This window comes from Periophthalmus magnuspinnatus, chromosome 8, assembly GCF_009829125.3.
Source record: "Periophthalmus magnuspinnatus isolate fPerMag1 chromosome 8, fPerMag1.2.pri, whole genome shotgun sequence".
In the NCBI taxonomy this organism is placed as follows: Eukaryota; Metazoa; Chordata; class Actinopteri; order Gobiiformes; family Gobiidae; genus Periophthalmus; species Periophthalmus magnuspinnatus.
In genome coordinates, this window is record NC_047133.1 from 17,195,615 (window position 1) to 17,339,793 (window position 144,179).

A 144,179-nucleotide genomic window follows, 5' to 3' on the forward strand; every position below is an offset into this window, starting at 1 on the left:
CTGGAGCAGTGTGGCGCTGTAACCTTGGCAGCAGCGTGGTGCCTGCTCGGCCGCTCTGGTAGATGGATGGCGTTCGGCACAGGCTGGCACAGGCTCTCCATTATGTTACCGCCGATCCATAGGAAGTGGCCTTGACTTCTGGGTTTCTTCCATTCTTTTGCTTCTGCCTCTGGCTCCTATTTACTCCTCTACTTTACAAAGCTCTGTACATGCCGTTTCATGTATCTTTATTTGTACAGGGAGAGCACCACACTCTATTTGTCATGAAACAAAACGAACAACTGCACAGGTCCATTTAAAACATTAAAAACAGGAGCAGGTGTGAGTATATAAGTTTATCACCAGATTATTTAAGTGCATTAGTGGCACCGATCTATCCAGTTTTGCATGTCCTTGAAGTGCGGCCAGTTTTTTAGACGTAGATAATCGCGAGATCTTGCCTTAAACGTTCAACAAACAGGTGCGAAATTGAGTCAGTCTGTCGTCGTAGTCCCTTATGAATTTTTACATTTTATACAGTGTTGTTCTGACTGACAGACAGCAGATAGTGTCAACCTACTTTTTCATAGAGTGATGGGTTTAAATTCGTCTCCTGTTATGAAACGAAGAACTGAGTGAAAGAGTGAATCTAAACTTTTCAAAGTAGAAGCTGACGTCTGCAGGGCAAGGCAAGTTTATTTGTACAGCGCAAATCACACACAAGGTATTTTAAGGTGTTTTGCAGAATAAGAAAGATATTAAAATGACAATACAACTAATCAAAATATAAATAATCACAAATAATCGTCATAACATTAACAATAAAAGAGAAAAGTGCAGAATAAAACCCTTTCAGTCACATGCACAGATAAACAGAACCTTTTGAGCCTGGATTTAAACATTGTCAAAGTAGAGGCCTGTCTCACATCTTCAGGAAGACTGTGAAAACTGAAACACTGATTCAACATGTTTGGTCCTGGTTTAGTCCTGTTTTTAGTCCTTGTTCAGTCCTGGTTTAGTCCTCGTTTAGTCTTGGTTTTGAGTCCTGGTTTTATCCTGGTTTAGTCCTGGTTCAGTCCTGATGTAGTCCTTGTTTAGTCCATGTTTAGCCCTGGTTTAGTCCTGTCTTTTAGTCCTTGTTCAGTCCTGGTTTAGTCCTGGTTTAGTCCTCGTTTAGTCTTGGTTTTGAGTCCTGGTTTTATCCATGTTCAGCCCTGGTTTAGTCCTGTCTTTTAGTCCTAATTCAGTCCTGGTTTAGTCCTGGTTTAGTCCTGGTTCAGTCCTGGTTTAGTCCTGGTTCAGTCCTAATTCAGTCCTGGTTTAGTCCTGGTTTAGTCCTGGTTTAGTCCTGGTTCAGTCCTAATTCAGTCCTGGTTTAGTCCTGGTTTAGTCCTGGTTCAGTCCTAATTCAGTCCTGGTTTAGTCCTGGTTTAGTCCTGGTTTAGTCCTGGTTTAGTCCTATCTCAGTTCTGGTTTAGTCCTGGTTTAGTCCTGGTTTAGTCCTGGTTCAGTCCTGGTTCAGTCCTGGTTTAGTCCTGGTTCAGTCCTAGTTTAGTCCTGGTTTAGTCCTGAGATGGTTCATATGGCACTAACATGTCGTAGATGTGGATTATATCAACATAATCTAGTACGGAACAATAATTTTTTAATTCAATGAGATACAAGACTTGTTTCTGTAATAACATGATCATTTCTATTTTAAACTGTTACATAATTCTGTGATATGTTTTTAAAGGATAAGACAAAACCCAAGATATGTACAGGTGGTGACTCTTTCAATCGATTTACCATTTAGTGTAATAAGATTTGTTGCTTGCACGTCACATAAATGTTTTATTAGTTTAGTTTTATTTGCATTCAGTGATAATTTAAGACTTTTGAGAGGATTTTGGATTTCATTAAAGTCCATGTTATTCACTGGTGTAGTTCACTTTAGCACATCAACAGAGTATAAGCAGGTACATTTAACGAGTGAGAAAAACGCTTCAGTTGAGTCTGGAAAAGATTTGAATCGAGCTGCTGAATACCCATGAAAAGGTACATGATGTAGCTTTACCGCCTGCTTGTCTCCATGGAGATGTCACTGGCGTCACTGTCTATTGGTCAATGGTCATGTTTTTATTTAGCACTTTTCTACCTTTAAGTCATTCAAAATACTTTAAATCAAGGAACCACTCACCCATTCCCGTGTACACAGACACACAGGGAGTGAGGGGGGTTAATGCCATACTGTGGAACATTCCAGGCAAAGCAATGTTTATGTTCATTTATTAGGATCCTGAAAATTCAAAGTCAAAATTGGGAACATTTGGGTAAAAATTGATACTTGATCACGCTGGGGATGGTCTACATCAGTGGTCCCCAACCTTTTTTGCCCCACGGACCGGAACAATGTAGGTTTTATTTTCACGGACCGGCCTTCTACGTGTGGCAGATAAATATGGCAAAAATAAGTTAAGTGCATAAAAAATACAACTCACCACAGTATACCGCCACATCAGTGGGAGGTCTGCGCTCGTTTCTTCTTTCCTTCTTGCTCATGTTTGTTTCTTTCAAAAAAACTCTAAATCTTATCTTTTAATCCCTGGTTCTTGGTCTCCATGTGCCAAAGCAGTTTTGAAGGTTTCATTGCCTCATTTGCTTTTTCCGCATATTACACAGAGCAAACTCTGCACGTGAGAATCACCTGCAGCTACAAACCCATATTTTAAGTAGGACTCCTGGTATTGTCTCTTAAATTTTAAATATCTTTCTTTTTCTTGGAGGTCATAGTCTCCTCTTCTGACTCCTCAGTTGGCCTTTTCTCCTTTGTTAAAAGCTCTCCAAAGACTTTTGTTTTGGCTCATTTTCTCTCACTTGTGGCTCTACTTTTGGGCGACATTTGTGATGCGTTATATGTGATACGTCATCACGGAGGACAAGAGCAGATCTATCACAGATATAATAAACTTGCCACTACATCAAATAGATTTCTGTGGCGATTTCCTATCAGGATTTTCATTATATATCTACTGTTAAACCTTTCCTGCTTCGGTCCCTTGACCGTGGTCGGGAGACACAGGGGAGATCCGTCTTCTCCAGGGCCGAAGGGTCACTCTTCCTCCGGGGTTTAACTCCCTGTTCTTAACCTCAAAGTTTGGAGTGTGGTGCGAGCTCAAAGACCCCAGTCTGTTGCTCCAGAGTCGGTGTCTTTATTATCTGTCTGCACTGTAATAATACATCACTTCTGCTCTAACTCACACACTGTCTTTGTCCAAGTGCATCTGTAGACTCTCACACTCTCACACTCGCCGCTTCTCCGCGGGTTGAACCACATTATGCGCCACATGCACGCGCACGTCACCTCTCACTCACGCTCACGCACCACATTGAACTAAAGCACATAGGAGCTAGACACACATCTCACAACACTACGGACGAGCTTATTAGTGCGTCATGAGGGACGGCCCAAAGTTACGTAGGAGAGGATGTGGTCGCTGATAAATTATTTACTGTTTTTGTGCGGCCCGGTAGCAAATGCGTAACGGACCCGGCCCGATGGTTGGGGACCACTGGTCTACATCACATGTGTCAAACTCAAGGCCCGGGGGCCAAATGCGGCCCACCATGTCATTTTATGTGGCCCGCGACAAGGTAAATTTAAATGTATGTCATGTTAAAATGTCAGTTTATCAGAAGTTATGCAGTTACACAGACATATTTTTTATATCTTTGCAAATTTGACACAAACCATTTTGCTGATGTGGCCCTCGGTGAAATTGAGTCTAACACCCCTGGTCTACATGTATCTCTATGGTGTAATGTTCGGCAGTTACCATGGTGACACAATGCACACAAGAGTAAACACAGCTAAAAATTGTCTGAAAAAATCCAAACCAGATTTAAACAACAAATTTCAGGAGCCTGTGAGGAGTTTGGTTTTCAACAAAAGGCTTAGAGTGACTAGCTGAAAAACTGTTGGCTAATGCTAGCTAGCGTGTGACTGTAACTTTATGTGGAAGAGGCCTGTTTAACAGCACAAATCAACTCACCTGTTGTAGTTCCAGCTAAATCAAGTTATTTATGGCCAGATTAAAGTGTAATTTAAATAAGAGAGCTTCAGACCGAACAGTGCCCCCAGTTAGCGTCTCATGGGGCTAATGGTTGTGCAGATGAACAGCTGGTGTGTGCTCGTGCGCCTCCAGCTCTTTTATCTTAATTAGGCAAATGCACATATGTGAGAGTGTGTTCTGACCAGACACTGAGGTCAGAGACTAGAACACGTCTCAACACACTGATCTACAACGAGAGAGGGAGAGAGAAAGAGAGGGATGGAGAGGGAGAGAGGAAGAGAGGAGGAGAGAGAGAGGAAGAGAGAGGGAGAGAGTGTGTTCTGACCAGACACTGAGGTCAGAGACTGGAACAAGGCTCAACACACGGTTCTACAACGAGAGAGGGAGAGAAAGAGAGGGATGAAGAGTGGAAGTGAGGGAAAGAGAGAGAGGAAGAGAGGAGTAGAGAGGGAAATCTACACAGATCTACAACAAGGGAGAGAAGGATGGAGAGAGGGATGAAGAGAGGAGAGAGAGAGTGTGTGCTCTACAACGAGGAAGGGGGGGAGAAAAGGAGAGAAAGAGGAAGAGAGGGGGAGAGGGAGTGTGTGCTCTACAATGATGGAGGGTGGGAAAGAGTGAGAAAGAGAGGAAGAGAGGGGGAAAGAGGGTGTGCGCTCTACAACGACAGAGGGAGAGCGAAAGAGAGGAAGAGCGGGGAAGAGAGGGAGATAGTGTGCTCTACAATGGTCCATAACGAGAGAGGGAGAAAAGGGGAGAGACGGAGAGAGAGTGTGCTCTACAATGAGGGAGGGAGAGAGAAAGAAAGGGGGAGAGGGGGCGAGAGGAAGAGAGGAGAGACTGTGCTCTACAATGGGTCCACAACGAGAGAAGAGAGAAAGAGAGGCGAAGTGTGCGCCTCCTCCTCCCTTCACATAGAGCTGAAGGGAGAAGGGGGGAGAGAGAAAGAGAGAGAGGGACAAAAGGTAAAGGAGAAAAAGATGAAGAGAAAGAGAGAAGATAAAGGAGACAGAGATGAAGGGAGAAGGGGAGAGAGAGAAAGAGAGAGGGGAAGAAAAGTTAAAGGAGACAGAGATGAAGAGAAAGAGAGAGAAGGTAAAGGAGACAGAGATGAAGGGAGAAGGGGAGGGACAAAGCGAGAGAAGGTAAAGGAGACAGAGATGAAGAGAGAGAGCGCTGCATTGTGTAACCTTGTGTTTCCCTCGGCCGCTCGGCTCCAGGCCTCGGCTGCTCCCCCCTCCAGCAATTAATCATCTGATACTGAGCTTACTCAAGCGGCGAGCAGTCCACACATTCTAATTAAACCAGAGAGAGAGAGAGAAAAGAGGAGAGGAGAGAGGGAGAAGAGAGAGATCAGAGCAGTCCACACATTCTAATTAAACCAGAGAGAGAGAGAGAAAAGAGGAGAGGAGAGAGGGAGAAGAGAGAGAGCAGAGCAGTCCACACATTCTAATTAAACCAGAGAGAGAGAGAGAGAAAAGAGGAGAGGAGAGAGGGAGAAGAGAGAGATCAGAGCAGTCCACACATTCTAATTAAACCAGAGAGAGAGAGAGAAAAGAGGAGAGGAGAGAGGGAGAAGAGAGAGAGCAGAGCAGTCCACACATTCTAATTAAACCAGAGAGAGAGAGAGAAAAGAGGAGAGGAGAGAGGGAGAAGAGAGAGAGCAGAGCAGTCCACACATTCTAATTAAACCAGAGAGAGAGAGAGAGAAAAGAGGAGAGGAGAGAGGGAGAAGAGAGAGAGCAGAGCAGTCCACACATTCTAATTAAACCAGAGAGAGAGAGAGAAAAGAGGAGAGGAGAGAGGGAGAAGAGAGAGAGCAGAGCAGTCCACACATTCTAATTAAACCAGAGAGAGAGAGAGAGAAAAGAGGAGAGGAGAGAGGGAAAAGAGAGAGCGCAGACCAGTCCACACATTCTAATTAAACCAGAGAGAGAGAGAAAAGAGGAGAGGAGAGAGGGAGAAGAGAGAGAGCAGAGCAGTCCACACATTCTAATTAAACCAGAGAGAGAAAAGAGGAGAGGAGAGAGGGAGAGGAGAGAGATCAGAGCAGTCCACACATTCTAATTAAACCAGAGAGAGAGAGAAAAGAGGAGAGGAGAGAGGGAGAAGAGAGAGAGCAGAGCAGTCCACACATTCTAATTAAACCAGAGAGAGAGAGAGAGAAAAGAGGAGAGGAGAGAGGGAGAAGAGAGAGATCAGAGCAGTCCACACATTCTAATTAAACCAGAGAGAGAGAGAAAAGAGGAGAGGAGAGAGGGAGAGGAGAGAGATCAGAGCAGTCCACACATTCTAATTAAACCAGAGAGAGAGAGAGAGAGAAAAGAGGAGAGGAGAGAGGGAGAAGAGAGAGATCAGAGCAGTCCACACATTCTAATTAAACCAGAGAGAGAGAGAGAAAAGAGGAGAGGAGAGAGGGAGAAGAGAGAGAGCAGAGCAGTCCACACATTCTAATTAAACCAGAGAGAGAGAGAGAGAAAAGAGGAGAGGAGAGAGGGAGAAGAGAGAGAGAGCAGAGCAGTCCACACATTCTAATTAAACCAGAGAGAGAAAGAGAAAAGAGGAGAGGAGAGAGGGAGAAGAGAGAGAGCAGAGCAGTCCACACATTCTAATTAAACCAGAGAGAGAGAGAGAAAAGAGGAGAGGAGAGAGGGAGAAGAGAGAGAGCAGAGCAGTCCACACATTCTAATTAAACCAGAGAGAGAGAGAGAAAAGAGGAGAGGAGAGAGGGAGAAGAGAGAGATCAGAGCAGTCCACACATTCTAATTAAACCAGAGAGAGAGAGAAAAGAGGAGAGGAGAGAGGGAGAAGAGAGAGATCAGAGCAGTCCACACATTCTAATTAAACCAGAGAGAGAGAGAGAAAAGAGGAGAGGAGAGAGGGAGAAGAGAGAGATCAGAGCAGTCCACACATTCTAATTAAACCAGAGAGAGAGAGAAAAGAGGAGAGGAGAGAGGGAGAAGAGAGAGATCAGAGCAGTCCACACATTCTAATTAAACCAGAGAGAGAGAAAAAAGAGGAGAGGAGAGAGGGAGAAGAGAGAGAGCAGAGCAGTCGACACATTCTAATTAAACCAGAGGAGAGGAGAGAGGGAGAGAGAGAAGATAGACATAGAGAGAGGAGAGCAGTCCACACATTCTAATTAAACCAGAGAGAGAGAGAGAAAGAAGGAGGGAGAAGAAAGAGAGAGAAGGAGGCAAGAGAGGAGAGAGAGAAAAGTGGAGAGAGGGTAAGAAAGGGAGGAGAGGGAGAGAGAAGGAGAGCCACGAGAGAGAGAGAGAGAGGACGTAACCTGTGTGGTCAGGTGAAAGAGTGTGAAAACATAAAAGAGCAGAAGTTTTTAAATTTGTGCTAAACTGTTTCTGTTCTTTGCTTTAACTTTGTTTTTTCTAAAGAAGCATCTGCCGTTTATGTAGAAATGTAAAAAGTGTCAGAACAACACTGTTTAAAATGTGTTTTTGAAATGACTCAATATCTCAACTGTTTGTTCAACTTTTAACACGATATCTCATGATGGTCTACGTCTAAAAACTGAACAACAGAGGACGAGTGAGAAAGAGGAGAGAGGAGAGAGGGAGCTAGGAGGAGAGATAGAGGAGACAACGAGATGGAGGAGGAGTAAGAGGGATGGAAATAGGGGAGAAGAAGAGGAAAGAGGAGAGAAGAAAGGGGAGAGAGGAGGAGAGAGGGAGGGAGGAGGAGAGAAGAAGACAGTACGAACGAGAGGAATGGAAGTGGAGGAGGAGAAGAGGAGAGAGGGAGGAAGGGGGAGAGAAGAAGACAGTACGAATGAGAGGAATGGAAGTGGAGGAGGAGAAGAGGAGAGAGGGAGGAAGGAGGAGAGTGGGAAAGGAAGAATAGAAGAGTAGGAGAAGAACTTTTAACACAATATCTCATGATGGTCTACGTCTAAAAACTGAACAACAGAGAGGATGAGAGAAAGAGGAGGAGGAGAGAGGGAGCTAGGAGGAGAGATAGAGGAGACAACGAGATGGAGGAGGAGTAAGAGGGATAGGAGAAGAGGAAAGAGGAGAGAAGAAAGGGGAGAGAGGAGGAGAGAGGGAGGGAGGAGGAGAGAAGAAGACAGTACGAATGAGAGGAATGGAAGTGGAGGAGGAGAAGAGGAGAGAGGGAGGAAGGAGGATAGTGGGAAAGGAAGAATAGAAGAGTAGGAGAAGAACTTTTAATACACGATCTCATGATGGTCTACGTCTAAAAACTGTCCACACTAGAACTGAAACGGGAAAAACTGGAAGATTTTGGGTTATTTTGCTTCCCAAAAATGGAAAACATTTCAAGAACATGTAAAAGTGGACGGATCGGTGCCACTGTGGAACTTTAATAATGTGGAGATAAACATTTATAATCATGTTTTTAATGTTTTAAATGAACCTGTGCATACGTGAAGGCATCGCTACCTGCTCGTCTCCATGGCGATACACTGCTTTACCACAAATGCTCTACAGTACGGCATTAAACGTACAGCACACCCGCAACGCGCAAACATTCCAACATTATCAGTAACAAACGTATTCCGATTCCTTGACAAACGCAGGCGAAGTCGGGCAGAAAACGAGCTCCTCCCTCGGTAAACGTTTATCAGCTGCACCAAAACGCCGCTGGCCGTTGGCGTCTTGTTGGCCAACGCTCCTTTGACCTTCGCCGCCAGCAGGTCGGCGATATTAAATCCCACCTATGATTAGTTTGCAGATAGTGGACCTTGTCTCGGGGGCAGAAAATCCATTACGTGATTGGTCAGCTGGCACTGCCTTCACCATCCACCACCACACGCTTATCGTCTGGACGCTAAAGTTAGATTAATGAACACGGAGCCGGCTAAGTTTGTAATTAATAGAAACGGCTCGTATTGACTCGGGGTACGGCTAAAGTTGGGATCGCGAATGCTCCTCCGCCCAAACGCACACACTCGTACACAGATACACGGTGACACACAGTTTTCTCTACCTCTGTCACAACAAATCTAGCATTCATCTGTTTTCGCGGGGTCTCTTTTTATTTATGGCTTGTTTGACTTCAGTGCTCCTCGTAAAATGCTGTTCGGCAGTGCGGCGCGGTGTTTTTTTTGGGGGGACAGCACCCACCTTCCGCCTTCCACCTTGAACAAAGAACGTCGGACACTGGCTCAGCTCTTTGTGCACGACTCATCTCTTTTCAGTTTGGGCCTGAAAACATTCTCTCCTCCGACCAGCGCTTCTGTGTTTTCACTTCCTCCATATCGCGCGTGGACGTTGGCATTTCGAAATCTTGGGTAATACGGTATTTGGGGCGACGGGAGCTCGGTCGCTTGAGCGTTTGTCCATTGATTCGAAGGTCACCGGTTCAAACATTCCATCTAAAGCAAAAACTTGGGAGATTTGTCACGGTATCGACTCATCGTTCAGTAAATGAAACCTGGAACTATATTTGTTAGGGGTCAATATTTATCAAGTGCACTTTTTCTTTACAGTACTGTCAAATTTCTGGTTATTTTTTTGGATAAACGATAAGATTTGAGCTGTAAGTTGTTGTAGTTTAAATCTGCTCTTGGGTTTTTGCGTCAGTGGCATAAGTTTGTTTCAATATTATCGTTTATCGTCTATATCTATATCGTCTACAGTCCCAGGTTTTGCGTTTTTGGATGGATTACTCGAAGAATTATGAGTAAAACAAAACACAACTTCAAATATACACATTTTAAGGAAACAACATTATAAACAGTGATGGGGAGAATGTATAATTACTCCATTATCTTCTCCAAAAAGTGCTTCTATTTTCACTTTCTATCACGGATGTTGGCGTTTCGAAATCTTGGGTGATATTTGTGGCGACGGGAGGTCAATTGGTTGCGTGTTTATCCATTAATTCGAAGGTCACCGGTTCAAATCCCGCTCTCGACATGAACATCATTGGTTGAGCGGTCAGATCCATTGACCCGCAGGTTGGCGGTGTGATTCCAGCTCCCACAGTGTTAAGCTTATCTATTTTGCATTTACTAAATAACAGGTGTGGTTATTGACCTTGAAATTCTTACTGTGAGAAGAGTCGCCTCACCACAGATCTGACTTCTAACTGACCTGTAAGTAATCTAATGTTTTACTACTTCTTGTGTAAAAAAATCAAAACAAACAAAACTAAAAACTTGTATCAAATATGCTTCATTAAATACAATGTCTGTATTATGTTGAGTGAAGCATTTATTTAGTAACATTTGATACAGAATACAGTAAAAGGCGGTTGGTAGTTTGAATCCCACTCTTGACATAAGCGGTCAGATTGAGCGGTCAGGTCCACTGAGCCACAGGTTGGCGGTGCGATTGTCAAATGGCGGTGTAGACCATTGTCCATCAGTCTCCTCCGTGCCGTGTCTCCTGTACAGTACAGAATGTGTTCAGACAAATTTACATAAATGTTGGATCGCAGTGTGACTCTGAAGTGCTGTATGTTTGCAAGTTTTCTCCCCGACAAAACCCACAATGTTGACGAAACGTTCTGCACCGACAAAGACGCCTACGAAGGTTTGAACTTTGAGAGAGTTTAAACAAGAGAGAAATGTGAGAAAATGTTAATGCCTGTGTGAGAAAAGTGTATAAAGTGTGTGGTGAGGGGTTTTACAGCGGCAAAACATATAGAATAATTGTAAAAAATAAAGCTGATACTTGGATTTCGCCTATTGTGGGTTATTTTTAGAACGTAACCCCCATGATAAACGAGGGGCCACTGTAACTCTAAGTTTACGACAATTGTAACCCTCACATTTACTTTATAATTACAAGCCGCTTCTTTACCCTTTTACCGTCTGGGGCTTATGTTACTTCCTTTCATCCCCAGGTACAGTTTGTAACATGTACATTCAAAACATCGTAATAACGGCTGATCCAGTTTAGACGTTAAGGAGTGAAACCATTTTTATGAAAAGTAAAGTTGGAAAATCTGTGAAGTGAAGTAAACTCAGCTCTGAACAAAGCTGAATGATCGTGGTAAAGGTGTGGACGTGTCGAGAGAGAGACTGTCTTTTGCCTTTTGGGTGGATTACTCAAAGAACTATGAGTAAAACATAACACAACTTCAGATATACAAATACAAAGCACACAACATTATAATCAGTGATGGGGAGAAAACTTAGAAAACGTATTTAGTTACATAATACCGAATATCTGCATTAAAATGTGCTTTGTAAAATATTCTGGTGCATGGTCAAATCAGATTACTGCATTCTGAATACTTTAAATACTTTTACGCTGAGTTGCATTTAAATTATAGTGTAAAAATGCAACATAGGATTAAAAACAGCTTCATGTTTGTTTCACTGTTTGTTCTGCTTTTTCATCACTAATTAGAGAAGGAAAAATCACACCTGCCTCACCACAAGAGCAGAATTTTGTATTTGTCTCATTAATACGGTGCAGTTTGAACCTAAAATAGTACTGCAATACAGCTCCTAGGTTTTAGGAAAGTAACTACAAGCTGAATACTACAAATGAAAAAGTAACTTGCCCAAAAAACTCAAAATGTGTAATCTGAATGTTATTTTTACATTTATTCAGTTCATCTGGTCTTTCATTAAGTTATATTAATTTTTTTGTTTTTTGTTTTTTGTTTTCAATTCAAATCAATTTCAATTGTAAAGCTGAAAATTACAACAGCGGTCGCCTCTTAGGGCTGAACATGAGAAATGATTTAACCAACAGAAAGTTAGAAAATCAACAATGAAACAGAAACGGACAAACAAATGGGGAAGTGTCCCAGAGCGCCCCCTGTCCTCAGACCCTCCTCCTGCAGGAACTACTGTCCCAGAGTGTTCCCTGTCCTTAGACCCTTCATCTCGGCAAAGAAAAACCCAATAAAACTCAGTGATGAAAAGAGAAACCAGGACCAAAGCGGGAATAAACCAGAACTAAACCAGGAATGAACCAGGACGGGCAGCTGCAGATGTGTCTAGGACTAATGCACATCCGTTTGCAAATAGAGTTCAAGACTTTTTCAGACCAAGATTTAGTTTGTTTTTGTCCCTGACAGTTTGTTTTTTGTCCCTGACTGCTCACTGACGCTCTTCTTCAGACTAAACAGCGAAGGCGTGCACACGAGCAACAAAACACATTGCAAAAGAGATAACCACATTATGGACTGGGACGGAGCAAACATCACTGGGACAGAGGACAACAAACATCCTCGCTGGATTAAGGAAGACATTGAAATATGGAAACGTGCCTTTAAACCGGGACGAGGGGCCTTTTTAGTCTCACACACCTGGGATATTGTCCTGAAGAAGTCGGACTGCAGATGGCGCTGTCGTCCTGCCTCCCCCGGTAGAAAGACAGTGCCAAAATGATGATGTGGGACCTTACAGCAGACATTTTACTCCCAAACTGTTCCTTCTAAGTTATGTTTGTCCTCTACTTTACTCCCCCTCTTTTTCTAACCTCTGTTTTCATCTCATGTTTTTACTTTCTCCGCTCTGGCCCCGCCCCCTCCTCCTCCCCCCGCCTCTCTCCACCTCTCCGTTCCTCCGTCAGTCTAGGCCTCCTCTGCCCGTGATGGATGGAGAACACGTAGGAGGAGCAGTCGTCCTTAATAGACACGGCGGATTGAAACGCCAGGGAAGTAAATGTTAAGGGCCTCATAAAACATCCTCTTCGCCCCCACCTCGGACCCCCCCCCGACTCCCACCTCCCCCTTCGGCCCGGCGCCTCTCAGCCTCATCTGCACCTACGCCATCGTCTCCTTATCACGTCTTTCACAGGTGCAATCAGTGTAAAAGTGCATTTACTTAAATATTTTTTGCTCCGGTATCGGTATCTCTACTTTTACTTCCTGAATACATATTCTCAGTACATGTATTCAGTTACTTCTCAGCACTGGTGGTGTGTCTTGCCCAAGGACACAAAGGCTGTATGTACAAGTGAAACAGAAAATTTGAACCATCAACCTTCACATTAGTGGTTGAATGCTCTACATACTAAGCAGTTTCAAGACAGTATTTGGTCTAAATAAGTGATGGAAGAAGTACTCAGTTTTGTTACTGAAGTAAAAGTACAGATACTGGAGTGAAAAATATTCAAGTAAAAGTAAAAGACACATAGAAAAATCTACTTAAGTAAAAGTATTAAAGTACCTGTTTAAAAATGTACTTTAAGAGTAAAAAGTAAAAGTATTTATTGCAGATTTTGGGTCTTAAAGCTTCAAATGTGGTGATTTTGATAAAGATTTGAGCTGAATTTTGCTTAAAAAAAATAACTGAATCGACCTATTTATTTGTAACTTTTTTATGATCTTTCTCAGCATAATTGTTGGTAATCTTATCTATGTGTTATGAATACAGCTTAACAGAAAAAAGTAAAATATTAAGTAAAGTAATAAATAAAATCAATATATAAAATGTAAAATATAAAAAATAAATACATAAATAAGACGATGATGAATGAATGAAATAAATACAAATAAGAATAAATAAAAATAGTTAAATAATAATAAAGGAGGAGGTTTGTCAAAGTACTCCAGAAACACCCACATTTTTCTAACTTTTTTATTCATAACTTGTTTATTTCATGATCTTTTTTTCTTAAAGTTTTTCAGCATAATAGTCGTTAATAATCTTATATATGTGTTATCAATGTAGCTTAACAGAAAAAAGAAAATATTAAGTAAAGTAATAAAATCAATATATAAAATTTAAAATCTAAAACAAAACCATAAATAAGACAACAGACAAATTCAATAAGATAACTCTTTTCTTCCAATAATATTACAAATTTGAAAAATGATTTTTGTTCATTCTGAAGATTTGCAGTGACTGGGGATACACCAAACGGGATCAGGACCAAACCGTCATTGACAAACATCTTTTATACATAACTTTTTTTGTTGTTGAAATTATGACCGTGTTAAAAATGAACCCTCTGACTTTTCAGCAGGTCTCAGACGATAATAAAAAATACTTTTACTTTTCAATCCAGTTCAAAAATGTAGTGGAGTAGAAAGTACAGATACTGCTCTCAAATATAGTGAAGTAAAAGTAAAACGTATCCACTTTAAAATGTACTTAAATAAAGTACATATACCTCAAATTTATACTTTACAGTACTTTACTACTTTCACTTCGTTACATTCCACCCCTGCAGGTCCATTTGCGTTTCCAGACCTGATCGTTTGCTCCTCCGTCTCCAGCGCATCCTTCATGTGTGATAATTGTGACGGATAGACTCACAAAAGACCAGGACCTCCTCCCAATTAGCCCCCACGACGCCGTAGATCACGTTAAACAGCTCGTACCTGTCATGTCCGTGCCACGCGCCGTATATACACCGCGGCCGTGGGGTCCCCTCGCCCCTGACCCCCGAGCGGCCATTTTACGCCCCGCTACGATTACAAAGACATTGGTAAAGATGATTTATACCCTCCCACCTCGCTCCGAGACAAGCCAACGACGTTAAAGAGCCTCTATCAATAAGTCCTCTGTACAGCCCCGACGCAAAAGCCACCACCGCGGTCAGCTTTAAAAGTTATAACTCAATTCTGTATCCGAGGTAGAGGGGTCAAGAGGAGTCAAGGACAGAAACGCTGCGAAAAGAGGGGAGGGGGGGGTAGCGGCGAGGAGCGGGGAGGTCCGGGGAGAGGCGGGCGTTTTGTGTGCTCATAACTCTTGGCTCCTGACGCGTTTGATGCCCAAAGAAATCCCTCAGACTGAAGAGAATTGCCTTACCCTTGCAGCGTGATTGTGTCTCCGTGTATGTAGTCTCTATACAACCAGGCTCTCAAAGTGGATTCAATTGAAAACCTGACTGGAAAAAGTATTGTATTGTTGGGCTGAAAGAGACAACCGAACAGCCATAGGAGAGGCGCACAGATTTGACCATTAATCATAATAATATAGGAGGCGTGCAGCGGTGAATTACAATCCTTTGGCCCATGCAACCCCAGTAATGCAATTATGTAAAAGCCAAAGTAGAAGTTTATGTTGAGATCTGTAAGGTGAAGGTGAACGTAACAAAAGAGTAAACTTAAAAGCTGATAGAAACATTACAGGTAAAGCTCTTTTTTTCATTTTTTCATCAGTTTTAGCAATGAGCTTTCATGTGGAAACTACAAAACTGTCCATTCTGCACCAAAAGATGTTTTAATGTTTAAATTAATCAACCTGCCTCCATAGAGTTACCGCATTTTTTGAACTACAAGTTGCACCGGAGTATAAGTCTCACCAGCCAAAAAAAAAAGCATAATAATAAAGAAAAAAACATATATAACTCTCATTGGACTATACGATAACTAAAGAATAAAAAACAAGCCAACAAGTTTACTCTGGATCTCACTCCAAATCATCAAATCAATTGAATTCTTCATCCTTGGTGTCGCTTCTGAAGAACTCTGCCTTCTCCGGAGGTAGATGAAGCCCCACTTCCTCTTCTGCGTCCTGTCAACAGACTCAACAGAATATGATTTTCTTTTAGGGGCATTTTTGTTCAGTCTTTCTCAGATGTCTTTTAAATTACTGTAATGTTGAAATTTTAAATGTTCCGTGGTACAGGAGTAGATACTGGTAAACACTGGCAAGCCTGGAGTGCCCTTTCACATATAAGTCACACCTAAGTATAAGTCGGACAAACTATTTTAAAAAGTGACTTATAGTCTGGAAAATACAGTATATGGGACACTGTAAATTCAAAGGCTGTTCAAAATGCATTTCCCCCATAGAGACAAAAGGATCAGAGCTTAAAGCAGCACCTGCACACACCAAACTTTACGATATTGGACTTAACAAGATTTTGACAAAACAAACAGAAGGATTTTTTGATATCTTATTTGAAGTCTGATTTATTCAAGTTTTAACTCCAAAAAAATGTGGTGAAATTTGAGTTTTTTGAAGTTTTCAGTCAGGTCTAGTTTACCCAAATACACCTGTATATTTTAGTATCTGATATGTCAACAAAAAGAAGCAAGAAATTTTAACCTGGCTCTTTTCATGTTTCTGTTTTGAATATCCCAAAAATAATCCATTTTGTCAATTTTTTTACATATAAAATCCCTTATTTTTATGTGTAAACAATACATGATGACAAACATGTACAGTAATACATTTTTTTCTTACATTTATGTGAGTGAACGACAGAAGAAGTTTTAAATTGATATCTTTAAGTTTAAGATTTTTTCCTATTCAGCTGCAGCGTCTCGCCTTAAGCTACTGAGAGGAATATTAATTCAAAAACGACAATATTTCATGGCAATAGGAAGAGGTGGGTAGAGGAGTCAAAATAACGCTCAAGTAAGAAGACACTTTAAATATAACATTACGAAGTACACAGTGGTCTAAGAAATTACTCAGATAATGATGAAAAGGGCAACGCAAGTTCATTTGTACAGCACAACAGGTACACAAAGTTATTCAAAGTGATTTACGGAATAAGAAAGACATTAAAACCACAATGCAAACAAATCAAAACATTAAAAAATCATCATAAAAGAACATTAAAATAGAATAAAACCCTTTCAGTCATATGCACAGATAAACAGAACCATTTGAGCCTGGATTTAAGCAGAAGTCATGATGAAAAGTAGATTTGGGGAATTACTCAAGTAAGATTGAATGAGAATAACCGTCTTGACATAACATTTGCTTTGGAATTGAAAGGAAATGGAAATGGCAGGACAAAAAAAGTAAAAAAAGTAAAAAAAAAAAAAAAAAGGAGCTTCACAAGAAATGCATTTGGTCATAAAACTTTTGTCACTTACTTATAGTGGGACGAATAAGCAAAACTTGTATTCAAACAAGAGAACTACTGGATTATCTGAATAAAAATACACACAACACACTCACTACAACACACAGCACACTCACTATACACAACACACTCACTATACAACACACAACACACTCTCTGTACAGACAATTACGTAGCAGCCATGGGGGGAATTTGGACCAAAGTTCCATATTTGGAATTCCGACCACAAGTATCATAGCAATCAAAGAGCCAATCAGGAGCGAAGTTGTTGAAGGTAACACCCCTTCAGCAGTGTGGGCGCTTAGCAACGCTGTCAATCAAACCTGTTGCTAACGCTAGCGGGAGCAACCTCGGGGAAAGAAGGCGCCTGATTTGTCTGTTATTAATGTTCATATCTTGATTTACAGACACAATAGTGAAATGAAAACCCCATGATCATGTAGAGCGGGTTAATACGAACATTTAAGACCAAAATGACGAGTCTGACAGCAGCAGTTACAGAGAGAGGAGGAGTCGATGGAGCCGGAAGCGCGCCCATGATCACTTCCTATTTGGAACGCGGCGGCTAGCAGGTTAGCTAAGTGCATTTATACATACAGTCTGTGGAAGAAACGTGTGTGTTTGGTGGATTCACGTGGGGGCTGCTGCTGTTACAGTCCCATTGTTTTCAGGTAATGAGCAGAGTGTATTTGCTGAGGAGACACATGTGCCATCAAAAAACAGGTGTCAGCAAAACAACAGAGGAGAAAGTGAGACAAATATATATCAGGTGAATAAAACAGCTAACCTTTTAAAAACACTTTTCAACTGCTGCTAATGGTGAAAAACAGGGAGAATTTCATATTTGGAAACACTGGTCCGAGCACTTTAACAAATGCAGTCAATAAAAGATTGTGAAGGCTGTTTTGAGAATATTTTTTTGGACAATTTAGTCATTTCACCGCAACCGGTGATTGGGAACGTATTTGTAAAAGGTTGTGTTGGCTCATTTGGTCTAGATGATCGACTTTATAATATCGTAAACTTTCTAATTGAAGTTTCAATCTTAGTGTACTGCCGTTGTGTCTTTTAGCAGGACACTTCACCCACATGTTGCTTGAAAATGAATATCAAATCACCTGGTTCAATTGATTAGTTGGTCACATTTTTATATGAGCTTTTCCACCTTCAAATAGATGGAAAAGCTCTTAACCCTGAGGTGGGTTAAGTGTCTTGCCCAAAGACACAACGACAGCATTCATGTTTGGGAGCTTCGATGCACCCTTTGATGTGTGCACCCTTAGTAGTAGTTAGTAGTAGTAGTAGTAGTTAGTTTATTCAGACACACAGAAAAATACATAAAACATTGTCACAGTCACATACATAGAATTTGTTCATTGTGACTGAAAGGCATTGGCTGAAGCTCAGCTTATTTATGCCTGCCTAATTCCATAAAGAATAATATACAATATACAATACAGAAGAAATAAATTTGTTTTTATATTATTACGGTTACCTCTGGATTTATATTTATATATATAAAATAATCATTAGTAGTCCTTTTTTATCATGATCATAGGTGTTATTTTTAATCATCAACATATTATTATTACTATTTTGTTTTCTTATTACATAATTCATATTATATAGTAGACAAAGTTTATACTATATTATTTAATGTTCAGTTCAGTTGTCATAGTAACAGTTATACTCTATATTTTTCTAGAATTTTTTATTTATACACCCTTTGATGTGTACCCTTCAAAGTATGCACCCTTCGACGTACCCTTCGATGCACATAAAGATTACTTTGCGGGGAAGCTGGTTGGATGTAGTCAAGGTAGGAGGCAGACATGCATAAAAAGTGTGTTTTACCAGACAAATTTTTTTTAAGACTACTTCAGTTTGACACCAAAATAACAAAGTGTTCACACGAAAACAGAACATGAGAAGTTCTTGTAGTTGCCTAAAATTCCTAATGTGACATTCTTTGATTTCCTCATGTCATTTCAACTGCCCTATGGCTATGAAATTGTAGATCCTCTGGGCTATTTCTTTTGGGACTAAGGTGGCTATTCTGCTTTTTAAGCTTTCTATTTTAGACTTCAAGTTATCAATAAGAAAATGCAGACGACTTCCCCAGAACATGAGAAGGATGCACCCTTTGCACCCTTCGAAGTATGCACCCTTTGATGCACCCTTCGAAGTATGCAGCCTTTGATGCACCCTTCAATGAACAGTTTGCAGTGCCCTTTGATGAACATTTCGAAGCACCCTTCGATGCACCATTTGAAGTATCCTTCAAAGTACCCTTTGATGCACCGTTCGAAGTATACCTCGAAGTACCCTTTGAAGTACCCTTTGAAGTACCTTTTGAAGTGCCGTTAGAAGTACCCACTTGACGAAGGGTACATCTCCGTGTAGCTGCCTCCCCTCCACATGGTCTGGACACCCAAGCCTTTAAAATGGCCTATATAGACCCATGTCCCAATTCACCAAATGCACCCTTCGAAGTACCCTTCAAATTGCCCTTCGAAGGGTACTTCCATTTTCGTCTCTTTTTGGCGTAGGAGCAGTGCATTAAGGGATATTGCAGTGTGCAAAGTGTGCTCAGATGCACGCTTCGGCTAAGGTCAATATCCAGGGTGCATTTTCGGCTGCATTTGTCGGGTGTATGACACTTGTTGCGCCGGAAGTTACCTAAGCCCTTAATCTGAATCTCCTTGTCTGGACCATGTGGAGATTCAGGTAAGAATAGATGCATATGTTGAACTGAATAGAATAAATTTCACCAAATAAAGTTTCTTTAAAGTAACAGGTGTGTTTAAAATTAAAGGTAGACCATAACTAAAAGACTAAACAAAAGAAACCAGGGATGTGTCTAGTCTAGTTGAATGTTGAAAAATTATAAGGAATGAACAAATTATGGTGATATTAATGGGACAAAGTCCCACATGCTTACAGGTCAGTTACAAGTCAGATCTATGGTGAGGCGGCTCTGCTCACGGTGTGAATTTCAAGGACGAAAAACAGTAAATGCACAATAGATACAATGCCATACTTGTTTTTGTATTTATTTAAAATAAAAATGAAACACCAAATACACATCTCAGATTATGCGTTCACGCGATATTACCTCTGCTGTTATAAAGACGAGTCACTGGTGGATTATGGGACATTTCAGGCGACAGCGCTCTCATTGACATGCAGGTTTTGTCATTTACGTCCAATTAAATTTTTACTCTTTTTGTCTTGCAGATGAGACGTTCTTCATTAGGGCTCATCTGTGATCGGGCCATAATTCAGTGAAATGTCAGCTCGGGGTTACAGCCGTGGAGTCTCATTGTCATTGGGAGGTCACACTCTAGTCCGCTCTCCATCACAGCCTGCGGTCGTGTGCTCTGGAGTTCTGTTTTACCCCGCTGTAAACCCGCGAGCAGCCACCCCTCCATTCACTGCAATAAACTAGTTCCCATAGGACAGAAGATAGAAAAAAGTTTTACTGAAGGAGCATGGTCTTGTGAGTTTGAGTTTTCCATCTGCAGGGGGCTCTAAAAGTGTTTGTTGACATCAATCTGAGAAAATAGTTTTTATAGAGAATGGAGTTGGGCAGGCTTTCACTGGTGGGCCAACTTTTATCTTGGGACAATAGATAAATGCCTAAACATTGCAAACAAAAACTCTTAAAATCAGATTATATATTTGGACTTGATTGATTTTCAATGTGAAAATGTAGAGACAGTACTTCAATAGATGAGTAGCGTACGGTGACATTTATGGGCTTGAAACTAGCTCACGGTTTGATTAAATGACAAAACGAAACGTGAAGGTAAAGGGGACTTAATTTAGACGCTTGTGTTGAAAGTTGGTGCTGCTGTCGTCTCCTGCTGCACAGGCATATTCACTTGAAATCTCCTCAGATGTTTATCATGGGGTTTATTCAGCGCTGTTTGAGTCTCCAGTTGGTCCTCAGTACACATGGGGTTTATTCAGAGCTGTTTGTACTGTGGTCCTCAATACACATGCGCAAGCCTTTAAAACAACCAGACGTCTTCTCCGTTTATAAAAGCACATGTAGAGAGTGTGGTGCGGCCTCTGTAGCACAGGACAATAACACAAGTCAATAAGATGGTCAGAACTGCGGTTGTTACAGTCTGCTCAGTGACCAGTAGGGTGTACTAAAGAACACTCTGACCAAAACCATGCTTCAAAAGGCACAAGGGGAAAATGGGATTATTTGCAAATAATACATAACTGTTTAATTTCTTTCTTTCTTTGCTCTTTATTTTTCAGGGACCATGTACAACTTCATTAATCTTACAAAAGAAAATAGCAAACAACGAAGTTAAACCTGTCAACTGGATAAATCTTCACTCCTACAAGATTTGTCTTCGTTGTTTGCTATGGATCAGACCTGGACGACTGAGGGTCTACACAGATACAAAAGAAAAGATGATTTGTACCAGATTTAACTACTGCTGCTTTCCATGTGCAGTCCCTGGGCAGGTGAACACACATTAAAAATACATATTTCATTACAATTACCATATTTTCCGGTGTATAAGTTGCACCAGCCAAAAAAATGCATAATACTGAAGAAAAAAACATGTATTTCACATATAAATTGTATGTGAGTATAAGTCACACCTCCGGGCAAACTATGTAAAACAGTACGACCTATACTCCGGAAAATACGGTACATTATAAGACTACACTTTTGATGCCCGATTTAGATTTTACTGGACAAGCACTGTTTACCTTTATTGCCCTGACCCACCCACTGCTGTAGATAGTATTATTCTTCTGATTTCCATGTTCTTGACACTAAAAATAAGAAAGAAATGGGCTGTTTTCATGATTTTCCAGAATGCAATGTGTAATGAGATGGAGAGCAGGAGGCTTCACTGCTGGTTTTGGAAGAACTATCCAAATTTAAAAAAAGAAAATTATTGAAAAGAAGATCACTTTCATTCCTAGTCACAGAAATTATAAAACAAAACCAAACATCTGACAGTGACGATCTGAACAGGCAAAATCCTGATTCTCATTATTGGCAACTGACATAATGTTACATGAATCCATCCTATGGTTTAGTTACAGTTTGAAGATGCACTCTGTTATTGTTTTGCCTAGAATGTTCCACAGTATAGCTTTAAACTGGCTATTTAATATATTACATATTTAATTGTATAGTCCTTTTATTGCTGCAATTGGATTGAAAACATAAATTCCACTCATGAATGGGGTCACTTCTGCAAAGATCTGACCTGTAACTTGTCCTGACTGCGTTACCTTGTTGTCTCCATGGAGATGGTTGCGTTTATCCCCATATTGTGGAACCTTACAAAGAAAGCAATTGCTGGGTTTCAAATGACGTCACAGTTTTCTATGGGGAATAGTATTTAACACAGATGGGGGCAGCTAAAATTGATAGTTAAATTCTTGATATTGTTCAAATTAAAGTGAGTTCTTGGGTCTCAATATTTATAAATTTACCTTTTAGATATTTCATAGCAAAATACAATGTAATTAATAGAGAAAAGTGTCTCTTGCGCCCCCATCTGGCAGTATGACATCATTGCATTGTAGAATCTGAAATCCACCAATAACAGCTCCATAGAAACAACCAGGTGGCACACCCCCCACTGGAAAATTCCCATACTGCACCTTTAATTAAACAACCAGGACTCTATTTTTGAGTAAAGGCCAAACCAAAAACGCACATTATCAACTTCACTATTTTGGACAGAAAAATTACAAAAAACGGTCCAATTCCCCTGTAATGGTTTCTACAGCTCACTCCTTCCTCCTGTAACAGTCTTCAGTCAATATTATATACCGCCAGTCAGCTTTCAGACACCTGCACCTTTCCTGAAGACCCAGTCCTAATAAATGGCTTGTTTGTGAGCGTAATGGAGGGAGGCAGAGAGCTGGGTACTGCGTCTCATTGTCTTGTGTTCTCCAAACAAGAGCAAAAGTGGTGGAAATGACAAGGGGAAAGCAAATGAAGAGTGATGGGAGGTTTGTCTCCAGTCAGCACATCGAGTTAGTGATCAAGTGTGGCTCCCGCAGTAACAATGTGATCCACAGAGGACTGGGAGCCTGCAGATAACAAGAGTGCGGGTCTATACTGCAGAAGAGGGTCCAATCAGCTCCACTGCAAATGTATGGAAAAGGTATAATCGCGTTCTAATGATTATGTCCGAGCTGTGCAAAAATGCTACTGGGATCGTATTTGTAAAAGGCTGTGTTGGCTCATTTGGCCGAGATGTTCAACTTTATAATATGAAGTTGGATCGTTGCTTTCAGTCTTAGCGTACTGCTGTTGTATTGTTGAGCAAGGCACTTCACCCACACGTTGCCTGAAAATGAATATAAGAGACAAATTAAGCATGTTCAGGTTCAATTGTTTAGCTGGTAAATAGTCACACATTCACACAAATTTTAATGTAGCACTGTTGTTGGTGAGGTAAACCAGTACTTGCATTAAATAGTGTATTCCATAGTGGCCGTGGACTCCATTTTCTTCTAGAGAGGAAGTAACATACCTTTCATTCATTCATTCAGTCATTACAATTACTTTAGGTTTGTGCTGTCATTTTTCTGCCCATCTGCATAGAGTTTGTTCTTTTTTCTTCTTGGAATTGTCCACTTTATGAAATCAAACAACAAAACATTAAAAAAAATCCCTAAAACCAAGCAGTCTTATTGTGAGGCAAGGCAAGGCAAGGCAAGTTTATTTGTATAGCACAATTCGTACACAAGGTAATTCAAAGTGCTTTACAGAATAAGAAAGACATTAAAATCACACAAATCAAACATAAATAATCACAAATAATCATCATAAAATCAATATTAAAAGAGAAGAGTGCAGAATAAAAACCTGTCAGTCATATGCACAGCTAAACAGAACTGTTTTGAGTCTGGATTTAAACATTGTCAAAGTAGAGGCCTGTCTCACATCTTCAAGAAGACTGTTCCAAGTTTTAGCTGCATAAAATTTAAATGCTGAGCGCTATCGCATATCCATAGATCTGACCAGTAACTCGGCCTGTCTCTGCAGATACATCCATCCATTTTGTTCTTCAGTAGTGTGAGGAGGGAGGTCCAGATTTCCACACACACTTCATCCAGCTCTTCCGGGAGGGATTACGAGGCGTTCCCAGACCAGCCGAGAGACGAGAGACAAGAGATACATTCAATACCAGACAGTGGAACATTCTGAAGCAATAACATCTCCATGGAGACAAACAGGTTGGTGACCCTCAACTAGAAAAGTGGCATAGTGCACCTTTAGTTGTAGGAGTGAAGACATTTTACCGCTTCTTCAGTTCTGGTCAGATTACTGCTGGACACTGCCTTATATCTGTCTGAAGGGAGGAGCTAACTGCACTGAAACTCGGAACAGCTTTTGTTTACAGTTTCTGTTTGTAGGCTAGGTCTATTGAGCAACAATAAGTGTGCACTGTGCCTGAGACATACTTCATGTTCATACACCCCTTAATGGGTATTTCTCACACCTATTGGCATCCTGGCTAGCTCTTTTGTTCTCTTTGTGTCCTTTGTTTGCTTTGGGTCTGAGGATGGAGTTATAGATGGGGAAAAGATGATGTCTAATGCCCCCATTCTTGTTCAAGGAAGGATTGTCTTTCTGTCGTAACGTCTGGGGGATCAAAGACTCGGGGTAAAAGTTTGACAAGTTTGAGTTTATTACAAGCAAGGAAATGCGATTGTTGGTTGACGGAGCAGGTAGTAGAGAGCAGGGGCATAGGCTGAGGTCTTTGAACCGGTCGTAGGAAGCTGAGTCGGAGGCTGAGGTGTTTAAACCGGTCGTGAAGAGCTGGGGCGGAGGGTGGGTCCAAGATACGGGATCTGGCAAAAACGAGAAACACCAACTGAGTACTATGACCATAACCACAAAAACTAGACTGAGCTTAGTGGAACTGTACCACGGAGGATACACTGACGATCTGGCGACATGTGTAGAATCATCAGTCCCTTTGTACTCCTTAGGTGCAGGATTGATTGCTCATAGGCTGCAGGTGTGTAGTGGGTGGTGCCAGAGTCTCCGCCGAGCTCCAGACAAGGACACAGAAGGGAGAGGGAAAGACAGCACAGAAACACAGGGACAGACGGGGATCTTGGACACTTTCCTAACAAAAATAGCTTCTTTAACTCCCCTCTCAAACCATTTCTTTTCTGTGGCTAAGATCTGGCTAAGACCTTTAGTTGTTGTTAATATCTGATGTAATCGACGCTGGAAGATTGCGGTTTAGAGCTGGTCTGTTGGCACCTTTACGGCACCACTCTTATCATCATTATACCCACACAGTAGTAAACAGGCTGTTGTAAGCAGAGGCTGAGCAGGCTCCGGCAGCACGTCCGCCCTGTTCCTCTGCGTTTGGTGAGACTCTTTGGAGATTTGGAACTTTCTTCGCCTCAGGTCACATTTATAATACGAGCCCCACACAGCCCTGCCCTGTCAGCTCTGTGTAAGTCCCATTCAGGACGGCGCCTTTCTGTGGCCTAATGTGGAGTAACAATGTCTGTACGAGCGCAGATGAAGGCAGGCTGCGTTTGAATGGGATGTGGAAGCACGGCAGTTTTATTCAAAAGCACAAAATCAACTGTTATGGGGATGGACGGCATAACGTTAACCTATAAAATACACATGAACTTTAAAGAACAAGTTTGGATTTTTCTTTTTACAGTGTAGAGGCTTCAGTGGTGGAACGTGACGAAGTAAAATAGTAAAGTACTGGGGCTTAAGTATACATTTTAGGCAGATTTTAAAGTGGATACGTTTTACTTTTACTACATTTGAGGGCAGTATCTGTATCATTTTAAACAGGTGCTTTAATGCTTTTACTCAAGTAGATTTTTTCATGTGATAATTTTACTTTTACTTCAGTATTTTTTGCTCTGGTATCTGTATGTTTATGTACATTTCTATTATTATGACATAAGACAGGTCATCTTCTTTATAATTAACTAAACTTTATAGCTTTTTTGTTGATGTTTAAATTAAAGATGCATCGTGTCATATTTACCAATACAGGATATGACCAGTGCGTTGAAATCATCAGACTGTATATATAAATGGACATAGCTAACCCGCTAGCCACCGCGTTCCAAACAGGAAGTGATCATGAGCGCGCTTCCGGCTCCTATTCACTTTCGATGTAAAAACTTTGTCGCTCTACGTGCTTGTTTTTAAGTACTGAGCTTAAGTATACAATTTAGGTATATGTAACTTTACTTAAGTAGGTTTTAAAGTGGATACGTTTTACTTTTACTTCAGTACATTTCAGAGCAGTATCTGTACTTTCTACTCCACTGCATTTTGGAAAAGGACGGATAAGTAAGTAAGTATTTTGTAGAAGTTTACATACATTTCTTTAGTATTTGGTTCCATTGCCTGGGTTTTTCCAAATTGTTTAAATGCAGTATGTATGTATGAAAAAAAAGTAATGAAAAATTGCCACAAAAAAAATCCTTCTCTCATTATTCTGGCATTTAGCAAATAGAAATAATTTTGGTAATCCTAACTGACACAACAGGGAAAGTGTAGTCCGATTTCCTGTCAGACATTTAGGGGAAAAAAAGCGTATGTGTCTTCTTTATATAGTGTATGTGAACATCTGGTTTCAACTGTATATACATGGACATAGCTAACCTGCTAGCCGCTACGTTCCAAGCAGGAAGTGAACATGGGTGCACTTCCGGCTCTATCAACTCTGGCACCAATTCACTTTCCATTGAAAAACTGTGTCCCCTCTCTCTGTAACTGCTGCTGTCAGACTCGTGATTTTGCTCTTAAAATGTTCATATTAACCTGCTCTACATGATCCTGGGGTTTTTATTTTGCCATTTCACATTCCCGTAGTCCACTTCTTTACACAGTCTATGGTTGAAATTGTTCCACGTTCCCTCGTTGCTCCTGGTTGCTGTTGCGTTATGCCAAATGCTTCCAAATAACATCTGATCTGCGTTGTACATGAGGCCAAAGATAGACCTCTCAGGAGAATACTGCTTACAGATGTGTTACGAAACAGAGCATAACCCGGACCGCAGAAATCCATCAGGCTGCAGTTTCTGAAGGACAGATTCCCGATTCGAGCCTCTTCCCATCAACCCCTGCACCGGGCCCCCTGTCTGGCCTCTGTAGGAAATAGACTCCGCCCCCTGAGAGCTGCGCGGTTGAAGGTTAGATCAGGAAAAAGCGAAGAACAGCCGGCTACAAGACAGTGATGGAGAGGTGTGGAGATGACCTTTACCTCAGCGGGTTGGACGCTTTCTCTCATTCTCTTTGCATAGAGCGCCTAATGCAAGTAAACATAAACATAACAGAGTGATAGTTCACATGTACACAAGTGGAGTTTTGAAGTTTTGAAAAGTATTTTTTTCTCAAAGCTGGGTTTGTGATTGGACCATTACCAAAAATGTTCTTCTGATACGTGAAGAACAAGCCTGTATGTTAGGTCTGTTTGGACAGAGAGTTAAGCCACCGGCAACCACATGGTCATGGAAGGGCATCGGGTATTTATTTATTTTATTTATTTCAAGGACAGTGCATTTTAAAGAACCCATATTACATGATTTTCTGATCTGTTCTAATGTTGTTTCCTCGTCACAAACAGACCTGGAGTTGTGTTTTGCTTCATTCACACATGTTTAACACACAAACCTTGCATATTTAGGCTGATTTCTTCTCTCAAACACTCTGTTCCACCTTGTGATGTCATCATGTGGTAATACAGGAAGTGCTCCACTGTGTTTTTAAACTCCATACACTTTCACTAGAATCATTTCGATAATATCAGCTCTGGAATTGCTAATCTCTACTGAACTAAAGGTAAAAGGAGCTGTTAACTTGGAAACTACCACTTCATGACATCACAAGGTGGAACAGAGCATTTTGAGCTTTGGAGATGTAGACAGACTAATAATAAATTGTTACTCAAACATGAATGAAACAAAACACAACTGCAGCTATGTTTTTGATGAGTTAATAATACTATAACATGACTAAAAGCTCACAAGAGTCAGTTTTGCATAATATAGGACCTTTAATTGAGCATTTCTGTAATTATGCCTCAAGCTAGGAATTTTTCATCTGTGGTCACGTAGCAGATGTTCATGTCGGCCTTAAACAAAAATAAGAATAAAATGTAACAGTATAGCAACGGAAATATTTACACTATTTACCAGACAGAGACACATCAGTCAGTGAACAGCAGTCCAACAGAGACGCATTGTAGACTGTCCAATGAGGTCCATCCACAGACTGTGTAAAGAAGTGGACTAAGTGAGTGAAACGTCACCCACAGCGTTCAGCTCCAGTCAAATGAAGCTCATTGAGGCTAGAGCAGTTATAGGGGTGAATTTGGAGACGAGATCCATATTTGGAATTCCAATCGTGAGTATCATAGCAACCAAAGAGCCAATCCGGAGCCAGACTGTTGAAAGTAACGCCCCTTTCTACCGTCACCAGTGGTTTAGCAGAGAGCAGGCACTTAGCAATGCTGTCAGTCAAACCTGTTGCTAACGCTAGCGGGAGTGAGCGGGGGAAGACTGCGCCTGATTTGTCTGTTCTTAATGTTCATATCTTGATTTACTTCCTGTTTGGAAAATGGTGGTTAGCCGGTTAGCTATGGCAATTTATATATACAGTTTGTGGGTTCACCTGTTCATCTGATAATTTATTTTATTTTACATTTGTATTTATTTTTGTTTAATTAAAAAAAAAAAAAAAAAAAAGTTTAAAATATCTAAATCCCAGACTGATTGGTTCATTATAGGGATTAGGTGGCTAATTAATGGAAGAAGCCAAAACATTTTAAAATATGTTTAATAATGATTATGCAAATGTAAAAATGACTCGTCGTTTTACTGTCATATTTTGCACAGTGCAGGAAGTCCACGCAGAAAACTTCAGACTCAGAGTTTGGCAGGAACTCTGTCTCAGTTACACAAACAGGAGAAAAAAACGGAACCATTTCACACCTCTCTTTCTCACCTCTCTGCTCTCTCTCTCCATCTTAGCTTCTCTTTCTCCGTCTCCCTCCTTCCTTCTCCTCCTCCAGCACACAGCACCGGTCGCAGGCGCACCATCGGCACCTGATTGGCTAAAAGGGTGAATAATGACTTTGCCATAGGGCACGACTGTGATCCCGGCTGGTATTTAAAGGCCTGTCACTGCATTTAAATCAGCCCGGCTCCCCCCCGCTGCACCGGCGCCTTTAGTTAACTGGAAACGTCCTCTTTTCAGACTAATACAGAGATCAAGCTCCTAATGTCATTATCAGGGCCTAAAGCCTATTAGGCCTCACTACATGCTACGCTCACTCAGGCTACGCTAACTTAAAAGCACTATATTACACAAAATGGACTCTTGTCGCTTTAAGTCATGTTATAATGTTGTTACCTCCTCAAAAACAGACCTGGAGTTGTGTTTTGTTTCATTCACACATGTTTGAGTAACTCTTTTATTAGTCTGTCTACATCTGCAAAGCTCTAAATGCTCTGTTCCACCTTGTGATGTCATGAAGTGGTAGTTTTCAAGTGGACATCTACCTTTTATATTTTGTACAGAACAAATGGGCAATTCCAGGGGCTGAAATCATTCAAATGATTCTAGTGAAGGTGTATTGAGTTTAAAAACACAGTGGAGCACTTCCTGTATTACCACTTGATGACATCACAAGGTGGAACAGAGCATTTTGAGCTTTGGATATGTAGACAGACTAATGAGTGTTCGCAGTTTGAGAGAATAACTCAGCGTAAATATGCAGGGTTTGTGTGTTAAACATGTGTGAATGAAACAAAACACAACTCCAGGTCTGTTTGTGATGTGATGATTTGCATAATATGGGCCGTTTAAAGCTGCGCTATGTCACTTTTTGATGGTGGAGAGTTTTATCTGATTTTCTCCATGGAGAGTTTCATTTTTCATTGATCATGTTCAAATACAGAACAATGCAAACAAAAACAAAACACATAACTGCACAAGTCCATTGAAAACATTAAAAACAGGACCAAGTGTGATTATAAATGTTTATCTCCACATTATTAAAGTGCTGCAGTGGCTTTATCCAGTTTTTCTTCAAATCTTTTAAATTTTTGGGAAGTAAAATAACCAAAAGCCTTTTTCCCCATTTCAGTTCTAGTGCAGACAATTTTTAGACATCAACAATCATGAGATCTTGTATTAAAAGTTTTTCTCCACCTCTTCCCTTCCTCCTCTCTTTGTCTCCTTTTCTCTCATCCTCTCCTCTGTCTTTCTCCTTCTTCCTCCGTCTTGTCTCCTCTCCTACTCTGTCTCCTCCTTCCTTCCTTTCCTTCCCTCTTTCACTTCCTCTTCTTCTCCCTCTATCTCCCCCTCTCCTCCCCCTCTCACTTCCAATCTCCTCCTCTTTGCCTCCCTCTCTCATACACTTTCCCCTCCTCTCCTCCCCTTTTCCTCTCTCCCCCGCTCTCCTTACCTCTCTCTTCTCTCCTCCTCCCTTCTCTCTCTCTCTTTCCTCCTCTCCCTCTCTCCTCTCTCCTCCTCCTTTCATTCCTCTGTATATTTATTGCAGCTCATATTTTTAACCATATGAAACATTTTAAATTGTTTTTTTTTTTTTTTTTGGCTAATTCTTTAAGATTTCTATTTGACTTTCATTTTTTATCATCTATATTTACATCTTTATTCACGTGAAAATGTGTTATCGCGTCAGACCTACAAACATACAAGTGACATACTGTATTCAGATGTTATCGCCTTACCCATAGTGTTCCGCAGTATGACTTTAAACTTCCATCTCTGTTGCATTTCTTCAAAAACTTCTAAAAACCTGCACGGTCATTGTATAAATTTGCAAACCTGACCTATCGCCCTGCACAAATGAGTACACAGCGTCTGAATTAAAGGGAATGTGATTAGTTAACAGCCAAAGAAGCCTACAGCCCTTTAAATTATGCAAAGAAAAATTGCACGTTAAACTCCAACAGCTGCCTTGAGTCAATTTGTTCAGTCTGACCAATTTGTGTTAATAGGGTTGTGTAATTAGGCTGGTTTGTACTACTTACCCTTTCAACGTGTGATCGGCAGCTCGGCTTATGTTTTTGGACACTTTGGTTAGGTGTGAAAATGTACAGAAATGTGGAGGGAACAAGGAGCTAAAAGACGTCTAGAAGTTTAGCGTCAGCGATAAAACTTTGTAGCCGTAAGTGCTAATAAAAACTTCTATTCGTTTGACTGGAGCCTTACCTCATGCAGTTGAATGCCTCTCCTAGTGTAATCGGAGTATGGTTTTACATGTAGCGGTGATCCAAGTACACACGGAGTTCTGCAGATGTGTTTGAGGGATGTGGGAAATTCAAAAAGCTGTTCTCAGGTTTACATGCGTTCAGTTATCCGGTGTGTCGCGCGTGTAAACACAAAACATACCTGAAGCGTTTTGCCGTTTCGCTTCTTTCTCGCCCCATGCACCACCTTTTAATGCCTTTTTTTGTGAAGTCTTATGGATGCTTTACAGATCACATTTTACAATCACTACGTTTCAGTCAAAGAACAGAAATAGAGGGAAACAAGGGGCTAAGAGATGTCTAGAAGTTTAGCATTAGCGATAAAACTTTGTAGCTGTAAGCGCTAATAAAAACTTCTATTCATCACACGGTGTTCTGCAGATGTGTTTGAGGGATGTGGGAAATTCAAAAAGCATGACACCTCAATCGAAATTTCTCAGGTTTGCAAGAGGTTTTGAAGTAAGCCAGTTATCCGGTGTTTCTGACGTGCGTGTAACCGTGGTGAATGTGAGCTAAAGACGCAAAACATAACTGAAACTTGATTTTAATGCCTCTTTTTCTGAAGTCTTGTGGATGCTTTATAGACAAAGTTTTAAAATAACTACCTTTAAGTCAAAAAACAGAAATAGTGGGAAACAAGGGGCTAAGAGATGTCTAGAAGTTTAGCATTAGCGATAAAACTTTGTAGCTCTAAGTGTTAATAAAAACTTCTATTAGTTTGACTGGAGCCGAAGCTGTGGGTGACGTCACACTCACTTAGTCCACTTCTTTGTACAGTCTGTGGTCTTACCTTGCGCAGTTGAATGCCTCTCCTAGTGTAATCAGAAGGAAACCAGTTATCCGGTGTTTCTGGCACGCGTGTACCCATAGTGAATGTGAGCTAAAGATGCCAAACATAACTGAAACGTTTTGCTGTTTCTTCTCTTAATGCCTCTTTTTGTAAAGTCTTATGGGTGCTTCACAGACAAAGTTTTACAATACCTACGTTTAAGTCAGAGAACAGAAATGCGGGGAAACAAGGGACTAAGAGACGTCCAGAAGTTTAGCATTAGCGATAAAACTTTGTAGCTATAAGTGCTAATAAGAATATCTGTCGTACATATACTGACACTTTGGCAAACGTAGAGCAGAAGCAGTTTGTTTATGTCGATGTTCATTTCAGACATGATGCATTGCTCTCAAGTTTTTTGCTTTTGGCACAAATAAACAAGTTGAAGTTCTTTATTTTTTACTTAACCAGTGGATTCACTCTGCCACTGCAGCTAACAGATCAGTGTGTGGATGCAAAACAACTTTCTCCAGTTAAACACGTCTTTGGTCCACACAAACAAACGAGCCTAGAGACAGCTACAGTACATCCAGAACACTGCTGCTCGGGTCCAGGGACTAGAACCAGGAAGTACTTCACACATGTGTCCTGTGCTCAGGTCTCTGGCTCCTGTGGCTCAGAGAATAGACTTTAAAGCAGCTCTGCTTGAGACAAGTCTCTCCATGGACCAGCACCAAAGAACATCTCCCACATGTTAGAGCCACAAGAACCATCTCACACTCTGAGGACTAAACCAGGACTAAACCAGGACTAAACCAGGACTAAACCAGGACTAAACCAGGGCTAAACCAGGGCTAAACCAGGACTAAACCAGGACTAAACCAGGACTAAACCAGCGCTAAACCAGCGCTAAACCAGGGCTAAACCAGGACTAAACTAGGAATAAACCGGGACTAAAGCAGAACTAAACATGGACTAAACATGGACTAAATATGGACTAAACATGGCAAATCAGTGTTTCAGTTTTGTGCAGCTAAAACCTGGAACCTCTACTTTGACAATGTTTAAATCCAGGCTCAAATGGTTCTGTTTATCTGTGCATATGACTGAAAGGTTTTTATTCTGCCTCTTCTCTTTTAATGTTCATTTTATGATGATTATTTCTGTTTTGATTTGTTGTATTGTGATTTGAATGTCTTTTTTTATTCCATAAAGCACTTTGAATTACTTTCTGTACGAATTGTGCTACATAAATAAACTTCTCCCTTACTTTCACTTCACATAATGAGCCAAAACAATAAAACAACATAAGTTATTCAGAGATGGAGGGAGTGTAGTTTATGTCAATGTTGCTGATCTAAAATAAGAGGACACATCTTATCTCACCCATAGACTGTATATATAAATGGACATAGCTAACCTGCTAGCCGCCGTGCTCCAAATAGGAAGTGAACATGGGCACGATTCAGCTCTATCAGCTCCAAGTCACTTTCTATTGAAAAACTGTGTCCCCTCTCTCTATAACTGCTGCTGTCAGACTTGTCATTTTGGTCTTAAATGATCGTATTAACCCGCTCTACGTGATCTTGGGGTTTTTATTTTGCTATTGTGTCTGTAAATCAAGACATGAACATTAATAACAGACAAATCAGGCGCCTTAGTTGCCTGAGGTCACTCCTGCTAGTGTTAGCAACAGGTTTGATTGACAGCGTTGCTAAGCCCCTACTCAGTGCTAAACCAGCGGTGTGAGCAGGAAAGGGCGTTACCTTCAACAGCCTCGCTCCGGATTGGCTCGTTGGTTGCTATGATACTCGTGGCTGGAATTCCAAATATGGAAATCGACTTCAAATTCACCATTATAACTGCTCTAGCCTCGATGAGCTTCATTTGACTGGGACCAAACGCTGTGGGTGATGTCACACTCACTTAGTCCAGTTCTTTACACAGTCTATGATCTTACCTTGTGCAGTTGAATGCCTCTCCTTGTGTAATCAGACTCCGAGTACACAGGGTTCTGCAGATGTGTTTATGGGATGTGGGAAATTCAAAAAAGCACGACACCTCAATCAAAAGTTCTCAGGTTTACAGGAGGTTTTGAAGTAAGCCCGTTATGCGGTGTTCCTGACGCGCGTAACCGGAGTGAATGTGATCTAAAGACACAAAACATAATTGAAGCGTTTTGCTGTTTCGTTTCTTTCTCGCCTTTCTCATCACCTTTTAATACCTCGTTTTGTGAAGTCTTGTGAATGCTTTACAGACAAAACCGCCCCAGAGCAGAAGACTCGCTCGCTGTTTTGACAGAGGTGCACATAAAAACTGCTAATTAGTTTGTTCACTTCAATCTATTCTCTCCCCTCCACAGAGCCACCTTGGGCCTTCACCGCTCTCCCGGCTCTCCCCGCCGCCTTACACGTATGCATCGTTCTTGTACTTTTAAAAACCCCATGTTGTGTCCAGGTCTTTACATAGAAATACATACAAAAATTTCAAATAGAACGGTGCAGGGAGGGTTGAGAGCCTGATCCGGTGCGGTATTCACCTTTGTTCTGATTTAAACGTGCAGCACTTTCCCCTGTGATTGCCATAGGGGGGGCTAGAGAGCCTATTACACTTCTGAACTATAGAAGCACTTTAAGTCTGGGTATATTTGTGCCTGAGAAAGTGAACATTTGACTCGATATAATGGAGAGACGCTGGACGCCGCTAGACCAGAGACTGAATGTCTGGAGTCGGCTTCAGTTGGTGTCACTTCTCTGCCGCCGTCGCCATGTCATCACCATAGCAACAGGTCAACAAATGCTGAAAGGGGTCGTGCGATGCTGTTTTCTGATCTATGTTCTAATGTTGTTTCCTCATCACAAACAGACTTGTGTTTTGTTTCATTCACACATGTTCAACACACAAACGCTGCATATTTAGGAGTTCTTCTCACATATACTTTTTCTCTCCCTCTCTCATTCTCTATCTGTCTCTCCCTCCCTCTCATTCTTTCTTAGTCTCTCTTCCTCTTTTGTTCTCTCCCTCTCTCATTCCCGCTCTTTCTCTTCCTCACTCATTCTCTCTCCCTCTCTCATTCTCTCCCTGTCTCTCTCTCTCATTCTCTCTCCCTCTCTCATTCTCTCCCTGTCTCTCTCTGTCTCTCTCCCTCTCTTGTTCTCTTCCTCTCTCATTCTCTCCCTCTTTCTCATTCCCTCTCTTTCTCCCCCTCTCTCTTCCATTCTCTCTGTCTCTCTCCTTCATTCTCTCCCTCTCTTGTTCCCTTTCTCATTCTCTCTCCCGCTCCCTTTTTTCCCTCTCTCAGTCTCTCTCCCCCTTCCCCCTCATTCTCTCTCCCCCTCTCTCATTTGTTCCCTTTCTTTCTCACCCTCTCTCAGTCTCTCTCCCACTCTTTCTTTTCCTTCTCTCTTTCTCATCCTCTCTTTCCCACTCGCTCCCTCTCTCATTCTCCCCCTCTCTCATTGTCCCCCTTTTCCTCTCTCTCCCTCTCTAATTGTAGGAGTCACATTGGCCTTAATGCCTCTCGCTCTCTCTTTTCCTCTCCCCCTCTCTCAGTTTGTCATCCTCTCCTTCTCTCCCTCCTTTCGTTCCTCCCTCCTTCTCACCCTCTCTCATTCCCTCCCTCTCTCAGTTCCTCATCCCCTCCTCCTCTCCCTGTTTTATTCCATCAGTCACATTGACCTTAAATCTGTTTGGATCTGAGCTGTTGATTTGCAGAGTTACAGATTCTCTCCCTCTCTCATTCTCTCCCTCCCTCCCTCCTTCACTCCCTCTCTCATTCCCTCCTTCTCTCAGTTTCTCATCTTCTTCTTCTCTCCTTCTCTCATTGTTGAAGTCACATTGACCTTAAATCTTTTTGGATGTGAGCTGTTGATTTGTGGAGTTACAGATTTAGTTCATATCTTTCTCAGGTGTTTTCTTTAATAACAAGCTCAAATCTGTAAAGACGCTGCTTTGGGTGAGGACATAAAATGGCAGTGAAAGGTACATCTGGGGATTATCATGTGAGGAGATGTTACGACAGTGAAACAAGGGACAAAACAGAGTTAAAATACAAGCAAAACTAAAAGATATTTACACGACGGGCCAAAACTTTGGACACGCCCCTCATTCATTTTTTTAAACTTTATTTTTATGTTTTTTTCCATTTTAGATACATATAGAAGACATCAAATCATAGACTGTATATATAAATGGACATAGCTAACCTGCTAGCTGCCGTGTTCCAAACAGGAAGTAAGCATGGGTGCATTTCAAGCTCCATTTACTCTGGCTTCAATTCACTTTCTATTGAAAAACTCTGTCCCCTCTCTCTGTAACTGCTGCTGTCAGACTCGTCATTATTTAATGTTTTTCTTTACAGTTTCTATACAGTATATCGTGGTTCACCTCCCACTGTTTTGCTGTTTCGTGGATTTTTTTAGTGCATTGTGTTCTGCGTCCTGATTGGCTGAGGGACTGTAGATCATTGTCCATCAGTCTCCTCTGTGCCGTGTCTCCTGTACAGTACAGAATGTGTTCAGACAAATTTACATAAATGTTTGATCGCAGTGTGACTCTGAAGTGCTGTACGTTTGCAACTTTTCTCCCCGACAAAACCCACAATGTCGATGAAACGTTCTGCACCAACGAATTTCGGGAACGCTTTGGACTTGAGTGTTTCTCTGCACGGAGAGGCGCCTCTGCGGATCCCAGTGGAGCAGAGGCACGTGAACTACAAATTTAAAGTGATCATCGAGGAAAGGGGATATAATATATGAAGGTTTGAACTTTGAGAGAGTTTAAACAAGAGAGATATGTGAGAAAATGTTCATGCCTGTGTGAGAGAAGTGTATAAAGTGTGTGGTGAGGGGTTTTACAGCCTTAAAATATATATAATAACTGTAAAAAATAAAGCTGACTACTTCGCGGATTTCGCCTACTGCGGGATATTTTTAGAACATAACCCCCGCAATAAACGAGGGACTGTATTCAAAGTCTTCTGTGTGTGTATAAAATGTAGAAATTAGTAAATTAAATTAAAAAACAGAAAGAAATTCCTCTACGTGACCAGCTTCATGAACGTCAACTTTCTGAATGATAAAGTTAATACACAGTGATTGTGTAGTGGTGATGCTCTGAAGGAGGAGTGACTTAACGAGGGGGAGGGGGGGCTCAAAAATGCATTAAAATGTTGTTTTCAGGGGGATATAGCCGGGGTATTAAAGAAGGAGTAATAGAAGTAAAATACCCCCTCTTTAATATGTAAAGAGTATGTAAAGTGTATTAAAGAGGGAGCATCTTTAAATGGTAGAGTGTTTGTCCACTGAGTCGAAGGTTGGTGGTTCGAATCCCGCTCTTGACATGAACATTATTGGTTGAGCGATCAGATCCACTGACAGACAGGTTGGTGGTGCGATTCCAACTCCCACAGATGAATGCTGTTGTGTCCTCGGGCAAGACACTTAACCCACCTCACCCTCAGGATTTTTCTTTTTTTGTTCTTTTGTAACCTGAATAATCTTGATTTTCAACTAACCAAAACAATATTTACATTTCTAATTACGCAGCAGATTTTACTTCGAAGATGACTTTAAACCCATCAAAACATCACTGCGTCTTTGATTTCATTCCCAGACATGTTTTCATTGTCAAGGTCACTCTTCTGTCTGGTTATCGTTTCAGAACATGCTCAGCTTTGGTGTAATGACGACGTGTGTTTACTCTCAGGACCATAAACTGTGCACCTCCACTCCAGGTGAGCGCCGTGTCCCTGTGGGTGGAGTTTCCCTGTGCTTGTGGGCGGAGTTTTATCGACTCTGGGTGAGCATTGTGTCCCTATGCTTGTGAGCAGTTTCCCTGTGCTTGTGGGCGACGTTTGAACCTTTCTGGATGAGCGCTGTGTCCCTGTGCTTGTGGGTGGCATTTCCCTGTGTGTGTGGGTGGACTTTCTCTGTGCTTGTGGGCGGAGCTTCCCTGTGCGTGTGGGCGGAGTCTGACCCGGGCACATGTCTCTCAGTCTCATATGAACCCTTCCTTCTCTCCTCTAAATCACATTCACATTTCCAGGCCGCGCTCTGACTTATTTGCGTGTCTTTCATCATCTTTGTGAGTTTGTCCCGAGGCAGAGACGTATTTATGGAACAAAGGAGCAGGTTTAGAGCTGAGGTTAGCGTCACGCTGCTAAAGCCTGATGTTTCAATCACATTTAAAAACACATTTGAACTCTGTGTGATCGATGTGCTACGGAATAAATGCTGTTTATTAAACAACAAATGAAATGAGATGAAGACGAGTAAACGAGGGACGAGTGAAGGAGGGCAAGTGAACGGGGGACGAGTGAACCGGGCTGATCAGAGGACGCTTGTGTTCATTTTACTTTCTCTCTCATTCTCCCTCTCTCATTTTCTCTCATTCTTCCTCTCTCTCATTCTCTCTCCCTCTCTCTCACTCTCTCTCTGTCATTCTCTCTCTCATTCTTTCTCTCTCTCTCCCCCTCTGTCTCTCATATTCTCTCGCTCTCATTCTCTCTCTCATTCTTTCTCTCACTCTCTCCCTCTCTCATTCTCTTTCTTTCTCTCACTCTATCTCCCTCTCATTCTCTCTCTGATTTTCTCTCATTCTATCCCTCTCATTCTCTCTCCCTCTCTCATTCTCTCCCTCTCTCATTCTGTCTCTCTCTCTCTCATTCTTTCTCTCTCTCTCCCTCTGTCTCTCATTCTCTCCTTTCATTTTCTCTCTCATTCTATGCCTCTCTCATTCTCTCTCTCTCATTCTCCCTCTCTCATTCTTTCTCACTCTCTCCCTGTCTCTCATTCTCTCCTTTTATTTTCTCTCTCATTCTATGCCTCTCTCATTCTCCTGCTCTCATTCTTTCTCATTCTTTCTCTCACTCTATCTCCCTATGATTTTCTCTCTCATTCTATCCCTCTCATTCTCTCTCCCTCTCTCATTCTCTCTCATTCTGTCTCTCTCTCTCATTCTGTATCTAATTCTCTCTCCCTCATTCTTTCTCTCATTCTCTCCCCCTCTCTCATTCTCTCTCTCATTATCTCTATTAGCTCTCCCTCTTTCTCCCTTTTTCCCTCGCTTACTCTTTCTTTCTCTCATTCTCTCCCTCTCTCATTCTCTCTCTCCCTCTGTCATTCTGTCTCTCTCATTCTGTGTCTCATTCTCTCTTCCTCTCTCATTCTCTCTCTCATGAATTAATAATCACAGTAATTTTTCAACTCTTGTGTAAATGGTCACTTTTTTATATAGCACTTTTCCACATCATCCACACACACACACATTTACACACACATTCACACACACATTCACCTCAGACAAAGGGGCGAGGTGGGTGATGTGTTTTGCCCAAGGACACAACAACAGCATTCAGTTGATAAACCCGTCTGAACCTGTATCCCTCCGTTTTTCTTTGCTGTTCCTGTTTTCCTGTTACATAAACCATTTTTTATCCGCTAAACTCACATATCTTCTGTAAAACGACGTCCGCAGCCAAAACATCCCGACCCGAAACTGGACACACTTCAAGTTTATCGTACTTTTATTGATTTTTGCAGATTTTGAAAACCACATAAATGCCATCGGACGCCCATCCGCCACAGACAACTCAAAGAGAACAGAACATGGTCGAACAAAACCTCCACTGCATCACCCACATTAAATACAACTTTATTCAGAGCTCATAACTTTAAGATAGATATATATATATGTATACTTATATTTTCACTGTCTATACTCAGGTTGTGTCGCAGTCTCGTAAGGCCAAAAAAGTATATCCACATGTTTCGCTGTCTATAACAGTCAGTGCATGGTAGCCGTGGTCCCAGAGAGGGGGGAGGGAGGCTTATTTCGTGACGGGGAGGAGGAGGGAGGCGCGAGAGTATTGCTGTGAATCGTGAGGAGAGGAGGAGGAGGAGGAGGAGGAGAAGAGGAGAAGGGAGGACACTGTGTCTTGGTTCTTGGCAGGTAGCTCGGCTCCTGTCCTCTTTCCTTTGATTTCCAACACGGGTTCCATCCAGAGACGAGGAGGAGGAGGAGGGGGGGGTTTTGAGGTTACTGGGCTGTGTCGTCCGCTGTTGTGTGGTGGAGACGTGAAGCGCTGACGCTCCTCCTCGGGTTTATATAAGAGCGAGGTTTAAAAGAGGAGCGAGCCTGAACGTATACACCAGGAAGGGTCTTAAAGGTGACGTGCCTGCTTTAAAACAGAACTAGGGCATTTGAAAAGGTTTGCAGTGGTCCCAAAGTTATTCCTCACTTTCCTAATGCGTTCCGGCCATTCTAATGATTCACCATGATGATTTTATAAGTGTTTTTTTTTCACAATATTCAGAGGTCAGTCCAGAGTTTTGACACATTTCTGTATTGAAAACTGAAATTTGCAAAAACAGATCAGGAAAAATCAAAAACAAAATACAGTTTTACATTCAAAATCAATCGGATGTCCCCCAAAAGCGAGTTTCACCATCAGAACTCACACTCAAAAGCTTCAGTTTTAGTTCTGATTGACATTGGGGATCACGTTTAGGAACAGGAAACATCTGGAACTGAAAGAGCTGTGCTTTTGTGTCTAAACCCTGTCGAAATATTTGAACATAATTGAAATAAATGCAAATATTACCCATTTGCACACAGGATTTGACTGTATTTTATCCATAGACTGTATATATAAATGGACATAGCTAACGTGCTAACCTCCACGTTCCAAACAGAAAGTGGGCATGTTTCTGGCTTCATCGACTCTGGCTGCAATTCACTTTCTATTGAAAAACTGTGTCCCCTCTCTGTAACTGCTGCTGTCAGACTCGTCATTTTGGTCTGAAAATGTTCGTATTAACCCGTTCTACATGATCCTGGGGTTTATATCTCGCTATTTTGTCCGATATGAACATTAACAACAGACAAATCAGATGTCTTGAAAAAAGTTGAGATGTCAGAATATCAAATACATAAAAAATGGTTTTATAAAATGGAATGTGTCCTGGAAAATCAAGGCATTATACCAACACCACCCTGGAAAATCAGCCTGCGTTCTGTTCTGTTCGTTTATATTCACACAGGTGCTCACAAATCGTACATCTTTGCTGTTGTCGTTCTGTTTGAATTCCTAAAAATATACTCACCGGTCGTGTTTGTGAATGAGAGCGGTGTTATGTGCTCTGAGAGAAGAGTCTGAGAACTGTGTGAATTTAAGACAAATGTGACAAATGATGTGACCTATGACCTTTGCCCCTGTTCCGAGACATGTGTGAGCCAAATGATCAAACTAAAGTTTCAAAAAAATTGCTAAAACGATGCTAATAACAGTTAGTATGCTAACAATACTAACTTCCTGGTTTGCGGAGGTTAAAAACGCTTTATAATTAGATGCAGACAGCACGTTGAGCTCTCATTTTGACACTTAGAGCTGTTTTTTACTATATATCTGCACTGGGAAAGAACAAAAATAATCTGGTAAAAGTCATCTGGTTAAGAAATGTAGGGTGATAGGAAACAGATCTGGAGGAGAGAAGGAGCAGTGGCATCGTTAAACTGAAGCTTACAGATTATAGTTATTTTAGCATAGAGCGCTGTGTAATAAAGAACTAGAGCCACACTTAGGTTCAGTGTTGGGGTGAAAAAAACAGTGAGACGTGAAGACCAGCTGCAGAAACACAGCATCAGTAATGAACAAGAACGTAAAACATAACTATATAAACAAGAAAGAGTGTTTAAATCAGTTGTATTGTGCTTGTGTCTGCTTTAAAGTTATAATATACGACACCTGTGCATCATTATGTTATGAGTTGCACATTTTAAGTCGCAATATTCATCTAAAACGAGCTGACGTCACCAAAAACGTCATCGTAACAAAGCGCTGTGGAGCTATTTTTATTATTTTACTACTTTTTTTTTAAAATCCCTTTGTCTGTTAGGCATGATTTTGTATATTTATTACTACTATTATTATCATTAATATTACATTGTATTATTACTATATGTGTATTTTTTATCCTTATTGTGTATTTATTTTATTTTTTTCTTCTTTGTATTTTCCCATCAAAAATGGATATTGGGAAAAACAGGTGGGATGTGTGGGGTTTAAAAAGAGGTACAATTTTTATCACACTGTAAGTTGTGTAACTGCAGATGACACCGACACCTGATTAAAACATTTGATCACAAAAAAAAGCGGTGTGGAGCTGTCGGCGCCCCCTATGGATAGCTGCACATCACACTAATGAGGAGAGGAGTTTTTTCATTGCAAAGCTACGAGTATCACCGATTCTGAAAATAAAAGAAGAAGAAGAGAATGAAGTGCATACATCACAGTGGAGGTAAAAACAGCGGTAGATCGACAAAATGGCGTCTTGAAAATAGTGGATTAAATATTACTCAAACATGAATCTCTCCAAATACAACTTCAGAGGCTCAATGAGAAGAAACGACTAGAACAAGTCCATTTTGCTTCTTGTCTATAGGTGACATTTTGAGGGTTTTCGACCATTCAAAAGATATATTTTGTTTTAAATTGTTAATTGCTATGGCAACGGCATCAGTTTCATCACTCTTCGTTTGTTTGTTCAGTCCTGGAAACATTATATGATTTTCAGCATTTAAATTTAACAGTAGTTTTATTTACACCTTTTTCTTTCACTAACTGCCTCGTTGTGTCTTGAGTTTCTCGACAAAACTGTTTCCGCTGTGAGGTCATGGGATATAAATTTGTATACGCTGGTTTATCACTGCTCAAGAATGGATATTATAACTTTTGTTGATAATTACGTAAAATTTTTAAGCATAAATTAATACAATTTGGTCAACTTCCAATTCAAAAACCTTTTACTATATCCTGAATATTATAAAGTCTGTATTAATCTGAAGCTTATCCTCACCAAATTTCCCAACTATTTGAAATCTGGAATGAAAAATTGTTAGCGAACGCACATCTAATTCAAACTATCATTCCTGTTTGGCTTTTCCTGCTCAGTTAACACCTTCGTTCTGTATAACTCTATATATCTGCTTTATATGAGCTCTCACACTCCAACAATCAAACAGACTGACTTGAATTAGCCCTGTACTTGGCGTTAGCGCTCCTCCTCTTTGTGTGTTTCCAATTAGCTGTCTCATGTGTGCTTTGACATCACAAGTGCGTTACTAGTGCTTTGACACAGGAACATCGCAGTCCTGTTACCTGGGTGCGATGTCTTTCTGTTTGAACAGTAGATGAAGTCGGCGACTGAGTGACGGTCAGCCTCTTAAGGATGCTCCCCCCGTAAGAGTAGGATCCTTGACTCTAATAGTCTCAGAATAAGACACGCCGACGCAGCCAGAGCACATGAGAAAGGGATGCTTTATTCTGTGCCATAGACTGTATAAAGAAGTGGACTGAGTGAGTGTGACGTCACCCACAGCGTCCGGCTCCAAATGAAGCTCATCGAGGCTAGAGCAGTTATAGAGGACGAATTTGGAGCAGAGTTTCATATTTGGAATTCCGACCATGAGTATCATAGCAACCAAAGAGCCAATCAGGAGCGAGGCTGTTGAAGGTAGTGCCCCTTCCCGCCCTGGTACTGCTAAAAACCCCAGGATCATGTAGAGCGGGCAATACGAACAATTTAAGACCAAAATGAAGAGTCTGACAGCAGCAGTTACAGAGAGAGGGCAAACAGTTTTTTAAAAGAAAGTGAATTGGAGCCAGAGTCATTGGAGCCGGAAGCGCACACATGATCATTTCCTGTTTGGAATGCAGCGGCTAGCAGGTTAGCTATGTCCATTTATATATACAGTCTACGTTCTATTATATATACATGCAACATTTCAAGGAGTTTTTCCCATTTAAAAGATATAAGTTAATTGTTAATCACTATGACAACGGTCCAGAGTTGTCATCATTCTGAAATACAGATTTGTTATATAGGTGTGCCCTGTTCTTTGTTACAGACAAATGGTTTGCACTGGACGAGCTAACACGTACACGGCCTGTTAAATCCATATTCAGATGATACATGGGGCAGCTGAAGTTGCTCCAGCTGTGAACTTTCTCATTAAGGGGAGTCATTTACATTTTGACTATGGAGTATACATGTTTTTGGCAATTTTCACTGTTCATGGTGCATTTTATTATGAAAACTCTAAGCAAAAACTAACCTTAATAATCCTCAGTGGTGGAGAAGTACCGTATTTTCCAGAGTATGAGTCGCACCAGCCAAAAAATGTATAATAATGAAGAAAAAAAACATATATTTGACATATAAATCGCATCTGAGTATAAGTCGTACCCCCGGTCAAACTATGAAATAAAGTGCAACTTATAGTGTGGAAAATACGGTACTCCATTTTGTTAAGTAAAAGTACAGATACACAGGTAAAAAGTTACTCAAGTGAAGTATTATGTGAAAAAATCTACTTAATTAAAGTATTCAAGCACCTGTTTAAAAATGTGCTTGTGTTGTTCATTTGTTAAAGTGTAAATGTAGTGATATTGATTCCAAATGATTCATATTTTAGTCACAATAACAAATCAAATCGGTTTCTTCATTTTTCTTTTGTGTATTTATTTTTGTTTTTCTCAAAGTTGAAGCTTGAACTCCAAAACTTTAGTCATGAACCTGGTAAAAATAACCCCTCAAATCATAAGAAAAGTACTTTTTACTTGTCAGTCCTGTTTAAAAATGTAGAGGAGTAAAAAGTACAAATACTGCTCTCAAATGTAGTGAAGTAAAAGTTAAAAGTACCACTACTACTTCACTACTTTTACTTCGTTAGCTTCTACCACTGATTATCCTCCATGTATTGTGTTTATATAGCCCTTATATTATTTTCATAAAGCTGCACTATGTAACCTTTCTCATGGCTGGTCCATCTCCACAGGAAAGTTTGTCTTTACTTGGAATTTCCCACAGTATAGCATTAAACTGATCTATCCCCATGGCAACAACCACAAAAGTTACATAGTGCACCTTTGAATGAAGTAACACAAATTCAGCAATAAAAATGTGTAAACTAACCTAAAAGACGACCTCGTTATCAGGATTATTAAAGTATTTCAATGTAATATTTGACACAGTTCCACAAAATTCTCGCACGTTTGTCACTCGCGGCGTGGCTCCGGTCTCCAGGAGCGACCCCCCTCTTTAACAGCAAATTAGAACCGCAGCTTTGATGTGCAGATGTACAGGTGTTTGCTGCTATCTTTAGCCTAGCGACGGCGCATTCCTCCACCTCTCGGCGCTCTTCCGTCAGCCCGTTCCCGTCTGCCGTGGCCTCTCTCTTTCAAGCATCACTCTGAGATTATACCGTGGGAATGGGATTTTTTTTTTTACATCATATTTTACATTTTGTTCATCGTAAACCACAATACTGATCTAAAACAGCTGAAACGGCTTAGTATTAAAAATGGGACTGTTGACGTTCTGTTCTGTTACGCCTCTTCATGCATTTCCACTAACGTGTACTTGTTTTTATATTTTTATTTTCGTGGCTACATGGCATTTTAGAACCTAACAGCAAGAGCATTAATTATTTTTGTGGGTGGGGATAGGGGGTAGGTGCAACCAGGAATTTTTTGAGCACTCAAGCCTCAAGGATGACGTAAGGTTGCGCAAACATGCATAAATTTGTCAGAATACAACTGTGATTAGGTTTAGATAAGGTAAGATAAGACTAAAAGCTCATAAAAACAGATTTAGCATAATGTTTATCTGTTTGAATTAGATTTTTAACCCTTTAAAGCACTTTAAGACCGCTTAAATAAATGCAATGTTATTAAGAGATATTATTGAAATACAGAATTGCTTTTTTTTACTATTATTTTAGGTGATATTATTGAAAAATGTAAAAAAAAAAAAGTATCAATGGAATAGACCTTTACCCATGGATGAGATCATTTTTGAATAAATTTTGAAAACAACATCGCTTTGACCCTTCTCATCAGTTTTTCATTGTGTTTAAATGTGTCACTCTATGGGTCCTCTTTAAATGGGTCCTCTTTAAATGTGTCACTCTATGGGTCCTCTTTAAATGTGTGACTCTATGGGTCCTCTTTAAATGTGCCACTCTATGGGTCCTCTTTAAATGGGTCCTCTTTAAATGTGTCACTCTATGGGTCCTCTTTAAATGTGTGACTCTATGGGTCCTCTTTAAATGTGCCACTCTATGGGTCCTCTTTAAATGTGTCATTCTATGGGGCCTCTTTAAATGTGTCACTCTATGGGTCCTCTTTAAATATGTCACTCTATGGGTCCTCTTTACATGTGTCACTCTTTGGGTCCTCTTTAAATGTGTCACTCTATGGGTCCTCTTTAAATGTGTCACTCTATGGGTCCTCTTTAAATGTGTCACTCTATGGGTGCTCTTTAAATGTGTCACTCTATGGGTCTTCTTTAAATGTGTCACTCTATGGGTCCTCTTTAAATGTGTCACTCTATGGGTCCTCTTTAAATGTGTCACTCTTTGGGTCCTCTTTAAAAGTGTGCACTCTATGGGTCCTCTTTAAATGTGTCACTCTATGGGTCCTCTTTAAATGTGTCACTCTATGGGTCCTCTTTAAATGTGTCACTCTATGGGTCCTCTTTAAATGTGTCACTCTATGGGTCCTCTTTAAATGTGTCACTCTATGGGTCCTCTTTAAATGTGTCGCTCTTTGGGTCCTCTTTAAATGTGTCACTCTTTGGGTCCTCTTTAAATGTGTCACTCTATGGGTCCTCTTTAAATGTGTCACTCTATGGGTCCTCTTTAAATGTGTGACGCTATGGGTCCTCTTTAAATGTGTCACTCTATGGGTCCTCTTTAAATGTGTCACTCTATGGGTCCTCTTTAAATGTGTCGATCTTTGGGTCCTCTTTAAATGTGTCACTCTTTGGGTCCTCTTTAAATGTGTCACTCTATGGGTCCTCTTTAAATGTGTCACTCTATGGGCCCTCTTTATTTGAGGGAGTTACTGTGGCCCTAAACTCCACCCTAAGTCTTGATCTCAGCTGACCAGACTATGGAGCAGTGCCCTCTCAGTCTTTAGCGCAGTTTAAGATGAGACTGAAACTCCACCTCTTCTCCCTGGCATTTAATACAAGCTACACAGGATATCTTGATGTTTTCTTGTTCTTTTCCTGTGTATCGTGTTATCCATATATTTGTTTTCTGTTGACTTTAATGTGAAGCACTGAAGTTGTTTTAAATGTACCATAAAAGTAAACTTAAATACATTTTTGTTTTGTATCATTTCACACATTACTACACTATAACGTTGCCTGCCCTCTTTCTTTAATCCGTCCCCCTCCATCCTCTGCCACTGTGTTGCTGTGTCTCTCACCCATTATGACGCTCTTTGCACCTGTCCCGTGACTCTTTAGTGCTAATGAGCCAGGACACAGTGGCGCAGCTCACAAAATGTCAGGCGGCTAACTCACGGCTAACGAATTGTCCCCACACTTACACTGTTTGTACGCGCCTTGTCTTATCTTAATGAGAGCAGTTAGCTTCTCTATGCCGCTATGCTATCTCTACGAATGCCCTTATCCCATAATCCACAGTGGTTCCATTTTTAGGAATCCATTCTGCCCTCTAGTCGAAAGCTTAATTACTTCAAAAGGAGATTAAATTGTATGTAATTACTATGATAATATTTTCATTTATTCAAGATAAGAGGATGGCTTTTACTGAGCGCGTTCAGTCAGGAGAGAACACGCTCCCAGTATAGGCGAATTTATCAAGGCGTGAAATCAAAAATTTCAACTGCAACAAAATGTAATCTTTTTCATCCTTGGCCCTAACTCTCTGTCAGTCCATTGCCTGTTTATATAAACTGTCATAGAGATGTACTGCGATAAACGATAATATTGAAACTACTCAATATAAAACAGCTGCAGTACATCCAGAACACTGTTGCTTGGGTCCTGACTAGAACCAGGAAGTACTTCACACATGTGTCCTGTGCTCAGGTCTCTGGCTCCTGTGGCTCAGAGAATAGACTTTAAAGCAGCTCTGCTTGAGACAAGTCTCTCCATGGACCAGCACCAAAGAACATCTCCCACATGTTAGAGCCACATGAACCATCTCACACTCTGAGGACTAAACCAGGACTAAACCAGGACTGAACCAGGACTGAACCAGGACTGAACCAGGACTAAACCAGGACTAAACCAGGACTGAACCAGGACTAAACATGTGGAATCAGCGTTTCAGTTTTGTGCAGCTAAAACCTGGAACAGTCTTCCTGAAGATGTGAGACAGGCCTCTACATTGATAATGTTTAAATCCAGGCTCAAACGGTTCTGTTTATCTGTGCATATGACTGAAAGGGTTTTATTCTGCCTCTTCTCTTTTAATGTTAAATTTGTGATGATTATTCATGTTTTCATTTGTTGTATTGTGATTTCAATGTCTTTTTTATTCTGTAAAGCACTTTGAATAACTTAGTGTACAGATTGTGCTGTACAAATAAACGTGCCTTGCCTATACCACTGACACAGTAACAATACATGAAGTTAATCCATGCTCCTTCTGCTCCTGTCCAGCGAACCACAGCTCACCTTAACTACACCTCAAACTATCCAGAAACCCTATTTATACAATCCTATCCTGGCCTGTCTCTGCTCTCTCGGTCCCTCCCTCCGACCTTGTGTCTCTTGTATCTTATAGCACCATCTGCAGAGAGAGGGGGGGGTCCTGAATGGGCTGGGCTAACCGCCTGAGAGACAGCCCCCATCCTGAGTCTCTCTCAGCCTCCACATCTATTCACATCATCACTGATCTTCTTCATCTTTATCGTATACCATTGTTGTGGTCCTTGCTAGTAAATGCAAGATAATCCCAGTGAATTAAAGGCCTGAGCTGCAACGTAAATAACAGAATTAACTATGACTGGTCAATAATTAGCCATAAAAGTCATGTATTTAACGTCTTACAGCCCAAATGTTATTGTATTAAAACAAAAGAACCCTAAATCTCCCCACTTTTACTCAGAAAATGTTCACATGGTTAATACTGAAACCCAAAATACACTGAATAAGTCGATATAGTAGTTATCAGGACAGGCCTAGTAAATCGCATCATGAAATTGTGCTGGTCTTTTGCTGCTGGTCTTTCAATAAGTTTTCTAGATACAGACGCGGGAGTGAACAGGGACAAAGCGGTCTCCAAGCTCTGGGGTCTTAGGGGCCCAGAAATGGACTCTCTTCCTATGAATTCATATTAGAGGGGGGCCCATGTGAGGATTCTTGTCCCAGGCCCCCAAATTTCTGTCGACGGGCCTGGGTACAGGAGCAGTAGCTAAATCTGGTACAAATCATCTTTTCTTTTGTAAGATTAATGACTTTGTACATGGTCCCTGACAAATAAAGAAGAAAGAAAGAATACAATGGAGCTGAAATGAATAAAACTTGAACCTTCTTGTAACTGCTTCAATTCTACATTCATAAAATATTTGTGGTCTGCAAATCAAAAGCAGTCTTACAACTCCCCAAAATGGAAACGTTTACTTAAAATAAATGTGTCAAACTAACTATTTTAACGCCTGGCAAATTCAGACTGATCTCTCTCTGTGCCTTTTATACAGATTGATATGAGTCTGGTCTCCACGTTTTCCATTAGGTCTCAAGCCCGGTTAAACGTGATCATCCAATCAGAAACAAGCTCATTGGTCACCCGTGGTTAACAAATAAAATCATTGGTGCTTTGCTCGTTGAATCTACAGAAATGCGCCATGTTTTTCAGCCCTGTGATCGATTTTTTCCTTTATTTTTTCTGATACAGACGGACCATGCCCTTCTCTGATTGGCTAATCCACCTGTCAATCATGAAAACAAGGAGTTCACCAGTGACCAGACTCACATTTTTGTAAAGTATTTAAGAAATGTGTGTTCTGGATCCCAGGCAAACTTTTTCTTTTAAACTTTTCCTCATATTTTAACAGAAGAAAACGTAAAAACCTGGAATTCTATAGAAAAACTTCCAGGTTTTATTAGGTCAAAGAAGTAGCGTTAGTACTTACAGTAGCTCCCTCCCTTCCTTCTCCCTCCATAATCGCCCCATACTCCCAGATTGAAAAACAGTTTACCAACCGTTTGCCCCAGTCCACTTATACATTTGTAGGAGAAAATACCTACACTTTACCTCCCGTGCCATAATAACACATCTGCTGTTCTCTACTCCATCAGGGTCATAACACTACGCCTCAGAGGACAGTATCCTTTCCACATTCAAAATCCATTTTCGTTTTCTACCGCTGTTAGCTTCGGTTGTAATTGGCCCTATTGGTATGATATAATTATAATAACTTTTGATGTTGTTCTGTCAAATGCTTCCAGGATAATTTCGTCCCATATAGGTATTTTATACGAGCAGACGTATAATTTCAAGTTATAGCGCGTGGAGGAGAGCTTGAAATGGCTGCCTTGCTACTTGGCTATCGAGCTGTTTTGTAAAGGGAGATTAAAAGAACATTCGGCCGTTCGCAAATGACTTGAATTCATGGAGCTGGCGAGGGTTTGTCATTTGGAAACTGGATTGAGGTAAGAACGTGTTTGATTTTGCTCCCAAGTCCAGTTAATGAATGCTGTAGTGAGCATTGCGATTCCTCATTATCTGCATACCGGATGTGCTGTTTTGCATATATGTGTTATTTTTTACAGTCAGGCTACAAAGAAGGCTGTAGACTCCTCGGTGACTCCTCTCTTCTTCCCTCCCTCCCACCTCTCCTCCTCTCCTTTCTCTGCAAGTTTAATGTTAGCCCGACGGCAGGTAGGGCATTTCGTTATGGTAGTTATAATCAGGACAGACTTTTTGAACCAGGCGGTAGTCCGTGCTGTAGAATGAAATATAGATACAGATGACTTTGAAAGGCTTGGAGCAGATCCAGGAGACATGGCTCTGGATCTGCTCTTGGAAACAGGTCTTGGAGGGGTCGTAGTTGCACAGCGAGGTGCGTTTGCTGCGGTCTACCTTCTCATAGTCCACGCGGCAGTTGAAGATTTTGGAGTCCTTGGGGTAGACGACGCTCTGACGCTCCAAATCGAACTCCACTGCCTTAACGGGCGGCACCAAGCTCACCGAAATGTTACCCTGCCCCGTGGAGTTGTGCCGAAAGTAGACGCTAAAAGTGCCGTTGCCGTGGTCCACAATTTTCCCGGTGATGAGAAGATTCAGCCGAACGGTCTTGATGTTGGAGTAGAAGTCTCCCCATCCGAACATTTTCTTAAATTTGCCAGTTTTGACGATAGGCCTGCGTTTGACCCTTGAACTTGAGGCGTCCGGCTTTAGGAGATCGCTACCAAGCATCTCCCAGAATTCCTGTTTGGAAAATTCCTGCTTGGCGAAGGGCACGGGGGAGCGGTACGGTAGCTCTAGAGATGTGGTGTTCGCCGCTCGACTTTTGCTGTGTAGCATCCAGCGACTGAGCGGCGAAAGCGGCGTCTGACCGGTCAACAGCCCAACGGTTTTCGCCGAATCGTCCGATGAAGTCTTGGAGCTGGTCGTGTCTTCTTCTTGACCCAAGGCTACCTGCAGAGGGGAGGGGGGTAGTTTTACAAAAGGGAGGAGGGAATAGAGAGAAAGAAGTAGACGTAAGTATTAGTGAGGTAGAAAAAAAAAAAAGAACTGGTCAGAAAACAAATTAAAGATTTAATCAATACTTAATTTTGTGTTCATACCTCTAGTGGTAGCGACTGTGACATTCTATCAATGTTGTATATATATAAAAATAAATGGGAGAAATTCGCCAGCTACTCCCATTATTGCATTCTTAGTTTACTCCAGCTCTGAGAGGGAAAATAATACTCTTTTGTGTGTCTAGTTTTCACACGGCCGTGGTAATTCCCAAAGCTCGGCAGTAATGGGCTTGCATGCCTGCTTCAAGCCACCGGGAGAAACGAAGGGATCAAAGAACACATCCAAACATGGTCCACACCAAAACTGAATTCATATAAAAGTGTGCCGGTCCCCTGGTTCTCTGCGTCTCATCGATTTCTGTGAAGGTGGACAATTTTCTTAGATGGCAGCAATCCCATAAAACAATAAAGCCCTGTCGTTAAGAAATGCTTTTGAAAGGTTTTGCAGACGAGAGGCGGCGATCGACCTACTGGAGGTAAGTGGCTTCTCTTTACATGAGAAAAATGACGACAATGGTATCGCGGGACAAACTGTAGTAGTAGTTGTTGTTGTGTTGGTAGTGCAGGTAATTGTGTTAAACTTCAGATTATGGAGATATGATACACAGGCAGACTTCAGCACAGACCGTGTAAAGAAGTGGACTAAGTGAGTGTGAGTGGGTTAATATGAACATTTTAAGACCAAAATGACGAGTCTGACAGTAGCAGTTACAGAGAGAGGGGTGACAATTTTTAAGTGTAAAGTGAATTGGAGTCATAGTCGATGGAGCAGGAAGTGCGCCCATGATCACTTCCTATTTGGAACGCGGCGGCTAGCAGGTTAGCTATGTCCATTTATATATACACACTCTATGCTTCAGTCTCTAATTTGAAACCTTTAGATTAACGCTTTCTCTCAGCTCTTCGTTTCATAACAGGTGATGAATTTAAACCCATCACTGTTCACGCTATGAAAAAGTAGGTTGATACTATCTGCTGCCTGTCAGAAGAGAACAACACTGTATAAAATGTACTTATAAGGGACCACGACGACAGACTGACTCAATATCTCACTTGTTGAATATTGATACAGGAACTTTTAATACAAGATCTAATGACTGTATAAGTGTAAGGACTGGCCACTCCATAAGTGAAATGGGAAAAAAAATCGATTTTGACTGTTTAGTTTCAAGAAAATGGAATACATTTCAAGGACATGTAAAACTGGGTAGACTGGTGCCACGAATGCACTTTAATAATGTGGAGATGAACGTTTATAATCACACATAATCTCCTGTTTTTAATGTTTTAAATGGATTTATGCACTTCTGAAATCTCATGTTTTGTTTGTGATGTTTCAGTCCTGTGATTCAATTTATTTATTTATCTTCAGGACAAAACTTTTAGTCACTTTTTTGTTAAAAAATATGCAAACGTTAACAATTTGACCAGTAAAAACATCCAGCCATTTATCTGTATTATTCGTTATGAAAATCTTTGTTCCATAAATCAGTTTCAGTTTAACTTTTTAAAATGACTGTTACACAAAGGTGTGTTGAGGGTGGAGTCTGGAGGGGCTTGGTTTCAGACAGCAGGGGGAGCTCTCACGAGGAAGTTCAGAGGAAGTGAGTGGGGCAGAGTGTGAGGCCTCACAGTTTTTCACTGTGTTTTGTGGATTTATTTTTGATTTTGGATTATCATCTGAACCTGTGGATCTGACAGTGGAAAATGTGGAGCACCAAACACACACCAGCTGCATCTGTGAGTCTGGACATTCATTTCATTCATCTTTGTACTTGCTAAAACTAGCTTGAAAGAGGGACTTGGAGGGAGGGGGGTACTTCTTTCCCTGGAAAGACTTGCCTGGAGGATCAAAGTATTGTGAGATGTGGTGAAGTAGGAGGCATGAGGAGAGTAAGTAATGTCCAATGAGGCCTAAGTGTTTTAATTAGAAAATGACGAGTTTGTGTGCACACATCTGCACAGAGATAAGACTGTGCTGTGCTCAGCGGGTTCTGTGTGAGGAGAGGATGGGAGGAGACATAATAGTTTAAGCCTGATGCCTTGTAGCAGCAGCTTCTGTCCTGAAACATACAGCTGAGGCACATCCTTTGTATCTGACAGTGAAAAGCCGACACACTCGTCAGTTGTAAACTTGAGCTCGGTTTAAGTGTGAACAATAAGTGATGCAAATGTGAACGGCGACTGCGTTTGAGCTTTGTGTGTTCTTTACCCACAGAGATTTGACTGCATGCATTATGCATGTTTCCCAGTCTGTGCTCTGATCCAGCTACTGTCTCCACTGCCAGGGCTTCCTTACACCGGCTTAGTCAGGATTATTAAGTCTGACTCATTTTTATTCCATTTTCTGCAGCTTTTTGAAGCTCTTTCACATTTGTTCTTTTGCACTCGTCAGTCAGTGATATTGATTTTGTGTCTCTCTAAAACGTGTATTTCCTTTCATAACAACGAGGATCACATTTCAGCTGCCTTGCGAGGATTCCCGCTGATGTGGTTGTGGTCTGGTGCTCCCACTGGGCTGTTCAGAGCTGCTCCTGTTACCTGGAGCGTGTGTGTGCGTTACACTCCTCTGCCTCTAGGGGGCTCTGCTATAGTCTTCCCTCACACCACACTGCTCCTGTTCTGTCAGGAGAATCCCTCACTCATTAATAATACACGCACATTTAGAGCACCTGAAGATGTATTGATTTTGATATTTTTGTCTGTGTTTTGTGTGGGTCAGTGGAGCTTATGCAGCGCGCACACACACACTCACACACACTAACACATGTCCCCACGGTGAGCCTATTATAACTGTTTAGTTTCTGCTCCTGTTGTGGACCGCGGCTCTGGCTGTGGGGACAGTGCTCTGCTTGTCACGGCACTTAACGTCTCTCGTATCGTTGTGTAATCTTTGTATGATGGAATCTCACTGATGATGTCATGGTGTGTTCAGTTCAACTCAACGGCAGCTGCTATCGTCAAAATCAGACCTCAGACAATTACAAACCAATAATAAATTTAATTAGAGCTCTTTTCCCTCCGGTCCTGATAAAGGGACATTAAAATAGACCGTAACCTACAGTACTATTATTATTACACTAAACTAGCTAATTTACCAGCTGATTTAAATGATGCAACACAGATCAAATTGGCTATTTTTAAAACCAGACCTATTCTGCAACTTCTCAGAGCTTTTCACCATGTTCTAGTTGTTTCTTTTCATTCTCCTCTGAAGTTGTATCTGGAGTGATTCATGTTTGAGTAATCTCTATTTTCAAGACGCCATTTTGCCGATAAACCCCCGTTTTCACCTCTGCTAGTACTTCTCAGTTCAATTTTATTATCTTAATTGATGATACGTGTAGGATTCGGCAGCGTCGCGTAGTCATTTAGGTACAAATGTGCAGCTATCCATAGGAGAGACCAACAGCGGCGCTTTGTTGTGGTGCCGTTTACAGTGAAGTAAGCTCCCATTGGGCACTAGTTTCCTTTATTAAGTTGTTTTTAAAGAATACTGTGATATAACATGTCCAAATTATAACAATGATCCACTGATGTCAGAGATTATAACTATAGAGCGACACGGGCACAATCGGGCTGTTTAATTACATTACAAATTAGAAGATCGTTATAAGAAAAGCAAGCCAGCTATTTTAAGTTTAGCTCAACACTTCCCTAAAACTACAATTGCAAGATTCATCACATTTAAATCAAAATCACAACAGTTAAAGACTGCAACTTACCCTGTCTTATAGAGTAAAACACCTGCAAACCCTGTAGTCTGGATGTGATGCTCAGTGGTTCATGTTTCCCATGATGAATGCTTTCAGACATGTTAAAAAAAACAGATTGTGAACCAAAACTTTTCTTTAAATCAGCCGTATTGTGCTTGTGTCGCTCTATAGTTATAATCTATGACACCTGTGGATCATTATGTTATAATTTGCACATTTTAAATCACAATATTCATCTAAAATGACTTAATAAAAGAAACACGTCTGCTGATTTCCACGTTTGAAAACTACGCTGCCCAATGGGAGCCGATGGCACCTTAAATGTCATCACAATGAAAAGCCGTGTAGCTGTCGGTGCCCCCTATGGATAGCTGCACATCACACTAGCGACTAGTAGCAGTTTTTGTTCTTTCATATGTACCGAAATGTCTACAGGTATCACTGATTAAGAAAATACACCTGGAGGGGCGGGTGGTGCACCTGCTCGGCCAGCTGCCTCCTCAGGGTCAGGCAACAGCTGAGCTTAACCACTGGTCTTTAACGATCACAACACCTGATTTTTCTTTATTTTATTTACTTATTTATTCATTCATTCATTCATGTATTTATTTATTTTTTTATTCATTATTATTATTTTATTTTCTCATTTATATTCCCTATACCCTCCTTTCTCACTTACGAATTACTAGTACTAGCACTCTCCTCTACCGTCTCCACCTTACCCTCCTCCAAAATCACAGAAATGTCACACTCACACACAACACGGAGTTGTCATATACAATTGTAAATAGCTGTTACATCTATAAACCACGTTACGTCTTGTTCTGTCTTGATGTCTTGTATGTCCTACCACTACTTGTCACTATTGCACGGTCACTATGTTTGTAGGTAAGCATTAAATAAATAAAAAAAATAAAGAGAACAAAGTGCGTACGTCACATGAATCACTCCAAATACAACTTCAGAGGTTCAATGAGTAGAAGATACAACTATACCGTGTTTAAAAGCTGTGAAAAGTCTATTTTACAGTCCCGCTCCCAAACATAAATCCCACATCTACTGTCAGAAAACCCACAGTTTGAAATGTATCTACTGCCATTCAGCCCTAGTGCAGCTGAACCCGGACATGCTTCTCCCTCCCGTAGCATTTGTCATGTGTCTGTGAGGGGCAGTTTTAGTGAGAGATGGAGTGAGCGCTGTTCTATTGTTGAACATAAGATTTAAGCGTCTGGCACCACTGGAGGTGTCAGATTCACTGCACTGCATCATCCATACAGACAAATGTTCAAATGAGTTTCATATGGCTCCCAAAATAGACGAAAGAATACGGCTGGAGAGCTGTAATGACTCTGAGCCGGCGGAGGCATGCTGCGCCACATACAAGACCGTTCGGATCGTATCTGCTAGCTAACGCGATTAAAAATAGCCCCTAGCATCTGCTTTACATCAGATTTGCATTATTCCAACCACTGATAGTAAATTGTGCATATTATTACCAGGGTCACTCAATACACCGGAAATCATAATATTTTTCCTAATTATATCGTCGGCTTCTCCAACGCCCAAATTTGCAGACGACTTCAAGTTTTTTGCGTTTAACTGGGAGGTTATATGAGCTGTGGAGAATTAACTACCACAGCTTTGACTTTTGCAATGTAAGCGTTGTGCTAATGGGCTGCAGTAACCCCCATAAACTCATAGAGATGGTTTACGAGGCTAAAACTTAATGCAATGCCGAGTTTTGCAAAAATCTTTTCTAGTTGTCGGGTAGATTAATATTTGATATGAAGTAGGGCTGTCAGAAAACTCCCAGATACCCAGATAATAACTGACTTAAACTAGAGTCAAAAACTCGTACACATGACGAGTATCGAAACTGAACTAACTGAACAAACTGAACAATCTAGTGGTATCAGTAGGGATCATAGACTGTATATATAATAGCTAACCTGCTAGCCACGCGTTCTAAATAAGAAGTGATCACGGGCGCGCTTCCGGCTCCATTGAATCTGGCTCCAATTCACTTTGCATTAGAAAACTATCGCTCCTCTCTCTGTAACTGCTGCTGTCAGACTCGTCGTTTTGGTCTTTAAATGTTCGTATTAACCCGCTCTACATGATCCTGGTGTTTTTATTTCACTTTTGTGTCTGTAACTTAAGATATGAATATTAATAACAGACAAATCAGGCGCAGTGGGAATTCCAAATATGGAAATCTGCTCCAAATTGGCCCCTATAACCGCTCTAGCCTCGATGAGCTTCATTTGTCTGGAGCTGATCGCTGTGGGTGATGTCACACTCACTTAGTCCACTTCTTTTTACAGTCTATAGTAGGGATAAACTGATCCAGCTTTTTAACTTTCGATATCAATTTCAATACTTTAGCCTTAAGTCTGTGCCGATGCCGATAACAACCGGTACCAGGGCAACGACTGAAAACAGCATTTATTTCCTTTTAAATAAAAATAAAATAAGACAAAACTGATCCAAATGTGTTATGTCGCTGTTTTATCTCTCGAGTAACGACAAAACAGCTTTGTATAAATAAAAAGTTCAAACATTACGACACCTTCTGAGCCAACTACGACCTGTCAATAGTCTTATTACGTGAATTTATATGCCAAACTAGAATATCGACTGAACTGATATCTAAAAATGATCCAGCTCATTTTTCAGTATTGATGCCAATGTCAGACGCCAGAATCAGATTAATCCTAAGTATCAGACTATCAAATCTTTTCTTACTATTAAAAGCAAGATTTTTTTGTATATTGACAAACTAATATGACGTCAGGCCTGTCATGATAACACATTTTGAAGAACTTGACGATAAATGATAATACTGAAACTACAAAACTCCACTGACACAAAAACTCTATTCTAAATGTACAAAATTATGAACAAAAGCATGAAATACAATAATAAACAGCTAAACTAATCAAATTCTAACTCGTTTGCATCCACAGTGAGTCATAGAAGTGATTTATTCAACCCTCCACAGCTCAAATCTAATTGTAGAAAAAGAGGAAAAACAAAAAAAGTCCTCATGATAAATGCTGACCCCAAAAGTCCTGTTCCAGCTAACATGCACTGAAACACAAGTCGATATAGTGATTATTGTGACGGGCCTATAAGAAGAGACAAATGAAATAACACTATGAACAAAAGTCTGCAGAGCTTCACTGTCTTTGTTTTGGTTTTTTTTCTGCTCATTCACAAAGTCTGTCATTTTACTATGAATTTGAAAAGGCACATTTAAGATAATCCAGTGTGTCCACATCAGTCTGGTTTTGTTTCACTGTAAAATCTGCACATAATTAGTGTTAATATCTGTTTGTGCTGTAGGAAACGTCATGTGTTGTATTTTACTGCCAGTGTTAATGATGAAGTGTTAGACTGTTAATGAGACTGTAATGAAATGTGTATTTTTAGCGTGTGTGCACCTGCCACCTGCCCAAGGACGGCACCTGTCCAAAGACGGCACCTGTCCAAGGACGGCAACTGCCCAAAGACGGCACCTGCCCAAGGACAACATCTGCCCTCGGACTACATCTGCCCAGGAACCGGACCTGCCCAGTGACGGCACCTGCCCTAGGACTGCAGATGGACAGCAGCCGTAGCAAATCTGGTACAAATCATCTTTTCTTTTGTAAGAGTAATGAATTTGTAGATGGCCCCTGTCAAAGAATGAAGGAAGGAAAGAAAGAAGGACAGATAAACTTCCTTCAAAAATAAAAGCCTGATAACTCATTGTTTCTCAGTGCTACAGAGTCTAGTGTTCATTTGATATTGTGAGGATATCGCGAGGATTCTGAAGCCATCTGAAGGTTTCTCTGGTATCGTGAGGTCGGGGATAGTCTCTGAAGGTTTCTTTGGTATCGTGAGGTCGGGGATAGTCTCTGAAGGGTTCTTTGGTATCGTGAGGTCGGGGATAGTCTCTGAAGGTTTCTCTGGTATCGTGAGGTCGGGGATAGTCTCTGAAGGTTTCTCTGGTATCGTGAGGTCGGGATAGTCTCTGAAGGTTTCTTTGGTATCGTGAGGTCGGGGATAGTCTCTGAAGGGTTCTTTGGTATCGTGAGGTCGGGGATAGTCTCTGAAGGTTTCTCTGGTATCGTGAGGTCGGGGATAGTCTCTGAAGGTTTCTCTGGTATCGTGAGGTCGGGGATAGTCTCTGAAGGTTTCTCTGGTATCGTGAGGTCGGAGATAGTCTCTGAAGGGTTCTCTGGTATCGTGAGATCGGAGATAGTCTCTGAATCAGTTTCCATCCCATCTTCTGCTGCATGGGGCTGAGTCACTGTGCCCCGCTGGGCTCTGCTGGGCTCTGCTGTTAATCTCCACTATTACAAAGGATATAAATCTCAAGTCTTCCTTTCATATTCTGCCTTCACACTCACTGCAATAACTCTCCTGACAGATGCCGACTCTATCACACCACTTTAAGAATTATGCAAGCGTCACATCATGTACTGTGATGTAAATCTACCTTTTAATGGGATTATTAATGGGATTATAAATGCTTCAAAAGGCAGGGACGGTCCCATATGGAATTTTTGGAAGCTGATACCAAAATTTGTCTCACAGTTGTGACGGATAACTGATATGTGCGGACAGGGGAGGAGACAGGGGGGACAAAGGGGTCTGTTGTCCCGGGTCCCAGGATCGTAAAGGCCCAGAATTGGATCCTCTTCCTATTAGTTTGTATTAGAGGGAGGGCCATGTGAGATATGAAGGATGGATGGAAGGAGGGGGCGAGGGAGGTGATGCAGGGGGAAAAGGAGTGGAGGGAAAGAGACAGAGAGAGATGGAGGGACTGGAGCAGCTTAGAAAAAAATATTGGTAAGAAATACTGCTAATACTAGTAATATTGGAAGGTTGGGGGCCATGTGAGGTATGAAGGATGGAAGGAGGGAGAGGGGGAGGTGATGCAGGGAGTAAAGAGTGGTGGGAGAGATTGAGGAATGGAGAGAGGAAGAGAGTGAGAGAGGGGCTGGGACAGCATATAAAAAATATTGGTAAGAAATGCGGGCAAAATTGTAATTATCAAAACGGCCATATTACGGATTCTAATATTGGAACTAATATGAAGGATGGGGGGAAAGATTGAAGGAAGGCAAGAGAGAGAGAGGGAGAGAATTGGACTCTCTTCCTATTAGTTTATATTAAAGGGGGGCACATGTGAGGCTTCTTGCACCAAGTCCCCAAATTTCTGTGGCCGGGCCTGTTTGCTGATACTGTAGTACATTTTTTTAATAGTGTTTTTCCATCTTCAAGGCACTTTACACCAAGGAATCCCTCACTCATTCACGCACAGTCATACAGCAGTGTCTTGTCCAAGGGCACAAAAACAGCATTCATCTGTGGGAGCCGGATTCGAACCACCAACCTTCGGATCAGTGGACAAACGCTCCACCCACTGAGCAACTGTAGTGGTTGAAAATCCAAAATCTGTGTGAAATTATAGTGAAGTTCTCAAATTAACTTTTTGAAAAAACAACCAAATGTGTTCATCTGGAATAATTTTGCAAACTCTCACAGCCGTACTTCCATCTTCTTCAGTTCTATTTTTACTCATTGGTTTATTTCAGAAAGACAAATTTGACGCACAAACTGGAAATGACACAAAATGCGACTGGAGCAGCTTTGAAAACACATACTGGGGAGAAGTACTGGCAAAAGTGTAAATATCACACGATATCTTGGAAAACTCATATCACGGATTCTAATACTGGAACTAATATAAAGGATGGAGGAAGGCGACGCAGGGAGAAAGGAGTCGAGGGAGAGATTGAGGGGAAGCGAGAGATGGAGGGAGAGAGGGACTGGAGTCGCTTTGAAAAGAAAAAAATGGTGAGAAATACTGGCTAAATTTTAAATATTAAACGATATCCTGGAAAACTTGCATATCATGGATTCTAATATGGGATGGAAGGAGGGAGAGGGAGGTGATGCAGGGAGAAAGGAGTGGAGGGAGAGATTGAGGGAAGGAGAGAGAGAAGGACTGGAGCAACTTAGAAAAAAAAATACTGGTAAGAAATACAAAATTTTAAATATCAAAACTCCCATATCACGGATTCTAATATTGGAACTAATATGAAGGATGGAGAGAGGTGGTACAGGGAGAAAAGACTGATAGAAGGAGAGAGAGAAGGAAGGAGAGAGGGACTGGAGTAGCTTTGAAAAGAAAAAATGGTGAGAAATACTGCCTAATTTTAAATATTAAACGATATCTTGGAAAACTTCCATATCATGGATTCTAATATTGGAACTAATATGAAGGATGGAGAGAGAGAGAGATGATGCAGGGAGAAAGGAGTGGAGGGAGAGATGGAGGGAAGAGGAGGGGGTGCATGTTTTGGGAGTACACGTCTGAAGGGATTTGAACTATCGATGTAGTCGTAGTACTATCGAAGGTGTGGTTTTAGTGGTAAGTTTTGTTTGTTCTTGTGACATAAACATAATCCAGATCGTGTCAGAAGTACAGATAATACTACTACTACTATGGATAATACTACTACTACTATGGATAATACTACTACTACTATGGATAATACTACTACTACTATGGATAATACAACTACTACTATGGATAATACGTCTACTACTATGGAAAATACTACTATTACTATGGATAATACTACTACTACTATGGATAATACTACTACTACTATGGATAATACAACTACTACTATGGATAATACAACTACTACTATGGATAATACTGCTACGGAAAATACTACTATTACTATGGATAATACTACTACTACTATGGATAATACTACTACTACTATGGATAATACAACTACTACTATGGATAATACAACTACTACTATGGATAATACTGCTACGGAAAATACTACTATTACTATGGATAATACTACTACTACTATGGATAATACTACTACTACTATGGATAATACTGCTACTACTATGGATAATACTACTACTACTACTATGGATAATACTACTACTACTATGGATAATACTACTACTACTATGGATAATACTACTACTACTATGGATAATAATACTACTACTATGGATAATACAACTACTACTATGGATAATACAACTACTACTATGGATAATACTGCTACGGAAAATACTACTATTACTATGGATAATACTACTACTACTATGGATAATACTACTACTACTATGGATAATACTGCTACTACTATGGATAATACTACTACTACTATGGATAATACTACTACTACTATGGACAATACTACTGAACTCGTGGTACAAGTTTTAAATTGTAGTTTGACGTCACAGGTTTAAAATTTTGTATCAAAAAAGAGATTAAAAAATTCACATTTGTGGTTTAAGTTTGTTATGCAACGTGTTTAATGAAACAGCAACAGAGAGATTATGAACGTAACTCAGAAAAGTGTCCGAAGAGGAGGACAGGGAGGAGGAGGTGAGGAGGAGGTGAAGAGGAGCAGAGGTGGAGAAGAAGGAGGAGGAGAAGAAGGAGGAGAAGGAGGATGAGGGTTAGGAGAGGTGGAGAAGGAGGAGGAGAGGGAGGAAGAGGAGAAGGAGGAGAGTGTGGAGGAGAGGAAGTCACTGTGGAGCAGAGAGAGGGAGGGAAGGGGAGAGAGGAGAGGGAGGAGGAACTGTGAGTCACTGTGGAGCAGATGGAGAAAAGAAGAGGGTAGGTGAGACAGAGGAGGAAGAGGAGGAAAGGAGAGGGAGGGAGAGCGTGAACAGGAGGGGGAGGAGGAACTGTGAGCCACTGGAGAAGAGGGAGGGAGGAGAGAGGGAGGGAGAGAGAGAGGGGAGGAAGGAGAGAAAGAGGAGCGGAGGGAGGAGGAACTGTGAATCATTGTGGAGCAGCGGGAGGGAAGGAGAGCGAGAAAGAGAGAGAGATGGAGGGCAGTAGAGAGAGATGGAGGGAAAGAGTGAGCGCGGGTGAGAATGGAAGGACGGATGGAGTGAGAGACTGAGGGAAGGAGAGAGATGGAAGCAATTGGGGACAGGAAGAATGAGGGAGTGGAGAGAGGGCCAAAAGGTGTGTAGAGATGGATGAATGGAGGGAGAGAAGGAGAGACAGAGGCAGTGATCCTTTGTTACAGTGACAGATCTGAGACCAGTATAACTCCACCAGCACCTCCCCTTACACTGCTCCTCCTCATGACACTCACACTGCTCCTCCACCTTCTCCTCCACCAAAGGAACATTACACACACTCTGTTCCTCCTGCTCCTTCTCTACCTCCTCCACCAAAGGAACATTACACTCACACTGCTGCACCTCCTCCTCTTCAAAAGGAACATGACACTCACACTGAAGGAGGAGAAGGTGGAGGAGCAAAGGAATATTACACGCACTCTGTTCCTCCTTCTTCACCTCCCTCCTCCTCCTCACCTCCCTCCTCCTCCTCCTCCTCCAAAGGAACATTACACTCACATTGCTCCTCCTCCTTCTTCTCCTCCTCCAAAGGAAAATTACACTCACAACTCCTCCTTCTCCTCCTCCTCTAAAGCAAAAAATTACACTCACACCTCCTCCACCACCTCCTCCTCCTCCAAAGGAACATTACACTAGCTCTGCTTCTTCTCCTCCAAAGGAAAATTGCACTCACACAGCTCCTCCTCCTCTTCCTCCAAAAGAACATTACACTCACACAACATGAACTGATCTAACACGATTTGCATCACTTTTGAATAATTAGACTCTGCATTTTCCATAACATGCTACAAAAGATGACCGCCCACTGCTGGACTATGAAGGAAATGCAGCGTTTCAAAATGTCCATCCACAAATTTGACTTAAGTGCTTTGTGTCTTGGTAGTACTCTTAAATATTGACTTAAACTGTAATGCAAAACAGTTTATTTATTATTAAAAGTGACATTAAAGGGCCCAGATTACACTATTTTCTGATCTATGTTCTAATGTCCTTATCACAAAGCACAACTCCAAGTCTGTTTTTGAGGACGTAACAGCATAAAACACGGCTTAAAGCTCACAAGAGTCCATTTTGCATAATGTAGGACCTTTTAAATATTCAATCCACAGTAATCAGGTACTATTACTACACCTGCTTTGTAACTGTGCTCATATCACACAGTTAGGTTATATTTTTCAGGCTTTTATCGAGTTTCACAGCCCGATGAACCAAACGGATTAACTGAAACGCATAATGATCATGTGTCCTGCAGGGGGCGCTTCATTTTCATCATGAATCAAAAATCTCCCGCTTTTCATTAAACTCTTAGAGCGCTCAGATGTGGTAAGTGGCCGTTGCCTGGTGTATAGATATATTATGTTCTGTCTTCTCCTCCTCTCCAGTTTTAATAAGCTCACTACAGGAGATTCACTTACATGATTAAAGTCTGGGAACGGGTGCGCCTTAAGATCTAATTATTCTTGCGGCGAGTCTATGTGTGAAAAGGTGAGACGGCAAAAGGTAATTTTCACAAGAAACAAGCTATTTGACTCGAATGCATAATTTACTGCCAGTTCTCAGGGGTCAGTGGAGCTAAGAGCCGCGCTGGAGCCGACGCGCTGTGCAAAAAGCTTTTAAGGAAGGCTATTAGCAAAGATATGTGCATTCACCAGTGGAACAAGGACTCGGTTTTGTTACTCGAGTAAAAGTACAGACACTGGCACGAAAAACATAGTCAGAAGTGAAAGAATGACATGAAAAAATCTACTTAATTGCTTATTTGCAGTCTTATAAAGCTTCAAATGGAGTGATTTTGATAAAGATTTGTGCTGAATTTGAACAGAAATAATTGAATTTGTCTATTTTTGTTTGCATCAATTACAAATGTGTTAAAAATAAACCTTCATCCTCCTATCTGCTGGAGAAAATGCGGAAATCAACGAGTAGATCACTTCCATATTCTGTGGGACTGGACGTTTATAGAACACTGCAGGACATATTCAAATGTACGTTTCCCTTTGGAATAAAAAGAAACTGTCTTTGAACGTGCACCACAGGACTGGATGAAGAAGGATAAATGCCTTTTTAAGTGTCTTGTTGGTCGATGGTAAGAGATGTACAACAAAGAAATGGTTATCACAGGAAATCTGACAATGTGGGTTTTATAAAATGGAAGAGATTGACAGCATTTGGAAATAACAAACCAGGCTGGTTTGTGTCTTGTTGGGGAAAAAGGATTGAATATCCAAATCTAAAAAGGCCCAACTTTACTTTGAGAATGTCAGTAAATAAATAAATAATGAACAATTTGTGGTCACTCCATTTTGTTCCTTTTTTGTTCTGTTTTCTTTGTTGAAACGATGGGAATGTGGATTAAGAAGAGTGTACATATATTTGTACACGTTAAAACTTATAAAGTATTAAACAACTGAATTGATCTGTTTTTATTTGCATATTTTTGTTTTGCTCAAATTCTGAACGTGTTAAAAATAAACCCTCAGCCTTTTCAGCAGGTCTCAAACTATAATAAAACATACTTTTACTTTTCAGTCCAGTTCAGAACTGTAGTGGAGTAGAAAGCACAGATTCCTGCTCTCAAATGTAGTGAAGTAAAAGTAAAAAGTATCCATTTTAAAATCTACTTAAGTAAAGTACAGATACCTAAAAAAGTATATGCAACTACAGGACTTAACTACTTTTACTTTATTACTTTCCTGCACTGGAGTCCATCTACAGTAATACAGAAAACTGACAGGAAAATTCAATACTAACCCACTGGGAGAGCAGACCCACGCCAAGGCACTGACCCTATACTGCAACGATGTAGTGCTCAGAGATAAAACGGTCATGGGTGTCACGGTAACGTTTTTGACTTAACATTATTGTGAGAAGAAATATCACCGTTTAACAATTCATCATTTTTAAGACTATGACCAAACTGATATCGATCATTCCCTTTCATTCACAGATCACGTCCTCAACTGTGTGACCACCGCCATGAACTCAAACTTTCTGAATTATTACATTAATGTGACATAAACAGACACATTGGAATAGACGTAGCTCATTTTTTTTCCCGTTCAAAATCTCATGATAACTTAGCCAAAGATATGTTGTTTTTTTCATCATTCCGTCATTCACAAGTTTCCTAGTACTTTTGTCTGCATAAATAGTAGTTTTTGCATGAACTCCCCCTGCAGGAGTAGTCTTGTAAGTGCGGTTTGGGTCATATACACAGAGATAGTAATAGATTTGAGAGCTTTTGCCACGCTCCCTTTTGAGTTGACTAATCGATCAGCAGCAAAGTTATTTAGCAGTAAGATGTGTTATCCGTCTAAAAACTACAACTGCTTTTTAAACACAGACATATGCAACGTTCTAAGTCAAAGAAAGGTCTAAATCAGGTCTTTGCTAGGTCCCTGACGTCCAAAGAGCAGGCGATGCGTTTACATTCCTTTCACCTGTGATGAAAGCAGACTTTGACCAGGAAGGAAGAGAGGATGTCATCAGGCAGTACTCGCAGATCCCTGGGTGTTTCGACTCTGAAGCGCAACCCTCAGACCAGCGGTGGGTGAGAAATAGTGGCCAGCTTACTGTTCATTCCTTCCTCTTGGTTTTAGCTCGTCTTGTGTTCCCCAACCAACCCGAGACTCGTTCTGCTGCCTTTACTTTCCTGTACAAGCCATAATTTTGGGTGAGTGGTTGCTATGGCAATGTCTAAGGGGCAGGGGTCATGTGGGCAAAGGGTTTCCTGCTGTCTGAGAGTGGAGATCGGAAACGCCAAGTAGCATTTTTTTTTCGTTGACCGATTTGTTTGCTTGTTACCGTGTTATTTTTGCAGGTCTACGTGATACTATCTGTGTGAAACTTGCTTAATCCGTTGTTTTATTAAATCTCCTCTCCAAGCAACAAAGGCTCAGGGTCGCTACGTTTCCCTTCCAGTAACTCCATTGGCTTGAACTTTCTCCATCCTGATTGGTCAGGGAACCCTCTGCACCCTACTTCAACAGGAAAAAGCCATCGCTGCTGACTCTTTCCCCTGCCAACCTCCATCAGGGTCTCGTGGTGAGGTCTACGCTTCCTCTCGTAGACCTCGCCACACTCCTCCTCGCCTCCTCTGACCAGAGCACCACATCTGGACTTAGAGTGTTTCTGGGCAACCTGTCGGACTTGCAGCTTCTTCCCCAAGTCCACTGTCATGTCCCGACTTCCCTAACGTCTCGGCCATGGTCCCCAACACTTTTTCGATACCTTCCTTGAGCGAGTACCGCTTTACCCCCTGAGAGCACGTGTGCCGAGGTTCCTCTTTCTCCACAGACCTGACACAGTGGCTTGTCTTTTAGCCCCCATCTCCACAGGTTAGGAGGAGTCAGAACTGCGTCATATACAGATCGGAGCAAAAAAAGCCATGCAAAAAGGTGCCAGTCTTCAGAAAACTCTCCATATCACCCCAGTTGCTACCTGGACCCATAACCATAAACAGTTTTTTTTTTTCCATATTCCTTCCAATCTAATTCTTCGCTCATAGAAGCTGTAATTTGAACTACATTTACACAAACTCACAAACACTCCACACTACAGCGCTGGAGTCTTACAAACTCCCCCAGTTTCGTTCCTCTCCTCCATCTTTTTCTTTTCTCTCAGCTCATTTTGGCTCGCCGCAGATTTGAGGTCCCTTCAGACTCTGGCTCATTGCATATGCCCAGACTGAAGCCCAGCGCTGAATTGGCTATCACATTTTTACATTATACGATATCGACAGGTCTGTGGAGCGCGGTGGAGAGCGAGGTGTAGTATGGCGGGGGAGCGTTTCTTCTATTAGGGTCTCGGGGGGGGGGAAGAGCAGGGGCTGATGAGCAGTTTGTAGTCCACTGCGATGGCGTGGGGTTGACAAGTGGTACAGTTTAAACCGGTTCTGGTTGAGCATTTAACACAACACCATTATGATTTGCTAAGTTTCGTGACAGGCCTAAGTACATGATACGGGGATAGATCACAGCTACAAGAAGAATTACTTTCAAAGATGCCGTTATTTCGTTAACTCTTTCGCTACCAGCCCTTTTAGTGAAAGCAACCTCCAGCCGGTTTAGATTTTTTGCGTATTTTCAACAACTTCTCAATCCCACAGAAAAACAAATGTGGAGCAGTAACATTTGAACGTGTGGGCCAAAGGAAAGATACAAGTCTCTACTTTGATTAAAACTAATTTGGTTCTATGGCCATCTGTTGTTTTGTAATCAACATAAACAAGAGACGCGAGTACTACATGGCTGGATGGTACTGGGAATCAAATTTTTCGTGTACAAAATACTTTTGTTGCAGCATTCTGGACAAGTTCCATGATTTTTTTTTAAGTATTCATGTCAAACTATTAGGGATGAACTATGGGGGCGACAGTGGCTCAATTGGTAGAGCGTTTGTTCACTGATCTGAAGGCTGGCGGTTTGAATCTCACTCTCGACATACGTAAACAGTATTGGTTGAGCGCTCAAATCCACTGACCCACAGGTTGGCGGTACAATTCTAGTTTCCCAAAGATGAATGCTGTTGTTGTGTCTTTGGGCAAGACGCTTTGACCTTTGATAACACCGGTGGATCAGTTTGGTCTTATGTTATTTTTGGTTTAAGGAAATAAATGCTGTTTTCAGTTTCTGTTCTGGTATCGGTTAATATCGGTATCTGTAAAACTCCTCACCACACACTTTATACACTTTTCTCACACAGGCATTAACATTTTCTCACATTTCTCTCTCTTTAAACTCTCTCTAAAAGTTCAAACCTTCGTAGGCGCCTTTATCGGTGCAGAACGTTTCATCGACATTGTGGGTTTTGTCGGGGAGAAAACTTGCAAACATACAGCACTTCAGAGTCACACTGAGATCCAACATTTATGTAAATTTGTCTGAACACATTCTGTACTGTACAGGAGACACGGCACAGAGGAGACTGATGGACAATGGTCTACAGTCCCTCAGCCAATCAGGACGCAGAACATAATGCACGATCATATGCTGTAAAAATCATATACAGAAATGCTCTAAAAATATCCGCCAAACAGCGAGACCACAACGGTGAACCGCGATATAGTGAGAGACAACTGTATACAGTTTATTTAAAACAGAACACAGTGGGGTACTCATTAAATTGTAACTTGTTTGCTAACTTTTCTCGCCAAGGATTCCACCATCTGCTCGTCTCTGTGGAGATGTTTCCTGAAAATGTTCCACAGTAAAGCAAAATGTGTGTATCATTTCGATTTCAGGTGTCATACTGTTCAAAATGACACAATGACGGCAAAACTGGTGTATGAATGTGTGTGTGAACGGGTGAGTGGTTCCTTGATGTAAAGTGCTTTGAGTGACTTGAAAGTAGAAAAGAACTATTTAATAAGATGACCAATATGTCCATAAAAATCCCACCCATTTTTTCTATTTTTCTTTGTGAGTGAGTGACAAAGACGTTATTTACCTCTTTAAGCAAATCAAAAAATCTGAATGCGTGTTCAGGAATCGTGATCTAGGTCCAAGGAAACTGAGATTAATTTTCTGCCATATCGCCCCTCATATAAGCTCCTTCTCCTCAAGTAGCCACTCTCTCCAGCGGTTTCTTTTATATTAATAACCAGCCGCTGAGAAATGTCCTGAGATGAACTTCGCAGGTCACAAATAACAATTCCATCTGAGCACACAGCAGTTACTCAAAATGCACATCACACTCGCCGAGCCAAACGACAAAGATATCAAAAGTGTCCATGATCCAAAATATATCACTTCCAAAGAGCCTGACCAGATGTGGCCACATTTGTGTGATGCTAACGCTAGCGCAGCCCTGATTACTGATGCTCTGCTTGGTATGCTCCTCACATGTACGACTACAAAGCTCCCAAACGCAATTTATCTGCATATGCCAAACAGTATGGACGCCAGCGAGGTACCAAGCGGCTCGCCAATCTGCTCGCCTGCGTTTGGGCTTTTTTTTTTTCCTGTTTAGAGAGAGGAAACGCGATCACAAACGCTTACTCCAAAACGCGCCGACGTTTGAGGCTCATTTGCAGACAACAGGTGTGAAACGCGGTAAATTTCTGAAGCAGGTGTCGGCAGCCTTCAGGAGACGACTTGTGATGTTAGCGCCAACGTTGTAAACCGATCTAACGAAGTAAAGTTATGTGTCAATATTTATCAAAGGTGTAAATGCCCAGTTTTCTGCATAAACCCTGTTCTTGTTTATTTTGAGCACATCACATTGAATCGTCCAAACCCTCAGATTTCAAAAACACAAGCTACAAAATCAGTTCATATTTCTACTCAGGGCCATTAATTATTGAGCTGTTGCCTACAAAGGTTTTGGTCCCCAACAGTAAACATTCAGTCATTCATTCATTCATAGTAAAGTACAGATACCTCAAATTTGCACTTACGTATAGTACTTAAGTAAATGTTGAAGTGGATACCTTTTACTTTAGCTGCACTACATTTTCGAGCTAGATTGAAAAGTGAAAGTATTTTTTATTATTGTCTAAGACCTGCTGAAAAGGCTGAGGGTTTATTTTTAACATGTTCATAATATGAGCAAAAAAAAAACAAAAAAAAAAAAAAACAGATCGATTCAGCTGTTTCTCTTTTCTGGTACATTTTGAAACTTATACTTTAATACTTTTACTTACATTGATTTACTTGATATGTTTTACTTTTACCTGAGTATTTTTTTGCTCCCATATCTGTACTTTTACTTAAGTAACAAAATTGAGTACTTCTTCCACCACTGGACGACTCTGTGGGTGTGGAGTATTAGATTTTCTTGCCTGTGGTGCTGATTATGGAGCCATGTCATATATATATAGTAAGAAAGAAAAGGAAGATCAAGTGGCTGATACGGGCCAAACGCTTGTGTTCCTTTAGGGTCGTGTTGGTTTTTTGGCAAAGTTTATTTCAGCAGAGCAAAATGCCATATTTGAGGTCAGATACTGTAGCTTTTGTTTGAGTCACATGATCGTTTAGAGATAAGAGAAGCTGAAAGCACAGAATGTAAGCCACTGTTCATATCCGTCTGTCCCAGGGCAGCTGCAGCTACGTAAGGTTCTGGTTTGGTATAGTTTGGTATAGCAAGCTTTTGTTTGTACAGGGACAGTGCACAACATTAACAAAGACAAAAGTCACAGGTGAGATGCTGGTGTCAGGTTACAGCCTGAACACTCACTCACACCTGTAGAGCCGGAGCAGCTGGAGGAAATACTCAAAATATTCAATGTAAATAGATAAGCTGACTACAGATAAATTAAACCGATATTACCTGAGGCCACGTTGTTCAAATACTAACCCTAATCCTTCGAAAAAGAACATACATACATACATACATACATACATACATACATACATACATACATACACATAACATACGTACAGACATACATATATACACAGACATACACATAATATACAGACACACACACATACACACATATACAAACACGCACATTCTTCTTTCTACTGATGATTCAAATTGCATTCGTCCCTGATGTGTTAAACTTTTTTAAATCTCAGACTTTAGCCGCTCCACAGCGATGGCAGAAACTCAGAACAGAAGAGATCACTGTAATAACTCAAACTATTATTCATGCTCATGGATCCACAAATGGAAATGCAGCAGGCAGCCGGAAAACTCAGAAAATAAGACATAATTTATGATCATGTTAATCACTTATTTTGAAACAAAACATGTTTAATTCATGTTTTTCCCCTGCAGCGGAGTTAATGGGTGATGAAAGCTAAAGTAAGGCTTTTTACACCAGTGTACCAACAGATCAGAGCCACAGCACACCAGGGTGCAACGATACCGATACTAGTATAAAACATCAGCGCCGATACTGGAACATTTGCAAGATCAGGTATCGTTCCATGAAATCAGTTTTAATTGGATGTAATAGGACTATTTACGGGGTCGTTTTGGCCTTGAAAGTTTCATAATGTTTGAACTTTTCATACAGTTGGATCTCGTGTGTAAGAAGTTCTGCGTTTTAAAGAAATAATTGCCATTTTCCCTCCCTACGCTGGCGTATCGGGTATCAGCTGATGCTTTAAGTCAAAGTATCAGTATCGGTATCGGAACAAAGTTGGATCAGCGCATTCCTTTTACCACATTATGTCCTTTTGACATTTGGCAGCATGAGAGTGGAGGAGGAATGTTCTTATTTAATAACTATTGATTTGTTAAACATGGACAGAACCGTTCTTGAAGCATTTCCTTCTGAACAATGAATAATATTACGCCTCTTCCTCCTTATATTCCCCAACGTCATCCTCAACTCCGTTTCACAACACTCTGCAAAACATGTCCCTATTATCCTGCTGCTGTAGTTCAAATGGCGTCTTTTCAGGCTTGGATACATGTTGCGATCCCTGCGGTGCTGCGGGGGTCTAATTGGAAACCCTTGTAAGGATTCTGGGAGGGCCCTGGCTGGACGTACGCTGAGCTCTAACCCGCTAAACCACTGTAGCGTCACCACACAGCTAGCATAGCAGCTCACTCAACCAGAACAATGCTACACTGAGAGATTTCAGAATATAAATAGGCCTTTACTGTGAATTTTATATATGATGTCCAGTGGCTGTTTCCCTCTCAAGTCCAGAGTGTTGTATTTGTGTGTGTGAAACGGAGGAGCTCATTGGTCAGTCATCATTTACGACAAAATCACATTTCCCTCCCCTCAGATTAACCGAGTTTAGTGCTTTGCGCATTGATTCTGCAGAAATCCCTCACATTTTTCAATCCCCTGTGATATTTTTTCCTTTTTTTCTTCAAAACAGCCATTTTTATTTTATTTTTTTAATAAACCATGGACTGTATAAAGAAGTGGACTAAGTGAGTGTGACGTCACCCACAGCATTCGGCTCCAGTCAAATGAAGCTCATCGAGGCTAGAGCAGTTATAGCGGCCAATTTGGAGCAGAGTTCAATATTTGGAATTCCGACCACGAGTATCATAGCAACCAAAGAGCCAATCCAGAGTGAGGCTGTTGAAAGTATCGCCCCTTCCCGCCCGTTTAGGGCGAGAGGGTGCTTGCTAACGCTACGGGGAGTGATCTAAGGCACTTATTAATGTTCATATCTTGATTTATCGACAAAATAACATAATACAATAGTGAAATAAAAAACCCAGAATCATGTAGAGCGGGTTAATATGAACATTTTAAGACCAAAATGACGAGTCTGACAGCAGCATTTACAGAGACATAGGCGATAGTTTTTTAATAGAAAGTGAATAGGAGCCAAACTTCGATGGAGCCAGAAGTGCAGCCCATGATCACTTCCTATTTGGAACGCGTGGCTATCAGGTTAGCTATGTCCATTTATATATACAGTCTATGCTATGGATGAACCATGTATGCCCATGATTGGGTTCTCCACCTGTCAATCACACCCGTCTACAGTCTCTGACCACACTCACCTCTTCGTAAAGTATCGGAGAAGTGTCTATTGCGGATCGTAGGCGAAGCGGCTGCACTACTTCCGTATTAACCTTGCTGTTGACCACTGCTATCAAGAGAGCTCTGGCTTTCCTTGGTGAAAAACTACATTGACATCCCACCATTCCCTCCTCAAATAAACCAGGGTCCCTTAGTCCCATATCACTTTTTCTAATATTGTTTCTCCCTGACAGATCCAGGAACAATCATGTTGTCATTCATGGCTGATACTTCACTTGGTATTAGCCCCAACCATCTACTTTGCTCTATCACAATATTTTTCCTACTGTATTTTATGCTCTCACCAGTCTGCAGTTATTTCTATTTATGCAGATCTTTATAGAGGTCCCCTGGGAATTCCACCCACTCCTTTCACTCAAGGCTGAAAATCTTTTGTCGGCGCACTTTATTATCAGCCACAAACGTAAACAGAGCTAAGACAATATGGCTCAACTGGCTCAGGGACTAAATGTGGCCATTGGGCAATTTTAGCAAACGGGTTTATTCTCATTCTCAATTGATCTCAGTAGATTACAGCGAGATCGGTCCAAAACATACAAACGAGATTGATTGGCCATCGACTAACTAAGATACTGAACCAAGAGCTCACCCTTCACACTGTATGACCATCGTCCACTACTCCTGACCATAGACTGTATAAAGAAGTGGACTAAGGGAGTGTGACGTCACCCACAGCGATCAGCTCCTGTCAAATGAAGCTCATCAAGGCTAGAGCAGTTATCGCGGCTGATTTGGAGCCGTGTTTCATATTTGGAGTTCCTACCGTGAGTATCATAGCAACCAAAGAGCCAATCCGGAGTGAGACTGTTGAAGGTAATGCCCCTTCTCACGCACACCGCTGGCTTAGCAGGGAGTGGGAGCTTAGCAGCGCTGTCAATCAAACCGGTTGCTAACGCTAGTGGGAGCAACCTCGGGGAACAAAGACACCTGATTTGTCTGTTATTAATGTTCATATCTTGATTTACAGGCTAAATAGTGGAATAAAAACACTGAGATCATGTAGAGCGGGTTAATACGAACATTTTAAGACCAAAATGATGAGTCTGACAGCAGCAGCTACAGAGAGAGGGGACACAGTTTTTCAAAAGACAGTGAATTGAAGCCAAACGCAATGGAACCGGAAGTGCGCCCATGCTCACTTCCTATTTGGAACGCAGCAGCTAGCAGGTTAGCCATGTCAATTTATATATACAGTCTTTACTGCTGACAGATTCCCCCAAGGAGGGACAAATCGACCATAAACCCAAAAAGTACGACAAGTCAAATGGGAGCAAAGTTGTTATGATGACAATTAACGTGGCAGTTTGTCATTTCCAGATTTGAAGTGAGAGCTGTTTTTATTTAGGTTTTTATCACAATTGAGAGAGGATTAATTATTGTGTTGCCACGGTTACTGGTCCTACTATAATGATTTTGACACGAAGAAACCATTTTTTGATTAAAACAAAACTACTTTTGTACAATGTAATTTTCAACACATGTTAGCAGTGGTTTGTTTACTGTTAGCTTGTCATGTTTTATGCTAGCTCATAAAACAAGGAATCATTCAAGTGTGATGTATTTTCAATTTGATGTTTGGAAATGAGTATCTTAGAGCAGTTTGCCACGTTTGGAGTAAAAGAGAACTACTTTTAAACAATGTAAGTTTCAACCCAAATTAGCAGTGGTTGTTTTACTATTAGCCTCTAGCCTGTTTTATGCTAGCTCAAAATACAAGGAATCATTCAAATATGATGTATTTTCAGTTTTACATTTAAAAATGAGTATCTAGGAGCTGTTTGCCACATTTTGAGTAAACTAAACTACTTTTAAACTATAATTTTCAACACACGTTAGCAATGGTTTGTTTAACATTAGCCTCTAGTCTGATTTATGCTAGCTTAAAATATAAGGAATTGTTCAAATGTGATGTATTTTCAGTTTTACGTTTAGAAATGACTATCCAGGAGCCACATTTTGAGTAAAACAAAACTACTTTTAAACAATGTAATGTCCAAATTAGCAGTGTTTTTTTTTTTTTTTTTTTTTACAATTAGCCTATCATGTTTTATGCTAGTTCAAGTATAGGGCATTCTCACAATACAAGGAATCGTTCACATTTACTGTCCAAACACTGGTGAGATTACATTTCGATTCAAATCTATGCAAGTATTTTAAATGAAAATGTAAATTATTCAAGGGGAGATTCTTATGCAGTGAGTTTTAGTTCAGTGTTATTACGCGAGAAGGCCATAGAAATTCTAAATGGACAGCGCATCCTTGAAATGCTTTGCCCTTTCTCGTACTGTCTCTCTGGGAGCCGATCTGTGGGTTTGGAGTTGTCGTTGTATCGAGCCCGCTGCAGTGTGAAGGCCTGTCAAGGATTCTCCTCCTGTCTCTCCATCTCTCGTTCTTTCTCTTCGCTCGCTCTCTCTTTCCCCTTTCTCTCTCTCTCTTCCTCTGTCTGTCCACATGTCAGAGCGGGGATGCGGCTGGCGCTCAGGGAGGGTGCTCTCCACGGGGGGTTCCCAGTCAGCGGGGCAGGGCGGTGGGGGTGAGCGGCAGGGCAGAGGGGTGGAGGGGGGTCTATAGGGTCAGTCAAGCTGTGGTTGTATTTAACCCAAGAGAAGGAAATGGAGGAGTAGGGTGACCAGATCGGAACTCAAATCCCTCATCACATAGTTTGGGGTTTGTCCCTGTGTCCCACTATTAGAGAGCGACAAATTTATTATTTTTTTCATGGCCGATACCGATGCTGATGGTTTATAATCCAGAGCAACCCATGGCTGATGAGCTTTACCGATATGTTTGGGTCAATATCTAGGGTCGATTTTGATCATTTTCCCCATAAATGCATGACTTAAAATGAATACTAACATAAATACTGTCTTTACGTTTTACTGCGCTGCATAATTTAAGTGTGATAAGGAAAACTAAAGTCAATAGAACAAATTTTTAGACATCCACAACCCCGTTTGTACGACTGACCCATAATGGAGCTGTGTAATCTCATTTTGTGAAGCGTATCGTCACACTAAAAAGTTAAAATGAAGCTTTATGCATCAAATGGTGAACCTAAACCAAATAGAGGCCTCGACCGGAGATTTAAGGCCCATAGATTTAAGGCCCACAGATTTAAGGCCCATAGATTTAAGGCCCATAGATTTAAGGCCCACAGCTGATACACGAAAAAGTGCAAACATATAATGAAGATGAGTCTGTCTCTGTTCACAATCAGCGTCAAAACCTTCATGTTCATGAGCAGACACTCGCTCACCACCTCCACTCATTTAGTGTCCACCGCAGTGTCAGACGTGTGTCAATAGAGTGTGATGTGAAACGGAGAGACGTGAGGAGGACGAGCGATCGCCGGAGCAGAGCGGCCGCCGGAAAGAGAGAGGGGGGAGGGGAAGGGAGAGAGAGAGGGGGGAGGGGAAGAGGGAGAGACAGAGAAACAGAGAGAGAGGGAGATAGAGAAGGGGAGAGAGGGAGACAGAGAGAGAAGGGGAGAGAGGGAGACAGAGAGAGAAGGGAAGAGAGAGGGAGACAGAGAGAGAGAGAGAAGGGGGGATAGAGGGAGACAGAGAGCCAGTGGGAGACAGAGAGAGAGAGATAAGGGGGGAGAGAGGGAGACAGAGAGAAAGAAGTGGGAGAGAGAGGGAGACGGAGAAAGGGAGAGGGGGACGGAGAGAGAAGGAGAGAGACAGAGGAGAGAGAGAGGGAGAGAGAGAGAGAGAAGGGGAGAGAGAGGGAGACAGAGAGAAAGAAGGGGGGGAGTGAGAGGGAGGGAGAGAAAGAGAGGAGAGAGAGAGGGAGACAGACAGAAAGAGAATGGGAGAGGGAAAAGAAGAGAAAGAGAAGAGTGAGAGAGCAGGAGCACATGGTCCTTACAGTCTATGACACATTCACTCAGCCTCCTCCGCTCTGGATCTGTGAGCGGTGGCTCTGTCGTCCACTCGTGTTTTGTCTCTTTCTTCTTTGTTTTACCTGGAGCCGTGTGGACCTGTTTCCATAACACATTCTGAAGGACGATATATCGCTACAGATCATGATAATATTGAAACTACTTTATGTCACAGACACATTTAAAATAGATCAGGATAATCCCAGTGAAACAGACGGGATCATAAAATGACACAAGCTGCAACAAATGAACATCTTTCACATGAATAAGTCGATGTAGTGGTTTTTGTGACAGGCCGATTGCCACTAACACCTCATCTGTTTATTCTTAAGTGATCCTGAAGCTAAGAAAAGTTCCTGCAACATTTATCCAAGTTAAGGCGCCATTTATATGAGAACATAAAGACTTCCTGGGATTTCAAAAATAAAATCCTCTGTGTTAACCCACTGAAGAACGAGTATTATTGTAAAAACTCTGACCGTTGACGCAGCTTGAGTCTGTGCAGCTTCACAGTCCAGTCCAACGTTATGTTTAAGAATCGTCTGTATTGGTCTGGTTCCTTGATTCAAGCAAAAATATTGACCAAAAATGCAACAGAAAACAGGAGTGATGTCTTGTTCAAACGGGGAGAAGTAAGGAAAAAAGAAAAAATATATAGACATCTTTTCCAACAAGACGTCTCTCATTGTTGGCCTGTTCTGGTCACTCTACAGAGGAACCAGAGCAAGACCAGTCATGAAAACACATTTAGACGGCTACATAAACCTAAACTTCTCATGAAAATCACTATAACGACTTATTAAATTTATGTAAACTGTAACTATGTATTTTAGGGCTCAATATTTATTGTGGGGACATTTACATTGCAATAATGTCGAGATTTTTGCCATTTTTCTGTAATAATGTAAGATTTGAGCTGTAGAGAGGAGATTAACCTCTATGGCTAATTATAGTTTAATTCTGCCATTTATTGGTTTCTGGGCACGTGTTTTAGTGAGAATTGGTATATGGTCAATGGTATTAAGTATTTTCAATATTGTTGTTTACAAATCACCCATTCACACACACATTCATACATCAGTGTATGCAGACACTGGGGAAGAGTTGGATTAAGAGTCTTGCCCAAGGAAAGGACAACAGTATTTGTTTGTGGGAGCTGGAATCACACTGCCAACCTGTGGGTTAGTGGATCTTACCACTCTACCAAACGTGTTTATGTAGAGAATGGGATTCGAACAGCCAACCTTCAGCTCAGTGGACAAACTAGCCACTGTCATCCCTCCTCCTTCACCAATAAATCGAATATGAAAATGTGTTATCGTGACAGGCCTAGGTATACTTCATGTGAGGAAAAATACTTCACAAAAAGTAAAAGCCAAAGTAAATTCTGTCAACTGGACAAATCGTTGTAGGAGTGAAGACTTTTAGCTGCTCATCCAAGCCGCTTCTTCAGTTCTGGTCAGATTACTGCTGGACACTGCCTTATATCTGTCTGAAGGGAGGAGCAAACTACACAGAAACTGTAAACAGCTTTTGTTTACAATTTCTGTTTGTCGGTTAGGTCTATTGAGCTACACTGAGACATGTATGCCTGAGACATACTTAGCGTAATCATTCAGCCTTAATGGACCAACTGGCTAGCTCTATTGTGGTCTTTGTTTCCTTTGTTTGCTTTGGGTCCGAGGATGGAGTTATAGATGGGGGATAGATGATGTCTAACTCCCCCATTCCTGTTTAAGGAAGGATGGTCTTTCCTAACAAAAAATAGCTTCTTTAATTCCCCTCTCAAACTATTTCTTTTCTCTGGCTACGATCTGAACCTCACTATCTTCAAAGAAGTGGTTAGTGTCTTTGAAATGGAGATGTATAGCAGACTGTGGACCCAAGGAGCTCTTGCGTCGGTGTTGTTACATTCTCTTATGAAGCGGCTGTTTAGTTTCTCTAATGTAACGCTCACTGCACTCTTCACGATACTGAATGGAGTAGACCACATTACTTTGTTTATGGCCTGGAGTTCACATCACAAATACTTCACATTCAAACTGTAAGAAGCCGTCAGTTCTTAAGTCATTTGAATTGAGAATCTAAACCTTTAAAGGTTTCCCGTCACTCTGCTCGAGCGACAAAGCGCACTTAGACCCTGTTACGACCCTTTGAAGAACTGACCTTGGCGTGTTCTCGACTCATAATTTGGTGAAGTGAAATTTGTGTTTTAAAAATATTTTCCAAATTGGATCGTTGTCAGAGTGTGCACAGCAGCGCCGAGAGAAAATTAAACAGTCAAATAACAAATCGGAATCAAGTTGAAAGCTCGAGATGCGATTTGTGGCGTCCCTGTGGTTCGCTGACTGCTACTTTTTAAGAGGAAAACGCGAGACACGAGGGTTCACTTCTATTATAAATGCACATGCTAATAGTTTTGGGCAATTAGAGCCTTCTGAAGATGGTTTAAAGGGCTCGGAGGGAGCAGTGTTCAGACTGGCTTCTTAAAACTAAAATGAAATACCATTTGAAGACAGAATAGTTAGTATTGTATGTTAATTACCTCTATTTTTCAACACCTTTCTTAATCAACACATATTCCAGTGTTTTTCCAGTGTCTACAGTCTTATATTTTAATACAATCTCTGTAATCTTCGCTTTAATCCCTTGTGACTTTGTTTTCTTAAAATTTCGTGACAAAATAATACATTGATTATGAAAATGGATGTTGTGAACCTCATTAACCAGGAAATAAACATATTTTTTTATTTGAGCTTGGGTAAGTTCACTCTGTGCCAGGGATGGGACAATAAACAGTAACAGCGTTTATCTTGATATTAAAGAGTCAATCATCATCGCTCATGGGACTTTTTATATAAATGTGAAAGTCATCCTCACATCACCAGAATGTGCAGAAAAACACCAGATGTTTTCTTTGCTGTTCCATTGTTGTTTTCACTAGTTTCACAAAGTACAGTACTATATATAGAAATCCTCTCCATCTTTAACGCAGATTAACACCAGACTGAAAACCCACGTCTTCTCCCTGGCATTTAATACGAGCTACACAGGATATCTCTGTGTTTTATTGTTCTTTTGCTATGTATCGTTTTATTTGTATATTTGTTTTTTTTTACTGTTATTTGAAGCACTTTGGTTCAGTTCAAGTTGTTTTAAATGTGCTATATCTGATTTAATTCAAGTTTATTTATATAATAATAGTTTAAATATGGAACTGTCAGCAACTTTAATCATTATCGCGATATAATCGTTAATCGCAGTTATTTTGCCATGATAATCATACACCAAATTTCAATATCATCCCATACTTCAGTATCTATGGAGCTCCACAGTGACGCTCGCTCAGGCTCCGGAAGTAAGTTCTCCATTTATTTTTTTCCATGGACTTTAAAAAATTTAAAATTAAATCATTAAGAGTTTAAAGGCATCGCGGAGGCTAACCAACTATGTGCTAACCAACTACGTGCTAAACAACTACGTCTTAACCAACTATGTGCTAACCAACTACGTGCTAATCAACGTTTTAAACAGCTAAGTGCTAACCAACTACATTTTAACCCGCTACGTGTTAACGAGCTAGGTGCTAACCAACTACGTGCTAACCTGCTATTTTCTAACCAGCTACATCCTAACCAGCTATGTGCTAACCAGCTATATGCTAACCAACTAGGTCCTAACCAACTACGTGCTAACCCGCTATGTGTTAAGCAGCTACATCCTAACAAGCTACGTGCTAACCAACTACATCCTAACCACCCACGTGCTAACCAGCTATGTGATAACGAAGTATGTGCTAACCTGCTATTTGCTAACCAACTACATCCTAATCAGCTGCGTGCTAACCAGCTACGTGCTAACTAATATCTATAACGCTGTTGTTTTAAGTCTAATATGGTTGTCTAAAATGCAAAACTCTGCTAAATGTTTCAATAACTTTGTGGTTTGTAAAATTTTGGAAACAGATTTTAAATAAATATATAGGCCTTGTGTTGTTACCATTATGATCAAGCTTTCAAACCTTTTAACATACTTATTTTTTTTTTTTTTTAAAGTTTATTTTTATTTGTCATTGGCCGGCTCTTCTGTGACTTTTAATACCACTGCACATCTGACACTAAGATCCAAAATATCTTCCCTTATAACAAACAGTAATAAATATATAAATTCAGGGTAATTACTGCTTGGAGGCGTTTCTGGAGGCCACATATACATTGTAAACACATGGACTTTGCTCTGTAACTGAAGCTGTTTTGATACCAGGCACTTAAATGCTAATCTGATTGTGTTATAGATGCTATTGGCCGCTAATGCCATAGTGATCCTAATGGGCCCTGTGTTATGGCGCCCTCTCTGGGGAACAGTAAAAGGACAGATGTCAGAGCAACATAAAGCGCTCACAATCGCTCCTCTGTGATTAGAGCCCAGCCAGCGCCGAGTGAGCCGGCCAGATAGGAAGTGGAGCGTGTCTTTTATTTTTATTTTGATAGTATAAATGTAATTGTGTTTTTAAGGGGAGACACTACAGTCAAAACTGCATTCTTTCAATTTTTTTTTGGGTCAGTTTGGTCTCTTTGCAGCAAGCTTTCATGTGGAAACAACACAACTGTCCACTCTGCAAAGATGTTTTAATATTTTTTTAACCTGTCTCCATAGACTTATATGGGACACTGTAAATTCAAAGGCCGTTTTCTTAAAATGCGTTACCTCCATAGAGACAAAAGGATCAGAGGTTAAAGTAGCACCTGCACACACCAAACTTTACAATCTTGGACTTAACAAGATTTTTGACAATACGTACAGAAGGGTTTGTTTTATATTTAAGTCCAAGTCTGATTTATTTAAGTTTTAACTCCAATAAATGGGTGAAATTTGAGTTTTTAGACAAATTTTCAGTCAGATCTAGTTTACTCAAATACTAAATAAAATCCAAAATCCCCTCTGTATATTTTTAGTATCTGATGTCAACAAAAAGAAGCAAGAAATTTAAACCTGGCTCTTTTCATGTTTCTGTTTTGATTCCCAAAAAGTCCCAAAAATGGTCCATTTTGTGCGTTTTTACACATGAAAACATCCCATGATGGAAAAACTTGCCAAACATTTTTTTCTTACATTTATATGAGTGAACCACAAAACAAGTTTCAAATTGATATCTTTAAGTTTAATTTTTTTTCCTATTCACCTGCAGCGTCTCGCCTTAATGTAAAACATGTCTGGAAGAGTCTTTGGTCCATTCACATCTTTAGGACTTTTGAATCATAACAAAGTGCACAAATATCTCATTCTGCCCTAGTATGTACTGCATGTTTTTAATTCTGAATGGTACTTATGATACTGTTCTTATTATTATGAAGTTATAGCAGAGGTTCTCCCACCACTGCCCTGCTCAACATACTAACCTCCATCTTTGTTTGAGTCTCATTTTAAGCCATATTCTAACGCTGCTCGTCTACAATTTCAAAATATATCTTGGTATATAGACACTATACTGGCAGACACAAATGAGATCCATCCATGGAGGAAAAGTGAACAAGAGGAAAGTGTCGGCTTATGATGTACAGATTGTAACAGCAAAAAGGACAAGCGCTTCTCTTTCTTTGTGTCTGAATCATAGACTGTTTATATAAATGGACATAGCTAACCTGCTAGCCGCCACATTCCAAATAAGAAGTGAGCAAGGACGCTCTTCTACATTTCACTTTCTATTGAAAAAATACCGCTCCTCTCTCTGTAACTGCTGCTTTCAGACTCGTCATTTTGGTCCTGGTGTTTTTATTTCACTTTTTTGTCCATAAATCAAGAAATGAACATTAATAACAGAAAAATCAGGCACCTTCTTTCCCTGAGGTCATTCCCGCTAGTGTTAGCAACCGGTTTGATTGACAGCGTTGCTAAGCGCCCGCTGCCTCTTAAACCAGCGATGCAGGCGGGAAGGGGCGTTACCTTCAACAGCCTCACTCTTGATTGGCTCTTTGGTTGCTATGATACTCGTGGTCGAAATTCCAAATAAAGAACTCTGCTCCAAATTGGCCGCTATAACTGCTCTAGCCTCGATGAGCTTCATTTGACTGGAGCTTGAACACTGTTGGTGACGTCAGGCTCACTTAGTCCACTTCTTTATACAATCTATGGTCTGAGTGCAGTATTTCCGTATGAGGCACATCGTGATCTGCTTATTTCGGAGGATTCGGGCTGCACCGCGCTGGGTTGAGGGATGGTTTAGACGGGCAGAAGCAGTGGGAGCTTTGTGGCAGATTCAAGTGTATACAACTGTGTGCCCCAGATAGAATTACCTTTTGCTTTGGAAATGTAATACAAATCCAGAGGTGTACAGGTAAGGCTGTGTAATACGGCAAAAATATAGGTTGTGTATGTTATGTCATAGCATCAGATGGAGGGAATGGGATTATATAACTCTTCTTTCTCATGTTTGTTTTTGAGCTATTTGTTATTTAGGGTTAAGTAGTTTGAGGTCAGGGGCTTTGAACAAGCTCCCCGATCCACTTGGTCCTCGATGAACACAAATTGCACCGTTGCAAAAATATCCTTGGCCTTTGCTCCGTCTACGTTTTCTTTTCGAACCATCAGACAGAGGAATCAGCTCCACAACCAGACTCTGGAGACTTATCCATGCATTTGTCTCCAGCAGGTTAAACTACTGTAATGTCCTGCTCACTGTCCTCTCCAAACGAGCCTAAAGACAGAACAGTACATCCAGAACACTGCTGCTCGGGTCCTGACTAGAACCAGGAAGTACTTCACACATGTGTCCTGTGCTCAGGTCTCTGGCTCCTGTGGCTCAGAGAATAGACTTTAAAGCAGCTCTGCTTGAGACAAGTCTCTCCATGGACCAGCACCAAAGAACATCTCCCACATGTTAGAGCCACATGAACCATCTCACACTCTGAGGACTAAACCAGGACTAAACCAGGACTAAACCAGGACTGAATCAGGACTGAATCAGGACTGAACCAGGACTGAACCAGGACTGAACCAGGACTGAACCAGAACTGAACCAGAACTGAACCAGAACTGAACTGGGGTTGAACCGGGGCTGAATCAGGATTGAACCAAGACTGAACCAGGACTAAGACTAAACCAAGACTAAAAAAGACTAAACCAGGACTAAACCAGGTTTAAAATGGAACTAAACCAGGTCTAAACCAGAGCTAAATCAGGACTGAACATGGGGAATCGGCATTTCATTTTTATGCAGCTAAAATTCTTCCTGAAGATGTGAGACAGACCTCTACTTTGACAGTGTTTAAATCCAGGCTCCAAAAGGTTCTGTTTATCTGTGCATATGACTGAAAGGGTTTTATTCTGCCTCTTCTCTTTTAGAAAGTACAGATACCTGCTCTCAAATGTAGTGGAGTAAAAGTAAAAAGTATTCAGTTTAAAATCTCCTTAAGTGATGTACATAAATTGAACTTAAGCGTAGTACTTAACTCGTCTACTTCATTACGTTCCATCACTGCCAGCTCCAATTTTAACAAATACGGGGTAATACTTTGTTTACATTACTCATGCTCTGCGCTGATCATCAATACCCCTCCCCTCGTTCAATATTTGGTGCAGCCGTTTGTAAAGGTCACGATCCCGAGCCGTCTATATCCAGTTATACAAGATCCAGATGACTTATGTTCTCCTCTGCGGTTCACTGCTCCACGAGTGAACAAGATTAGCTAGTCAAATTTACATAGCGATTACTGTTCAAATGAGGCTGTCTTATTAGTTATGTTAATCGTTCATACCACAGCTCAGTTGTAAGTGCATTTTACAGTACAACAGTGTCGGCTATTTAACGCAGTGGAGATATCAATAGGCACTTGTGTATAACCAGTTCATTTTAATATGTTTTTATGGTAGTTACTGCGGTTAGTGAAGAAGTACTCAAGTAGAGATACTGGAGCTAAAACGTGCTCAAGCAAAAGAATTAAAGTACTTGTTTAAAAATGTACTTATAGAGTAAAAAGTTAAAGTCTTTTGAGCAGAGTTTGAGGCTTTGAGGCTTCAGATGTGGTGATTTTGATGAAGATTTGAGCTGAATTTTGTTCAGCAGAAACAATTGAATCGATATTTTTTTTCAGTTTGTTTTTATTTGTATATTTTCAGGGTATTTTTTATTATGAACATGTTAAAATACACCCTCAGCCTTTTCAGCAGGTCTCAACTACTTTTCAGTCCTGTTAAAAAAATACAGTAGAGTAGAAAGTACAGATACTCCTCTCAAATGTACTGAACTAAAAGTAAAAAATATCCACTGAAAATGCTTTTAAGTACAATAAATACCTACAATTTGTACTCAAGTATTAGTACTTTACTACTTTTACTTTGTTACATTCCAACACTGGTTGCTGGTCAGGTCTGTGGAGAAGAGGCAAGCCCGCTCACAATAACAATACAGTTTTTCAATGTACTTTCTGGACCATAAAAACACCCATAACAAAATAAATGCCATATAGAGACGTTCAGCGTAATAACTGTGGAACAATAGCCAGTTAAGTGCAGACAAACACAAAAGTTTCATATTGTTACTCTTAAAGCATAATTGTGTAACTCAATTTCTAAGGGTTTGGGGAAAATAAACTGCAGATGTCAATAATAAGAGTACTGGGGCGGTTTGTGTATTTCTGTGGCTATAAACAGTCATATTTTTATACAGCACTTTTCCACCTTCAAGGCACTCAAAGCACTTTACATCAAGGAACCACTCACACATTTATACAGAAGTGTACGCAGAGACAGGGGCAAGAGGGGTTAAGTGTGTTGCCCAAGGACACAACAACAGTATTCAAGTAAGTGTAGAAAAATCATGGAACTTGAACTTGTTCAGAATGATGTAGTAAAAGAAGTCCAGCTATTTTTTCAGATTGACAATTTGATTCCCAATACCAGCCAGAGATGTAGTCCTCAACCACCAACCTTCCAATCAGTGGACATACGCTCTACCAACTGAGCCACCGTCACCCCACAGTAAAACCACTTCTGATTAGTCAAGGAACGAGCCAATCACAATCACACCTACAGACGCAGCTGTGTTTTAGAGATAAGAACTCAACTCAAGACCAAAGAACAATACCATAATAATAATAATAATAATATTATTATTATTATTATTATTATTATTATTAAGACACATCTAAAGTTTTTTTGTATAGCGTTTACGAAATACCCTCAAATTATCTGAGCACACCACACACGGTAAAATATCAAACCTTGGAATATGTCTGGATACAAAGAGCCAAATTCAATAGAGGACAGAGGTTCATGTGGAGGAGGGCTGATTCAGATGGCCACCGCTCGCCCGCTCCCAAGCAATCAGACTTTTCTCTCAGGGCCACACTGAAGACTGGAGGTCGAGCTGTTCAGAAAAACATGTTTGAAAAAGTAGTTTGGATTTGTGTGTTCCGCGCTGACGTACTGCTGACCTCCCGCTGACCTCCGGCTCTTCAGGGTCAGCTCTATATGGCCAGGTCAACAAGGCTTCATAAATAAGACGTGGGTAGAAGAATAGAGCGTACATGCGTTTTCCCGGCTGGATACTGACATTTTATTATACAGTTTTGATGCTATAATGATTATAAAAAGCACATAATTTGTATATTTACTCCACAGATCTGACCAGTAACCAGTAGTGGAATGTAACGAAGTAAAAGTATCTGAACTTCACTGCACTTTTTAACTGGACTGAAAAGTGAAAGTACTTTCCAAGACATGCTGCTGAAAAGGGGCGACAGTGGCTCAGTGGTTAGAGTGTTGGTCCCCCAACCCGAAGGTCGGAGGATCGAGCCCCACTCAGACCAAGTTCTGTCGTTGTGTCCTTAGGCAAGACATATAGTATGAAAGTGGTGTGTGCGAATGATAGGTGGTCGGAGGGGCAGCCTCACTTCCGTCAGTCTGCCCCAGGGCAGCTGTGGCTACAGTAGTAGCTTACCATCACCAAGTGAGGAAATGAATGGATAATGACTATAGTTAGTGCTTTGAAAAAGTGCATTACAAGTGTAAGCCATTATTATTATTAAAAAGCTGACACTTTATTTATTTTAATACATTCACAATTTGAGCAAATGACAATGTACAGATGAAAAAAAAATTAAAATAGCTTAGTCCACTGATCTGAAGGTCGACGGTTTGAATCCCACTTGACATCCATAAAAGACTCTAAATTAACATGTTAAGTGAGGACCCCCATTGAAGAACTCGCCAACCCCCATAGCTCCTCAAAACAAAAATGTCTGGTGCCGCCCCGTCCTTGAGCAAGACACATAACACCCCTTGCCCCCAGTGTCTGCGTATGTGTGAGTGAATGGGTGAGTGGTTCCTTGATGTAAAGCACTTTCGAGTGAATTGAAAGTGCCCTATACAGTGGTCCCTCGTTTATCGCAGGGGTTATGTTCTAAGTCAGGGGCATCAAACACATTTTCACCGAGGGCCACATCAGCAAAATGGTCACTCTCAAAGGGCCACATGTAATGTAAATAAACTACTTTAACTTGTTCATTAAGTGTCTCTGTATTTATTTCTTATTCGAGTTACAAATATTACATATACATTTCCATAAATATAAAAATATGGCTGTATAACTATTTTCTGATAAACTGTCATGATGCACGCCATTCTGTGTCCTGTGTTGTCTCCCTGTGTGCTTTTCCCCCTCCCTCACCTGCCTGAACCTGGAACTGGGCGGAGTTCCTGGCTCCTCCCGCGCGTACCTTCATCACATCAGTGCAATCAACGCCACCTGCCGTGGATAAGAGGAGCCAGGACCAGACACTCGGTGCCAGATCATCCACGTGTCAAACATTCCTGCTCCCTGAACCATCCCAGCTCCTCTGCATCTGGCTCTGCTCCTGACCCCGTGTTCCTGCTCCGGTATTGTCCGTCTTGTCTCCACCACCTTGTCTCGTCCTGCACCCCGGCTAGCACCTTGCCTCCCACTCTGGTTTCACGCTCCCTGCCTCCGTTGCCACTGGCTCCATCCCTGTTCCTGTCTCCCGCTCTGGTACCGGTTACGCCCTGTCCCTGCTCTCCGCGATGCATTCCCGGACTCTGGCTCGCACCCGGCACCTCGCCCCTCGCCGGTCTAAGCTGTACTTGTCTGACATTTCATATTCTGTAAATAAACATTGTAAACTTGCCCCGAGTTGTTCACTTTTTGGTCCCCCCTGCACCAGCATTACGACAGAACGATCTGGCCGTGAAAGGGACCAAGCAGACTCGGGGTCGGATCCCTCGCCTCCGCCAGGCGTTCATGCACCACGGAATAATCTTCGGACAAAACGACCAGGCCCTACTGACGCTGTTGGCGTGCAATCAGACCCTCACCCAGCAAGTGTCTCAACTGACACAACAGGTGTCGCAGCTCACTACTCAAGTCGCTGCGCTGCTCGCTGTGCTGCTCACTGCCTCGCCCGCGGTTCCTGTCGCCACGGCTGCTGCCATTGGGACTGCGGCACCGCCGGGTCCTCCGGAGTCGAGGGGCACAGATCCCGACCCCTACTCAGGTCAGCCCAGCCTATGTCGGGGTTTTTTTGTTTCAATGTATGTTCATGTTCCAGCAGTGCCCAACCCGTTTCACTTCAGATGCTGCCAAGATACAGTACATCTGCGGACTACTCAGGGGGAGGGCTCTCCAGTGGGCAGAGGCACGACTTGCTAACACTACTTTAGACAACTTGAACTTTAATGACTTTGACTGATAGTGCGCTACAGGCCACCTTTTTAAAGGAGCTTAACGAACACTTAAAAGACAAGCTGTTTTCCCGTGACGAGCCCTCCAACTTAAGCGCTCTTATTACTTTGGCAAATAGGATTGATAATCGGCTACAGGCGCGCCAGAGGGAGAGACGCCGGTCACCAGTCCGGCACAAGACACGTTCCTCCCCGCAGCCTCCTGAGGAACCTATGCAGCTCGACCGGGCTCTCTCATTGGCAGAGGAGCCTCCTGACCTGGGATCCTTGTTTCTGCTTGCCAACCGGATAGGTGATGGTTGGCAGACATGCCGGAGAGAGAGAGAAGAGCCCATGCAACTGGGCCGTACATGTCTGTCTGCCGAGGAACGTCAACGGCACCGCCGCCAAGCGGGGAAATGTCTCTATTGTGGCAAACCGGGGCACTTTCTGGCTTCCTGCCCAGTACAGCCAAAAAGGGGGTGCCAAACAGTGGCTCTTGGAGGACTGGTGTGGCAGCCTCATATCCCGGAGAAAGACACTAGGGCCTACATCCCCACGTGCCAGGAGTGTGCCCGGGGTAAGGCCTTCCACTCGCCGTCCTGTCCCAACCTGTCCTCTCCTGCTCAGGACCCTTGCTGCTCCGCTGGACACCATCTTCCGTCCAGGGACCTCCTTGTGTCTTACCAGTGACAATTTTCCCTCCGGCCGGTCCCCCTCCGCCCACCCGGATCAGTCTGGGGGTCCACCAGGAGGTGGCCCTTAGGGGGGATGGGTACTGTCATGATGCACGCAATTCTGTGTCCTGTGTTGTCTCCCTGTGTGCTTTTCCCCTCCCTCACCTGCCTGAACCGGGAGCTGGGTGGAGTTCCTGGCTCCTCCCGCGCGCTCCCTGTGTGCTTCTCCCCTCCCTCACCTGCCTGTAAATAAACATTGTAAACTTGCCCCGAGTTCTGCACTTTTTGGTCCCACCTGCACCGGCATTATGACATAAACTGACATTTTAAGACAGTCAAAGCTTTTAAATAAAATGACGTGGGGGGCCACATTTAGCCTGGGGGCCTTGAGTTTGACACATGTGTTCTAAGTGGTCAGCTTTATTTTTACAATTATTCTATATGTTTTGCAGCTGTAAAACCCCTCACCACACACTTTATACACTTTTCTCACGCAGGCATTAACATTTTCTCACATTTTTCTCTTGTTTAAACTCTTTCAAAGTTCAAACCTTCGTAGGCGTCTTTGTCGGTACAGAACGTTTCATCGACATTGTAGGTTTTGTCGGGGAGAAAACTTGTAAACATACAGCACTTCAGAGTCACACTGCGATCCAACATTTATGTAAATTTGGCTGAACACATTCTGCACTGTACAGGAGACACGGCACAGAGGAAAAAATAAAAAACTGTGAAACTGCAAGGTGAACCACAATATCATGACGGACAACTGTATAAAAATGTGACCACAGACCATTTAACCAACACCACGAAAACAATTGGTCCAATTCTGGGTGTACATTTTTGGAGTTGTGCCATTTATGTAACAGTTTGCAGGATGACGATGGACGTGTATCAATGTGGCCGTGTTTTAAAAGAGATATCGAAACAGTAATTTGTCCCATCACCTTATAAAACCTAGTCTTAAGACACTCTCCATTGACCACAGCTGAGTGCTCTGTCTGGCCATTATTTAAAAAGGCTGTTGTGCACTTCCACAGCCTTGGACCTGGTTCGAACTTCATTCACGCTGTACTTTTAGCCTGTGTGTAATGATAATTCAGTTTTTCTAATCACTTCAGTTAAAGAAAATATGTAGAGATCGACCGATATGTTTTTTTTTATGGCTGATGTTGATACGATTGTTAAGAATCCAGAGAATCTTATAGAGCTGTGTAATCCTTCAGTCGTCCAGGTATGAGCCATAGTAAAAGAAAAATGCAAATCTGTCAAAAGTTGTAGGAGTCAGATAATTTTAACAATATTTTTAATTTAACTATCTCAATTGACTTTAGTACAAACTCACCCACAGCCTCGTCTTATGACAAACTGGATGAGAGCTGTGCAGTCACATCTCTGCCGTGCCCTCTCTGGACTCAAGTGTTCAGATAAACATTTATGCATGTGTTCATATGTAGGCAGCTTGTATCGCTCCTTCTTTCTCCTCTCACTCTCTCATCTCCTTTCACTCTATCTCTCCTCCTCTCACTCTCTCTCTTTCTCTGTGTTCAAATAAATATTGATGCATGTCTTCATATTTAGGCAGCTCGTATCACTCCTTCTCTCTCACTCTTTCTCTCTCTTTCTTCTCCTTCTTTCACTCTCTCTGTCTCCCCTCTCTCTTCTCCTCTCACTCTCTTTCCTTCTCTCTCTGTGTTCAAATAAAGATTTATGCATGTGTTCATATGTAGGCAGCTTGTATCACTCCTTTTCTCCTCTCACTCCTTCTTTCTCTCTCACTCTGTCTCTCTTTCCTTCTCTCTGTGTTCAAATAAAGATTTATGTCTATATTCATATGTAGGCGGCTGGTTGGGCCATACAAAATACTCTGCTGGAGATTATACGCTAAAAAGTGCAAATATCAGCTCTATCAGCTTTCTCACCTTTCATTCCTATATCTGACCCAGTGATGGAATGTAATGAAGTAAAAGTAGTAAAGTACTGTACTTGGGTAACAATTTTAGGTTGTGTACTTGAGGAGATTTTAAAGTTACTTCTACTTCACTACATCTGAGAGCTGTATTTGTACTTTCTACTGCAGTATATTTTTGAACTGGACTGAAAAGTAAAAGTATTTTTTCATTATACCTGCTGAAAAGGCTGAGGGTTTATTTTTAACACGTTCAGAATTTGAGGAAAGACTTTTTTTTTTATTCAGTAGTTTCTCTTAAACAAAATTCAGCTCAAATCTTTATCAAAATCACTACATGTGAAACTTTAGTAGATCTTAAACTCTGTGCAAAATACTAGTACTTTTTTACTCTTTAAGTGCATTTTTAAATGAGTACTTTAATACTTTTACTTAAGCCAAAAGTAAAATCTGTCAACAGGACAAAACATTGTTGGAGTGGAGACGGCTGCTCATCCAAACCAGTTCTTCAGTTGTGGTCAGATTACAGCTGGACACTGCCTTATATCTGTCTGAAGGGGGAGCTAACTACACTGAAGCTAACAGACCTATTGTTTTCAGTTTCTGTTTGTAGGCTAGTTCTGTTGAGCTACATTAAGTGTGCACTGTGCCTGAGTCCTACTTCGCATATTCATTCAGTGCTTAATGGGTGCTTTTCACACTAGCATTCTGGCTAGCTCTATTGTTCTCTTTGTTTCCTTTCTTTGCTTTGGGTTTACTATGGATCAGACCTGGACGACTGAGGGATTACACAGACATCTTCTCAAGAACCTTTACTTAAGCAGATTGTGAGGTGATACTTTTACCTGAGTTTTTTTTTTTTTTTTTTGCTCTGTACTTCTTCCACAACTGCTCTGACTCTTATTTGGACGTACTGGACTTGGCCTTGAATGGACGATGTATACACACACTACATTGTATTGCTAAGAGATTTTATTACACTGCATTAGGGGTCAGGAGAGGCTTGTGTTGTGTTCACTGTCCTTTCCCAAACTCTGTACTTTTCTGCTGCCTTTTCACATTTCTCAGAGAGCCCTCCTAAATTTCAGGAGTGCAGCAGTTGGGTTTTTCGCAGTCAACCTGACACGAGCCTAAGAGTGTTTGTTAGGGAGAGAAGAGGCGAGTCCTTTGATGACTGTGAGCTCAAACTAAGCTCTCAGGATAATATTGAACTGCCTTTCTACACAGTTCAGCCCCAGTTTCAACCGCACCAGTCTGACTATGAAACTAGGGACGAGATGTACGCTTTGAAAATAGGGAAGGTGTATTGCAAACATGTTTAGTCAGTGTTGGGAAGTAACCAAAAAACAAGTCTGAAAATGCATCGTCAGAATGCTAATTTTGAGAAACTGCATCAGTAGTTTTTGTATTCTAGACGTGATGATGGCTTACTCCCAGATGAGGCGAAGCATAGACTGTATATTTAAATGGACATATCTCACCTGCTAGCTGCTGCGTTACGAATATTCCTCAATTTCTCAAAAATCACAATTTTTATCAGTTCTCACAGGCTTCGAAAAACTCTCTGAACAAAGTCACGACGATTTAAAAATACAATTCTTGTGTTCCCTTATTAATTATATAATAAACTGACTTTCAATCAAATAAAATGGTAAACCAATCTCACATCCAAAAACTTTCCTGCAGTAAAAAAAAAAAAAGAAAAAAAATTCAGTAGCACTTTTCGTTCCCATGAGGCATCCTACACTTTTAAAAATGTGTGATTTCGTGTTACTGCTGCTTAAACCTTCACAACTTTAACCAAATATGTTTTTGCTCTTTGCTACTTTCTTAATAAACTCAACAGTCCCAGTATTTTCATAATTTATTTTAGCTGACAACTTGAAAATGCAATTCTTGTGTTCTCTTATTAATTATATAATAAACTGACTTTCAATCAAACCAATCTCACATCCAAAAACTTTCATGCAGTAAAAAAAATAAATTAAAACATCAGCAGCAGTTTTTGTCCCCCTGAGGCATCCTACACTTCTAAAAATGTGCAATTGCATGTTACTGCTGCTTAAATCTTTTACAGCTTTAACCAAAATATTTGCTCAGAGGTTAACGTTAAAGGTGAACCCTGCGATCCAAATATTTGGACATTCATTTACAAACTGTCAAAAATCTGAACAAAGTTACACTGACGATTTGAAAATGCAATTCTTGTGTTCTCTTCAATTAATTACATAAGAAACTGACATTCAATCAAATAAGAAAGTAAATCAATCTCGCATCCAAAAGCTTTCATGAGGTAAAAAACAAACAAATCAGCAGCAGTTCCTGTGAGGCATCCTACACTTTTAAAAATGTGTGATTTTATGTGACTGCTGCTTAAACCTTTCACAACTTAAACCAGTTTTTATGCTCATTGCTACTTTCTTAATAAACCCATCACACCCAGTATTTTCACTATTTATTTTAGCATCAAATTAGCCTAAAATAGCAAGCGTGTTTTCGTTCCCATCGCTCAGACGCTAAAGTTGACATTAACCCCTCTCCCCTTCCCCGACGCCGTCTCGTCTCTTGACAGATTCACATACAGTCTCCATTGAAACAAATGAGTTTGGCTTTTGCGTGTCACTTATGAAAAACAACTTGAACCGCTGCCAAACGCAAACCTCGTTCCTCACACAGTCATTACGCAGCTGAGACACTTTATATTCTCTACATAGAATAATTAACAAGTGAGGCGTACCATTACGTCTGAAAAACTCTTTTAGTTCAATTATTATTATTATTATTAGTCATTCTTACAGTGTTCCCCCGAGACCAAACCGCAGTCGAAGCTACGCAGGGCCATTACCGTAGAAAATCACATTTATAATACAATTTTAACTGTTCCACATTCATAACCGGGTCCATATATTAATTACATTCTAATCTCTCAGTGTCAAAAGCTTAATGAATTAGCTGGGATCAGTGGCTATGGGGTGTCATGTGCGCTGTTCTATGGAGAGGAAGAATAGCGCGAGTATTAATTGCGTTATGATTAGCTGTAGACCTTTGTACAATATGGTGTAGCCCCGCAGCTCGCACATGCTCCAGCAGCTAAAGAACAAGCGTTAAGCCTATTATCCCATGCACAGTGTCTCGGAGAGGGGCTCATCCTGCTACGTACTCAGCCTGCGTGTGGTTCTTCAAAATCTCTGTGAACTCTACAGATCTACTCGAATCCAAAGAGAGTGACATTTTGAGGAGAATATCAACGTTGTCAAAATGTGATACCTGGATATTTAATTAGAGAGAGAACGATATTTTACTTTGACTTTTTAGCGTATCAGCGATAGACCTTGAATCTCCAGCGCATACCGATGTTTTGTTTTGGACGATTTGCTGCTGAAAACTCTACGCAAAGCTTTACATAAACGCTTTAATATGGAGAGATAGCTGCACAAAACGTGACTAAACAGCTCTCTTATAGGTCTTTGATAAGAAAACTTGCTTGGGGGGGAATTTGTAGCACATTTAAATTACAAAATTTGAGGGAAATTATCAAAATCAACCCAAAATATCATCCCAAGCATAGTTTCGTTTTAGTTTATTGGTTTGTTTTAACAGGAACCATGTGCAAACACATTAATCTCATAAAAGAAGAGAAGCTTAACACCACATTTAGATAAAGCTAGTATCCATCTGCAGGTTACAAACGATTAAAATACATCCAAGCATCCAAACTGTGCACTCTCCCATTCTTTCTTTTAAGAACATCACACTCCACAGTTCCACGTTTATAATTAGTCAAATATTATGTCAAAAATTATTAAGTTACCGTATGCAAATCTGTCAACAGAGCTGACGCCCTAAAACGACTTTTCTAACAATATAACTGAAGTCCCTCATATCCGCAGAGCCTTTCGGTGTGTATTCTAAAATTAATCAGTAATAAAGTCGAAACTAGATACTCGTTTGAGCAAGTATCAATACTGCAAATGATCCAGAGAAAAAAAAAAGTTGGGTGTTTTCCTGATTTAGAGTAGTCCCTACCTCTGCAAAATAGGTTCTAAATCAGGACCAGTGATGGGAACAATACTTTGGGAATGTATTTAGTTACATAATACTGAATACCTGCATTAAAATGTATTTTGTTACACATTTTGATACATGGTCCAATCAGAGTACTGCATTCTGAATACTTGGAATACTTTTACGTTGAGTTGTGTTGAGTGAGTAAGTGAGTTGTGTGAGTAAAGATGCAACATAGAATTAAAAACAGCTTTATGTTTGTGTCACTGTTTGTTTTGTCTTTCCATCACTAATTAGAGAAGGAAAAACCTCACATGTCTCACCACAAGAGCTGAGTCCTATATTTTTCTCACTGATTCTGTGCAGTTTGAAGCCTAAACTGCATGATCAAGTACTGTAATGTATTTCTTTGATTTTCGGTAAGTAACTGTATTCTGAATGCCACCAAATGAAAGAGTAACTGTACCTGAATACAGTAAACCAGGACAAGCCCAGGACTAAATGAGGACTAGACCAGTACTTAAACCAGGACTAGACCAGAATTAGATAAGAGTCTAAACCAGGAGGTAAACCAGGACTAAACCAAATCAATCTGGGCTAAAATGCAGACTAAAAATATATGAACAAACCCTGAGACCACCTTCTCATTTCAAATAAACTAGTCTCAGCTCCGTTAAAAACTCTACAGTCTGCCTTGTTTTCATTAATAAATGTGATTTTCAGACTGACGTCAAACACGAGTCTGTTTCTTTGTATAACTGAGTTTAACATTTCGGTATCACAATAAAAGTCTCCAACCAAATGCACAACAACCAAAGTGATTCATGAAGTAAGTAAAACAGATTTTCACAGTGAGCTGCGCAAACTCTTCAGCTTCAGAATTCAAGTCAGAAAAAGGTGAAGTTACTCCTACTGTTTTTTTAAAAAATGAATGTGCTTTGGTGTATTTAACAGTAGCGGTGTAACGACACGAGAGTTTGTCTGATATGTTTGTTTTTGTTTTTTGTTTTTTTCATGGCCAATACCGTTTGTTTAGAGTCTGATTACAACAGATATATATATAAAAAATACCATTTATATTTTTACTTCTTACAGCACAATTAAACTATGGGACAATAAACAATAGCATCGATTATCATGATAAAAAGTGTTGACAATAATCATTAGTGGGAAATTTTATATAATTGTGATAATCGCCCTTATATCACCTGAATGTGCAGAAAAAAATAAATTACTCACACAGGAGTCGACGGGGGGGAGTAAAGGGGCCCAGAATTGAAGCTGCTTCCTATTAATTTGTATTAGAGGGGGGCCCATGTGAGGCTTATTGCCCGGGTCCAAATCTGCTAAATCATAGTTGTTTTCACTGAAAACAAAGTACAATACTATCCCAGTTGTTTAAACATGGAACTTATAATATTAAAATTATAATGATTCATGTCCATAGCATTTTTAAAATGATATTTATCCAGATATAATCATTTATCGCAATTATTTTGGCCACGATCATGCAAAATTTCATTATCATCCCATGCTTATTCACAACCCTACTACTACTACTTCTAATGAGGTATAGTCTCATTTTGTGAACGCCATCATCGCATTTAATTGCCAAAATAAAGTTTTATGCAGCAAGTCTCTATGGATCCAGGCAGGAGATTTCAGGTCGATAGCTGATACATAAAAAAAATCAGCAAAGCGACATGGTCTATCTCTAAACAGCACATGTAAAAAAAAGGTTTTATGCAGCAACTCTCTATGGGTTCAGGCAGGAGATTTCAGGTCGATAGCGATACATTAAAAAATCAGCAAAGCGACATATTGGTCTAAAACAGCGTATGTAAAATCAAGTTTTATGCAGCAACTCTCTATGGGTTCACAAGTGAGATTTCACGGCAATAAACAATACATAAAAAAATCAGCAAAGCGACATATTGGTCTATCTTAAACAGCGCATGTAAAATAAAGTTTTATGCAGCAACTCTCTATGGAGAATTCAGGTCGATAGCCGATAAAAAAAAAAATCAGCAAAGCGACATATTGACCTATCTCTAAACAGCACATGTATTTAAGAGTACGTCAATGGGGTTGTGCTGTTTGATTGTCAGTCTTCAGAGCTGAGTTATTTTGTTTTACCCAAACACACAAAAGCACAAGGTCATCTACAAAGACGCACAAAAACACTGCGCTCAGTGCTTAGCTGCTGACTGTTTTTTTTTTTTTCCTTCTCATTTCCTGTGATGATCCAAAGCGACCAGCCCAAGGGTTTCCGAGCACAAGGATGTTTTCCACTTCCCTCGCGTGGATCCTGAGATTTCTCATTAAAGCGGCTTTTTAACAAATGAGCAGAAGATGAAAGCGATATGGGAGCTGGCACAGAGAGCGCAAATGTAGGAGTGGAGGGAGATCCTGAAGTCAAAGTGGTCTAGACGACGACGACTTCTTCTTCTGCTCTACTCTGCCAAGAAGTCCAGTTAAACAGCTGCATATATCTACAGTTACACTTACAGTTTGCATATGGGGCTGGATTCTATCAAGTCTGGCACCGCGCTGAGGTGTCGAAGTACATTTGTGAGAAAGAAACTGTATAAATGTACGCACAGCTTCCAGTGTTGGGAAGTAGTAACTGAATACATGTACCTAAAATATATACTTAGATTACATATTTTGAGTAACTGTATGAACATCTGTTTTACCTACTTCATGAATCACTTTGGTTGTTTTGCGTTTGGTTGGAGATGACATTTATTGTGGTACCGAAATGTTAAACTCAATTATACAAAGAAACAGACTCGTGTTTGACGTCAGTCTGAAAATCACATTTATAATAAAAAACAATTCAGAGTATAGAGATTTTAACTGAAGCTGATACTAGTTTATTTGAAATGAGAAGGTGGTCTCAGGGTGTGTTCACACTTTTTTAGTCTGCATTTTAGCCCAGATTGACTTGGTTTAGTCTTGGTTTCATCCTAGTTTAGTCCTGGTTTAGACCTGGTTTAGTCCTGTTCTAGTCCTGTTCAAGTCCTGTTCTAGTCCTGATTTAGTTCCGGTCTTGTCCTGGTTTTGGCCATGGTTTTGGCCTGATCTTGTCCTGATCTTGTCCTGGTCTAGTCCTGGTCTAGTCCTGGTCTAGTCCTGGTCTAGTCCTGGTCTAGTCCAGATTTATTTGTATGTTTAGTCCCAGTCAGTCAGTATGTATTCAGAATACTAATGTTGAGTAACTGTATTCAGGTACAGTTACTCTTTCATTTGTTGGTATTCAGAGTACAATTACCTTTCTAAAATCAAAGTCTTACATTGTGTTACTTGATCACACATTTTTGGGTTCAAACTGCACCGTATTAATGAGGAAAAATACAAAACACAGCTCTTCCAGTGAGACAAGTGATATTTTTTTCTTCTCTTGATATTCTCTGTGACATGAAATGCAAAAGTAACACAGTTTTTAATCCCATGTTGCATTTTTACACTGTACATACTTTTACATTGAGTTGCATTTGAATTAAAGTACTCAGAATGCAGGATTCTGACTGGACCATGCACCAGAACATGTCACAAATGTTCTGTAAATACATTTTCAAAGTATTCTCCCATCTCCGACCTTCACATTCATAGATCCTACATGTTTATAGTTAGAACTGCTGATAGTTGGATACCATATGTCATAATAAGGATAAAAACTGAAGCTTAAACACATTAATGGGCAATAAATCAACAGTGAACATCATCGCTCTATTCCTCCAAAGCTGACCTTGTATATTTTATTAACAAATGATTATTAATAGGCTAATAAAACTCTGGCATTAAAAGTGTAGTTTGATGTGTTTGATAAATGGCTTTGTTGGAGAGAATGAGACAGAATGGACAGTGTGACCTTGTGCGCTTCCAAAGACATTTTAATGAATAAATAAGCAATTAATCTCAGGTTCATAAATAAAACTTATTCAAGACTAACTGAGCTGATGTCAGAAATATGTGTGTAGCCTTTTGGCACGCGCGCTCTCTGTATGATCCAGTTTTGGTGACACGTGCGTAATGAAACGTATTCAAATCATGTTTTACGCATTTTACGTTATTCCATATGAAGCCTCTGCTTTCCAAAGTGACAGCCCGGGCTTGTGTTACGCACAGGAGTGGAGCTGAGAGGGGATGGACAAGCTGCGCCCGAGCACGCCGCTTGGCACGAGGGTCCGGAGGGAATAGTGATAGTGAGAGTAGCGCGGGCCAAAGAGGAGCTCGTGTTTGCGTTATTAGAAAATACAAGGAAGAAAAATCACTTGGAAACCGTGGATAACGACGAGCAAGGCGCCGTGCTGCTAATGTAGAAAGCCACTTGCATGTCTAGTTCAATTTGTCAGCTTTAATGGCCAAGTCTGCTCGAGTGGATATGGCTAAACTACGCGCATTAGTTCAGATGTTCATGTTTGGCGCTAACACTTTGCGCATGGACAGAACATGGATGCAGATTGACAGTGTGCGTAAAGTTGCCACGCGTGCCACTCACCAGACAAGCGGTGCCGTTGAGGAGCAGCAGGATAAAGCCACGATTGGGACTCATCATTCCGGTGCGTAAAACCTTAAAACTCCAAACTCATTAGACGCAAAACTCCCTTCTTCCAGACTGCTTTCAGGGTGATCCTCTGGCGCTGGGTCCTGCGATGCTCACAGTCGGTCCCATGTCCAAATATTAGGCTGCAGACACTTGGGGAAGGGGGGGAGTCCCGTCTTTTGGATTCTACAGTCCGACAATCCTGTGTAAGAGCCTTTTACGCGACTTGTTACGCGGGGTATCCGTAAAGTGGCATTATCCGGGGGGAGACTCGGGGATCCCAGCTCAAAGTCGAGACGAGGCAAGTGCTTGGTTCATGTTTGGTGCTCATGATGCGAAGTCTGCAGCCTGTGCGCTCAAACTGGTGATGCTGGGGTCTGAACGCACATTTTAACGCCGTACCCCCCACTACAAACTCCTCCCTTTTTAAGCCCTAATATCTGCTCGCTGCTATCTCCTATCTCCTATCTCTCCCTCTCCCTCCTCCTCTCCTCGCATCCGAGCTCATTAACTCGATATGTCCTGCGTAAAACTGAATAGGAACAATTAAAGCTAACTAATGACAGCACAATAAACATCTGTTCTCTGCCCTCAACAGCATCTCTCGCAGGACGCCGCTGATCCGCATCACGCACGCCTCACTAACCCACTGATGGCTGTGTTTGTATGGCTCCAGCACCAGCTCTATAATCATTTGTGATAGGGCGAGGGAAAAGGATTGATTGGAGAAGACAGCATCTGATTTCACAACACAATTGCACAATATCTTTGCCATAAATGAAGGAAACTGGATATCTCTGTTTGACTTGGAATGTCAAACGGATTACAGTGTGTGGAAGCAGGAAAAGTTTAGTCCCATTGCTGATTATGCCGAATGCCAGTCAGGTCAGTTATAGAAGTTTTAAAGCACCGCCCAAGAACTGTTTTTAAAATGCTAGTTTTATTTTTAGACTCTTAAGGTTTAGTTTATTTTCATATCTAACAGTTTTGACCATCGACTGTATAAAGAAGTGGACTAAGTGAGTGTGACGTCACCCACAGCGTCCGGCTCCAGTCAAATGAAGCTCATGGAGGCTAGAGCAGATATAGGGGCCAATTTGAAGCTGAGTTTTACATTTGGAATTCCGATCGCGAGTATCATAGCAACCAAAGAGATCCGGAGAGAGATTGTTGAAAGAAACGTCCATTCCCGCTCGCACCGCTGCTATAGTAGGGAGCAGGCACTTAGCAACACTGTCAATCAAACCTGTTGCTAACGATAACAGGAGCAACTTTAGGGAAGGAGGGGCCTGATTTGTCTGTTATTAATGTTTATATGTTGATTTACAGACACAATAGTAAAATAAAAACCTCAGGATCATGTAGAGCGGGTTAATACGAACATTTAAGACCAAAATGATGAGTCTGACAGCAGCAGTTACAGAGAGAGGGGACACAGTTTTTCAATGTAAAGTGAATTAGAGACGATGGGTAACGGCGGTTAGCAGTCTATGGTTTTGACTGCTCACTAGCGCCTCAGGGTGGTGACGTGATGTTGCCGTGATGTGTCCGGTCAGCTGATTTAAACAGGTTTTGGTGCTGTCTTTCTACCCGTGGAGGCAGGACGAAAGCGCCATCTGCAGTCTGACTTCTTCAGGACAGTATCCCAGGTGTGTGAGAGTGAAAAGGCCCCTCGTCTCAGTTTAAAGTCCCGTGGGCACGTTTACGTATTTAGATTGCCTCCTTAATACAGCAACGGTGTTTGTTGTCCTCTATCCCAATGAAGTTTGCGCCGTCCCAGTCCAAAATGGTTCTCTCTTGGTCAGATTTGAGTTTTTCTTTGTGTTTTGTTGCTCATGTGCACTCCTTCACTGTTTCCTTCTCACATTCTGTCCTGAAGATGTTGGACTGCAGATGGCGCTGTCGTCCTGCCTCCAGCTAACCCAGCACAAAAAGTGTTCAAATCAGCTGAGCGGACACGACACAGCAACATCACGTGACCACTCTGAGGCGCTAGTGAGCAGTCCAAACTGTCAGGGATGCAAACAAACTAAACCTTGGTCTGGAAAAAAGAGTCTATAAAAAATAAATTAATGGAAGACCAGATGAACCTCACTGAACTCTTACAGTAATATTGTTCTGCAGGCATAAAAGTACTTCTTCCTGCTTTTTTTTTTTTTTAAATAAACCAGACTTGTTTTCTTTTACCCTAATTATATAATGCACAATAACAAAATTAAAAACATGTAAAACACTGTAGAATCACCAATACCAATTTCAATGTTTTTGGCATTCAGAAGTACGCAATTATGTATTTATGGGCAGCAGTAGTTCAGTTGGTTGAGTTTTCGTTTGCCGATGGTGCGATTCCAGCTCCCACAGATGAATACTGTAGTTGTGTCCTTGGGCAAGACACTTAACCCACTACACCCCTATATTGCTGTGTGTGTGTCTGTTAATGTGTGAATCAATCCCTGGTATAAACGGTACACTTTTCTATCTTCGAGGCACCCAAAGTCCTTTATAAAGTAGTACTAGTTTCAAGTTTTCAAGTATATCAAGTTTAAGTGAAGTCATTTTGAGACTCACTAGTTCAATTCTTCTCACTCTGTCCATTCCAGCTCCCTCTCTCGATCCCTCTGTCTGCTCCCTGCTCTGATCCAAGTCTCACTGAATATCGACCGACACGGTGACGCCTCTCACCCTGCAGTGACCACATCCCGACCTATTTCCCCCCAAAAACACACAGAGAACGTTAAATCAGACGTATTCTGCAAAATGGACTTTTCAGAGCCATGTTTTTAACCACGTTCTACTCACTTCTTCTCATTGACGCTCTGAAGTTGTATTGGAGTGATTCATGTTTGAGTAATCTTTAATCGCTTATTTTCGAGACGCCATTTTGTTGATCAATTCCCGTTTTCTCCTCCACCGGTACACGCCCACCGTGACGTGCACTCTTCGTTCTCCAGTTTTATTTTCTTAATCGGTGATACTCGTAGGATTTGTCAGCGTCGCGTAGTCGTTTTGGTACAAATGAAAAAAAAAATTGCTGCTTGCTAGTGTGATGTGCAGCTGTCCATAGGGGGCGCCAACAGCATGCAGCGCTTTGTTGTGATGACATTTACGGTGAAGTCAACTCCCATTGGACACTGTGATTTTCTAACACGGAAATCAGTGGACTCTTTTCTTTTATTAAGTCGTTTTAGATGAATATTGTGATTTAAAATGTGTAAATTTTAACACAATGATCCAGAAGTGCACCTTTTTCAGTACAGGGACATCACAGTAGTTAATAATGTAATTTCTGTTGCTATAAGATCAAATCGGTTTTCGTTTATTAAGTCGTTTTACATGAATATTGCGATTTAAAATGTGCAAATTTATAACATAATGAGCCACGGGAGTCAGAGATTAAAACTATAGCACGAGCACAATAGGTCATCTTTAATGGACTGTGATGGTCCCCCGGCGCACAGCAGCCCTATTTGTGCTTAATCACAGCTTTCGATAGGCTTCAGTTTTTCCCGCCTATCTTCTCCCTTTTTATATCGATCCAACCTGCAAACTGTAAGACCCCGGCAGCTGTGTTTTCGCTCCAGGTCAGAACCTTTAGTTACGATGGTTTGGGCCGTTCCAGTGTGTACATGGGCCAGTGTTTCTGCGGCTGTTAAAAATGCATGTGCTGTTGTCTGGGCTAAACGGGTTAATTGATCTCGGTTCATAGGTTAATTGGCGAGACAGGCTTTGCTGCAGGTGGTCCCCGGCGCACAGGTCAGAGGTCAAATGTGTCGCCGTACTTTAGTGCTTGGTTGGTTTTCGAACTTTTCACACTAACAATCGTCTAAACGTCGGCAGTGTACGGTTCATTTTAGCATCGTTAACTGTGTAACTTGGGATTTGGCAGGATAAAAATAAACCGGATCATAATTTACAAACCAAATTAGACTGTGCCATATTTAAGATGAGTTCTTCTCTCAAACTGAAAACACTCTGTGCCACCTTGTGATGTCATCATGTGGTAATACAGGAAGTGCTCCACTGTGTTTTTAAATTACATACACCTTCACTAGTATCATTTTGGATGATTTCAGCTCTGGAATTGCCAATCTCTACTGAACTCAAGGTAAAAGGTAGACGTTAACTTGAAAACTACCACGACATGACATCACAAGGTGGAACAGAGCATTTTGAGCTTTGGATTGTTACTCGGACATGTCTGAGTGAAACAAAACACAACTCCAGGTATGTTTTTGAAGAGGTAACAGCATTAGAACATGATTTAAAGTTCATAAGAGTCTATTTTGTGTAATATAGGACTTTTATGGTCAGCCCAACACTGTAGTTGTGTCCTTGGGCAAAGCACCTACCTTGTCTTTGAATGAATGTGATGTTTATGAGCATGTTTGGAAGTTGTTGGAGAAATATCCAGCCATGTCTCACTGAGCTTGAGGAATAAATGAGTGAATAAATGTAACACTACACAACTTCATACAAAAATTTTGTCTGTCTGTTCACATTAAAATTTTGTCTGTCTAATTTAATAACTAATATGTGATTTTTAAATCTAAAATTAAACTTATTTAGGAGAACACAAATAGCAGAGTCCTGTGTCCAACCAAAGCCCTGCAGGTCTCGTGCGTCAACCCCACGTCAATCCCACGTAAGACCCGACTGTTCTACCGTCTGGGCCTTCTTATTATGCAACAAGGATGGAAAAATGGGACTGATTAACGCGCTTCGGGGCTTGATCTCCCCCTTTCCCGCTCTTTTTCATTAGATTATTCCTAACCATGTTTGTGTATAATTCTACGTCTCCATTGGCCCGGGGAGGCGCGCGGGGAGCAGCCAGCCTATAAAGGGAGATCCAGTCCCCAGCGCACGATTGGTGAAGAAACGGTGCTGACAATAAAGCGTCTTTTTAAAATGGGCCATGTTCATTCATACACACACTCGCACTCCCTGCACATAATTATAGGCCCGTAAGTCTGCGAGCGCGGTCTCCGGGGAGCACGCGCTCACACAGCTGCTATATTTTACCACTTTGAAAAGGCGCCGTGACTTTTGGAGATACGATGTCTGTGTAATCCCTCAGTCGTCCAAGTCTGATCCATAGCAAAAGCCGAAGTTAAATCTGTCAACTGGACAAATCGTTGTAGGAGTGAAGACGTTTCGCTGCTCATCTTCAGTTCTGGTCAGATTACTGCTGGACACTGCTTTATATCTATCTGCAGGGAGGAGCTAACTACACTCAAGCTGTCAAGAGCTATTGTCACCAGTTTCAGCCTTAATGACCCTATTCAACCTTTAATGGCCCTACTATTCTTCTTTTTGTTTGCTTTGGGTCTGATGATGGGATCGTAGATGTGGGAGAGATTATGTCCCTGAGACTCCCCCATCTTGACAGATTTAACTTCGGCTTTTGCTTTTGGAGATACCCATCGTTTGACTCGGAGCAGCGGCTTTATCTTTTTCACACAAACGCGTGGCATGAGCCTGACAGATACGCGTTGCTCGTGCCTGTGTATTCCGTTACTCCACGAGGCTGCCAGACGCCGTGCCATTGTGCTCAATCATTGCATTGCTTGACACGTAATCCTATTTCACAGTATAATTCACTTTGAATGCGCGGCTACAGGCGACAGGCGGTCTGCTGAGATGTCACAGACCCACGCGCCGCTGCCGGGGCCATGTGTTTGGAGAAGGTGCCCTCTGGTGGTTGTTGTCAGAGGTGCAGCGTTCGTTTTGTGGTTGACCTTTGTCTTTTTCTGATCTAAGTTATTATGTTGTACCAAAAACAGACCTGGAGTTGTGTTTTGTTTCATTCACACATGTTTAACACACAAACCCTGCATATTTAGGCTGAGTTCTTCTCTCAAACTGAAAACACTTTGTTCCACCTTGTGATGTCATCATGTGGTGATACAGAAAGTGCGCCACTGTGTTTTTAAACTCCATACACCTTCACTAGAATCATTTGGATCATTTCAGACCTGGAATTGCTAATCTGTACTGAACTAAAGGTAAAAGGAGCTGTTAAAACATGACTTGAAAACTACCATGTAACGTTATAAAAGTTTACAGTTATTCTAAAGATATACACACAGACAAACTACATCAAATACACTTAATGCCATCAGCGTTCTTGTATATTTAAGCCCATGTTGACAGTTAAATATCTGTTGTTTTTTTTTTATTGTGATGTGTTTAACCTGCTAATTAACCCACACAACCAGAGCAGAGACAACATGAAGCTAGTTGATTTTAAAATAAAATCTGTGTGATTAAAAATCTGTGAAGTGCTTTGCTCTAAACAGTTTGAAATGAGCTGTATTCCTTTAATGACCTTTAAGAGATAACAAACTAATGCAACAACAGATAGAAAGTGTCATTAAGTTGTTCATAAAGTAAACTGCGGTGGGTGGGGGTGCATCCTGGTGGAGGTTTTTGGCAATATGACCAGATTTAAGGTGTAAAAGTTTGAATTTATAACTTGTTTGACTCATTACAGATGCTAACGTGTTTTATTTCAGCTCATGATTTTTATTAATATTGTACATTTATAATAGTTTTTGTGATTTAAATCTGCTGTTGGGTTTTTGTGTCAGTGGTGTAAATTAGTTTAAGTACAGTGGTCCCTCATTTATCGCGGGGGTTGTGCTCTAAAAATAACCTGCAACAGGCGAAACCCGCGAAGTATCAGCTTTATTATATATGTTTTGCAGCTGTAAAACCCCTCACCACGCACTTTATACACTTTTCTGAATGGAAAGAACTTTTGCTAGAAATTTATATTGTGTTTGATGGAGTTTTGTGGTTGTTTGCCTTATCATTACTTGTAAAGTTTTAATGAAATTCTCAGCTGTCGCCTCTGTAATAAACAAGAAATCTGATGGTAAACTTGTGTTGGTGAGACTTTTAGTGTTACATTCTTAAAGGGCACACACAATTTTCCAATCTATGTTATGATGTTGTTTCCTCGTCACAAACAGACCCGGAGTTGTGTTTTGTTTCATTCACACATGTTTAACACACAAACTCTGTGTATTTCAGCTGAGATCTTCTCTCAAACAGAAAAAAAAAAAAAAAACTTTGTTCCACCTTGTGACGTCCATCATTTGGATAATTTCAACACTGGAATTGTCAATCTCTACTAAACTAAAGGTAAAAGGACCTGAAAACTTGCACTTTATGACATCACAAGGTGGAACAGAGCATTTTGAGCTTTGGAGTTGTAGACAGACTAATAATAAAGTGTTACTCAAACATGTGTGAATGAAACAAAACACAACTCCCGGTGTGTTTTTGAGGAGATAACACCATTTTAGCATGACTTAAACCACACAAGAGTCAGTTTTGCATAACATAGGACCTTTAATATATATTTAAGCCACATAGAGATATGACATATTTAGATATTTACCTATGGAGCAGACAGAGGTGGGGTGATTACAGGTTTTGACCTATTGATCAATCTGGACTTTCAATTTGATTTGATTTTCCTCTTTAAAACAAATAAAATGGCCTGTGATTCAAAATTACTGAATCTCGAGCTTGGTTAAATTTCAGTTCATTACACAGTTAGATAAAAAAAACAAAAACTCTTAAATATCCTTTGTTTTGCAGGATTTCGACTTCACAACTGGAGTGGACAATGTGGAGGTGTCCTACCCAGAGACACAGAGACATTTGGTGAGTCACTGGACACTTTATAAGCCTGATATATTATATGAGCACGAGCTGCATTTGAAAAAAACAGTTTGATGAGAATAGAACCTGATGCTTTAATTCGCTGAGAACACTTAGAACATTATTGTGTTTACTTCACTGAAATCCTTTCCAGTCAAATCTGTTTAGCGTTTTATCCAGACGGAGGCTCATCTCCTCTTGGTTTTACGTCTAACTTTTCTCTTGTTTAATGACAGCAACTTGACAGAAATTTCACTTTATTATAACTGAGGGAGTCATTTAGATGAGCTGTTTAAATATCTATACTTCTATCTGCACTGGAGCGCTGTGTCTAAAGTGAATCATTACACAGAGACAGATGTGACACAGATGTGCACTCACAAACCACTGCTGTAGTTACACGGGCTGCGCCACCAGAGGGAGCTGTTGCCAAAGGAAAGAACAGTGGAATGTTTCAGCGTTAATGCAAAAGTCTCTCTAAAATGCTGATTTCTGCAGTGTTCTGAGTGAAATATCTGTAGAGGCGCTCACAAACAAACGCTACAACACATGCATACAAAGTTTATCTTTTTAAAATCTTATACAGACACAATTAAATACAACCATCTCTTTTGAACGGTTGGATCTGGATCTCATTTCTTTCTAATTTGTCTGCATTTTTATCCTGATTAACCCTGAACCGACACAAAAACCAGCCCAGAAGCAGAGCAGGCCACACGAGTGAGAGATTTGAGCCCAAAAAAACATATTTAACGTCATAATAACAGTTAGATTTTGAATAATTAGTACTATAGATCAACGTTTTATTTAGATGTTCATAATTCCATATGGTAAACTCAGTCCCACTTTCAGTTTGAACCATTTTAAGCATAATCTGAGCCTTGGTTGTTTCTGTCTGTGGTTAGTTTGGAGCTAAAATGAGTTCTCACATTGGCCTCTGTCATATGATCAAAAATAAAAAGAGCCAGTGTTTTGAGCGGCTTTTTGAAATGAACTGATCCAAAAGATTCAGATCCCATAAAAGAACCAAAAATCCCATCACTTTTGCTTTTGTTACTCAATGGAACTGATCTGACCACTCTAAAGTAACACGCAGTTGCCAATACCGATGCCGATTGTTTGGAGTCCATAGAGGCCGATGGTCGATTAGCTCGATTAGCTAAGGCCAATTTTCATTACTTTCTCCAAATTTTTTAGCTGTTATCACATTTTTCTTCAGCTGTCTCTTCTTTTTAAAGAGTTAATATAAAGCTTTGTGCGTTTTTTAAGGCCGCAAATCGACCAAAACAAAATATCGGCCTTTACTAGAGATTTAAGCCCGAGAGCTTAAACGCTAAAAGTCTAAATATGGGCCTGACGTCTATGTGTAATTGTGTGGGCACTTTTAGTAGCTCCTATCTGATCTTGTGGTTCGTACTTTCATTAGTCAGGTTCATTACATTTTTGATTGAAAGATTTTGACTTTGGTTTTTCATTATCCAACACATTCTTTTATTAAATCGGTTCAGTTTTGTATTTTTAAGGCGGCAGAGAGGAGCCAAAACTGTCAGATCGTGATAAAATATAACACAGATAAGAGAAGCTGTAATAATAATGTTGGCTTCTTCTTAAGTATTGATAGCGCTCTTTATCGGGGCCGTGTGAGCTGTAGATGGGCTGTTGTTCCAGCGTCAGCTTTAATCCACTTTATCTGTCGGCCTGTTGTATCTGAGTGTTGTCTCAGGTGAAAGTGATCCCTCTTTGATGTGCTCAGTGTGGGACTCAGATCTTATCAGCAGTCAGATCTGCTCCACGTTTCAGGCTCCATCTTGTTTTTGAATCGCAGGAAGACGAAGCGCACAGGAGGGGCAGCGACAAAGTGAAACAATACACTGTATATATAAATGGACATGGCTAACCTGCTAGCTGCCATGTTTAAAACAGGAAGTGATCATTGGCGCGTTTCTGGCTCCATCGACTCTGGCTTCAATTCACTTTATAATGGAAAACTCTGTAACTGCTGCTGTCAGACTCATCATTTTGGTCTTAAAATGTTCGTATTGACCCGCTCTACATGATCTTGTTTTTTTCTATTTCACTATTGTGCCTGTAAATCAAGATATGAACATTAATAACAGACAAATGAAGCACCTTCTTTCCTCGAGGTCACTCCCGCTAACTGGAGCCGAACGCTGTGGGTGACGTCACACTCACTTCTTTATACAGTCGATGGTAAATGCACAAAATCAGGGCTGATACAAAACCAGAAAAGACAGAAAATGGTGCTGATGAGAAGTCACTGTCAGTTTTGAAGAGGTTTCACGTGTGTCATCAGAAACGTATCATCTTGTCCAAAATGCACTATTTTCCATTTCTATTTTCAATTCACATTTTCATAAATATGTTTAACCCAAGCCTTCATTTTAAAATTCTGGAGTATTTTGAAGAAGGAGCGCTCAAAACTGACACAGCTCTGATGGAGACTCGCTGTTTTCTAATGGTGCAGGGTCCTGATCATGTTTCTGTGGAGCAACTGATGGGTACTGACAAGAACTACTGATGGAGACTGACAGGTACTGACAGGGACAACTGACAGAGGCAACTGACAGGGACTTACGGGGACTGACGGTGATTGACAAGGTCTGACGGGGACTGGCAGGAGCAACTGACAGGGACTGGCAGGGACAACTGACACTGGCAACTGACGGGGACTGACAGAAATTGACAGGGCAAATGACAATAAAAGGGTAAAAAAGGCTCAAATGTGCAGCAAAGATGAGACTAAGATGATTTTAAATGACAACAGGACGCCACAAACTTTGCACTGCCTTACAAAAGTTACAAAAATACAATGAAAAAAGAAAAGTATGCACAATTATTGAAAGCAAATTCTGTGATTTTTTGGACAAGATTTATGCGATTCATGTTTTAATAAAAAGATTCTGTTCAAAGTTCACGTCTGAAACGCGGCCAGAAGAATTGACAAAAAGAAATCTGAACTGGCAAACTAACACAAGAATCAGATTTCAGAACAGATCTAAGACCTAATGGAGACACAGGGAGGGCATCTGGCACAAAGGGACCTTTCACAACATGTTTGCACCAATCTAAACTACAGGGTTCGCAGCTTTTTGTGCAGAATGAGACCACATGGAGACAAAGGGAGGGCATCTGGCACACAGAGACATTTCCGAATGTGTTTGTACTGATCTAAATTACAGGATCAGACGCTTTTCTACAGAATAAGACCCCATGAAGACACAAGGAGGGCATCTGAGACACAGGGAGGGCTTTTGATGGAATAAAAGGTATATATTAAAATCCTCAAAATATCTGTGCTTTGCTTTGTCGAAAAATATTTTATAGAGTTATTTAACGTTTTTTTTCTTTGCTAAATAATTCCATATATCTTGCTTCATATATCTGCTGTCATCTGTGTGTATATAAAATGTATAAAGTAGTAAAAAAAAAATACAAAAAACATTGAACAAGAGGCTGTGTCCAAACTTCTGACAGGCCATATATGTTTTTAAACTCTCTTTTAAACACATCTGGATAGCGAACATTTCAGTGTTATATGAAAAAGCTCTTACTTGTTGTTAGTCCCGGCTCTGAAGCGCAGTGTCTAGCTCTTGACCAGGTCTTCGGTCTACGCCCTGACCCCTTCTTTCTTACGTTTCCCCTCAAACAAACCATAATAAAGCCATTTCACGCTCATTTGGCAACACAAAACCTGCCAAATTCTCCTCTGACCTGAGGTGACTGTACGCTCATGCCAAACACTGTAATATGTTTTCTTATAATATCGATATCGGCTTCCACTTCTGCTTCGGGCCCTAGTATAAACTTTAAACGTAGCACTGGGTTTAATTGAATAACACGAGGGACAGAGGCTGGACACTGGAAACTTGACAGCTTGTTTTTTTCTGTTTCTTTTGGATGGATTAGTTCCAGACCTTGAGAAAGTTTGGAAAGACATTGTAGCTGGACGTGGCTTTGGGAGCAGAGCAGTGGTTCTCAAACGATGGTGCAAGTACGGGGTTTTATGGCAGTTTTCTTCATGTACGCTTCATTTTCACCATAGGGAAATCGGTCCTCTGCATTTGACCCGTTCTTCAGTGCAGCTGGGGCACGTCATCAGGAGCAGTGCGTCCGCAGATCTGTCTGTGGTGCTGTTGCTAGGCACGGTCAGGACGGTCTTAGATGGAGGATGGTGTGGTTCATGTTCTGGGCTGGAGGTCGGGCCAGAGTCGTATGTCGCTGTTTGACTGATGTCCAGACGTTAAAAGATTTGTGTAATGGAGAGAATATATTTCATTATCTGATCTATAAAAGAGACTGATAGACGGATTCGATGGATGGATAAGGTAGGTGCATAGATACATTGATGGATAGATTAGATAGATGGATAAATGGATAGATAGAAAGATTAGATAGATGATAGATGGATAAATTAGACAGATAAGTTGGATAGAAAGAGAGATAGGTCTGGTCAGAAGCTTTGCTCAGGAGGGCTGGTCTGGGGGCCTGGTCTGGTCTGGAGGTCTGGTCAGTTGAGGTCAGCAGATATTGTGTCAGGTGAAAAGTTAACTAGCTGTTCTTCTCCTAAAAGTGAACATGCTAAAAACTGAGCTCAAAAACCAAAAAGTTTCAAAAACTGCTCAGTGTGTCAGCCGGAGAGCCACAAGAGCAGCCAGCCACTTCATTGCCATGGGAATATATCAATATATACTTTGAAAAGCACATTGTTTCCATTTTAGTTTAGGCAAAGTTAAGTCATTTAGTCTTAGGCTTATTCTTATTTGATGCATTTTTTATTATTAGAACAAATATAGACCTTTCGTTTTACACTGATGTTGAGCAGGTTTGGGACGAGACACAAGATTTTTACAGGGCCAGAATTTTGGTCCTACTTGTTTTTATTTACTTTAATTCATATTTTATCAGTGTTTTATGGAACAACAGTGTCTCAAGAAATGTAACTTGCCAATTTTTGTCCAATCCCAGTGTAAACTCATGAAAAAAAACCCCTATTTTTTCTCAGTGGTTTAGTTTCACAGGATCGTGTTGCATGTGATCTCGTCCCATCTCCACTGTTGAGCATCGAGCCTTCTCCTTAGGATCAAAATAAATGTGAACTTTTAGTATCACGGCAACACCAGTCACTTGTAACGCCTTGTTTACCGTGTCCAGATAACAAAGCAGCACAGTCAGCTGAGCCCCGCCTTCAATATTCAAGTTCATGAGAGGGAACTTCTAAACAGTTTCACGCTTCACGACTAACCATAAACATTCAAACCAACGCAGTGGGCATGGGAAAGCAGCGCTGTTGGTTTGTTGGCGCAGAGCTGCAGATGCATGTAAATTCATTGTGATTTGTCATTGCAGTAATGTCAAGGTCTATCTGCCTCAACATCACAAACTGGGTTCATTTAAAGATCAGACAAATCAAATGACAAGTTGAAACGTATTGATGAAACGGCAGTGAATCTGGTTCACGGGTTGTGCTAACAACTATGACAGAGATGGCAGCATACATGGGTAAGTACTTTATGTATTTGCTTTGAATCAAAATATCTTTACAATAGTATGAAACCATAGACCACATTTGTCAAACTCAGGCCCGAGGGCTAAACCTCGCCCACAGTGTAATTATATTTGGCCCTTGAAATCATATCAAATGTGCATTAGAGCTGGCCCGCTGGTATATAGCACATTCACCACTAATACTACAAATCCCAGAATGCTTTACTAGTGCACTGCAGTCGAGACCAGCAAGCGCCACCCCTTTTCTGTTTGACACTCATTAGCAACCAAGCTACTGGTCACCTCGGCCAAATTAATTGCTACAGAGAGACACATAATTTATTATATTTATTTAAATAAGAAATTAATACTGCTGATGTGTCTTTTATTTCAATTTAATTTTCTCATATGTTTGTAATATCAAGCTTGAGTTTTTCCAGATTTTATGTTTAAGCAAAACTAAAGTTTGTTTCCATATGGAAAGGTTAAACATTACATATCAGGTCACTGGCCAAGCTCAATATTTATTTTCAATAAATATTGAGTTTGGCCTGTGAATTTGTCTTAGTTTTTTATTTCGACCCACTGTGAATTGGAGTTTGACCCCCCCCCGCCACAGACAGTATAAAGAAGTGGACTAAGTGAGTGTGACGTTGCCCACATTGTTTGGCTCCAAAGGGCCAATTTAGAGCCAAGTTCCATATTTGGAATTCTGACTATGAGTATCAAAGTAAACAAAGTGCCAATCCGGAGCGAGGCTGTTGAAGATAACGCCCCTTCACGTCCACACCGCTGGTTTATCAGGGAGCAGGAACTTAGCAATCATGCTGTCAATCAAGCCTGTTGCTACCGCTAGCAGGAGCGACCTCGGGGAAAGAAGGCATCTGATTTGTTTGTTATTGATGTTCAGATCTTGATTTACGGACACAATAGGGAAATAAATACATCAGGATCATGTAGAGTGTGTTAATACAAACATTTTAAGACCAAAATGAGGAGTCTGACAGCAGCAGTTACAGAGAGAGGGGCCGTAGTTTTTCAACATAAAGTGAATTAGAGCCAGAGTCGATGAAAGTGCGCCCATGATCACTTCCTATTTGGAATGTGGCGGCTAGCAGGTTAGCTATGTCCATTTATATGTACAGTCTATGGGTCAGATACATAAAGACACATAACAGTTTCGAGAGCTTTTGCCATGCCTCCTTTTTTGTCGGCTAATCAATCTGCAGCGCATGTACAGTATGTAAGAATTAAGACTTTTTGTAGTGACAGCCCTATTCTCCATATAAAATGTTTGTATGAATCAAGAATTTACACTTACTCAGAAACAAACAAAGCCAAACCTCTAATTAGCTTAATTAGTGCCTTTCCCATATGTGATCACTTTAGCCTCCCACTCAAACACAAAGGCTCGTCTCGTTCAGTGCCCCGGTGAAACGGCAGATTTACATGCAGTGTGGGGTAAACGCCACATTTGGGTACAACGCTTGTCCCAGATTGGTCATTTCATTTAATTCACTTCAGGATGTGTTAAAGCTAAAATGCTCCTCTGTGGGCCATGAGATTTCCCAAAACCTGTGAGGCTCGTAAAAGCGAAGGGGGGAAAAATGTCAGAAATGCTTTGGACTCTAAAATAAGACGTAACAAGATAATAACTCACAGACAGACTGGTGCTGCCATTTCTGCAACGTTGTCAAAAAGGCAGTGGTCCAATGTTATGGGTAAGCGTGGTGCGAGTGTCGTAATAAGGATAATAACTTGGGAAGATCTTGAAGGGGGAAAACAAAAAAGTATCTTTTTTATTTGGAAGGCCTGTTGTTTATCCTGGTTTAGGTCCTGATTTCTGAAAGAGAATGTTGCTTGTTGTTTAGTCAAAATCTCATGTTGTAAGTGGGAATTTGCCTTTGGAGACAGTAAAGAAAAAAAGCAATTTAGTCTCAAAGTAATCTGTCTGAAAACATTTTCGCAATCTAGATTACACCATTAATTAGCTTATATTGTATATCAGTAACTCAAGCTGCTGCTTCACTGTGATTGGTCGAATCGACATGTCACTCACTCAGAGAATGACAGAGACTGACCACTAGAAAGTGAAGAAAAGTGTCTGTGCTTGAGCCATAAGCCGTGTCCCAGTTCAACGGCTGCACACTTCAAAGGGCACGGCTGATGAAAGGTGCTTCTCCGTGGACTGCGAAGGCCAAAAAGTGACAGGCCTACATCACAGAGTGTATGTCAACCGTTGTCTGTGCTCGCGGTGCATGATGGGATATGAAAGGTTACGAAGTCTTCTCGGATGTCTGCTCCGATTTCCATAGAAACACAGGGCACATTTGTCAGCCACATTTGTGCCCGTGCCGCTGGTTTAGCAGCGAGCAGGAAGGGGCGTTACCTTCAACAGCTTTGCTTCGGATTGGCTCTTTGATTGCTATGATAACTGTGCTCATAATTCCAAATATGGAACTCTGCTCTAAATTGGCTCCTATACCTGCTCTAGCCTCGATGAGCTTCATTTGACTGGAGCCGAACGCTGTGGGTGACGTCACACTCACTTAATCCACTTCTTTATACAGTCCATGGTTTTACAGTATTAGCAAACAGCAGTTAGCCATTGGAATTCTCACTAACCCAACATGTCACATGGAACAATACATTTTTGCCATATTCTTATTCATCATATTTCTCAGCCCTAACTCTGTGTCAAAAATAGGACATACAAACTTGTGGAAGTTCTAAGTTGTGTTGAAGAAGAAAGCAACTTATCCATGGGTTTCAGAGTGAGAAAAAATACCGCTGTTGTCATAGCAATTAACAATTCATATCTATATTCTTTATCTTTTTCTCCTGTGTATCGTGTTATATGTACATTTGTGTTTTGTTGACTTTTATGTGAAGCACTTTGGTCAGCTGAAGATGTTTTAAACGTGCTATAGAAATAAACTTGTAAAGTACTCAAAATGGCGCCTATGAACAGGAAACTGCACTCCTTAAGTTGGACGCAGCAGATGGTTTGTTACATCGACACTTGATCTGTTTTGAAGAATTTTATATTTCTGAAGTCACTTTTGTCGCATATGCTTTCCATAAATCCCATTTGTCCACTGACCCGGTCCACGTCTGCAGGTGGTTCTGTCACTGCTTTTCGCTTTTGCTTTGACATCGCAGCTTGCATGACTCACTTCCGGCTTTGGCACCTTCTCAACACTTTATCTGTTTAATCTTACTCGAATACCAATAATAAACACGTGAAAACCCGGGCTTAAAGGTCCTATATTACGGATAATGGATTTTTGTGAGGTTTAAGCCACGTTATAATGTTCTGAACTCATCAAAAACATACTTGGCGTTGCGTTTTGTTTTATTTGATTGAAGATGTCAGCTTAAATATGTAGGGTTTGTGTGATAAACATGTGTGAATGAAACAAAATACAACTCCAGGTCTCTTTGTGATAAGGAAACATTAGAACATAGATCAGAAAATAGTGTTTTATGAGCTCTTTAAGTTCCCCAATTGTGTCTTATGGCGTTCAGCTCATGCCCGTGTCTATTGCATTGCACTGTAAAGCACTTTTGCATAACCTTTGACCTGCAAAACAGCCGGGTTGGTCCGCTCATAAATATTTCTAGCACTGTTAGCTAAAGCCATGTATCACAGCGGTTAGCCTCGGGGCCTCAGTTTGAACGTGTTTAGGTCAGAAGCACTTTCCAAAAGGAAGTCTATTAACACACAGGTTCACTATAGGCAAGTCCGTAGAGAAAAATCAGACTAGGGTCAAAGGTCACGCAACCATTTTCACTAATGAAGGTGGTTTGTGGTAGTTTGGCCTGTTGCACACATACGTCACTTTGAGAGATTAAAAGAAGAGGAAGAGTATGGTAAAACAAGTCTGATTTGGGGTTTTTATTTTGCTCGTGAAATAAGTAATCAGATTTTGTATTTAAATGTCCTATATTACACGAAATGGACTCTTGTGAGCTTCAAGCCGTGTTTTAATGCTGTTGCCTCCTCAAAAACAGACCTTTAGTTGTGTTTTGTTTCATTCACACATGTTTGAGTAACTCTTTATTATGGAGTTTAAAAACGAGTGGAATTAGAAAACTGTGGCCCCTCTCTCTGTAACTGCTGCTGTCAGACTCGTCATTTTGGTCTTAAATGTTTGTATTAACCCGCTCTACATGATCCTGGGGTTTTTATTTCGCTATTGTGTCCATAATTAAGCTATGAACATTAAAAAGAGACCAATCAGCTGCCTTGTTTCTCTCAGGTCCCTCCCGCTAGCGTTAGCAACAGGACAGCGTTGCTAAGTGTCCACTTCTATGTTTAAATCAGAGCGTTTCACCATATTCTAGTTGTTTTCTTCTCATTGACCCTTTCAAAGTTGTTTTTCCGAGTGATTTGTGCATGTTTGAGTACCAGCAATCTTTAATAGTTTATTTTTAAGACGCCATTTTGCCGATCAACCCCCCGTTTTCACTTTCACCTGTACACACCCACTGTGACGTACGCACTTCCTTCTCCAGTATTATTTTCTTAATCGGTGATACTCATAAGATTGAAATGAAAAAAAAAAAGCGCTGCCCACTAGTGTGATGTGCAGCTATCCATAGGGGGCGCCGGCAGCTTCACGGCTCTTTTTTGTGATGACATTTACGGCGACGTCAGCTCCCATTGGACACCGCAGTTTTCTAACGCGGAAGTCAGTGGATTTGTTTCTTTTATTAAGTCGTTTTAGATGAGTATTGCGATTTAAAATGTGTAAATTCTATCATAATGATCCACAGGTGTCAGAGATTATAACTATGGAGACACAAGCACAATACGGCTGATTTCAAAGGAGCATATAACTATCTAGTTAATCTACAGCTTTTCTGGTACGCTTTGAAATCTACCAATAACAGACTTTGACAAACTGATGTGTTTTGCTTTCGATTATTTTCCTGTTTCATAATTCCTGCTGACATGAACGTCTTTATTTAAAATATTCACAGTTTGATTCATTAGACAGAACAAAGCAGCGGCGCCACATTGATCTGCTTGTAGTGAGCAGTAACAAGTTTTATATGTGTACTTTTACTGTTTTATATGGCAATGGGCTGTTTTTATACCCCAATAACATCAGCTCAATGCAGATATTTAGTTTGGTTCATCTGTTACAAATCTGCACAGGGTTTAAAGGGCCCATGTTACGGTGTTTTCTGATCTGTTCTAATGTTGTTTCCTCATCGCAAACAGACCTGGAGTTGTGTTTTGTTTCATTCACACATGTTTCACACACAAACTCTGCATATTTAGGCTGAGTTCTTCTCTCAAACTGAAAACACTCTGTTCCACCTTGTGATGTCATCATGTGGTAATACAGGAAGTGCTCCACTGTGTTTGTAAACTCCACACACCTTCACTAGAATCATTTGGATCATTTCAACCCTGGAATTGCCAATCTCTACTGAACAAAAGGTAAAAGGAGCTGTTAACTTTAAAACCTACCACTTCATGACATCACAAGGTGGAACAGAGCATTTTGAGCTTTGGAGATGTAAACAGACTAATAAAAAAGTGTTACTCACTCAAACCAAACACAACTCCAGGTCTGTTTTTCAGGAGGAACAGCATTAGAAAATGGCTTAAAACCCACAAGAGTCAGTTTCAAGTCATAGCTCATTAAGGTGAAACGCTTCAGGCAAAACATATTTTTTTATGTATTTATTTATTTATTTATTTTTGGTCAGTTTGGTCTCTTAGCAACAAGCTTTAGTATGGAAACAACACAACTGTGCACTCTGCACTGAAAGATGTTTTAATATTTAATGTAATCAATGTACCTCCATAGTTATATGGGACACAGTAAATTCAAAGGCCGTTTTCTCAAAATCTGTTTCCCCCATAGAGACATAAGGATCAGAGCTTAAAGCAGCACCTACACACACCAAACTTTACAATCTTAGTCATAACAAGATTTTGCTGAAATAGATTTTTTTGATATCTAAATCCAAGTCTGATTTATTCAAGTTTTAACTCCAAAAACTGAGGTGAAATTTGAATTTTTAAGCAAATTTCCATCTAGTTTACTCAAATACTAAATAAGATCCAGAATCCCAACGTTTTTTAGGATCTAATATGACAAAATAGAGCAAGAAATTTACACTTGGCGCTATCTATTTTTGATATTCAAGTGTTCTGAATATGGTACATTTTAGGGTTAGGGTAAGGGTGCCTTATTTTTATATGAAAACATGAACTAATGAAAAACATGCAATTTTTTTTTTTTACCTTCATATAAATAAATTACAGAAGAGGTTTCAAAGTGATATTTCAAAATGCAAGATTTTTTCCTATTCACCTGCAGCGTCTCCTTTGAAATGACCTTTTCATGAGTCATGACTCCAAGATGGCGTCACGGTGCCAAAGGTCGACGCTTCTTTCCTGGACGGTCATCATTAGTGTGGACTTTGTATGTTCCTTCTGTCCCTGAAGAGTTTCATTTTCAAGAACTGTTTGAGCAGAATCCTCACCCACGATCCTCTGCAGTGAACTAGGGGTGGAGAATGACAACAATTAATATGTTTTTCTCAGCTGGACTAGTGTTGGTTGAAGTGCTTGTATTGCATGAAGGTAAATTTAAAATGAAACAGGAAAGTGCAGAAACATCCCCTTTTTTGAAGTACACTGCAAGTTTCTCTTTTTTTTTCAACATTTTTTGCACATTTTCAAAATAATATATCTGATATGTTAAAGATGCACTAACTTGTCTGTTGCGGGTCCACCACTTTCTTGTTTCCATGGAGATGTTATTACTTTACCCGGAATGTTCCACAGTGTGGCATCATAGTTACTTATAAACATCCATACTTGCTGTTAGTGGTATTGCGTCTCCACAGATCTGACCTCTAACTTATCCTAGTAGTGTCACTTTATGGCATTAAACTTCTCCATGGAGATACTTCCTCTGCCGGGTGGATCTGCCTCTGAGTCCTCAGGATCTGCTTTCACCTCAGAAGATGTGACTGTGGGTTTGAGGAGATCCTCAAAGTCCTTCCACCATCCGACAACATCCCCAGTCGAGGTCAGCGCTCTTCACCCACACTGTAAAGTTTACACTGTAAAGAAACACTGCTTCCCTTCCTGAGGCGTCGGACGGTTTGCAAGAATTTCTTTGAGGCAGACTGATAATCCTTCTCCATGATCTCCCAAACTTTTCCCAACCCAGAGTTTTTGCCTCTGTAACCACACACTTGGCCGCCGATACCTCTCGGCTGCCTCAAGAGTCCCACCAACCAAGAAGGCTCGATACGACTCCTTCATCCTGACGGCGTCTCTTACTTCCAGTGTCCACCACCTGATTTGGAGGTTGCCGCCACAACAAGCAGCACAGACCTTAGGACCACAGCAACGAGGTGCTGGAGCTCTCTGTCGGGGGGGCTCCAGCAGCTGTTCCCAACACACTCAGGGTGCACTTGGGTACTTTCTAAAGAACTTAAATATAATTTTGATGATATGGCACACCTCTTGTTTCTGTGGAAGAATGGGACAAATGCACTGGACACACTGAACATCAGGGTCACTGTTGTGTTTAATGTAAATACAGAGAGTTTTCACTGTCCCACAGAGAACAGATGAACCTTTGTTGAACCGTGTTCACCTGTTGAACCTTGTTCACCTGTTCTCTGATGGAGTGAGAGAGCAGCACTGTCTCAGTTCATCCTTTGACATAATGGATTGCTCTGCTATTTCCTTCTGAACAGATAAGAATAATTCTCCATATGCTCTATAGGTGCTTATTTAAGTGCTGTGGTTTTAATGTGGGCTGCTCGCGTTTCACATTTAGGGCAGATCAAATGCACTCCTCTATCAGCTGAGCACAGGGAGCATCAGAGACAGAGGGGAAGGTCAGGGGGCGGGGCTACAGGCCTGGTGTCCGACTTCAAGGCCTTTCAGACCCATTTCTGCGTCATCCAGTGTTGTAAGTGAACCATAGGGGCGATCGGTGCAGTGTGGGGAGGGCAGCAGGGGCCTCGGGGGGAGAGGCCAGGCCCGGGACCCTTTGAAGTGGGTTCTGATTGAGGCTGATTGTCCCACAGAACTCCACTCAGTGTCTCTGTAACACATGTTAGAGGAGTGACAAACTGTGAGATGAGCTATAACACTGTCTACAAGGTAATATTGTACAGGTTGTTTTGGAGTTTGGAGCAAAATTGAAAGACATTTTGTCTAAAAACTGTCAAAATACTGCAAAAAGAGTGACCTTCAAAAAGTGGTATAAGATTACATCTGAGTTTATCCACTGGTTGAATGAACACTAAAGTATATATTTCCATTGTGTATAAGAATTGAAGTTGTTCTGGCTCAGATTCATAGATGGATGTTAAAATGGCTGTGCTTGATTTTTTTCATGTATGAAAGTATATTTTTGGCTCAATACAGAAACCATACAGCTCAAAATGAGATCACTGTGTCCTGTCATTATCATTCAGAAACCAGGAAGTTTGTGAATGAGTGCTCTCAGAGCATGCTAATGGTCACATATTTATATACAAACAGCTAATGTCACTAGTTGTTGTTAGCTTTACCATGATGTTGCATACAAGCACATACACTGCAAAAGCACAAATAAAACTATTGGGATTTATTTAAAATGAGTGAAATAAAGCAACTTACATTCAAATGCAAATTCGATATTTGTATTCCAATGATTTTAAAGTTAAAATCAAATTACTCAAATGTGAGTAACTTTAAAGCATGAGAGGTAAGTGTATGTAACTTTTCTGTTGGAGTCCGGGTCCACCGCTTGCACCTTTCCACAGTATAGCTTTAAACTTATCTATAGTGTGTTTAATTGATTACAGATGCTTTTGCAACTAAACTACCTTACAAAACATGCTTTGTTACTGAGAGCAGCCTCGCCTCTATGGAGATCTGATCTGTAACTTGTCCTGGTGTTGTCACGTACTGGTCACCATGGAGGATAGATAGCATTAATATCATAGTCTGGAGTAATAATCATAATAATTATACTGTACTGTTACTATTCCTGTTGACTGTGCTATTTTTTTTACTGCTTACTAATTTAAAATGAAAGTAGTACACAGTTCAAAACAAATACATATAAATAAAATACGAGTTAGTACAACATTAGGAAACACTATGATAATATGTATAATAGTGTTTTACCTTGTACCTAGACACTTTCTGTAGACTCCATTCAAACATGTAGCCTCTGAATGTAGTGAAATGCACTTTTGAACTAATTGCAGTGATTAATTTATAATCATTTAACTAGTAATTTGACTTTTAGGGAAGATGTCTGTGTAATCCCTCAGGCGTCCTCCAGGTCTGATTTATAGCAAAAGATTAAGTTTAAATCTGTCAACTGGACAAAGCGTTGTAGGAGTGAAGACGTTTGGCTGCTCGTCCAACCCGCTTCTGGTCAGATTACTGCTCGACACTGCCTTATATCTATCTGGAGGGAAGAGCTAACTACACTGAAACTGTAAACCGCTATGGTCTCCAGTTTCAGCTTTTAATGGCCCTTCTTGTTCTTTTTTGTTTCCTTTGTTTGCTTTGGGTCTGAGGATGGAGTTATAGATGGAGGTTAGATTATGTCTAAAGTTCCCATTTCTGTTCAAGGAAGGATTGTGTTTCCTAACAATAATAGCTTCTTTAACTCCCCTCTCAACTACTTCTTTGGCTCAGATCTGAACTTCACTATCTTCAAAGGAGTGATTAGTGTCTTTGAGATGCAGATGTACGGCAGATTGCGGTCCTGAGCTGTTCTTTTGACGGTGTTGATAGATCCTCTTAAGTGGCTGTTTAGTTTCTCCAACGTAGCGTTCACTGCACTCTTCACTACACTGAATGGAGTAGACCACATTACTTTTTGGGGAACAGTAAAAATCCCATAGCGTAAATTTTCCGTCAGTGTTTCTTATGTTTAGAATATTTTTTCACCTGTACTCCGTCTGCATTTTAACTTCTGTACAAATATGCTGTTTCCCCACATCACATATGGTCACTTGAAAACCACAGCCTCCACACTGGGGCCTGTAACATGAGAGTGTGTGTAGCAGGCTGTCGCTGGGCTGACGGAGGCCCCTGATTGGTCCAGACAGGAAACAGACGTGACCCACAAAGTCCCCGGGTCAAATGTGTCTGAGAACGGTGATAATTGAATTAGTGCTTTATGTGGGGCACGATGCTCCTGACCCCATAAACAGAAGAAGGTAGCATTATCCGGGATTACACTTGGACTTCACATCAGGGACGAAAGGCTCATAATGGCATCGGGCAGAAAGTTACAAGAAACAGACTGAAAAATGGGGAAAAAAATGAACAAAAACTGCAACCACGTTTTCCCACAGCATTTAAAGGGCCCGTATTACACTGTTTTCTGATCTGTTCTAATGTTTCCTCATCACAAATAGACCTGGAGTTGTGTTTTGTTTCATTCACACATGTTAAACTTGCAAACCCTGCATTTTTAGCCTGAGTTCTTCTCTCAAACAGAAAACCGTTTCACCTTATGATGTCATCATGTGGTAATACAGGAAGTGCTCCACTGTGTTTTTAAACTCCATACACCTTCACTATAATCATTTGGATCATTTCAGCTCAGGAATTGCCAACCTCTACTGAACTAAAGGTAAAAGGAGCTGTTAAAACATGAAAACTACCACTTCATGACATCACAAGGTGGAACAGAGCATTTTGAGCTTTGGAGATGTAGACAGACTAATAATACAGAGTTACTCAAACATGTGTGAATGAAACAAAACACAACTCTGGGTATGTTTATGAGGAGGTAACAACATTATAACATGACTTAAACCACACAAGAGTTAATTTTATGTATTACAGTGGTCCCTCATTTGTCGCTGGGGTTACGAACTAAAAATAACCCTAAATAGGCGAATATAGGACCTTTAACACCTAATCTAATAGTACACCAGTCTTGACTCTGCTACAAATAAAACAAAAGCAACTTAAAATCCTTTTCAGTCATATAAATGCACTCTCTCTGCTGCATTCTGCCTGTTTGTGTAATGTTAGTCATGTGCTACAGCTCGGGCTGGACGATATCATTTAATCATTCTAATGCCCTTAGGAGGTAAATAAAGTCGTCTGCTTTTGATCAAAATTCACGCTTCACTCTGATTGGTTAAATCCAGCTGCCACTCACTCAGAGCTTTACAAAGACAAACAAATAGATGAAGCGTGTGGGGAGATAAGTGTATGAGCCTAGAGCTAGATTTAATAAAAAAAATATTGAATTACGATCTGATGATTTGACCAAAGCTCACCATAATCTCCAGCTCTAGAATCCCACTTGCTCCTTTGGACGGCTAACAATAAAAAAAATAAATAAATAAACGGTTATCTCTCTTGGCTCAAATGTTCAAATACTTGGAAACTACTACAAGCAAGTATATCCCTGAAACTCTTTTGACTCATTGTAGTGCACATAACACTGAGGAAAAGCTCTTCTATTATTACTTTACCTTCTAAAACCCCGTCTCGGAAACGTGCTCATTCATAAAAACACTCACTTCTCCGCACTACAATCCCTTCTTCAAATGTCATTCTTCTATCCTTTGTGAAACGCAGCCGTCCAAACCTTACATTGTCTTTTATTGTGAGCAGCTTGCAAGTTTTGTTTGAGAAATTGGATCAATAGTACAAGTCTAAGAGGGATGAGTCATTCAGAACGTGTGTTTGTGTTTCTATCTTTAGCCGCACACGCTCTCCTGAGTAGCGTTTGCGTTAGCGTCCTTGTTCTACGCTATCACACACAAATACATGTTTTATAGCTCTTGGCCTCACTGCTCTTCTGCGGCCCGTTTTCTCCTCGGCTTTGAAACCGTTGGATCTTTCACTCGGCCCTTCGTTTCATTTCAGGTGATTGATTTGAAACTCATCGCTGTGTTCTCTGTGGAAAAGTAAGTTTGGCCGTCGATTAATCATTGATATGGGAACTTTTAAAACCAGATCACATGAACTTATAAGGCTACGAACTGTCCGCTTCAGAACTGAAACAAAAAGGGCTTTTGGCTGTTTTGCTTCACAAAAATGTTATATATTTCAAGAACAAGCAAAACTAGAGACTTTGGTGCCACAATTTAAGTTAAAGTAAAATTAAGTTAAATTAAAGTTTAATAATGTGTTAACAAACATTTTACGCACCTGCTCCTGGTTTTAATGTTTTATATGGACTTGTGTAGTTTTTTTTATATATATATTTGTTTATTATTCACAAACCCAAAGAGCTCGGGCTTCCCACTCATCACACACCACCCACAGATCACATCCATACAACTCATGTAATACAAATCCAAAATAAGCAGCAACAACAACAAAACAACAAGATGACAACAAAAACAACAAGACAAGAAAGACGACAACGACGAGAAGACGGCAACAATAAAAAGAAGACGACACAACAACAGCAAAAAGAAGATGACAACAACAAGAAGACAGCAACAAGATGACAAGAACAAGATGGCAACAGCACGACGACGACTACATACCAACAAAACAAGATGACAAGAAGATAACAGTAACAAAATGACAAGTCAACAAGATGACAACAACTACACAACAACACCAACAATAAGAAGATGACAACATGACAACAACAATAAGAAGATGACAACAAAACATAATCATGTGTAAGAACAACTCAACAAAGGGCTCAAACCAGATTTAACAAAAAAAAAAAAAAAAAGTTTTTTTGTTTGTATTGTATTTTGACAAGACACGTCACCCATGAAAAAGAGTCTAAGTGCTGTCATCAGGTCTCCTGTTTAAATAAAGATAAATCAAATTAAAATGTCTTGGACAGACAAGGGCTCGCCACCGTGTCTTAGCTAACATTTAAAAACACCGTGGAAGATAATGTCAGAGGAGACACTCGGGCTGTGTGTCCAGGGCGTCTTCTCCTTCCATTTGTGTGTGAGAGTGAGTGTGTGTGAGTCATATGTGTGAGTCATGTGTGTGTTCTGTGTGAGTGTGGCGCGTGTGTGTTGTGTATGAGTGTGGCATGTGTGTGTTGTGTGTGGCGTGTGTGAGTGTGGCATGTGTGTGTTGTGTGTGAGTTATGTGTGTTGTGTGTGAGTGAGTCCTGTGTGTGTCCAGGGCGTCTTCTCCTTCCATTTGTGTGTGAGAGTGAGTGTGTGTGAGTCATATGTGTGAGTCATGTGTGTGTTCTGTGTGAGTGTGGCGCGTGTGTGTTGTGTATGAGTGTGGCATGTGTGTGTTGTGTGTGGCGTGTGTGAGTGTGGCGCGTGTGTGTTGTGTGTGAGTTATGTGTGTTGTGTGTGAGTGAGTCCTGTGTGTGAGTGTGATGTGTGTGTTGTATGTGAGTGAGGCATGTGTCGTGTGTGTCATGTGTGAGCGTGGCCTATGTGTGTCATGTCTGAGCATGGCATGTGCGTGTTGCATGTGAGTGAGGCATGTGTGTGTTGTGAGTGTAGCATGTGTGTGTTGTGTGTGTGGCATGTGTGTGTTGTGTGTGAATGTGTGAGTCCTGTGTGTGAGTGTGGCATGTATGTGAGTGAGTCGTGCATGTGTTGTGTGAGTGAGGCATGTGTGAGTGTGGCCTATGTGTGTCGTGTCTGAGCGTGGCATGTGTGTTTTGTCTGAGCGTGGCATGTGCGTGTGGTGTGTGAGTGTTGCATGTGCTTGTGGTGTGTGAGTGTGTCATATGTGTGTTGTGTGTTCTGTGTGTGTTATTATGGGACAGGGGGATAGAGTATACTAAGTGCATGTAACAGTATGTAAGTTACATCATAGACTGAGACGCCTCCATCTTTTATGGCTCCAATCATTTAAAAAGCTTTTAGCTGGAGGTTCACCACTAAAGAGAAGGTGGAGGCATGAGGCTGGAGATATGATACACATAAAACCTAGAGACAGATACATTTTACTGTTTTAATACCACTTAAAGGGTCTGAATTACTATATTTTCTGATCGATGTAATAATAATGTTTGCTCATCACAAACAGACCTGGAGTTGTGTTTTGTTTCATTCACACATGTTTAACACAGACCCTGCATATTTACACTGAGTTCTTATCTCAAACAGAAAACACTCTGTTCCACCCTGTGATGTCATCATGTGGTAATACAGGAAGTGCTCTACGGTGTTTTTAAACTCCATACACCTTCACTGGAATACAAGAGTACATGAGCAAAAATAACTCTAGTAAAAGGCTCTCACTAAAGATCTACAAAAATAAATGAGATTTTGAGACTGAAGTGCCAGAGTCACATGGATAATGGTCCTGGTGATGAGCTGAGCTGATTTAAGCTCTTTCACTTTTCTCCTTGTTTACCCTTGTTCCACAGAGCAAAAAGACCTCGTCCTCAGAGCACTTGGATTATTTCAGAGGAAAGAAAGTATGTGTTAGCGCTGGTGTGGTGTGAGCTCTGTTGTCATGTTAGCACTTTTGTTGTGTTGGCGTTATTGTCGTAGGGCATGTTGTTGAGGTATTAGTGTTGTTGCGGTGTTGTCGCTGTTGTGGTGTTATCGTTGCTGTGGTGTTAGCACTGTTGTGTTGTGAGCACTGTTGTGGTGTAAGGGCTGTTGTCATATTAGCGTTGTTGTGGTATTATTGTTGCAGTGGTGTTAGGGCTGTTGTCATGTTAGCTCTGTTGCGGTGTTAGCCTTGTTAGCACTGTTGTTGTGTTAGCACTGTTGTCGTAGGGCGTGCTGTTGAGGTATTAGTGTTGTTGTGCTGTTGTTGCTGTTGTGGTGTTATTGTTGCTGTGGTGTTAGCGCTGTTGCCGTTTTAGCACTGTTGTGGTGCTAGTGCTGTTGTGTTGTTAGCTCTGTGGATAAGTTAGCACTGTTGTGATGTTAACCCTGTTGCCATGTTAGCACTGAAGGGGATATATTATCATTTGTTTAGCTAACATACAGAAAACTGTGCTTGAAAATGATCCTAAGACAAAAAATGCACTAAGAGAATCCCTCAGATTACAAACACAACAACGTTACGCACTTTTTGCAGTTTTAGTTAAGTTTGAAAATCTGGTCACCGAATTTAACCTGCTCTGGGCATTAGCATTAGCATTAGCATTAGCTGCAGATGTGAACAGCTGCAGTGCTTCATCTACGGAACCCTAAATACAGAGTGGTGTCGTATCACTGATTTGGTCTGAGTACTCACCAACACCAATACCTGAAAGAAAATGTGCGATATTGAAGCTTTTGCCGATACCAGTATTGATATAAGAATAATTGAAATATGCTGATAAATGTTTGCAAAGAACTGTTACAAATTAACCCATAAGCTCTGTCTGGCATTTGTTTAATTACAGGTGTTTTATTGTTAAAAACATAGATTCCTGATCCCCTCTCCACAGATCTGACTTATAACTTGGCCTTCATGTCACCTACTTGATCCCATGTAAGTAGTTTAATGCCATACTGTGAAACATTTGCAGGAAAAGTAATAACATCTCCACAGAGACGAGTGGGTGTGAACCTTCAACCTGCACATTACATAAGGCACCTTTACGACCTGAAAACTGGTTAAGTCGTATTAGCGAGCTGATAGCATCTCTGAACGTGGAGCGCGTAGAATGAACAGTGCCACGAGTCACAGAAAACCCACGTCTTGTTCAGGTCCCGAGCGCTTTAATGGGTGTAAAATAGGCCTGGTTTCTATAGGCGCAGAGGCTGAGACAGGAAATTCACGCTGATGTGAAGAGTAGCATTACATGGAGGTTCTGCAGGCGGCTGGAAGCTTTAAGTTGACTTTGTGCCTGATAATATTATAAAGGCAATACCAAGACGTCAGCGTGGCACTCAGGGGTTGAACTGTGAGACTGTCTACGGCTCATAATGGGAACGAAACAGAAATGTAGATGAAAAGAGGGTATAATTGCTATCATAAAATATTACACATCTGCAACAGGGCTTAGCATACACACTTACATACTCACTTACACTGTGCACAAATGGAATTTAACCTGGAGAATGTCACTATGCAAAGTTTTAATCAAATTTAGATAAAATAGTTTCAAATCGTATGTTCTAATTCTGTTACCTCCTCAAAATCAGACCTGCAGTTGCGTTTTGTTTCATTCACACATGTTTGAGTAACACTTTATTATTAGTCTGTCACATCTCCAAAGCTCAAAATGCTCTGTTCCACCTTGTGATGTCATGAAATGGTAGTTTTCAAGCTAATAACTACATTTGATCTATAGTTCAGTAGATTGGCAATTCCAGAGCTGAAATCATCCAAATGATTCTAGTGAAGGTGTATGGAGTTTAAAAACACAGTGGAGCACTTCCTGTATTACCACATGATGACATCACAAGGTGGAACGGAGTGTTTTCTGTTGAGAGAGATAAACTCAGCCTAAACATGCAAGGTTTGTGTGTTAAACATGTGTGAATGAAACAAAACACAAAACACAACTCGAGGTCTGTTTGTGACGAGGAAACAACATTAGAACAGATCAGAAAACAGTGTAACATGGGCCCTTTAAATATTTGATTTCATACTAGGCAATGTGGGTGAAGTGTCTTGCCTAAGACACAACAACAGTATTTTTGCCACTGGCGTCCCACTGTGTCACCTGGTATTCCCAGAGGTCACAGGAAGATCAGACTTTGACAAGCCGCTATGGCCTAATTGACAGGAATAAATATGGCATTTTTGTTGTGGTAAGTTAATGAATAAAAAATTAAAAGTTATATTAAAAAAAGAAAAGATAAAAAATTGTGTTAGGTCAATATAAGAAACCAGCATGATCAGTTTTTTGCCCTGTGCATTTACAGAATCAGAAAACTGCTTCCCAGAACATTAGACTCAGTGTAAACCTCGTCTGTGTTTTTGGTGCTCGTTCACATGTTCCTGAAAACATTTATTTTGCAAAGCGTGTGTAATGCAAACCCTATGGATGTGCATGGAAACAATTACCTGCCTCGGATGTGCCCCCTCTCTGTGATAACACGTCAGGCCTGATGTGATGGTGTGGGGAGCATACATACACATACATATACATACATATTCATGAGGACCAGTGTAGAGTGTGGACTCAACCCTCGTTTGAACGGGATTTTCATTATGGTAAATGGTAAACTGGCACATTTTATACTGCAACGCTTTTCTACCTTCAAGGCACTGAAAACACTTTACACCAAAGAGCCACTTACCCATTCACACACAGATCCATACACCGGTGTACACAGACACTGGGGGGGTCCGGTGGGTTAAGTGTCTTGCCCAAAGACACAATTGCCGTGTCCCAATTTGACGGCTGCACACATTATTGGCTATATTTAAAGGGCGCTTTCGTCACTTCCGGCGCGTCGTCACTTTCGTCACTCCCATTTCATGTAGCCCACAAATGCGGCCAACAAATGTGCCCTGCGTTTCCATGGAGATCGACCGTGAATGAAGCGTGCATCAGCGCAGACTTCGATGCCTTTTATATCCCATCATGCACCGTGCGTCACTTCTTCTACAGGAGAAAATGGAGTCCGCGGCCGCTACGGAATACACTTTTAAATGTACATATTGGTTTACCTCACCTACAACAGTGCTACATGAAACTGTTAAAATTTGAATAGAAAGCAGCTATCACACTTGCTAGCCAACGCAACATAAGCGCACAGACAGTGGTTGACGTACGCTCTGTGGAGTAGGCCTGTCCCATTTTGACATAGCCTTTGTGGTCCACGGAGGCGCACCCTTCGTTGGCCGGGCCCTTTGAAGGGTGCAGCCGTTGAACTGGGACACGGCAAATGACAGCGAACATCTGTGGGTCACTGGATCTGATCACTCAACCAATGATATTTATGACGATGGCGGGATTTAAATCTTCAACCTTTGGATCAGTGGACGAAAGCTAGTGTTTACCTCACTTTACATTTGGCCAGGTGTGTTCAGGAATGTTACAGGATTCACACGTTTTTTTTTTGTGTTCACATTCAGTTCTTTCAATGATTTTTCTAATGCCAGTTGTCACCATTTCTGTTAATATTTCATCTATCTATTTCTATAAAGAAGCTACAATTTGGTATTACCATTTCTAATCGGGGTGTCGTAGTTGCAAATAAAAATCTCGCCTTTTGTAGCACTGGAGAATCCTTGTTTGTGCATTTCAGTCCTATTCTGTTTTGTCTTGGCACAATAAACATTTTCCATTGCTCACACATTTTTATGAATCCTTTTCCCGTCACTGATTATGATTTAAGTGTGATATTACTGCATTTTCATCCTCGTTTCAATTGTATTACCCGTGGGAACGTGTCAAAATCGAGATGTTAGTGATTAGCGAGCTCCTTAAACTCTTCAGCTTGAACAAACATTGGTAAAATCACTTTTCATTTCCTCCGTGCAGACTGGGGGAGCATCTCCGTGTCTCTACCCCTGTATCTCACACAGCGTTGAGGTATGTAAGTCCAACGCAGTAGCTCGGTGTTGGTGTAGGATTTTGGGGTCATGTGCTGAGGTCTTGCCCCTCCCTCCCTCTGCCTCCTCCTGGTTTATCTGGCCTGGTCCCAGCTAGCGGCTCAGAGGAGGTCTGTTTACCAGTGAAAACGGAGGCTTCGGGGAGTCGCAGTGGGGGAGCTGTGGAGGTGTGGGTTCAGCCATAGGTTAAACAAAGGTTGGGGTGAAAGGTCACTTGCCTTTTTGCACTTAAGACTGAGATGTAACAAGCCTCAAGAATGTGCTTCGAAACCTTTAGACCCAGGCCGTGTCTCATTTTGACGGTCGCACATTTCAAAGTACCGTTGGAAGTAACCGGCCGATGAAGGATGCTCACGGCTTATGTTCATGGAAACGCTCGAAACGCAAGGCACATTTGTCGGCGGCATTTGTGGGGTGCATGAAATGGGACAGGAATTGCCGCGCCGGAAGTAATGCAAGTGCCCTTCAAATGCAGCCGACAAAGTGTGCAACCGTCGAATTGAGACACTCAGCCCTTGGTTTCATGACAGGTGATGAATTTAAAACCCATCACTCAACACTCGATGGGAAAATACGTTGGCCGTCGCTATCAGAAAAACATCACTGCATAAAATGTATTTAAAAGGGACTACAACGATACACTGACTCGACATCTCACGTGTTTGTTGAACTTTGATACAGAAACTTTTAATCCAAGATCTCATGACTGTCTACGTCTAAAACTGTCCGCACTAGAACTGAAATGGAAGAAAGCTTTTGGTTATTTTGCTTCTCATTGGGCTCTCCCCCGTTTCAGTCTATCCACAAGGTGTCATATTACTTTTAAAGCTGGTCCCAAGCCTGGATAAATAGAGCTCTATGAGATAGCACGGACGCAAATGTAAAGCCTTTGACAAATGAAGACACTGCACAATGAGGGCAGGATGCAATGGTTTGTAGATTAAAAACAAAAAAAAGAAAAAACTCCCCAAGATGTCTACCTTCTGTTGGTTTCATTGATGTGTCATTGGACTACAGTAAGCACACTCAGTATCTCACCCGACCCGCCAAAACCACAAGAAAATCATGGTTCATTCATGTAAAAACAACTATGGCGACTTATGAGTTTAAAAAAAAAGGGGGAATAATAACAGGACTAAGAAACTGCGTGGATTTCTGCAGAATCAACATGCAAAGCGCCAAACTGTTATATATCTCAACTGATCCTGATTCTCTTATTACAACTGGCCATGATTGACAGGAGGAACCAATCAGAGAGAAGTAAAGCCAAAAGTATCTGTCAAGTGGACAAAAAGTTGTAGTTTCGCTACGGATTTTAATATGGATCAGACCTGGATGACTGCAGGATTACACAGACAATCAGAGAAAAGCAGAGTCCATTTGTGTTAAAACAAATATAGCGGCTTACGTTTTATTTATTTTTTCTTGGGGAAAAAAATAACAGGACTGAGAAATGCATGGATTTTTGCAGAATTAACAAGCAAAGCACCAAACTGTTATTTTTAAGTTGGGTATTTTGCTTTGAATATTACGAGAATTACAAGAGGAGCCATCTTCCCCATTTGAGAGACACAGACATGTTTAGACAGTGGCATTTCACGCTCTACGGTCCGATTCCAGATGCTTCGAGATTCAAACGGACTGTAAAAGAAACTGGGCTGATCAGGAAACTGAATCAGAAAACTCTCGTGACTGTTTTAATACCCAGCATGCCGTGTTCTTGGGTCTTCAACTTGACTGAGTGAGCAGGGAAACCAACTTGAAGCTAAAAGTCCAAAAACGCCCATGCAAACCATAGTGTAGTAGCCTGGTTGGAGGTAAAAGAGTGGAGTGGGCCTATATTAGCTTTATAAACCACTTATACATCCATTACATTACATAATTCCAGACATACTTTACCCTTTCTGCCAATTATCACGTCATTTACAAACTTTGGGGTTGCTGTATTTGGACTGCCTACTGCGCCTCTTTGAAGCTCACTTTAAATCCCTCGCTGATGTATTTTTTTGTGTATGTTTTTCGCTTGCTTCCCATAATCCAAACTCCCAATTGGGATCATTAAACTTGGAGTGTTGTGGTGCTTGACATAAAATAGGAGGTGCTGTTGGGAAAAACAGACCGCCTTACCTTCTTGTGTAGAAAAAAAAAAACAAGTTTGAGTTGACTTGGTCGTACGGTGTGTGCTTTGGTTTTATAATGGAGGAACTGGGGGGGTGTTCTGGGAGGTCTTCTGGTTGGTTCCCGTGTTCAGGAAGAGGAAGAGTACACAGGGAGCGGGATCTAAGCAATTATGTTATTTGGGTTACACGAGAGTTATTTATTTGTGCGCTTTGACTTGTTTTTGTCCACCAGGCCAGTGGAAATCTCTGGAAACGTGTATTTATTTATTCTGTGTTGTGCGGACAGGGCGGCCCTCTGCAGCTGCTAATGAGAAAGTACACAGTGACGAGGGCGGTGTGCGTTTTCCAAAAGTTCAAATTTTAAAGCTGCACTGCGCAACATGTCTGGTGGAGGGGCTGCCACCTGCTTGTCTCCATGGAGATGTTATCGCTTGGCCTAGGCCAGAACTGAAGAAGCGGCTTGGATGAGCAGAGAAACATCTTCACTCCTACAACGTTTTGTCCAGTTGACGGATTTAACTTTGGCTTTAAGGATGGCCTGGAGTCTTCTACATTATGCCATTAAATGTGTCTATTTCCATGGAGACAAGCGGGTGAGGTCCAAGTTACAAGTCAGATCTGTAGAGAGGAGACGCCGCTCTTTTCTGATCTGTTCTAATGTTGTTTCCTCGTCACAAACAGACCTGGAGTTGTGTTTTGTTTCATTCACACATGTTTAACACACAAACCCTGCATACCCTCTCAAACAGAAAACACTCAGTTCCACCCTGTGATGTCATCATGTGGTAATACAGGAAGTGCTTCACTGTGTTTTTAAACTTCACACACCTTCAATAGAATCATTTTGATAATTTCAGCTCTGGAATTGACAATCTCTACTGAACTAAAGGTAAAAGGAGCTGTTAACTAGAAAACTACCACTTCATGACATCACAAGGTGGAACAGAGGATTTTGAGCTTTCGAGATGTAGACAGACTAATAATAAAGTGCAAAAAACACAACTCCAGGTCTGTTTTTGAGGAGGAAACCACATTAAAACGTGACTTAAAGCTCACAAGAGTCAGTTTGGTGTAATATAGGACCTTTCAGGTACTTTAAATAAATAAAAACACCTATAATTGATCAAATGGAACATGGAACGTTTAATGCCTCATTATGGGGCATTCAAGGCAAAGCAGTAACATCTCCATAGAAACAAACAGTTGACTGATCCTTTCACTTGAACCCCAAACTCCACGGCCTTAGGTCCCGTGGAGGTGGGCGGTAAAGCCATGTCCTCCATTTGCCCGCTCCAGATCAGCCTGGCTAAGACGCTGGCAGCTGACCAGCTTTTACACTCTTTACTCCAGGCTTAATTCACAAATTTATTTTTAAAACAACCCAGCCGGTGTGACTCATGCCTCACTCCACGCTGCCGACCTCGTTCTGATACTATTAACACAGGAAATAAACCACGCATCCACGCACACTGGCATTTTCCGAAAAACACGATTTTTCAGATATATCAAGGTCAGTGAGATTTTGAGGGGGATTTGTTTTGGCGAGCCCGGCTTAACAAAACATTCACATGATATTATCCAAATGTGTGTTTGTTAGGGCAGAATGAACAAACTGAACAAATGGAACAAACTCTTAAGTATTTAAAGGGCTCGTGTTACACTGTTTTCTGGTCTGTTCTAATGTTGTTTCCTCATCACAAACAGACTTGGAGTCGTGTTTTGTTTCATTCACACATGTTTAACACACAAACCCTGCATGTTTAGGATGAGTTCTTCTCTCAAACAGAAAACACTCTGTTCCACCCTGTGATGTCATCATGTGGTAATACAGGAAGTGCTCCACTGTGTTTTCAAACTCCACACACCTTCACTAGAATCATTTGGATAATATCAGCTCTGGAATTGCTAATCTCTACTGAACTAAAGGTAAAAGGAGCTGTTAACTTGAAAACTACCACTTCATGACATCACAAGGTGGAACAGAGCATTTTGAGCTTTGGAGATGTAGACAGACTGATAATAAAGTGTTATTCAAACATGTGTGAATCAAACAAAGCAAAACTCCAGGTATGTTTGTGTTGTGGTAACAGCTTAATAACATGGCTAAAAGCTCAAAAAGGTACATTTTGTGTAATTTAAGACCTTTAAGTATTTTAAAGGCACACTATGTAACTTTCTCCTGTCTCCATTGAGATGCTGTTGCCTTGCCTGGAACATATGGTTGCATGTGTTTGATTACAGGCGTTTTTTTTATTGCTATGGAAATGAAATCCTTAATAGACATGTATTCTTACATTCTGGCCTGGTGTTGTCATCTTCTTGTCTCAATGACGATAGAAAAATGCAATGCCATACTGTGGAACATTCCAGGCAAATCTATAACAGGGATAAGCAGGTAGAAAAGTTAGGGCATCTCAAAGTATTTTAAGTACCACTGGGGCGACATTGGCTCAGTTGGTTGTGTGTTTGTCCACTGATCTGAAGGTTGGCGGTTTGAATCTAACTCCCAAAAATGAATGCTGTCGTTGTGTCCTTGAGCAAGACACTTAACCCACCTCTTTCCCACACTGTCCTAATGCATCCAGTTTGTTTCATTTTATATTTATTTCAGTCACCCATTTTGGTTATATGACAGTACATGACTAAACTAGGATTATATCACATACTGTATATATAAATGGACATAGCTAACCTGCTAGCGGCCATGTTCCAAATAGGAAGTGATCGTGGGTGCACTTCTGACTCCATCGACTCTGGCTCCACTTCACTTTACATTAGAAAACTGTCTCCTCTCTCTGTAACTGCTGCTGTCAGACTCGTCATTTTGGTCTTAAATGTTTGTATTAACCCGCTCTACATGATCCTGGTGTTTTTATTTTTAAAAGATGAACATTAATAACAGACAAATCGGGCGCCTTCTGATACTCGTGGTCGAAATTCCAAATATGGAACGTGGCTCCAAATTCGCCGCTATAACTGCCTCAACGAGCTTCATTTGACTGGAGCTGAACGCTGTGGGTGACGTCACACTCACTTAGTCCACGTCTTTATACAGTCTATGGATCATGTGTGTGTTAATGATACTATACAAATATGCTAATGCTAATGTTAAACAAATGTATAAAGTCTGTGTTTGCTCAAGTACGATAATTATAATGCAGATTTTCACTAAAGCAGCTTGAGAACTCCCATAAAGCCATTTTCCCTGTGTCATTATCTCCACTGTTGTGTCACTGTCACTCTCTGGGCTCTGTCTGTTCTGCACATGTGTTTCTGTGACGGTGCTAATGCAGAACATGTGTGCGTCTGCTAGTCATTCTGAACTCCAGGCCTCCAGCTCCTCCACTGTACTCGAGCATTTGTGTGAATGCCATCCCCCACTAAGTCAACACACTAATTGGCATATTTCATCATTAACCATTTGAAAGATTATACTGTTTGAGGTGAACATTAGGGCTGCAAGATGAATTAAAATCAAATCTGAAATCTGAATTTGAAATCACAAAGATTGCTGTTAATTAAGAAACAAAATGTAGCAAAAGATCATTGAATTAGGTCAGATTTCAGTCTTCTTTTCCTATGGATCCTGTGGTTACAAAGGCAGCAACAACATAATATCCTGAATTTTTATTGTTATTAAAAGAGCTGCTGACCCCAAAGGTTCAGCCTGTGCCGCTTTCTGCTTTTGAAGAGTGCAGAAGTAAACCTTGCATGCTGCTGCTGCTTCCTTCTTTCCTTTACTTTTTAATCATTTTACCTCTTCTGGTGCTGGAAAATCTGTCTAGTTATGATTTTCTTTTTAACAAGTTTTCTGACGAGCCAGCAACATGTCCGGGGAAAGAAATCAAAGTTGTTGTTTTTTTAAGTTTTTTTTTTTTTTTCCTGTGAACACTGTCAAAAATATCAACATCAAATTAATGAATTATACACATGGATATTTGTTTTAGAATCTGAAAAGGACTTCACAGGACGCTGCCTGTGACTTCCTGTTGTAAGCAGCCCATAGTTACTTTCAGAGAAGAGGGTGAAAAAACTGCTACTTTCAACTTAAACCTGAGTGATACGGTGTCTTTTCCAAAACTTTGTAAAGACAAAAGTGCTAAGCCAACACAACAAGTGATAAAAGACAATGCTAATATAGTTACATCTCCCAAAATACAGCTTACAAACAGATTTTTACCACTGTCACCAACTGATGTGAACATACAAACAGAAAATGAATCCATCCATCCATCCATTTTCTTCTGCTTATCCGGGGCCGGGTCGCGGGGGCAGCAGTCTAAGCAGGGACTCCCAGACTTCCCTCACCCCAGACACGTCCTCCAGCGAAAATGAATGAACTGTTATATTGTTTTATTATAAGTATATTGTGTTTTGCTGATCCAAATGCACTAGGGCCCAGCGCATCCACCCGCCTATAAAAGGGACCCGCCTCCTATGCCCTGTCCCTGCTCCTCTGACTCCACCTGTCCACACCATCAGCTGATCGCCCCAAAGGACTTTAGCACATATTTGCACATGTTCATTTAACTGGTAAATAAAGGCAGAGGAGAGCAGAGACCTTAAACCTTCTGAAGCTGTTTCTGTCACCTTTCTTTGTTGCAGTCACACGAGTCAGAGTCGTAGCAAAATTATTAAACATATGTTGCAAATCAGAATCCGAGTACATTTTCAGTCAACAAAATTCACAAACTAAGAACTCGCTTTGGCGTTGTGCTGCAGCATAAAACACAGAATAGTAATATAAACTGTAATAAAATAAAAAATAAGGGCATGCATTAAAATAAAGTAAATAAAAAACGAGATACAAATACAAAATGTACAGTGTGATCAGAACAACAGCAACACTTCAAATCTCATAAACAAGATTTTATTGTCAGTGTCAGAGAAAGAAAGGCAAGTTTATATGTACAGCACAATTTATACACAGAGTAATTCAAAGTGCTTTACAGAATAAGAAAGACAGATGTGTTTAAAATGGTTCATTAAAATCACAATAAAACAAATCAAAACAATAATAATCATATAAAATGAACATTAAAAGAGAAGAGGCAGAATAAAACCCTCTCAGTCATATGCACAGATAAACAGAACCTTTTGGAGCCTGGATTTAAACATTGTCAAAGTAGAGGCCTGTGTCACATCTTCAGGAAGACTGCTCCAGGTTTTAGCAGCAGAAAACTCAAACGCTGATACCTATGGTTTAGTCCTAGTTTAGTCCTGGTTTAGTCCTGGTTTAGTCCTGGTTTAGTCCTGGTTTAGTCCTGCTTTAGTCCTGGTTTAGTCCTGGTTTAGTCCTCAGAGTGTGAGTGTGAGATTCATATGGCACTGACATGTTGGAGATGTACTTTGGTGCTAGGTCATGGAGAGAGTGTTTGATGCTCTAAACAAAATTACGTCAAGAGCATCAAACACTGCAGAGTTTTGATGTAAAGTGCAAAATACAAAATGTGCAAGAGCCATTCCATAAATAATCTCATTGTAAATATTAGCACTATAATGACATCGGTGCAGCACATGTGTAATAAACAGGAACAGTCTTAGCCTCGCAGATGCACAGTCAGATATGTGGAGTTTTTATGTCATTACGCAACAATGCAAAGTCCAGTGTTATTGTGTTGTTGGGGGGGCTGAAGTACCACAATATCAGTCTACATACTTTCTGAAGAATCACGGTAAAACTGTCAAAATGGTCAACGGTCACATTTTTATACAGTGCATTTTAGTGATACGACTTTTGGCTCCTTTGTGGGGATTCTGCCGTTCAAAAGACTGGCTCTTTTACTATTTATTTCTGTGACAGAAGCCAGTGTGAGAACTCATTTTATCTACAAACTAATCACAGAGAAATGACCAAGGTTCAGATGTGTTTAAAATGGTTCAAGTGGAGTGTGTTACCTTGTAAAATTATGAAAATCTAAATCTCTCACTCGTGTTGCTTGATTTGTTTTCTGATTCTCGTGTTGGTTCAGCATTAATCAGGATAAAAATGTATAAAAATTGGAAAGAAAAAGATTCAGTTCCTTATAAAATGAGTTCCGTTTCCAACCATTCACGTTAAGGAACCGTTTAAAAGAGCCAACTTGTTCCTTGTTCCAACTTGTCATATCACTATCACATTTCCACCTTCAAGTCACTCAAAGTGCTTTACATCAAGAAACCACTCACCCATTTACACATTCATACACCAGTGTACACAGACACTGGGGGTGAGGAGGGGTAAGTGTCTTGCCCAAAGACACAACAACAGCATTCATGTGTGGGAGCTGGAATCGCACCACCAACCTGTGGGTCACTGGATCTGACTGCTCAACCAATGATATTTATGATGATGGTGAGATCAGTGCCGTACATCTCCATCTCAAAGACACTAACCACTCCTTTGAAGATAGTGAGGATCTTAGCCAGAGAAAAAAGGTTTGAGAGGAGAGTTAAAGAAGCGATTTTTGTTAGGAAAGACAATCCTTCCTTAAACAGAAATGGGGGCCTGAGACATCACCTTTTCCCCCATCTATAACTCCAACATCAGACCCAAATCAAACAGAGGAAACAAAGAGAACAATAGAGCTAGCCAGGATGCCAACAGGTGTGAAAAACACCTATTAAAAGGTGTATGAATATGTTAATTGTGTCTTAGGCACAGTGCACACTTATTGTTGCTCAATAGACCTAACCTACAAACAGAAGCTGTAAACAAAAGCGGTTTCCAGTTTCAGCGTAGTTAGCTCAGACAGATATAAGGCAGAGTCCACCAGTTATCTGATCAGAACTGAAGAAGCAGCTTCTCCTACAACTTTTGGTCCAGTTGTCATATTTAACTTTCGGCTTTTACTTCGGATCTTTGGACAAACGCTCTACCAACTGAGCCACTTTTCCAAAATGACTCACCCGTATAGCGATACCATCCCTGTCAAACAGTGGCATAACACCTAAAGTCCTGCGCTCCTGCTGTGGTCCTGTCCTCACTCACAGATCAGTTTTAGATTACCTGTAGATTACCAGCTGCGCCGTCTGGCAGAGAATGAACACTTTAATCTCACAACATGGACTCTGGTCTTACAGGATTTCATGACAAATGAAAAAGTGAAGTGGTAGAACTCTGTTGGATAGTCTGAGCATACGTAACTTTATTTTCAAATCGTGTGTGGGGTCAGGACGTTCAGTAACAGGAGAATACAGGCAGGTGTAGACTTGATGACAGTCCCATGCCAATGTAAATGAAAAGAGAAGGGTTAAAGGGGAGGTTTAAAGGGCACATATTACACTGTTTTCTGATCTGTTCTAATGTTGTTTCCTCACCACAAACAGACCTGGAGTTGTGTTTTGCTTCATTCACACATGTTTAACACACAAACTCTGCATATTTAGGCTGAGCTCTTCTTTCAAACGGAAAACACTCTGTTCCACTTTGTGATGTCATGTGGTAATACAGGAAGTGCTCCACTGTGCTCCACCATACACCTTCACTAGAATCATTTGGATCATTTCAGCTCTGCAATTGCCAATCTCTACTGAACTAAAGGTAAAAGTAGCTGTTAACTTGAAAACTACCACTTCATGACATCACAAGGTGGAACAGAGCATTTTGAGCTTTGGAGATGTAACAGACTAATAATAAAGTGTTACTCAAACATGTGTGAATGAAACAAAACACAAGTCCAGGTCTGTTTTTGATGAGGTAACAGCATTAAAACATGACTTAAAACTCACAAGAATCAATTAAAATGTGAAAGTACGGACAGAACGTAGTCCAGAGATGGCTTATGGGTTGTGTGCAGGAGAACTTCAGATTTTTACCAGTAACGTAACAATCCGGGCAAAATTCAAACACATTTTTGATTGCATCTTCAAGTATGTTGATGAGAGAACATTAACATAACACGACGAAAAGATCAACAAAGTCATTTTTGCACGTGTCCACAAGAAAAAACAACTAAAAGTTATGTATTTAAAACCATTTTTCTATTTAAAATAACTGTCTCAGGCTTGTGATATAATTTCCTGTTCTGTGTCCTATTGAGTGTTGTGACTTTACACTGTCGAGGCGATGACAGATGGGGAAAAAAACAGTTCTGTTCTATAAAACCGAAAACACAACCAAAGCTGAGGATGAGAACTGTGAATTCACTATAAACGTGACACATGTTGTGACCACAGCGTTCAGCACTGATGGATTTCCACTCAACACTCGAGACCAGCGCGGCGAGCTACAGGGATGACTCACGCAAACCCAGTGAACCAGGCGAAGATTTGAACTGTATGCAAATGAGCAGGTAATCTATAGCACTTATACGGTCTGTTGCTTCTTACTGTGGGTCGTGGCACATTTCCTGTTTTCAGCCTGATGAATGATGTAAAGACGAGGGAAGAGACATGAGCGGGGTAAATTTCTGTTGTTTTGATATTGGGGTTTTTGAAAACGTATTCCTGATGACGACAGGTGACCGACACGGATCGACCTCTTTCAGTATTTTTCTGTCTTTTCCGGTGACACTAGCTTTATATGCGCCTCAGCTCTCCGCTATCACGCAGGTGTGGAGCGGTTCATTTCCTTTTCTCCAACCTCAAAACAAAAGGTCATAGACAAAGTGAGCCAACATTGAAGTCTGACGGTGCTGCACACATACTGATAAACCATAAGGCAAGAAGAGTCTATTTGTACAGCACAATTTGTACACAAAGTAATTCAAAGTGCTGTGCAGAATAACAAAGACATCAACATCACAATACAACAAATCAAAACATAAATAATCGTCAATAATCATCATAAACTTAGTCTTAGTTTAGTCCTGGTTCAGTCCTGGTTTAGCCCTGGTTCAGTCCTGGTTTAGTCTTTAAAGTCTATTCTCTGAGCCACAGGAGCCAGAGACCTGAGCACAGGACACATGTGTGAAGTATTGTCTGGTTCTAGTCAGGACCTGAGCAGCAGTGTTCTGGATGTACTGCAGCTGTTTTAAGGCTCGTTTGGAGAGGCCAGTGAGCAGGACGTTACAGAAGTCTGACCTACTGGAGACAAATGCATGGATAAGTACATTTATAGCAGTAAAGGCTTTGTACTTTTCTCTTTTCTTTTACCTCACTATTTTCTTACATAAGAGGGTAATCTTTATTTGGCAGCAATCAAGATACCATTGCTGAGAAATTTCACATTTCTATCAACCCCCCTCTTAGATGCCGCTTGCTCTGTACTTACAATGTCCTTGGGCTCAGATTTTTTTTTTTTTTTCTTAAATCAGACCTATTCTGCAAAATGAACTTTTCAACCATGTTATAGATGTTTCCCTTTAACATTTGCCAACTCAAAGTTGTATTTGGACTGATTCACATTTGAGTAATCTTTAATCGCTTATTTTCAAGGCACCATTTTGCAGATCATCCCCCGTTTTCACCTCCATGGGCACACACCCACTGTGGCGTTCTCGCTTCGTTCACCAATTTTATTTTCTTAATCAGTGATACTCGTAGGATTCGGCAGGGTCGTGTAGTCATTTTGGTACAAGTGAAAAAAAAGTCCACTGGTTGCTAGTGTGATGTGCAGCTGTCCATAGGGGGCGCCGACAGAATGCGGTGCTTTGTTGTGATGACGTTTACAGCGATGTCAGCTCCTATTGGGCACCGCAGTTTTCTAATTCAAAAATCTTGTTTCTTTTATTACGTCATTTTAGATGAATACTATGATTTAAAATGTGTAAAATATAACATAATGATCCACAGGTGTCAGAGATTATAACTATAGAGTGACACACGCACAAATCCGCTTCAATCAGGGATACACATAGGATTCAGGAGAGTCCTTTTGGCACACACACACACACACACATAATGGAATTTATGTCTATGGACAATGTAGAATGTCCAAAATATAAAACAGGTTTAATGATCCACATAGATGATCATAGATTATATGACCTCACCAAGGATGTTCTTAAAATGACTCAGAGCTTAATGAATAAACGAATAAACTGATTTTTGACGTGTTTATCTGTCACACTCAGTCTGCATGTAGTTAAGTTCGCAAATCTTGTTTGAGTGGAACGATGATGCCAAGTACAGTGATCATAAACATGAGGAAAAAATACAAGCATAGGCCTGTCACCGTAACACATTTTGAAGTTCGATATATCGCTGAAGTAAATATAGACGATAAACAATAATATTAAAACTCATGTATGCCACTGAGACAACAACACAAGAGCAGATTTAAACCACAAAAACTATTCTAAATCTACAATATGGTTAAAAATCATGAGCTGCAATAAATGAACAGCAGAATGAAACACTAGTTGTTAGTTTGCATCTGTAATGAGACAGGCAAGTTATTAATTGAAACT

General features: G+C 40.9%; 1 protein-coding gene across 1 annotated transcript; it reads right to left on the minus strand.

Moving 5' to 3' along the window:
• Positions 1–50,471: 50,471 nt before the first annotated feature.
• Positions 50,472–100,149, minus strand: LOC117375028 (neurexophilin-1). The gene is made up of 2 exons (XM_033971274.2): positions 100,093–100,149; positions 50,472–51,245 (listed from the first exon to the last, which is right to left on the minus strand). Exons 1-2 carry the CDS (start codon positions 100,147–100,149, stop codon positions 50,472–50,474), a joined length of 831 nt encoding a protein of 276 aa, XP_033827165.1.
• Between the last annotated feature and the right edge of the window lie 44,030 nt (positions 100,150–144,179).

Excerpts from the sequence above, each read along its gene's own strand:
- LOC117375028 (XM_033971274.2), bottom strand. The coding sequence starts at position 100,149 with ATGATGAGTCCCAATCGTGGCTTTATCCTGCTGCTCCTCAACGGCACC. Across the intron at positions 51,246-100,092 it reads TCAACGGCACCGCTTGTCTG|GTAGCCTTGGGTCAAGAAGA; the intron begins GTGAGTGGCACG and ends TCCCCTCTGCAG.